This window comes from Bufo bufo, chromosome 1 (assembly GCF_905171765.1).
Source record: "Bufo bufo chromosome 1, aBufBuf1.1, whole genome shotgun sequence".
Taxonomy (NCBI): domain Eukaryota; kingdom Metazoa; phylum Chordata; class Amphibia; order Anura; family Bufonidae; genus Bufo; species Bufo bufo.
Window position 1 is genome coordinate 145,524,056 of NC_053389.1, and position 144,179 is coordinate 145,668,234.

Below are 144,179 nucleotides of genomic sequence, written 5' to 3' on the forward strand. Positions count from 1 at the left end.
TACTGCTGTCATATTCAGTTATTAAACAAACACCCATTTTGGGCAAAAAAGTTTATTTTGCAGCCTTTGCTGCATATGTCATTGTGAGATACAGCCTTTACATACTGTTGTTCTATTCAGTTACACTGCTCAAAAAAATAAAGGGAACACAAAAATAACACATCCTAGATCTGAATTAATTAAATATCGTTCTGAAATACTTTGTTCTTTACATAGTTGAATGTGCTGACAACAAAATCACACAAAAAAAATAATATGGAAATCAAATTTTTTAACCCATGGAGGTCTGGATTTGGAGTCACACTCAAAATTAAAGTGGAAAAACACACTACAGGCTGATCCAACTTTGATGTAATGTCCTTAAAACAAGTCAAAATGAGGCTCAGTAGTGTGTGTGGCCTCTACGTGCCTGTATGACCTCCCTACAACGCCTGTGCATGCTCCTGATGAGGTGGCGCATGGTCTCCTGAGGGATCTCCTCCCAGACCTGGACTAAAGCATCTGCCAACTCCTGGACAGTGTGTGGTGCAACGTGACGTTGGTGGATAGAGCGAGACGTGATGTCCCAGATGTGCTCAATTGGATTCAGGTCTGGGGAAAGGGCGGGCCAGTCCATAGCATCAATGCCTTCGTCTTGCAGGAACTGCTGACACACTCCAGCCACATGAGGTCTAGCATTGTCTTGCATTAGGAGGATCCCATGGCCAACCGCACCAGCATATGGTCTCACAAGGGGTCTGAGGATCTCATCTCGGTACCTAATGGCAGTCAGGCTACCTCTGGCGAGCACATGGAGGGCTGTGTGGCCCTCCAAAGAAATGCCACCTCACACCATTACTGACCCAATGCCAAACCCGTCATGCTGGAGGATGTTGCAGGCAGCAGAACGTTCTCCACGGCATCTCCAGACTCTGTCACGTCTGTCACATGTGCTCAGTGTGAACCTGCTTTCATCTGTGAAGAGCACAGGGCGCCAGTGGCGAATTTGCCAATCTTGGTGTTTTCTGGCAAATGCCAAACGTCCTGCACGGTGTTGGGCTGTAAGCCCAACCCCCACCTGTGGACGTCGGGCCCTCATATCACCCTCATGGAGTCTGTTTCTGACCGTTTGAGCAGACACATTCACATTTGTGGCCTGCTGGAGGTCATTTTGCAGGGCTCTGGCAGTGCTCATCATGTTCCTCCTTGCACAAAGGCGGAGGTAGCGTCCTGCTGCTCGGTTGTTGCCCTCCTACGGCCTCCTCCACGTCTCCTGATGTACTGGCCTGTCTCCTGGTAGCGCCTCCATGCTCTGGACACTACGCTGACAGACACAACAAACCTTTTTGCCACAGCTCGCATTGATGTGCCATCCTGGATAAGCTGCACTACCTGAGCCACTTGTGTGGGTTGTAGACTCCGTCTCATGCTACCACTAGAGTGAAAGCACAGGCAGCATTCAAAAGTGACCAAAACATCAGCCAGGAAGCATAGGGACTGAGAAGTGGTCAGGTCACCACCTGCAGAACCACTCCTTTATTGGGGGTGTCTTGCTAATTGCCTATAATTTCCACCTGTTGTCTATCCCATTTGCACAACAGCATGTGAAATTGATTGTCACTCAGTGTTGCTTCCTGAGTGTACAGTTTGATTTCACAGAAGTGTGATTGACTTGGAGTTACATTGTGTTGTTTAAGTGTTCCCTTTATTTTTTTGAGCAGTGTATTTGAAATACAGCCATTTTGGGCAAACTAATTTAATTGAAGCCTAGTCTAGATCAGTCGGTGTGAGATACACCCTTTACATACTGTGGTTATTTTCTTTTATTAATAAAACACCCTTTTTTGGGCAAAATAGACAATTCTTCTGGCCTTGCAGCATCAGCACGTGTGAAATTCAAGGGTTATAGACTGCTGTCATATTCAGTTATTAAGCAAACACCTGTTTTGGGCAAAACATTTTTATTTTGCAGCCTTTGCCGCATATGCCATTGTGAGATACAGCCTTTACACACTGTGGTTCTATTCAGTTAATAAAAAAATACCCATTTTGGGCACAAATCTTTAATTGCGGCCTAGTCTGGATCAGGGAGTGTGAGATACACCCTTTATATACTGTGGTTATATTCTTTTATTAATAAAACACCCTTTTTTGGGCAAAATACACAATTCTTCTGGCCTTGCAGCATCAGAACGTGTGAAATTCAAGGGTTATAGACTGCTGTCATATTCAGTTATTAAAGAAACACCCATTTTGGGCACAAATCTTTAATTGCCTAGTCTGGATCAGGGCGTGTGAGATACACCCTTTTCATACTGTGGTTCTATTTAGTCATTAAATAAACACCCATTTAGGGCAAGATCCTAAATTTGAGAAATATGAGGAGAGTGTCAAATAAGGGACGTGGCCCAGGTCGTGGTGCTGCTGGTGGAACTCCTGTTGCAGGTAGAGGACGTGGCCGATCTGTGAAAGCTACACGCACAAGTGAAACCCCTTCCTCAGGTGCGAGTAGGCGACTGAACCTGCAGCAGTATTTGGTCGGGCCTAAAGCGGCTCTACGAATGGTGAGGCCTGAACAAGTACAGGCGATAGTAGATTGGGTTGCTGACAGTGCCTCCTTTTCGTTCCCATTGTCTCTTACCCAGTCTCCTGCTGAAATATCAGAGTTGGCACCTGCAGCCAATGTCCATCAGTCTTTCACCTCACCCCTTTGCAAATCAGCCAAGCAGTCTGAGCCCCAAGTCATGCAGCAGTCTCTTCTGCTTTTTGATGACTCTGTTAGCAGGTTTTCTCAGGGCCATCCACCTAGCTCTGCCCCAGAAGTTGAAGAGATTGAGTGCAACGATGCCCAATCACTTATGTTTCAAGAGGAGTACGTGGGAGGACCATTGCAGCACGTCTCGGATGATGACGAAACACAGGTGCCAACTGCTGGTGCTTTTTCGAAAGTGTGCAGACCGACAAGGAGGGCAGGGGTGAAGACTGGGTGGAAGATGATGTGGAGGACAATGGAGGTCCTTGACCCCACATGGAATCAAGGTCATGCGAGTGACCTATGTAGTTTGGAGGAAGAGGCGGTGGTCGCACAGAGCCACCAGCACAGCAGAAGAGGGAGCAGGGTGCAAAAGCGGAGCGGCCATCCCCCAGACAGTACGCCTGCTACTGCCCACCGTAGCAAGGGACTGAGCACACTAAAGCCAGCTCCAAGGAGTTTCCTGGCGTGGCAGTTCTTCAGACAATGTGCTGACGACAATACACGAGTGGTTTGCACGCTGTGCAATCAGAGCCTGAAGCGAGGCATAAACGTTTTCAACCTGAGCACAACCTGCATGACCAGGCATTTAAGTTCTAAGCACGAGCTGCAGTGGAGTAGACACTTCAAAAACCAAGAAAGGTCTCTGGCTCCTCCTGCTTCCTCTTCTGCTGCAGTCTCGGCCTCTTCATCCACCTCTGGAGTGACAGTGCCACCTGCCACCCTGCAAACAGAGGATCTGCCAGCAACACCAACACCTGGGTCACCAAGCATCTCCACAATGTCCCACAGAAGCGTTTAGCTCTCTATCTCCCAAACACTGGAGAGGAAGAGGAAGTGCCCCCCTACCCATCCGCGATCCCTAGCCCTGAATGCCAGCATTTCTAAATTACTGGCCTTTGAAATGCTGTCATTCCGTCTGATGGAGACAGATAATTTTAAAGGCCTTATGGCGGTGGCTGTCCCACAGTACGTCATGCCCAGATAATACTACTTTTCCAGTTGAGCCATCCCTTCCCTGCACAACCAAGTAGGGGACAAAATCAGATGTGCACTGTGCAACGCCATCTGTGGCAAGATGCACCTCACTACGGATACGTGGACCAGTAAGCACGGTCAGGGATGTTATATCTCCATAAAAGCACACTAGCTAAATGCAGTGGTGGCTGGGCCTGAGGCGGATAGCAGTTTGGCGCATGTCCTTCCACCACCGAGGATTGCAGGGCACTTCAGTTTGCTTCATGTTGCTTCCTCTTCCTACTCCGCTTCCTCATCCTCTACCGTCTCCTCATCCGGTCAGCGTAACACCTTCACCACCAACTTCAGCACAGCCAGGGGTAAACGACAGCAGGCAGTTTTAAAACTTATCTGTTTGGGGGACAAACCCCACACCGCGCAGGAGCTGTGGACGGGCCTTGAACAACAGAACGATGAGTGGTTTGTGCCAGTGAGCCTCAAGCCCGGCCTGGTGGTGTGCGATAATGGGCGAAATCTCGTAGCAGCTCTGGGACCAGCCGGTTTGAAGCACATCCCTTGCCTGGCGCATATGCTGTATTTGGTGGTGCAGAGATTCCTTACAAATTACCCCGACATGTCAGAGCTACTGCATAAAGTGCGGGCCATCTGTGCGCGCTTTCGGTGTTCTCACCCTGCTGCTGCTCGCCTGTCAGCGCTGCAGCATAACTTCGGCCTTCCCTTACCTTGCACATGCTGGCCAGACTGTGCGAGCAGCAGCAGGCGATAGTGGAGTTTCAGCTGCAGCATGCACGGGTGAGTCCCTCTGCGGAACAGCACCACTTCACCACCAATGACTGGGCCTCCCTGCGAGAACTGTGCTCCTTGTTGCACTGTTTCGAGTACTCCACCAACATGGCCAGTGCCGATAACGCCGTTCTCAGCGTATCTATCCCACTTCTATGCCTCCTTGAAAAAACGCTGCTGGCGATGATGGAAGAATTACTCCAATTCCAACATCTACCGACTGTGTCAGAGGTAAGTCCCCTTCTCTTTGTCACATGGCATGACCCGATAGTATCACTATCGGCGAGCACCTGAAGTACTTGTACTCAGTATTAAAAAAAGATATTTAGTGCATTCCTATAAAAAAAAATAACAAAAAAATAATGAATAAAACAATAATCTCCTACTGCAATTTTTAAAGAAAACAAAGAAACACAAGATACAAATTATAGCTTTTGTTTTTACTGCAACTTGTAGTAAACCAAATGAACAACAATTGTAGTAAGTACTTAGAGTGTATCTGTCACTTAATCTATAGTGGTTATACTGGTGACACTGTGTAGTAGGGATTAACAAGCATATGCCAGGCATACCTTTGTTTGTAGGTTTGGATACTTCGCAATTTGATACTTTCCAATAAAACAAAGCATGTTTTATAGCATCTCACATCGCATCGTAGGCAGTAGATCGCAACCATTGCACCACCAATAACATGAAAAAAAAAGGCATTTTAAATGCCTCTGTCAGTATTGACAGCAGCATCTAAATGGTTAATAGCCAACAGCGGAGATTGTTCTGCTCCGGGTAATATCAACAGCCCTCTGCTGTTGAAAACAGCCAGGAGCCGCTGGGTATGGAGCGGACTCAAGTCCCAAGCCCTCTCCATACTCTCTTAAGGGCCCCATGATGTGCATTTACATCATGGGTCGTTAAGGGGTTAAGACTAGGGACGAGCGAACCCGAGTGAATTCGGGTTCGTACCGAATTTTGGGGTGTTCGTGACACGGACCCGAACCCGAACATTTTCGTAAAAGTCCGGGTTCGGTGTTCGGCGCTTTCTTGGCGCTTTTTGAAAGGCTGCAAAGCAGCCAATCAACAAGCGTCATACTACTTGCCCCAAGAGGACATCACAGCCATGCCTACTATTGGCATGGCTGTGATTGGCCAGTGTAGCATGTGACCCAGCCTCTATTTAAGCTGGAGTCACATAGCGCCGCACGTCACTCTGCTCTGATCAGTGTAGGGATAGGATGCAGCTGCTGCTGTTAGGGCGAGATTAGGCAGTGCTCACTGTTTTAAGGCTGCCCAGAGCGTTTTTCAGTCACTTTTTTCTGGGGTGATCGGCGGCCATTTTGTGTCTTGTGGTGTCCCAGCACAAGCTGCTACCAAGTCCATTTAACCATCAATAGTGTGTTGCTTTTTTTTTGCTATATCCTACATCAGGGGCTTGGCTGTGCTTGCTATTTTATTGAGGGGTAAAATACAATTGCCAAAATAGCAGTACCCTAAATCTGGTGTTTCAGCTGTGGCTAGCCAATTGTAATACTGTCTGCTGTCTGGCAAAGGATATATTTTGTTCTGGGTTGAAATACAATTCCCAACTTAGCAATTCCCTAAATAATTGTTTTCTGCTGTATCAGGCCAAGTTTAAATCTATCCATAAAAGGGTATATTAGATTGAAGGTACGGATAGGGTCATTCTCAATAACTTCAAACGCTACCGTGCATCACCAAGTCTAATTCTGTCCGTAAACGTATACCTGTCATCCACCGCCTAAATACTAGGCCTAAAATTTATATTCAGCTAAATCTGTGGTTACTGCTGTGCCTGTATTAGTGTAATACGGTACCTAAGTAGATAGCTAGATAGTGTTAGGTGCCTGTAAAAAAAGGCCTGAATTTGAATTCAATACATTGGGCCAAATAATTTTTTTCTTATTGTGGTGAACGGTAACAATGAGGAAAACATCTAGTAAGGGACGCGGACATGGTCGTGGTGGTGTTTGTGGACCCTCTGCTGCTGGGAGAGGACTTGGCCGTTCCTATCACAGCCACACGTCCTAGTGTACCAACTACCTCAGGTCCCAGTAGACGCCAGAATTTACAGCGATATTTGGTGGGGCGCAATGCTGTTCTAAGGATGGTAAGGCCTGAGCAGGTACAGGCATTAGTCAATTGGGTGGCCGACAGTGGATCCAGCACGTTCACATTATCTCCCACCCAGTCTTCTGCAGAAAGCGCACAGATGGCGCCTGAAAACCAAGCCCATCAGTCTGTCACATCACCCCCATGCATATCAGGGAAACTGTCTGAGCCTCAACTTATGCAGCAGTCTCTTATGCTGTTTGAAGACTCTGCTGGCAGGGTTTCCCAAGGGCATCCACCTAGCCCTTCCCCAGCGGTGGAAGACATAGAATGCACTGACGCACAACCACTTATGTTTCCTGATGATGAGGACATGGGAATACCACCTCAGCAGGTCTCTGATGATGACGAAACACAGGTACCAACTGCTGCGTCTTTCTGCAGTGTGCAGACTGAACAGGAGGTCAGAGAGGAAGACTGGGTGGAAGACGATGCAGGGGACGATGAAGTCATAGACCCCACATGGAATGAAGGTCATGCCACTGACTTCCAGAGTTCGGAGGAAGAGGCAGTGGTGAGACCGAGCCAACAGCGTAGCAAAAGAGGGAGCAGTGGGCAAAAGCAGAACACCCGCCGCCAAGAGAGTCCGTCTGCTACTGGCCACCGCCATCTGGGACCGAGCACCCCAAAGGTAGCTTCAAGGAGTTCCCTGGCATGGCAGTTCTTCAAACAATGCGCTGACGACAAGACCCGAGTGGCTGGCACGCTGTGCCATTAGAGCCTGAAGCGAGGCATTAACGTTCTGAACCTTAGCACAACCTGCATGACCAGGCAACTGCATGCAAAGCATGAACTGCAGTGGAGTAAACACCTTAAAAACAAGGAACTCACTCAGGCTACCCCTGCTAGCTCTTCTGCTGCTGCCTCGGCCTCTTCCTCCGCCTCTGGAGGAACGTTGGCACCTGCCACCCAGCAAACAGAGGATGTACCACCAACACCACCACCTCCGTCACCAAGCATCTCAACCATGTCACACGGCAGCGTTCAGCTCTCCATCTCACAAACATTTGAGAGAAAGCGTAAATTCCCACCTAGCCACCCTTGATCCCTGGCCCTGAATGCCAGCATTTCTAAACTACTGGCCTATGAAATGCTGTCATTCAGGCTGGTGGACAGTATGTTGTTCCCAGCCGCCACTACTTCTCCAAGAGAGCCGTGCCTTACCTGCACAACCAAGTATCCGATAAAATCAAGTATGCACTGCGGAACGCCATCTGTGGCAAGGTCCACCTAACCACAGATACGTGGACCAGTAAGCACGGCCAGGGACGCTATATCTCCCTAACTGCACACTGGGTAAATGTAGTGGCAGCTGGGCCCCAGGCGGAGAGCAGTTTGGCGCACGTCCTTCCGCCGCCAAGGATCGCAGGGCAACATTCTTTGCCTCCTGTAGCCTCCTCCTTCTACTCGGCTTCCTCCTCCTCTTCTTCCACCTGCTCATCCAGTCAGCCACACACCTTCACCACCAACTTCAGCACAGCCCGGGGTAAACGTCAGCAGGCCATTCTGAAACTCATATGTTTGGGGGACAGGCCCCACACCGCACAGGAGTTGTGGCGGGGTATAGAATAACAGACCGACGAGTGGTTGCTGCCGGTGAGCCTCAAGCCTGGCCTGGTGGTGTGCGATAATGGGCGAAATCTCGTCGCAGCTCTGGGACTAGCCGGTTTGACACACATCCCTTGCCTGGTGCATGTGCTGAATTTGATGGTGCAGAAGTTCATTCACAACTACCTCGACATGTCAGAGCTGCTGCATAAAGTGCGGGCCGTCTGTGCGCGCTTCCGGCGTTCACATCCTGCCGCTGCTCGCCTGTCTGCGCTACAGAGTAACTTCAGCCTTCCCGCTCACCGCCTCATATGCGACGTGCCCACCAGGTGGAACTCCACCTTGCACATGCTGGACAGACTGTGCGAGCAGCAGCAGGCCATAGTGGAGTTTCAGCTGCAGCACGCACGGGTCAGTCGCACTGCGGAACAGCACCACTTCAATACCAATGACTGGGCCTCCATGCGAGACCTGTGTGCCCTGTTGCGCTGTTTCGAGTACTCCACCAACATGGCCAGTGGCGATGACGCCGTTATCAGCGTTACAATACCACTTCTATGTCTCCTTGAGAAAACACTTAGGGCGATGATGGAAGAGGAGGTGGCCCAGGAGGAGGAAAAGGGGTCATTTTTAGCACTTTCAGGCCAGTCTCTTCGAAGTGACTCAGAGGGAGGTTTTTTGCAACAGCAGAGGCCAGGTACAAATGTGGCCAGACAGGGCCCACTACTGGAGGACGAGGAGGACGAGGATGAGGAGGAGGTGGAGGAGGATGAGGATGAAGCATGTTCACAGCGGGGTGGCACCCAACGCAGCTCGGGCCCATCACTGGTGCGTGGCTGGGGGGAAACGCAGGACGATGACGATACGCCTCCCACAGAGGACAGCTTGTCCTTACCTCTGGGAAGCCTGGCACACATGAGCGAATACATGCTGCAGTGCCTGCGCAACGACAGCAGAGTTGCCCACATTATAACCTGTGCGGACTACTGGGTTGCCACCCTGCTGGATCCACGGTACAAAGACAATGTGCCCACCTTACTTCATGCACTGGAGCGTGATAGTAAGATGCGCGAGTGCAAGCGCGCGTTGGTAGACGCGCTACTGAGAGCATTCCCAAATGTCACAGGGGAACAAGTGGAAGCACAAGGCGAAGGTAGAGGAGGAGCAAGAGGTCGCCAACGCAGCTGTGTCACGGCCAGCTCCTCTGAGGGCAAGGTTAGCATGGCAGAGATGTGGAAAAGTTTTGTCACCACGCCACAGCTAACTGCACCACCACCTGATATGGAACGTGTTAGCAGGAGGCAACATTTCAATAACATGGTGGAACAGTACCTGTGCACACCCCTCCATGTACTGACTGATGATTCGGCCCCATTCAACTTCTGGGTCTCCAAATTGTCCACGTGGCCAGAGCTAGCCTTTTATGCCTTGGAGGTGCTGGCCTGCCCGGCAGCCAGCGTTTTGTCTGAACGTGTATTCAACACGGCAGGGGGCGTCATTACAGACAAACTCAGCCGCCTGTCTACAGCCAATGTGGACAAGCTGACGTTCATAAAAATGAACCAGGCATGGATCCCACAGGACCTGTCCATCCCTTGTGCAGATTAGACATTAACTACCTCCCCTTAACAATATACAGGGCACTTCCTCATTCAATCCTATTTTTATTTTCATGTTACCATTATATTGCGGGGCAACTCAAAGTTGAATGAACCTCTCCTCTGTCTGGGTGCCGGGGCCTAAAAATATCTGACAGTGGCCTGTTCCAGTGGTGGGTGACATGAAGCCTGATTCTCTGCTATTACATGAAGACTGATTCTCTGCTGACATGAAGCCTGATTGTCTGCTATGACATGAAGACTGATTCTCTGCTGATATGAAGCCAGATTCTCTGCTATGACATGAAGACTGATTCTCTGCTGACATGAAGCCAGATTCTCTGCTATGGGACCTCTCTCCTCTGCCTGGGTGCCTGGGCCTAAATATGTGACAATGGACTGTTCCAGTGGTGGGTGACGTGAAGCCTGATTCTCTGCTATGACATGAAGACTGATTCTCTGCTGACATGAAGCCTGAATCTCTGTTATGGGACCTCTCTCTTCTGTCTGGGTGCCGGGGCCTAAGAATATCTGACAGTGGCCTGTTCCAGTGGTGGGTGACATGAAGCCTGATTCTCTGCTATGACATGAAGACTGATTCTCTGCTGACATGAAGCCTGAATCTCTGTTATGGGACCTCTCTCCTCTGTCTGGGTGCCAGGGCCTAAAAATATCTGACAGTGGCCTGTTCCATTGTTGGGTGACATGAAGCCTGATTCTCTGCTATGACATGAAGACTGATTCTCTGCTGACATGAAGCCAGATTCTCTGCTATGGGACCTCTCTCCTCTGCCTGGGTGCCTGGGCCTAAATATGTGACAATGGACTGTTCCAGTGGTGGGTGACGTGAAGCCTGATTCTCTGCTATGACATGAAGACTGATTCTCTGCTGACATGAAGCCAGATTCTCTGCTATGGGACCTCTCTCCTCTGTCTGGGAGCCGGGGCCTAAATATATGACAATGGACTGTTCCAGTTTTGGGTGACGTGAAGCCTGATTCTCTGCTATGACATGAATCCAGATTCTCTGCTGACATGAAGCCAGATTCTCTGCTATGGGACCTCTCTCCTCTGCCTGGGTGCCTGGGCCTAAATATGTGACAATGGACTGTTCCAGAGGTGGGTGATGTGAAGCCTGATTCTCTGCTATGACATGAAGACTGATTCTCTGCTGACATGAAGCCCGAATCTCTGTTATGGGACCTCTCTCCTCTGTCTGGGTGCCGGGGCCTAAATATCTGACAGTGGCCTGTTCCAGTGGTGGGTGATATGAAGCCTGATTCTCTGCTATGACATGAAGACTGATTCTCTGCTGACATGAAGCCTGAATCTCTGTTATGGGACCTCTCTCCTCTGCCTGGGTGCCTGGGCCTAAATATGTGACAATGGACTGTTCCAGTGGTGGGTGACGTGAAGCCTAAATCTCTGCTATGACATGAAGACTGATTCTCTGCTGACATGAAGCCAGATTCTCTGCTATGAGACCTCTCTCCTCTGTCTGGGTGCCGGGGCATAAATATATGACAATGGACTGTTCCAGTTTTGGGTGACGTGAAGCCTGATTCTCTGCTATGACATGAAGACTGATTCTCTGCTGACATGAAGCCTGATTCTCTGCTATGGGACCTCTCTCCAATTGATATTGGTTAATTTTTATTTATTTTATTTTTATTTTAATTCATTTCCCTATCCACATTTGTTTGCAGGGGATTTTCCTACATTTTGCTGCCTTTTGCAGCCCTCTAGCCCTTTCCTGGGCTGTTTTACAGCCTTTTTAGTGCCGAAAAGTTCCGGTCTGGTAGTTCGGCCGAATTTCTCGATCCCGAACATCCAGGTGTTCGCTCAACTCTACTTCTAACGTCCTAAAAAATTAGATATACACAATAATGCCAACATAAAGTAGACATATGGGGAATGTTAATTGATAACTATTTTATGAGCTATTACTATCTCAAAAGTAGAGAAATTCAAAGTAAAGAATTACCACTAACATTAAATCCAATGTGTCACCAGAAAACAATCTCAGAACTGTTTAGATAAGTAAAGGCATTCCAGAGTTACTACCCTATAAAGTGAGACACGTCAAATTTGCAAAAATAGGCCTAGTCATGAAAATGAAAACTGTCCTTGGATAGAAGAGGTTAAAGGGGATGTCCAGGTTCAGAGCTGAACCAGGACATACCTCCATTTTCACCCCGGTAGCCCCCCTTTCTTGAGCATCGGAACAGTTCATGCTCCGATGCTCTCCTTTGCCCTGTGCTAAATTGCACAGGGCAAAGGCATTTTTGGAGATCCGGTAACATACCGGGGCTCTCCATGGGGCTGCCAGGAAGCCCAGTGAAGTCACTGGCACTGATGGGCGGGATTTAGAGCTGCTCTTGCCAATAAAATGGCTAGGGCAGCGCTAAAGCCTGCCCATCAGAGCCGGTGACGTCACCGAACACACTGCCGGGCGGAGTTTTCTGCCCGGCAGTGTGTTATTGAAAACAAAAGAGACCTTGCCCTGCGCGATCTAGCGCAGGGCAAGGGAGCTCATCGGAGCATGAGATGCTCCGATGCTAGCCTCAGGGGGGCTGCCTGGGTGAAACTAAGGGTATGTCTGGGTTCAGCTCTGAACCCTGACAACCCCTTTAATGATGGTGTGCCAACATTTATTTTATTTCACTTGGCAGTGGCCAAGTCAGCGCAGCTCGCAATCAGTTCTTAATTTCTTAATGCATTGTTAAGCATATGGGGGCAAATTTACTGACATTTAGAAGCTTAATAAAGCCCTAAGCTGGAGGTGGTCCCGAAGTTATAAAGAGGCGCCGGCCGCTTCATAACTTCCGCGCATCCAGCGCCAGTTCTAAATGTAAGAGAGCTTCTTAGCTGTCTTACATTTAGACCATTTTCTATACCTGAAACAAGTGTAGAAAATTGTAAATTAGAGGGGCCTGCTGGCCCATCCCCTTCCCCACCGATGTGACGTCCACAATTTTAGACCTGGCATGAGCGGGGTGAAGTCGCAGATAGAGGTGCAACTAACAATTGCGCCGCCATTTTCTCCTGAAATACACTTGATATAGGCGTATTTCAGTATAATAAATGACCCCCATGATCTTTTGAAAAGTCACACCTTTTACACAAAAAAAGACAAACAAAAAACATCTGTTCATTTGAAGATCATTAGCAATTCATGTAAATATATGATTACACAGTCACATGACTGCCTCAAGGAGAAAACAACTCATTTTCTGATAATTAATTCTATTATATAGAGACTATATAAACACCACTGTGGAGAGAGTCACCATCTGCGACACAAGAGTTGACAATGGATTCCAGTACCTACAAGCTCTATCACAAAGACTGCTTTGATTCCAGAGAACATCTGGACACTTACTTCTCAGATAAAGATGACATGGTCTTTGGGGAGGATTTCTTGTTATTTCCCATAGAACATCTTAGAAAAACTTTTGCATTGGGTATGTATTTTTTGTGTTTATTTGGATTTGTTGCTATACTTTTTCTATAAAACAGTGTTCATCCCTACAACACAGTATCTCATTATTAATATCAAACCAGCACCCTACTGTCCATGAAGACACATGTACCTACAGCTTCAGAGGATTTTTTAGAATATGATATATGTGTATATGATTATACTATTATATAGTATTTTGACCATTATATTTAGAGATGAGCTAATCGAAGCCGACGAAGTGGAATTCTGTCCGAATTTAAGGAAAAATTTGATTCGCACCAAAGCCGAATTTCCTCACGCTTCGTAGTAACGAATCATGTTTGTTCCTAAAATGGCTGTTGCACGTGTGAGGACAATCAGCAGCCAGCCAGCCCTGTGATGTCACAGCCCTATAAATAGCCTCAGCCATCTTGGATTCTGACATTTACCAGTGTACTTAGTGCAGGGAGAGACGTCGTGTATTAGTGGTAAAAGTAAAATATATTTGCCGTTCAGTGGTTCAGAAGCCTTTAGTGGCGTATATTAGTGAAAAAAGAAAAAATATATTTGCCGGTCAGCGGTGCAGTTATATGTTGTAAAGCCCTTTTTGTCGTGTATTAGCGGAAAAAGAAAAAATATATTTGTCGGTCAGTGGTGCAGTTATATGTTGTAAAGCCCTTTTTGTCATGTATTAGAGGAAAAAGAAAAAAATATATTTGCCAGTCAGCAGTGCAGTCACATGTTCTAAAGCCCTTTTTTGTGCGTATTAGTTGGGGAAAAAAGGGTTTATTAGCCGTTGTGTGGTAAAGTGAGAAAATTACAGACTTTTTTGCGGTGTTTTAACTTCCTTTTTATTTATTTGATCTAACAGTATGTAAGACAGAGAAGTTCCAGGTCCTGCACAGGGGAGTGGCAGAGGCCTAAATATTTCTGGTGCAAACATAGGTCACAGAAGAGTAGGGGGGCTTGGCTGCAGGAGTCGCAGCGAGAGGCCTGATCTCCCGGTGTCATCTAGCGGTCGTGTCTTGACCAGCAACCCAAAGGTTCTTGAATGGTTGACTCAGTCATCTCTGTTTTGGATCCACTCCTGTTTTTTTTGGCATTAGCAATACTGATAGATTACAGACCAAATGCTGACCGACTGAAGGCAGATGCTCTACAGACAGGATCTGTTTTTTGTGGGTTATTGTTGTGACGGATCAGAGGAAGGGCAAAATAAACAGTGACGTCAACACAAACTTACTGCTGACACCCTCTCCACTCTGTCGGGGGCTTTACTTGTATAAGCCATTAATAGAACAGGTTCTGTAGGCATCTTTGTGGAATCAGCTGATGACGTTGTAAAAGGAGTGCGCTTCTTGACGCCAACATTGACCAGTAAGCATGAGTTCATACTTGGTCAGTTTTGGCCCCGTGACTGCCAAAATAAGTGAAGTGGTGAAGTGTGCAGTGATTTTAAGAGCGACTCCTGTCATCTGCCTGTCATACTGACTCACAGTATAAGTTCACTACCACAGCAGACTCCCTATGTGTGTTACTGAAAGGCACAGTGTTCTACACCACTATAAAGGCTCTCTGCAGCCAGGAAATAGAAGTTTTTTCAAAAAATTCTTCAAACCTGCCAAATCGAATTATTGAAAAATTTGCTCATCTCTAATTATATTACTTGTATCCTGCATGTGTAGCAGTTTTCACCTTTTTCTTACACCCTTTCCTAATTCTTAGTTCTTCCTGATATAATTTGTGGAGACTAGCTGCCATAAGGTCTCCCATTTACAGCTCACAGAAGCTAGAGGAAATTCTGCTTCACTTTTACTATCTTTATTATGCAAAGAAGCAGAGGCATGCTGAAAACATTATAGAGAATTAATTCTTAAGCAGTGGAGAAAATCAATAGCTGCTGAAGTATGACTTTGTTCCCCATAATAGATATTCATTACTCATCCACCTCTACTGTCCATATTTTTTTATTTTTTTATGCGTCTGTGATGGATTTAGCAAAGAATTCAGAAATGCTAATTTAAGAAGTGGGTGGGGGGAGCCTGTTAATTGGTGAAAGCAGCATTTTTTTTAACTGATGAGTTATGTTAAACGGTTTCTGATACAGTCTGTGCTGTGGTTTTATTGATTTTGCCTAAATATGTGAAAGGTCAGTGAGTAGTGACCATATAAATGAATTGATTTTAAAAAAATAGTAGGCAAACTAAACGCAAACTGGACAAACTTTTTTAGGAGTATGGAATATAAGTGGGGGGGAAATACCACAGTTCAGCCATATCAACTAAAGGGAACAAGTCAAAACATTGGTCCTAGTATGTAATGAAGAATATCTTTTACTAGAGTTATTTTTCCTACTCTCTAATCTTCAGAAATTTGGAAAACTTGTATATGAAAATGAAGGATTAAACTAGACCTTTCAATTTTAGGGCATGTTACTTTGAAATTTTCTATTATCTAGCAATTGGTGGTTTTCTGCTTTGTTACATAGTTACATAGTTAATACGATTGAAAAAAAGACATAAGTCCATCAAGTTCAACTAAGAGATAGGTGGGGACGCGAATCCCAGAAAAAAGGGAGACTCAGATTTCTAGACATTTTGATAAGTGTAATGCCCCGCTAGGGGGCATTACCACCTTTTGCGCCCCTTCACTATCTTTAATGGTTGATCCTGTGTCATCATGTGTATTTACTTCCATGTCCTGCACAATGTATGCTTGTATTTTCCTTGTAAATGACAGTTTAAGTGTAATGTGCCTGGCTTACCAGCAGATGGCGGCAATCTTGGCAGAGCTAGCGCACCGTGACAAGTGCAGGCCACAACATCTAAAGGGACATTTTAGGCAACCCTTACACCATTCTAGCATTCCTACACCTGGGTACCACCACTACCATCTACTTAGTGGGACCTAGTCCCTCGTTGCTGAAATGCAACTGGCGTCACAACAAACTTTTAACCCTTATAACATCTTTTTTTATTAAGTCTATATTTATTATTCTCACTAAATGTATCACAAATGTACCTGCCCCGATGACGTGAAGTCTATTAAAATATATGAACATCTTAAAGAGACTCTCTGGCCGACTCGTCTCACCCATGGGGTGCTGCATAAGCATTAATGTCATTTACTTTTAAGAATTCATCTAAACCCTTTTTAAAACTGTCCACTGTTCCTGCTGTGACCACGTCCTGAGGAAATCTATTTTACAGATTCACAGTTCTTACAGTAAAAAAGTTTTGACGCTTCTGGAGACTGAACTTATTCTTCTCCAGTCGGAGGCAGTGCCCCCTTGTCTTTTAAAGGCAGTTTTTCACCGTATTTTTGTTTGGCCCATTTATATATTTGTATAGGTTAATCATGTCCGACTTTAGACATCTCTTCTCAAGACTAAATAAATTAAATTCCTTTAATATTTCTTCATAACTAAGACCCTCCATGCCCCTTATCAGTTTAGTCGTTCTCCTCTATACTTTTTCCAGCTGCAGTGCATCATTTCTATGGACTGGTGCCCAGAACTGAACTGCATATTCCAGATGAGGTCGCAGCAATGCTTTTTAAATTGGTAATATTACATCTCTGCCCCGCAAGTCCATGTCCTGTTTAATGCATGACAATATCCCGGTAGCCTTAGAAGCAGCTGATTGACATTGTATGCTGTTATTTGCTGAAATGCAACTGGCGTCACAACAAACTTTTAACCCTTATAACATCTTTTTTTTTAAGTCTATATTTATTATTCTCACTAAATGTATCACAAATGTACCTGCCCCGACGACATGAAGTCTATTGAAATATATGAACATCTTAAAGAGACCCTCTGGTCGACTCGTGTATACTAATGCCAGAAGCCTAATAAAACTGGGGAGCTGGAATTAGTGATGTGTGAGGAGAACTAAGACAAAGTGGGAATAACTGAGACAAGGCTGGATGATAGCTATGACTGGGCAGTTAATGTACAAGGTTACAGTCTCTTTAGAAAGGATCGTCAAAACCGGAGAGGGGGAGGGGTTTGCCTTTATGTAAAGTCTTGTCTAAAGCCCACACTCCATGAAGATATAAGTGAGGGACATGAACATGTGGAGTCACTGTGGGTAGAGATACATGGAGCTAAAAACAATAATAAATTACTAATAGGAGTTTACTATAAACCACCTAATATACCAGAGTCCACAGAAAATCGAATACTAAACGAGATAGACAAGGTGGCAAATATTAATGAGGTGGTTATTATGGGGGACTTCAACTACCCAGATATAGACTGGGAAACTGAAACTTGTATATCTCATAAAGGAAATCGGTTCTTGGCAATAACCAAAGACAATTACCTCTCCCAACTGGTTTAGGACCCGACTAGAGGGACGGCCATACTGGACTTAGTATTAACCAATAGGCCTGACAGAACAACAGACATGCAGGTTGGGGGACACCTGGGAAATAGTGACCATAAACTAATAACCTTCCGATTATCATTAAAAAGAGCGTTTCTACAAGGAGGAACAAAAATACCAAACTTCAAAAAAGCTACATTTAGCCAACTAAGAGAGGCCATAGGCCTAACTAACTGGGACAAAGTCCTCAAAAATAAAAATACAGCCACAAAATGGGATATCTTTAAAAGCATCTTAAAATCTCATTGTGAGAGGTACATACCGTATGGGAATAAAAGGTTAAGGAACAAAAAGAAACCAAATGTCACGGATGGTGTACAGGAAACAAGACAAAGCAAAAGAATCTATGACTCACTGGATCCAAAACTAAGGAACAAAAGGGAGACCCCTGCATGAGACCTGTCACTCTCCCTGACTGCTCAGCCTATGCGAACACCCCAAAGGTGGATGGTCACATATCCACGTACCTCGACTATCTTCCACCTGAACACCCTACAATAGTGAGGGGACACGACCACCGGTTCCCTACACTAGACACGGAGGGAGTCAGGGTCAACTGAGATCCAGCAAACAGAAAATCACAAATAAAAGTACAGCACTTATCTTTGTAGAAGACTGGGCAATAGGAACAGCATGCGCACACACTCCAGGAAGTTGTATAAGCCGCACACTATTGCATTATGGGGAGGAATTTAAAGGGATGCAATCAGTCCAAACACATGACAGCTGAGAGAGGCTAACGAGATGAGGAACTGAAAACCAAAACAAAGAAAACTCAAGGAGGAGGTTCTGAAAGGCTTCTGTCAGAGCTACTCAGCTGTCTGGTTGTGACAGTACCCCTCCCTCTACGAGTGGACTCCGGACACTCAGAGCCCACCTTCTCAGGATGGGACCTATGGAAAGCCCTGATGAGACGAGTGGCCTTAATGTCCGTCACTGGGACCCACATCCTCTCCTCAGGACCATAACCCTCTCAATGAACGAGGTACTGGAGAGAACCGCGGACAAGACGAGAATCCACAATCCTAGAGAGCTGAAATTCAAGATTCCCATCAACCATAATCGGAGGAGGAGGCAAAGGCGAGGGTACAATGGGTTGAACATAAGGTTTCAATAAGGACTTATGAAAAACATTATGGATCTTCCAAGTCTGAGGAAGATCAAGACGGTAGGCAACAGGATTGATGACAGACAGGATCTTGTAAGGCCCAATAAACCTAGGACCCAACTTCCAGGAGGGAACCTTCAATTTGATATTCTTGGTAGACAACCACACCAGATCACCAACATTCAGGTCCGGACCAGGCACACGTCTCTTATCCGCCACACGCTTATATCTCTCACTCATGCTCTTTAGATTATCCTGAATCTTTTGCCAAATAGATGACAAAGACGAGGGGAATCTGTCCTCATCAGGTAAACCAGAAGACCCCTCTCCCGAGAAAGTCCCAAACTGCGGATGAAACCCATATGTACCAAAAAATGGTGACTTATCAGAGGACTCCTGACGACGGTTATTTAAAGCAAACTCAGCAAGGGACAAAAAATAACACCAATCCTCCTGATTCTCAGCCACAAAACAGCGCAGATATGTCTCCAGATTCTGATTGACGCACTCTGTCTGGCCATTCGACTGCGGGTGGAAAGCAGAAGAGAATGACAACCGAACCCCCAAGCGAGAACAGAAAGCCTTCCAGAATCTGGAAACAAACTGTGTGCCCCTATCAGAGACTATGTCTGAAGGAATACCATGCAATTTGACAATGTGATCAATAAATGCCTGCACCAGCGTCTTAGCATTGGGCAAACCAGGAAAAGGGATGAAATGCACCATTTTGCTAAAACGGTCCACCACCACCAGAATCACAGTCTTCCCCGAGGAACAAGGCAGGTCCGTTATGAAGTCCATGGACAGATGTGTCCAAGGACAGGAAGGAATGGGTAAGGGAAGGAGAGGACCTGATGGCCGTGAATGAGGGACTTTGGCACGAGCGCAAGTCTCGCAGGCTGCCACAAAACACTCAACCGACTTACGAAGCGCAGGCCACCAGAATCTCTGAGCGATGAGATCCAGTGTGGCTCTTGCCCCCAGGTGCCCAGCAAGGACCGTATCGTGGTGCTCCTTAAAAATCTTGTGTCTCAAAGCGAGAGGCACAAACAACCTCCCAGGAGGACAAAGATCAGGAGCCTCTGCCTGGGCTGCCTGCACCTCTGCCTCCAATTCAGGAAAAAGAGCAGAGACCACCACACTTTCAGCCAAAATGGGACTCGGGTCTTCAAAATTCCCACCTCCCGGAAAACAACGTGACAGGGCATCTGCCTTCACATTCTTAACCCCAGGGCGGAACCTGACAACAGAATTAAACCTTGAAAAGAACAAAGACCATCTGGCCTGTCTCGGGTTCAGATGCTTGGCTGACTCCAAGTAGGCCAGATTTTTATGGTCAGTAAACACGGTAATAGGGTGTCTGGCTCCCTCTAGCCAATGGCGCCATTCCTCAAAAGCCAACTTGATGGCCAACAATTCCCTATCTCCCACATCGTAATTTCTCTCTGCGGAGGAGAGTTTCTTCGAGAAAAAGGCACACGGTCGCTATTTGGCAGGAGAGGAGCCCTGAGACAAGACCGCACCCACACCTACCTCAGAAGCATCAACCTCAAATATGAAGGGTAAAGAAATATCAGGTTGTACCAGGATGGGAGTGGAAGCAAAACTCTCCTTGATATTAGAAAAGGCCTTACGCGCCTCTACCGACCAGGAAGAAAAATCTACCCCCTTTCTGGTCATATCAGTGAGTGGTTTAACAACAGAGGAATAATTCAAAATAAACTTCCTGTAATAATTGGCAAAGCCCAAAAAACCCATCAGCGCCTTCTGATTCTCAGGAAGCTCCCACTCAAGCACAGCGCGGACCTTCTCGGGGTCCATGCGAAAACCAGAAGCGGAGAGAAGAAACCCCAGAAATTGAATTTCTGGAACCGCAAACACACATTTTTCCAGTTTTGCGTATAACTTATTCTCCCGCAGGATGAGCAAGACCTGACGTAAGTGTTCCTTATGAGTTTTAAAATCAGGAGAAAAAATCAAAATGTCATCCAAATACACTAATACAAATTTTCCCATTAAATGATAAAAAATGCTGTTCACAAAATGCTGAAAAACGGCTGGGGCATTCATCAAACCAAAAGGCATAACCAAATTCTCAAAATGGCCCTCAGGGGTATTGAAGGCCGTCTTCCATTCGTCTCTTTCTCTGACCCTGACCAAGTTGTATGCCCCTCTTAGGTCTAATTTGGAAAAGACTTTAGCCCCAACAAACTGGTTAAACAGGTCCGGGATCAGAGGAAGCGGATAAGGGTCACGAATAGTGATACTGTTCAGCTCCCTGAAATCCAGACAAGGTCTTAAAGAACCATCTTTCTTCTTAACAAAGAAAAAACCAGCGGCAACAGGTGACTTCGAGGTCGTATGTGTCCTTTTCTCAGACTCTCAGAGATATAAGCACGCATAGCGACCCTCTCAGGTTGAGAAAGATTGTATAAACGAGATTTAGGCAGCTTGGCGCCTGGGATGAGATTAATAGGGCAATCGTTCTCCCTGTGCGGGGGCAAATCCTGAACTCCACTCTCAGAGAAGACATCCGAAAATTCAGAGAGGAAAGGTGGTACAGTCTTAGTAGAAACCTCAGAAACAGATGTCGTGAGGCAATTCTCTCTGCAAAAGTCACTCCAACCATTTATTTGCCTAGCTTGCCAATCAATGGTGGGGTTATGTTTAGTGAGCCAGGGTAGCCCCAACACTAGAGGAGTAGGCAAACCGCTAAGGACGAAACATGACACATCCTCAACATGAGCATCATTCACAATTAAACGGATATTGTGAACTATGCCCTTTAATGATTTCTGAGAAAGTGGAGCAGAATCAATAGCAAAAACAGGATGTCACGAGTTGGAGGTCCCAGGAGAGACCACCGCGTCATCAAGCAATAAACGGAAATCAGGTACAGACACATAAGAGTTTATTGCACAAACAAAAACATGAAAGGCAGCACAGAGAAAACATGAGCTCTATGTACCGTCAGCACAGTGGGAGAAAACCCCCACTGCGTCACTGTTTAGTAATACTCCAGAGGGGCGTAACTAAGCAACTCCTGGTTTTCACTAGGGCCCCAGAAGGTAGGGTTAGACTTTGCCGCAGGAAGTTGCCAGGGTCCACTCTGGAGCGTGAACTAGACAGTGACAGCAGGAACGAATGAACAAGTGAACTTTCACAGAGTTTTTTTTTGTTCTGTTTTCTGCTATCTGTGGTCTGTGTGCATTCTGTATTTCCCTCTTTATGCTGCCTTTAGGTATCGGATTTGGTTGCCTTGGTGTACTGGCTGCGGTGTTTTCCGTGTATGCTGGTTGCCAGGGGCGACATCCGGTGTAACCTTTTTAGCTTGCAGTTCTGCCTACGGCCGTGTTTTCCGTTATCGGCGCAGGCATCTGCTTCTGGTCCTGGGCCTCCGGAAGGGGGATTCAGCATGTCTGACCAATCAGTTCTTGGCAGACATGCCATTCTCCGGAGGGAGAGTGGAGGGGGAGGTTTTAGCACACTGCAGTTCACTATGACTTTTGTGGCCGTGTAGGCTGGCTGCATTCCTCTTGGCGTACTGGTTGCGTTTACCGTGTAGGCTGGTTGCTAGGGGCTGCGTGCTGGCTGCGGTCGTAGTATATGTTCTGCTTGTGTACTTCTGTACCCCTCTGATTCTGATTTTCTTTGGATTTGAGTTTGGTTCCTGTTCCTGTCCCACGCCTCCGGAAGGGGGTGTCAGCATGTCTGACCAATCAGTTCTTGGCAGACATGCCATTCTCCGGAGGGAGAGTGGAGGGGGAGTTGTTAGCACACTGCAGTTCACCATGACTTTTGTGGCCGTGTAGGCTGGCTGCATTCCTCTTGGCGTACTGGCTGCGTTTACCGTATAGGCTGGTTGCTAGGGGCTGCGTGCTGGCTGCGGTCGTCTTATGTGTTCTGCTTGTGTACCTCTGTACCCTTTTGATTCCGTTTTTCATTGCATTCCTGTCTGGTTCCTGTTCCTGGTCCCAATCCTCCGGAAGGGGGTGTCTGCATGTCTGGCCAATCAGTTCTTGTCAGACATGTCATTCTCCGGAGGGAGAGTGGAGGGGGAGGTAACTTCTTGGTGTGGTTCACTTGACGTGTATGCCGTGTTGGCTGGCTATCTTCCCCTGGCGTACTGGCTGCGGACCCTCCGTGTAGGCTGGTTTTCAGGGGTTGGGCTGGTTGCGGTCGTCATGTGTGTTCCTGCCCTTGTACCTCGTCACCCCTTTGATATCTGTCCCCTTGCCTGGTTCTGTTTGGTTTGTTGCCCCACTTCCTGCCCTTTTCTGTTTGGGGGGAGAGGGGGGGGCTTTGAGGGGTGGGAGTGTCACAGTCGTTACCTTTGGCTGTGACCTTCTGTCTATGCTCTCGCTGCAGCTCTGTTTCTGTGTGTTCTTTGATTCCTTATGGGTTAACTCCCCTGTGTTAATCCTCTGTCTGCTCCATGGGTGTGGCTTCTCTGCTGCACCCATGGAACCTGTATATAAGACTGAGGTTTCCTCAGTTCTGGGTGAGCTCTGCTGCTGACTCATGGGATCCGTGTCTGTCTGTCTGTGCTCTGTGGGTTTCCCTACTTGTTCATTAATGTCCTGTCTTTCTGTTATCTATTCTGCCAGTTATGTTTTAGTTACTTTGTGTTTATTCATATGTCTGTGTTCAGCAAGCCTTTGCAGCAGAGTGGCATGACAAGGCCATGCAGTTTACTACTGGTGGAGCAAGTCCTTCTCTGCTCATTGCCACTCCTGCTCCCTTGCGTGAACTCCTGCTTGTATTATTAGTTGCCCTGTTTTGTATTTGCTTGTATGTTATGTATGCCTATGTGTCGTCGGTACCTTCTGGTACCTGTTGTCCATTCGTTCCTGCTGTCACTGTCTAGTTCACGCTCCAGAGTGGACCCTGGCAACTTCCTGCGGCAAAGCCTAACCCTACCTTCTGGGGCCCTAGTGAAAACCAGGAGTTGCTTAGTCACGCCCCTCTGGAGTATTACTAGACAGTGGCGCAGTGGGGGTTTTCTCCCACTGTGCTGACGGTACATAGAGCTCATGTTTTGTCTGTGCAATAAACTCTTATGTGTCTGTACCTGATTTCCGTTTATTGCTTGACGACGCGGTGGTCTCTCCTGGGACCTCCAACTCGTGACACAGGAAAATCCTTTCCCAAAGTGCATACCTGGAAACCATGAGTTATTGCAAATTGATTATCAATGAGATTGACAGCTGCTCCACTATCCACAAAAATCTCACAAAAAATGTTCTTGCTCTCTAGCGCCACCCTAGCAGGCAGGACAAAACGGGAACTACAAGCAAACGGAAAACCTTCAATTTCCGCCTCAACCCTGCCAATAGTAACAGACGGAACATTTTTAAAAGATTTTTTCCTTTTTGTTTCTTTATTACTCCCAGAAAACTGCTTGTATCTCCTAGAGGGACAAACATTTGCCAAATGATTTATACCTCCGCAACAAAAACAAACCCTCCCATGCAGGCTGAATCTTCTATTGTCAGAGGCAATCAACCCCAGCTGCATGGGCTCCTGCTCAGAACGGGCTGACAGCAACTGAGACCCCTGCGCACAGAATGAGACCGCTGCACTGTCCCGGGACTGAGTATGACAGGAAGGAGAGATCTCTCCTCTCTCTCTAAGACGCCTGTCAATACGAACGGCCTGAGACATAGCAGAGTCCAAGGAGATAGGCCTCTCATGAAAGGAAAATGCATCTTTCAATCCCTCTGAAAGACCATGGCAAAATTGACTTCGGAGTGCAGCATCATTCCAACCAGTATCAGCTGCCCATCTCCGAAATTCTGAGCAGTATATCTCTGCGGATTGTTTACCCTGGCATAACAGACGTAGTCTAGACTCAGCCAGAGCAATACGATCCGGATCATCATATATCTGACCCAGGGCTAAAAAGAATTCATCCACTAAACGGAGGGGCCGTGCCCCCTCCGGCAGCGAAAAGGCCCAGGACTGAGCGTTACCCCTAAGCAGCGATATAATGATCCCCACCCTCCGTTCCTCATCACCAGAGGAATGGGGAAGAAGGTGAAAATGGAGTTTGCAAGCCTCTCTAAAACGCTCAAAATTCTCACTACCCCCGGAGAACATATCCGGGAGCGAGATCTTAGGCTCAGAACAAACTCCATGAACGCAAGCTGAACCGGTCACTTGAAGCTGAGAAAAAGTCTTACGGAGATCAGCTACCTCCAATAAAAGACCCTGGAAGCGTTCAGCCAAAAGTGAAACCGGATCCATGCTTGAGACGGTTTTGGCGGCTTATAATGTCACGGATGGTGTACAGGAAACAAGACAATGCAAAATCATCTATGACTCACTGGATCCAAAACTAAGGAACAAAAGGGAGACCCCTGCATTAGACCTGTCACTCTCCCTGACTGCTCAGCCTATGCGAACACCCCAAAGGTGGATGGTCGCATATCCACGTACCTCGACTATCTTCCACCTGAACACCCTACAATAGTGAGGGGACACGACCACCGGCTCCCTACACTAGACACGGAGGGAGTCAGGGTCAACTGAGATCTAGCAAACAGAAAATCACAAATAAAAGTACAGCACTTATCTTTGTAGAAGACTGGGCAATAGGAACAGCATGCACACACACTCCAGGAAGTTGTATAAGCCGCACACTATTGCATTATGGGGAGGAATTTAAAGGGATGCAATCAGTCCAAACACATGACAGCTGAGAGAGGCTAACGAGATGAGGAACTGAAAACCAAAACAAAGAAAACTCAAGGAGGAGGTTCTGAAAGGCTTCTGTCAGAGCTTCTCAGCTGTCTGGTTGTGACACCAATGTGGATAAACAGAACTGTAAAGAAAGCAATAAATGTAAAGAAAGCATATAAATCACTAAAACAGGAGGGTGGCACAGAAGCACTGAAAAACAAAAAAGGAAAAAAATAGAACATGTAAAAAACAAATAAAAGAGGCCAAACTAGAGACCGAGAGATTAATTGCCAAAGAGAGTAAAACTAACCCTAAAATGTTCTTCAATTATATAAATGTTAAAAAGTATAAATCTGAAGGTGTCGGCCCTTTAAAGAGTAATGAGGGGGGAGTCGCAGAGAGCGACAAGGAGAAAGAAAAGCTGTTAAATATTTTTTCTCCAATGTATTCACTGAGGAAAATAAACTGCCAAATGACATGCAGAATGTAAAAATAAATTCCCCATTAAAAGTGTCCTGTCTGACCCAGGAAGAAGTACATCAGCAACTTAAAAAGATTAAAATAGACAAATTGCTAGGACTGGATGGCATACACCCCCGTATCCTAAGGGAATTAAGTAATGTCATAGCCAGAGCCTTATTTCTGATATTTGCGGACTCTATACTGACAGGAAATGTCCCACAGGATTGGCGCATGGCAAATGTGGTGCCAATATTCAAAAAGGGTCCAAAAACAGAGCCTAGAAACTATAGGCCGGTAAGTTTAACATCTGTTGTGGGTAAACTGTTTGAAGGTTTTCTAAGAGATGCTATCTTAGAGCATCTCAACGGAAATAAGCAAATAACGCCATATCAGCATGGCTTCATGAGGGATCGGTCATGCCAAACAAATTTAATCAGTTTCTATGAGGAGGTAAGTTCTAGACTTGACAGCGGCGAATCAATAGATGTCGTATGTCTGGACTTCTCCAAAGCATTTGATACTATACCACATAAAAGGTTAGTATATAAAATGGGAATGCTCGGACTGGGAGAAAACGTCTGTATGTGGGTAAGTAACTGGCTCAATTATACAAAAACAGAGGGTGGTTATTAACGATACACACTCAGATTGGGTCACTGTCACTAGTGGGGTACCTCAGGGGTCAGTATTGGGCCCTATTCTCTTCAATATATTGATTAATGATCTTGTAGAAGGCTTGCATAGTAAAGTATCAATTTTCGCAGATGACACTAAACTGTGTAAAGTAATTAACACTGAAGAGGACAGTATACTACTACAGAGGGATTTGGATAGATTGGAGGCTTGGGAAGATAAGTGGCAGATGAGGTTAAACACTGACAAATGCAAAGTTATGCACATGGGAAGGAATAATGCAAGTCACCCGTACATACTAAATGGTAAAACACTCGGTAACACTGACATGGAAAAGGATCTAGGAATTTTAATAAACAGCAAACTAAGCTGCAAAAACCAATGTCAGGCAGCTGCTGCCAAGGCCAATAAGATAATGGGTTGCATCAAAAGGGGCATAGATGCCCATGATGAGAACATAGTCCTACCACTTTACAAATCACAAGTCAGACCACACGTGGAGTACTGTGTACAGTTCCGGGCTCCTGTAAACAAGGCAGACATAGCAGAGCTGGAGAGGGTCCAGAGGAGGGCAACTAAAGTATTAACTGGAATGGGGCAACTACAGTACCCTGAAAGATTATCAAAATTAGGGTTATTCACTTTAGAAAAAAGATGACTGAGGGGAGATCTAATTAAGATGTATATATATATCAGGCGTCAGTACAGAGATCTATCCCATCATCTATTTATCCCCAGGACTTTGACTGTGACGTGGGGACATCCTCTGCGTCTGGAGGAAAGAAGGTTGGTACACAAACATAGAAGAGGATTCTTTACGGTAAGAGCAGTGAGACTATGGAAATCTCTGCCTGTGGAGGTGGTGATGGTGAGTACAATAAAGGAATGTCAAGAGGGGCCTGGATGTATTTCTGGAGTGTAATAATATTACAGGCTATAGCTACCAGAGAGGGGTCGTTGATCCAGGGAGTTATTCTGATTGCCTGATTGGAGTCGGGAATTTTTTTTTTTATTCCCCTAAAGTGGGGAAAATTGGCTTCTACCTCACAGTTTTTTTTTTGCCTTCATCTGGATCAACTTGCAGGATGACAGGCCGAACTGGATGGAAAATGTCTTTTTTCGGCCTTATGTACTATGTTACTAGTAACATAGTACATAAGGCCGAAAAAAATACATTTTCCATCCAAGTTCGGCCTGTTATCCTACAAGTTGATCCAGAGGAAGGCAAAAAAAACCTGTGAGGTAAAAGACAATTTTCCCCACTTTAGGGGAATGAAAAATTCCTTCCCGACTCCAATCAGGCAATCAGACTAACTCCCTGGATCAACGACCCCTCTCTAGTAGCTATAGCCTGTAATATTATTACACTCCAGAAATACATCCAGGCCCCTCTTGACTTCCTTTATTGTACTCACCATCACCACCTCCACAGGCAGAGAGTTCCATAGTCTCACTGCTCTTACCGTAAAGAATCCTTTTCTATGTTTGTGTACAAACCTGCTTCCCTCCAGACGCGGAGGATGTCCCCTCGTCACACTCACAGTCCTGGGGATAAATAGATGATGGGAGAGATCTCTGTACTGACCCCTGATATATTTATACATATTAATTAGATCTCCCCTCAGTCGTCTTTTTTCTAAAGTGAATAACCCTAATTTTGATAATCTTTCAGGGTACTGTAGTTGCCCCATTCCAGTTATTACTTTAATTGCCCTCCTCTGGACCCTCTCCAGCTCTGCTATGTCTGCCTTGTTTACAGGAGCCCAGAACTGTACACAGTACTCCATGTGTGGTCTGACTAGCTATTATGTTATTATTTAATCTACCTTCTACAAGGACACCCAAATCCTTCTCTATAAGTACGGTAACTCTCCCAGTGTTACATCCCCTAGGACATATGATGCACCGAGATTATTACTACCAAGATGCATAACTTTACATCTATCCACATTGAACCTCCTTTGCCAAGTTGATGCCAAATCACTCAGAGTGTTAAAGTCAGCTTGTAGCTTATGGACATCTTTCATAGACCGTACAGTGCTACATAGCTTAGTATCATCTGCAAAAATAGAAATTGTGCTATTAATACTGTCCTCGATATCATTTATAAATAAATTAAATAATAGAGTATCCTGATTTTACAATCACTGCTTTTGATAAACTAGAACTTATTTTCCAGCATCTACTGTTCACTGAAAGACATCTGTTCTTAAAAACAAAATGAGCCAACAATTACTTTACACTCTGGTTACCACTAATGACAAGTACTGTATATTAATATTTTTCAACTGAACACATATATCTAAAGACCACTTATGGAAATTATACCATAGCCAGTTGAATCTGCCATCTTTTATGGGACTGATAAACTGTCTAATGTTTATGGGGAGCTCTTGACTTTCCCCTAACATATAAAGTTGGGGCAAAAAAAAGGATCAGGCACTTTGAATTTTAAAGCTCAATACCCTATAATCTATCGCAATCTGGTTGTACGGTAGCTTCCTCCCTACTGAAAATGCATCGCTGACAGCTATTGAAGATGTATAAGTGTCTTCACTAAAATCTAGAGAATGCTGCTATAGTGTTGTGTTGATTGGGAGTTTCTACAGAGACAGGTCGGGTCATCATAAGAACTGAAATGCTAAATGGGGGAAAACTTAGTATACAGAAAAAACATTAGAAAATAAAGATCACACAGAGGGCATAGTATGTATTTCTGCCAGTAAACAGTATAAAAATGAGATTCCATGAGTGCCCCAACTAAGGGCTAATGCACAACCGTATTTTCTTTTCGTATGTTCGCATGTCCGTTCTGCAAAAAAAATAGAACATGTCCTATTATTGGCTGCCTAAGACTTGTACTGTTCTATTAGGGCCAGCTATTCCATTCCGCAAAATAAGGAATGCACACAGATGTCATCCGTATATTTTGCGGATCCGTGTTTTGCAGACCGCAAAATACATACGGTCGTGTGCATGAGCTCTAACGGACAAGGATAGGACTGTTCTATTAGGGGTCAACTGTTCTGTTCCGCAAAATATGGAATCCACACAGATGTCATCTGTATTTTTTGTGGATCCGTGCTTTGTCGACCCCAAAATACATACAGTCATGTGCATGAGTCCTAAAGGTGTAGTAACAGCTGTTTTGCAACAGGTAACCAAAAGATATGTCAATATAAAGAAATCAAGTTCCTTATGAATTTTCAAAAAAACTTCTTCTTCTAAATATAGCTGAAATTTCAGTGATTTGATTCAGATGATTTGCACAATAAACCGACCACTATTTTATATATCAAATACAGCACACTAGTGAGGAAAACAGGGCAGGGCAGATAAAGATGAAGGATAATATGACCCTGGGCGGGGCAATGGCCTGCAGGTTTGCTCATAATGCCTTGCAGCTTTAAAGCCAATCAGGAGAGAGAATATTGACTATGTAACGTCCCAAGCTGAGACTCTATTCTCAGCTCAGCTTCTGATAGGACATGCCTTTCACAGACAAAGCAATGAGACAGACAGGACACTGGGGGGCATTTATCAAGACTGGTGTAAAGGAACACTAATAGTGTTTCAGCTATAAAACAAGGCAGATTCAGCTAATTTGCATGTCTTTCCCATATTCAAATTTATGCAAATGAGTTTACATGACAAAACAGTATAGAACGGTTATTGAAAATAATATTAGGACAATTAGAAAATGGAAAAATTTTATGCAGCCCTCCTAAGCAGCGAGAGAAGAGTTAGCTGGCATCCCAAAAATTTTTTACAATTTTTGTCACCCTAATGATAATGATCTAGGTGCACAGGTCCCCCCAAGCCATCCAACTTATATCAAGCAACTTTGAGGCTTACTGGATCTCAGTCAGATGAGAGCTGGATTTAAATGTTTCATAGTTCACAAGGCTGCCATAGTAAAGTATGCTGATTGTACCTGTCTTATGGATAGGTTATTGGTTAGCACATGACTGGCTTTTGGCATACAGCCTTTGTATAATTGTCTTTTTGTTATAGGCAATGAAATTGCCTGTGCAATATATGAATATTACATTTCAGATTTTTCCAATCCCGAATTTGCAAACTTATGGCAAATAAGTAGCCGAAATATCGTAAATTTGAATGTTGCCTATGCTGCTCATCGCTAGTGTATACACCCGGAAAAAAAGAAAAACATTTGCATAGACGAGTTCCTTATTCATTTTAAAGGGTGAGTAAAACTCCACCAGTTCCTACTCAGCAGGTTGGCAAGATATGGGATTAAAATGTATAAGATATGCAAGAGTATCTCTGAGAAAACCCACAGGTTCTGGGTTTGCAAAGGAAGGGACAGATTTCAACCTCTATGTGGATAAATATTACACAAGTATTCCACTGTTTATATCCCTAACTTCCAGAGATACTGTAGCTTGTGGCACAGTATTAAAAAAACAGAGAGGCCTCCTTAGATCCCTGCATGGGCAACCACTTAAAACACGACAGCAGGACTCTCCTAAATGAGAACATGGTGGTGGTTAAGTACAAGGACTAGAGGAATGTCCCTGTACTAACCACGGTTCATAGTAACACCAGCTCCAAGTCGTCATCACTGATTCCGTCAATGCTCCTGCCAAGCATGATAACCTTTTGCACTATTCTCTACTGATTCTACTGGATCTTTCTGCAGTGTTTAATACAGTAGACCACAAACTCCTCCTCACCATAATCCACTCAATTGGCCTTAAGGACACTGCTTTCTTCTGGTTCTCTTTCTATCTCTTTGGCCGCTTCTTTAGAGTATCTTTCACTGGCTCTACTTCTTCTCCTCTTCCTCTTGATGTTGGGGTCCTCTACTCTTTTCTCTCTACACAGCCCCCATCAGACAGATTATCAGTAGATTTGGCTTTCAGGACCATCTCTATGCCTACGACACCCACATATACACTTCATCCCCTGATATCACCCGTGCTTTACTACAAAACACCAGTGATTGTCTCTAACATCATGTCCTCTCTGTATCTAAAACTAAACCTGTCAAAAACTGAACTTCTTGTCTTTCCAACATCTACTAACTCACCTAAAATTGATATTTAAATTTCGGGCTGCGGTACTGTCATAACTCTTGGGCAACACACCCGCTGTCTTGGGTCATGTTTGATTCTGATCTTTCCTTTGTTTTTCATATCCAATCACTTGCACGCTCTTGTTGTCTGCACCTCAAAAACATCTCCATAATCTGCCCTTTTTTTACGCTGGAAATGGCCAAAACTTTCGTTGCCTTGATACATTCTCGTCTTGACTACTGTAATTGGTCTCTCTCTTATTAAACTCTACTCCCTTCAGTTTGTCCTAAATACTGCTGCCAGGCTTATCTACACTGTATATATCCACCCGCTATACTGATGCCACTAGCCTGTGCCAGTCACTTCACTGGTTGCCCTTTGTAGAGGGAAGGAGTATTATGCAAATATATGTACAGTAGATGTAAGTTCCTTGTATACAATCATTAATCATGAACAGGGTATGGAAGCATTAGCAAAACAACTAGGAAGAGATGCGAAAATACCAAGTGATCAGCTTCAATTCCTGATGGAAGGAGTTGAGTACATTCTCCGGCATAACTATTTTGTTTTTGAGAAAGATTTTTACATACAGTTGACCAGCACCGCTATGGGCACCAGATTCGCCCCCAGTTATGCCAATCTATTTTTGGCTAATTGGGAGGAGGATCATATCTCACCCAAACTGGGGACGAGTCTGGTGCTCTGGCGACGGTTTATAGATGACATTTTATTTGTTTGGCAGGATAGTGAGGAATCCCTGGATATATTCTTGTCAGAAATTAATGTAAATAATAGGGGCCTGATATTTACACCAAAGATGAGCAAGGAGGAGGTGGAATTCTTAGATCTGAATATTGTTAGAAAAGGAACAAAAATCTGCTGCAATACATACTTCAAACCGGTGGCGAGAAATACACTGCTCAAAAAAATAAAGGGAACACAAAAATAACACATCCTAGATCTGAATTAATTAAATATTCTTCTGAAATACTTTGTTCTTTACATAGTTGAATGTGCTGACAACAAAATCACACAAAAATGTAAAAATGGAAATCAAATTTTTCAACCCATGGAAGTCTGGATTTGGAGTCACACTCAAAATTGAAGTGGAAAAACACACTACAGGCTGATCCAACTTTGATGTAATGTCCTTAAAACAAGTCAAAATGAGGCTCAGTAGTGTGTGTGGCCTCCACGTGCCTGTATGACCTCCCTACAACGCCGTGGCATGCACCTGATGAGGTGGCGGACGGTCTCCTGAGGGATATCCTCCCAGACCTGGACTAAAGCATCTGCCAACTCCTGGACAGTCTGTGGTGCAACATGACGTTGGTGGATAGAGCGAGACATGATGTCCCAGATGTGCTCAATTGGATTCAGGTCTGGGGAACGGGCGGGCCAGTCCATAGCATCAATGCCTTCGTCTTGCAGGAACTGCTGACACACTCCAGCCACATGAGGTCTAGCATTGTCTTGCATTAGGATGAACCCAGGGCCAACCGCACCAGCATATGGTCTCACAAGGGGTCTGAGGATCTCATCTCGGTACCTAATGGCAGTCAGGCTACCTCTGGCGAGCACATGGAGGGCTGTGCGGCCCTCCAAAGAAATGCCACCCCACACCATTACTGACCCAATGCCAAACCAGTCATGCTGGAGGATGTTGCAGGCAGCAGAACGTTCTCCACGGCGTCTCAAGACTCTATCATGTCTGTCACATGTGCTCAGTGTGAACCTGCTTTCATCTGTGAAGAGCACAGGGCGCCAGTGGGGAATTTGCCAATCTTGGTGTTCTCTGGCAAATGCCAAACGTCCTGCACGGTGTTGGGCTGTAAGCACAACCCCCACCTGTGGACATCGGGCCCTCATATCACCCTCATGGAGTCTGTTTCTGACCGTTTGAGCAGACACATGCACATTTGTGGCCTGCTGGAGGTCATTTTGCAGGGCTCTGGCAGTGCTCCTCCTGTTCCTCCTTGCACAAAGGAGGAGGTAGCGGTCCTGCTGCTGGGTTGTTGCCCTCCTACGGCCTCCTCCACGTCTACTGATGTACTGGCCTGTCTCCTGGTAGCGCCTCCATGCTCTGGACACTACGCTGACAGACACAGCAAACCTTCTTGCCACAGCTCGCATTGATGTGCCATCCTGGATAAGCTGCACTACCTGAGCCACTTGTGTGGGTTGTAGACTCGCCAGCATTCAAAAGTGACCAAAACATCAGCCAGGAAGCATAGGAACTGAGAAGTGGTCTGTGGTCACCACCTGCAGAACCACTCCTTTATTGGGGGTGTCTTGCTAATTGCCTATAATTTCCACCTGTTGTCTATCGCATTTGCACAACAGCATGTGAAATTGATTGTCACTCAGTGTTGCTTCCTAAGTGGACAGTTTGATTTCACAGAAGTGTGATTGACTTGGAGTTACATTGTGTTGTTTAAGTGTTCCCTTAATTTTTTTGAGCAGTGTAGCTACATACGTTTTACAAGCTGTCATCTTCCACGATGGCTCATAAATATACTGACGGGCCAGTTTAGACGGCTTAAACGCAACTGTACAGAAAACTAAAAGTTTGAAGAAGAAGCTAAGACCTTGAGCCAACAATTTCTAGATAGAGAATATCCTATGAAAGTAGTTGGAAAATCTCTAGACAAGTTGAGGAGTATGGATCGAAAATAATTTTTGGAAGATAAGGTTCTTCCACAAATGGATGACACATTAAGATTAATACTACCTTTCCACTCTCAATATTATCAAATGGAAAGGATTATTAAAAAGTATTGGCATATTCTATTGGAAGACAAAACAGTAGGTCCCCTCCTGAGTAGTGTTGATCACGAATATTCAAATTTTGAATTTTTATCGTGAATATAGGTACTTCGAAAATTCGCGAATATTTCGAATATAGTGATATATATTCGTAATTTCGAATATTGTATTATTATTTTTTTATATTCGATTTTTTTTTTTTATTAGTACACATGATCCCTCCCTGCTTCTAGCTTGTGGGCCAATAAGAAGGCTGCAATATACTTGACTTTAGGAGTAGTGTTGTTTGCGAATTTTGCTCTATATTCTTTTTTTTTTTCGAATATTCGCTATATTGCTATATATTCTTGTTTTAGCAATATAGCGAATATTCGAAAAAAAACGAATATAGAGCAATTTAGCTAATATAGTGCTATAATATTTTTTTTTATAGTTGTAAATTTTTTCCAATCTGAACTTCAGATGAGAAAAAAATGACAACTATTAGATAAAGAAGATTATAGCACTATATTAGCTAAATTGCTCTATATTAGTTTTTTTCGAATATTCGCTATATTGCTATATATTCTTGTTTTAGAATATTACGAATAGTTATGGCAATATAGCGAATATTCGACAAAAAAACGAATATAGAGCAATTTAGCTAATATAGTGCTATAATATTCTTTGTCTAAAAGTTGAAAAATTCGCAATAAAAATTTGAAAATTCGAATACGAAAATTTGCATATTACACGATCATTACCTTGCCAATTTTTTGAGTAAAAAAAATCATAGAATATAACGAATATTCGAATTTGCGAATATTCGACGAATATTCGTGAAATATCGCGAATTCGAATATGACCCCTGCCGCTCATAAGTACTCCTGAGTCCCGAGCCAAAAATTACATGTACTAAAGGCAAATAACCTTGCGTCCACAGTAGCCCCCACAGTAAAAAAGACACTGACAACATCAAGTGGATCTAATTGGTTGACAACCAAGGGTTTTTTCAGATGTGGTCAGTGCAACAATTGGAAAACCACTTCTTTTCCTAAGAAAACCATGGAGGTTAGTTCCACACAGAATTATTTTAACCCCTTAGTGACCAAGCACATTTTTAAAAAAATTGCATTCCAAGAGCTAGAACTTTTTTGTTTTTTCATAAATGTACTTGTAGGAGGTCTTATTTTTTGGAGGACAAGTTATAGTTTTTAATACACCATTTTAAGTACATGTAATGATTGATTAAAGCCAGCCGTTTAGCTAAAAACCCCTTTGTTTACGTCAGTAAAAACACGTATGGGTGGTCACTAAGGACTACCAATTAGGGACGCCTTAACATGTAACTCTAGAGATGTGATCTACCTTCTTGAGTAAATGTAATAAACAATATATTGGGAGGACAAAGAGAACGTTAAAGAAAAGAGTGTCAGAACACATCTCGAATATTAAAAAGGGTTATGAACTACACTCCCTCTCTAGTCATTTTAAGTGAGTCCATAATTGCGATCCATCTTTCCTCAGATTCTGTGCATTGAAAAAAGTTAAACGCCCATGGAGAGGGGGCAATCATATCATGCATATGTCCAGACAAGAATCAAGGAGAATTTTTGAGTTTGACTCACTATTGCCCAAGGGCCTCAATGCCAAAATCAAATTATTTGGCTTCCTATAAATATGGGGGCGTGTCCTGCGGTGATGTGGGGTCAAAGTCAGGCTGTTTTTCTAGCACTTTGACCTCACCTCCCTACAGGACTCTCCCCTCAATCCACACAACATTGGAATATGAATATGAAACCAAACATGGATTAAGATATAATGTATTAATGTATATATATTCACTCATTGGTCTTATATGCGGTTTTTATGCGTTTTATATGCGGTTTTTAAATTTTATAAAATTTTATGTATTTGGTAATTAATATTTTAATATTTGTGCAAATGTATTGTATATGCATATGAGTTTCTATACATATGTTTATTAGGGGCTGCAAATGAACTTGAGATTTATTCACATAATACCGAATCCGGTTCCAGGATTTATGACAACCCCTATTATCCCAAAGACCTTGTGGTATATAAAGCCCATACAAGTAGTCTAATGTTATAGCCACTGATGAAGGGGTGTAGACCCTGAAACGCGTTTGGTGCTGGACATTAGACTTTTTGCTCATTAATTTATTTATGAACATTTGATGCTACATTCCCGTTGATATCTTTACCTCCAAGTCAATGGTAGCGGAGGCAGAGGGAATTTAGGACCCAGGAAACTGAAGACCTACTTCAGGATATGGCTGCAGAGTCACGTAGGATGCTACGTTTGACTCAGAAACCACGCGGGATGCCGCGCTGGGTAAGCCAAACTAAGGAAGTTCCACAACCGATAACTGGAGAGCTCAGGAGCGGTAATGTACCATCATAGTACTGCTTATTAGATACTGTTTACCTGAATTGAAGAGGAGTATACCCTCCATCAAATACACTATTCAGGATTACGATCCTGCTGCTATTAACCTATTGTCATTCATCCGGATTCTGTCTACATACTACCTATGGGACATAGCGGGCTCGTGCAATATTTATGGTAATATCCTACCATCAAGCAGCATTTTTTGTGGTTTTATGTGGTGATTGCGAACTTGTGAGACATACGGGGGTCTGCAAGATTTTTATTCCAATTAGTTGCACCACTACATGTCAGATATTTTAATATTGCTGGTTTTATGTCATTTTAGCTTTATGTACTACTATATATAGAGTATTAAATAACTATTTTATGCGATTATTTTATGCAAGTGTTTTATCACCTATTCCCATCTAACGAGTGCCCCTCCACATTTCATTTATTATAACTTTGGTAATTGATTTTAAAGTGGAAAACCACTTTGAAACTTGAAACTGAGCTTGGCTTCAGTTCCGACAGATCTCCGTACAGTATTATTCCGAAGTTATGAAGGAAGCGACTTTGGAGTGTAGGTAGTTAACCCCATTCAGGACCCTGCGATTTTATGTTTTAAGTCTGCGGAGTTGTGTGACGGCTTATTTATTGCAGGATGATCTGTCGTTTTTCTTTAAATTTTGGAGTGTGTATGACTTTTTGATCACTTTTTGTTCAATTTTTTGTGAGGTGAAGTGACAAATAAATAGTGAATCAATGCCTTTAAAGACAGGACTTCTGCCATATATCTACAGCAGAGGTCCAGAAAGGGTTAAAACTCAGCGCAGTAACAGTACGGTGCAGGGATGATACGGTGCAGGCTTAAGAGCAAGGAGTACAGCATTGCTTGCTAGGTGTATTATACAGCTTAGTATCTTTCTTTCTCTTCTGTTATGGTCCACTCGTCCACTCTTTAATATGGCTTCCTAAACTGCTTTAGGAAACCTTGAAGTGTGGATGTACCCATTGAGTTCCAAAGAGATTATAGATGATATTTAAGTGTCCCCGCAAAAGGTAACTTTGGGATCTGTGTATTTTTCAAGGGGGCCAAATGTGGAAAACCAACGCTAACAATAATAATAATAATAATACCACCAAATCTACAAGAACATTTAAAGATTTTGCTGCTGTCCTTATTTTTGGACATTTGGAAATTCATGTTTGAATATTTTTCTGGAATATAGATGTAATGTAGACACATAGACAGTAAGTCATTGTTAATCCACAATATGTTTCAGGTTTTTACAGATATGTTAGAAATTTCAATATTTTGAATTTTTTTTCTGCAGGTTATATTAAAGGAGATATCTTGATTGACCTCAGCCTTGGTTCTATACTTCATCATCTGTATTCATCCTGTGAGTTTTTCAAAGACATCATAGTGCTCAAGGTCAGTGACCGATGCATCATGGAGCAGAAAAGATGGGTGGACGCACGTACAGGAGCATTTGATTGGAGCCATGCAACAAAACTTCATGTAGACACAGAAGGAAACAGGTAAAGGATTTGTCCACATATTGGGGGAAACCTACTGTCATTCTCGTAATTTCTACTGCACTAAAGATATGAAGCAGATTTAGAAAATGTTTAGGCAGTAAATCTTTATCTACTTTATTCTTGCACTGCTACTCTGTTTCAGTGGGGAAGATTTATCAAAGTGGTGTAAAGTAGACCTGGCTTAGTTGCCCATAGCAACCAATCAGATTCTTCCTTTCATTTTTCACAGCTCCTTTGGAAAATGAAAGGTGGAATCTGATTGGTTGCTATTGGCAACTAAGCCAGTTCTGCTTTACACCACTTTGATAAATCTCCCCCAGTATTCTCACCCATAGGTTCTGCTGAAGGGAAGCAATATAACTAGTGTTGAGTGAATCAAAGCATCCGAAGTGGAATTCAATCCGAAGTTTAGGAAAAATTTGATTCGCCATGAATCCAAATTTCATCTTGCTTCGTGGTAATAAATATTTATTTTCTAAAATGGTGGCTGCGGCCAGGATGCTACTGTTGGCCTGACGGTCCTGCTTCAATGTAGGAATTTTACACACAACTAGCTGGTTTATCTGCCCAAACATCAGGAGTGGAGCAGGAGGAGCTGGAGGGTGACGACAAAAACGACACAGATGACCTTGACAGACCGTGGCAGTGCGACATGCCAGAACCGAAGGGACGACACGTGAGGTGCACGGTGGGCCGATGAGGGGGAGTAGTAATACAGTTCATTGGTTTACGCACGAAACCTTCCGTGGCACACTCTGTGATAGGGGAGCACCAGCCAAGATGGAGGTTGAGGTGTTATGTTATGTTATGTTATGTTATGTTACTAAGTCCTTGTATAGCGCTCTAGAGGAACTCAATCCGATCGAAGCGCTTGTGGACGGCTATATTTGTGAGCCCCTACGTCGTCCTACACAAATAGCCAGGGTAGGAGCCCTTGATGACAGCGGTGTTTAGGGTGCTTGTGGCGGCTGGGTCCCTTGGTGGTATTTGTCGTGACGCCAGTACCGTTTATGGTGGTACAACCAGTTGTAGTGGTAGTATTGAAGAATGAAGTAGACAGTGGTAGGATACAACTCACAACTTTTACTGTAGCTGGTTTTAGTTGCAGCATAAACATCCAGACAGAATACAGTCTCTGGGTATATAGAGGAATTCTGTTGATCAACTGTTAATAGGTCTTGGCTAGGTCCTGACTGAGGCTGTTGTTCAGTAGTACTCTTTTCGGGTATGCTTAGTCCTATAATTTCTGTATCTTCCAAGCTCTTGAACAGGTAGCTAATCTGTCTTCTATACTTTATGGTGAGGCCGCCTGTAGCCAGATTGTCCTCCACCATGTGCAAAGGTCCCCGTTAAGCCTTAGATAGTGGCTGTTATCACCGATGTCTCTCTGCTTGGATTTCTTCCAGGGACGAAACTCTATCCTCTGGTTGTACGATGAAAGGAACTAAGAGGACCACAGGAGGAAAACGCTCTCCTGCTCCTCATACCTTGGCACTACCACATTGTCGCTTCTGACTCCACTCACTACTCTGTGATGTGTAGTCTTAACTGAATTGAATAACTCCCACCAACAACAACCCACACTAGGCCTGACTAAGGTATTTATATAGACTGAGTGCTATCCCCCTCTAGTGGTGGGATGTATAAAACACACCTAACCAGCCTATGAACAGGGATACAACAGGTGATGTAATGCAGAATGACATACAACACGGTAATGCAGTTTACAGTTATTTTGCAGTTCCCACATGTCCTGAGTGGGACGCTGCAGCAGTATGCAGTAAAGATGGAGGCAGGGAGGCATGCTCAACCTGCGGCCCTCCAGCTGTTGCAAAACTACAACTCCCAGCATACCCAGACAGCCTACAGCTATCATCCCACAGCAGGGCATTGTGGGAGTTGTAGTTTTACAACCGCTGGAGGGCCGCAGGTTGAGCATGCCTGCTTTAGAGGATAGAGTCCTGACCAAGTTTTTACCTCCAGTAGAAGAGGAGATAATCCCAACTACGACTCTTGCCCTAGGCCCAATAGCAGTCACCTGGTCTGCCGCTATGGTACTTAAGCCCCTGGCCAGATGAATGCTTTCATGTTTGTGTAGTGACATCCACATTGTCAGGAATCGGCAGAGAGATGACTACTGGCTGTCCACATTGCTAGACCCTCGCTACTGGTCAAAAATGGGGGCATTTAGAACTTCTGAGAGGGATGCAAAAATTGACTACTATAGAGACATGCTATGTAGTCGGTTGATTTCTACTAGTTTTGATCGCAAATATTCTAATCGCAAATTTTTATTGCGAACACCTGAGGGGTTAATTGTGCGGATCACAGCCACCTGTAAGAGATCAGGTGCTGCCAGGCAGCAGGGGGCAGTTATGTACACAGTTCTTAGTATATTCTAACTTGAAGCGTCCCCATCACCATGGGACCGCCTCTGTGTTAGAATATACTGTCGGATCTGAGTTTTCACAATGTGAAAACTCAGATCTGAAAAAGCTGTTATGCAGACGGATCCGTTCTGAACGGATGCAAGCGTTTGCATTATAGGTGCGGATCCGTCTGTGCAGATACCAGACGGATCCGCACCGAACGCAAGTGTGAAAGTAGCCTTAGTTATTTGCCCAAAAATGGTGTTTTTTGAAACCCAGAAAATTATTACTGTATTTCAAGCTTAAATTGCACACTGACTAATGCGGCATAGGCTAATGGGGGTTTTTGAAAACCCAGAAAATTATTGAAGTATTTCAAGCTTGTATTTAACAATGACAGATGCAGCAAAAGCCACAAAATTAGGATTTTGCCCTAAATTGGTGTTTTTTTTAAAATAACAGAATATGACAGCAGTATATAATGCTTGAATTTCACACTGACAGATGCAGCAAGGGCTGTAAAATTTTGTATTTTGCCCAAAAAGTGTTTTTTAAAACCCAGAAAATTATTGCTGTATTTCAAGCTTAAATTGCACACTGTCTAATGCAGCATCGGCCCCAGATGGAGGGTATTGCCAAAAATGGGTGTTTTTTAAAACCCAGAAAATTATTGCAGTATTTCAAGCTTAAATTGCACACAGACATATGCTGCAAAGGCCACAGATGTAGGGTCTTGCCAAAAATGGGTGATTTTTTTAGACTGCAGATAACTAAAAACCCAACCGCTAACGCATGTCTTCCCCGTCTACACCAAATAACGACAGAGGCACATGTTTTGTGGAGCGAGGATCGGTCACAGCTTTATTTATCTTTTTAATCCCTTTTTTACCAAAACCACCAAACTCTTATCACCAGAAAGCACTTCCAGGAGTATGAAAAGCGATATGCCCCACAGAAACCACAGTGGGCAAGTCCGCCTTCTCCTATGGTCTTAGTAATTTATTTCTACCGACCTCCAGCTGTGACTTAAACCATTACAACTGTAACAGAAAGATATGTAAGACAAAACATCATAGAGAAAACAATCAAAGGGTGATTGGGAGGGTGGGAAAATTCCTGTTAAAGGTGCCGGTGAAAAGAGACCGAGCTGTGATAAGCCCTCCTATTTATTAACTCTAGGGGGAGAGACAGGAGAGACCTCAAATCTGAACCAGGGGAAAAGGGGAGGGGGGGGAGATAAGGGAGGAACCAAATACTCAAACAGGCATACACAGTGCTAAAGGGATACCACCTCCTTTAGGAGAAACTACAATGCCGGCAGAAGACATGAGGGATTTAACCCATGAGCTGCCCACAGTGTCTGCAGTCAAAAACGCCCTCGCTATATGCTGCGGCGTTAACTAGACTGCAGATAACTAAAACCCCAGCCACTAACGTATTTCCTTCCCGTCTAAACCAAGGCACATGTTTTGTGGAGTGAGGATCGGTCACAGCTTTTTTTTATCTTTTTAATCCCTTTTTTACCAAAACCACCAAACTCTTATCACCAGAAACCACTTCCAGGAGTATGAGAAGCGATATGCCCCACGGAAACCACAGTGCGCAAGTCCGCCTTCTCCTCCGGTCTTAGTAATTTATTTCCACCGACCTCCACGGAGGAGCCAGGAGGAGCCTACATGGTGCTCCGACCCCCACCCAACAAAAACAAGGCCTGTTCCACTGCGTCTTGAAGGCCGGAAAGAAAAATGTCCAGGCCAATTTCATTCAGGTGGACACCATCAGGTCGCATAAGGCGCTGGTTGTCCCCTTCCAGCTGATGATGGCAGATTACCAGTGAGAGATCCTCACATTCACCGTGCGGCTAGCCCTCTCAATAGCACCTGCGTCTCTGGCACCCTGCAACGTAACTCTAGAGATCACCTCTGACCAGACCAGAATAACTTCTTGAAAGAAAGAAGGGATTCTTTCCAGATCGGCTCTAATGAGGGTGATGAGCTCTGCAACCTTAAGCATGCAGATGTCATTCCCCCCAACGTGAATTACTAAAACAACCGGGGGTTGTGTCACTGTACTGACATTAACAGTCTCTGGAAGTACTTGCGACCAGCGAAGACCACGAATGCCACGCCACATGACTTCCACATTCCGGAAACCCAGGCTTCGTCCACCAGGCCTGAACTCTGCTCTTTGGCGGCCCAAAGAATGTAGGAATGCCCCAGAAAACAAACCGTGGGCGAGGAGAATCTGTGAAGAAAAAAATTTTAATAGCTCAGGGCGAACATAAGAGACAAAGCATGCTGACTTCCACCTACCAATCCGTTGTACCTCCGAATCCAGTAAACCCGCACTGGCGGCCTCCGTGGCCGCACCGATGCAAAACGAATGAGATCCATATTCCATGACAGGCATACCCAATGATGCAAGGCAATGGTGGAAAACGGAGCAAAACTGAAAACGAGTAAGCGGAAGGCCAGAGGCATGGCATAAAAACGAAGTGCCATTTACCAAGGAGGCATTGAAGTGCTCAACAGCACGGACAGGGCAAACCGGGCCTGAAATACGGTGCAAAGAAACCCCGAGCAAAAACATCGGTTTTAGAATGAGGGCTACAAACTCGCACAGACGAGTCGGAAAAAGAGACATCTGCAGGAGCAAACCCTCCTGGGCGGAACCTGGACTGAGGAAGCAGCTCGCCAATTCTAAAAGCACCAAAAAAAGCGAGGCAAAAGCGGCACGAAAAAGTAAAACCTCAGCAGGAGAGGAGCAGACCTTGTCTAATGACTCGACTAACTGGGTGAGAAGCTGATAAGAAACGGGGCGCCTTACGAACATATTCTTCTCGTCACCCCTTAAAGGCATTCTGTCACCAGGTTTGGGGCTATAGAGATACGGACATGCACGGCTAGATCGCCGCTAGCATGTCCGCAATATATGTGTCCTATAGGGCTGTGTGGTTTTAATTTCTTTAAAAAAGGATTTTATAGATATGTAAATGAGTGTTGAATGTGTCTAAGGGGCTGCACTAACCTTACTTGTGCCCAGCCGTGCCCAGCCACGCCCGCCTGTGAAGGAGCCCAGCACCGCCTATGTCTCCTCCTTTCATCAACGATAGATAGCCGTAATCTTGCGATGCGCGAGCTCGTGCATGCGCAGTTCTTTCCCTGAAGCTGATGCCAGCACAGGGAAGGAACACTATACCGGCACTGCGCATGCGCGAGCTCGCGCATCGCGAGATTACGGCTACCTATCGTTGATGAAAGGAGGAGACATAGGCGGTGCTTGGCTCCTTCACAGGCGGGCACGGCTGGGCACGGCTGGGCACAAGTAAGGTTAGTGCAGCCCCTTGGACACATTCAACACTCATTTACATATCTATACAATCCTTTTTTAAAGAAATTAAAACCACACAGCCCTATAGGACACATATATTGCGGACATGCTAGCGGCGATCTAGCCGTGCATGTCCGTATCTCTCTAGCCCCAAACCTGATGACAGAATCCCTTTAAGGGCTTGGCGAACTATGAAAAATGTTGTGACGTCCGACCATCCCCGGACTAAAGTGGAAACTAATACCCGACAACCTGCGCTGGGCAACCACCACTGAAGCCCCCGCGGCCCGCTATTGTAACATATAATGAATAGTAACTCGCAGCCTATCAGCAACAGACGTGTGAACTGGCAGGTCAGCCGCCAACGCTGCCCAGTCCACCCAAGCCTTACCATAACCAGACCAGGTCCTTGGCGCCACTGAAGCTCGAATAAGGGGCATCAGCCGTTCATCGGTATGTGACACAGGTGAGTAGGGCACCGAAAACCCTCCGGCGCCGCGTACGGCACAAGCTTACGGAATTCCTGCTAACGAAAACGTGAGAGAGCATCAGCAGCAGCATTGACAACACCCAAAACATGTGAGGCCCGGAAATAAATGTTTAATTGCAAGCATCTAAGTACCAGGTGACGTAACAACGACAAAACTGGAAGAGAAGAAGAGGACAATTTGTTAATGCAATGTACAACCGCCATATTATCAGTCCAAAAACAAGCACACCTATTTTGCAATTTGAAACCCCATAATTCAATAGCTACTATAATGGGAAATAGTTCTAATAAAGTAATGTTAGAGCAAAGATTGGCAGTGTGCCATTGAGATGGCCAGGAGGCGGCACACCAGTCCGTTCCCAAAATGGCGCAGAAAGCGGAGGATCCCGCAGCATCGGTAAAGAGGAACAGATCGGTGCTGGCAATTTCAGGAAGCTGCCAGCACATGTGGCCGTTATAACACACATATAGGTCACGTTTTAATTGCAGGGTTAAAACGGACGTGGTGATAGGTATTAGAGATGCCTCGTGTCCCCAGGGATAAACGTTGTGAGAAGACCCTACCCATGGGCATAACCCGACAAGCAAAAACTAGGAGCCCAAGAAGGGACTGAAGCTGTTTGAGGATGACAGATTTTACCGCGCAAAAACCTTCAATAAGGTCGAGGAGCTTAGACAACTTATCCTGGGGAAGTCGAAAAACCATTGCAGATGAGTCAATTTCAATACCTAAAAAGATAATAGAAGTGGCTGGGCCCAGGGTCTTATCGGCAGAAAGAGGGACGCCAAACCTGTGTAATGACCGGCGTCACGCACAGGGAGGGAAAAGGGAAAGCCCTGCCCAAGGGAGAGGGAAAGGTGGTGACCCCTGACTCACCTTGCGGCTGGCACCTGACTGCCCTGACGTCCCTAGACGGGTTCCTCACCCGTGCGGCGATCACATGCCTAAACCCTGGCTTTCCCTAAAATGAGCCCTAGATAGTGAACGGGCCGGTGGGATCGCTAGTCCGCACCACTGACACTAAGAGGGAAACACCAGGGAGAGGACAGACAATACAGACAAACACATACACCCAGGTGGGCGACCACAGCAGACCACAAAGGTCCAACAGGGATCCGGAGCGAAACGTTCTGGACCAACAACCAGAGAACGCAGCAACACAGCTCCAGAGGGTCAGTATAGAAGCCCAGGCAGGAAGCTCTATATCTGGCAACCAGAGAAGTGTGAGAGGGGAATATAAGGAGGTTGGGAGTGCTGGACAAGGAACAGCTGAGGAGAAGGAGCTACGGATCCCTGAGTGAGCCAAAAAGGGTTGCAAAGCAAACCCAGAAAGCTACCATAGGGAAACAGCCCTATCTTGCATAGAGCGCGCAGCCAACCGCTGCAACTTCCTGGCCCCGGGTATAACGGAGTCAGGCGTGGTTCTTGACACCCTCGTGACAACCTGGTCATTAAAAAACTAAATGAGTTCAAAAGAAATTGACACTGGGAGGAATCTCCTGAGGAAACAAAAATAAAATCGTCCAGGTAATGAATGATGGAGCAGGAACCAGTTTCATAGCGGATGACCCATTCCAGGAAAGAGCTAAATAATTCAAAGAAATTGCAGGAAATGGAGCAAACCATAGGGAGACAGGTGTTGTAATAGTAATGCCCATCTATCATGCAACCCAGCAGGTGATAACAATCAGGGTGCACAGGAAGCAGGCGAAAAGCCGCTTCAATGTCAGATTTTGCCATCAATTCCCCCCTGCCAGCTTCCCGAACTAAAGTTACCACCCTATCAAAAGAAACGTAGGAAATAGAGGCATCATCTTTTGAGATACCGTCGTTAACCGAGGCACCCTTAGGAAAAGAGAGGTGGTGAATCAGGCGAAAGCACTCAGGCTCCCGCTTGGGAACAAGTCCCAAAGGGATAACTCGGATGTTGGCAAAAGGGGGCAAAGTAAATGGGCCAACTATTCTTCCCAATTCTACCTCCTTGCGAATTTTATCTCACAAAACATCTGGGTAGCGCCTAGCAGAAGGTAAATTATCGGAATGAATGGGGACGCTGGAAAAATAGAAAGGGATGAAAAAACCAAAGGAAAAGCCAAATCGCAGCTGGGCCGCTGCGCTTTTATTGGGGTATTGGTCGAGCCACTGGGACATCGCGACCACGCTCACTGGAGTCTTTCCCACTAGAGGGGGCTGCGGGTCTGGGGGGGGGGGCAAATCGCGAACAACGGATGGCCGAATGGAACCCACCACAAACTGAGCATTCGTGTTTGTACTTACAGAGTGAGAAGAATTTGCAGTGTCCTTCGTTGTAAAGCCAGCAGGTTCCCGGTCTGCGAATGGCGACGGGCCCCTGGCCACCGGAAGGGGAGACAGGGGCTGCACCTGGAAAGGGGGGGACTCTTTGAGACATCATCAGACGTAACCAAAGATCCGTGGCTTTGACTCTCCAACCAAGTTCTGGTTGGAGTGCCAATCATATACGGAATTTTTCATCATACTGCCACCAAATATCAAGGACCAAATATCGACATACTGGTTGTTCCAAATTTTATTTTTAGTATCAATGTCTAAATGCGCTCCCAGAGGGGAGAGGCCGCAAAATAAGGATTCTTTGTGATCGCTGGCCAAAGGCGGAGGAACACCAGAGGCAGTAGTCTAGGGGGGGCGTATGAGAACCCACCAGGTCCAGTTGCGACAGCAATGCCTTAAGGACCGGCACTAACTGCTGACCCATATATGCCGAACCCCAGGCCCCCGTAAAATTAAACTTACTGCCAGTAGAAATAGAAGGAGGCACCACAGGAACAACTGGAGGATCCGGCTCCTGGACCACGCTGACCCGACTGGCCCCGCGGGACGACCTTCTGGCCGAGTGAGTGGCTCCGGCGTGAATGTGACCTGCCAGAACTAGCCCTGCAGGAGCTGACCTCCGATGAAGAAGGCGGCCGCCAACGAGAACACCTGGAGAGGACATTTCTGCGGCTCCGCCGCGAGGATCGTGAGTGGTGACGGGAACAGCTATGCCAATTGGATTCCGACCTGCGCCTAGAGTGGTGGTCGAAGCAACATCCAGGAGAGGTGGAGGGAAAGCGCCTTTGTGGGTTACCATGCTGAGCTGGCTGCTTAGGGAGAATGAGGACAGCAGGGGTCTCAGGCTGCTGTAACACAGGTTCTGGTATGGGGGCTGAGGTGGGGGCTAACGGAGGAGTTGTAACAAGTACATTGATGGGCAATGATAGCTGACCAGCATTTAGCAAGTTATGGGAAGGGTTAACTGAGAGCTCCTCGGCAGAGGAGGGGGCTGTGGGAGTGTTTCCCATTATATTTGAAGGGAAAACAGTAGGATTTATTGCAGGGGTATTGCTTGTGGAGCGTGCCAGAGCGAGAGCACACAATGCAGGAGCGGGGGGTGGGGCCACAGAACACGCTTCCGGAAGAGAAGCAGAGTTTCCAGCAGGCGCGCCCCCGCTTGTCAGCACTGGACAATTTATGGATGGAGGAGGAGGGGTGAGTGAGGCTGCTTGTAGTAGCAGGGGAATAGATACCAGCCAGGACACTAACTACAGTGTGCGCCGCAACGGGAGTGCAAGGTACAGGAGTGGGGGGCGGGACGACAGAACGAGCTGCAGACAGGACAGCAGATGTCCCAGTAGTTGCGCTGGATACAGCGGCCCCCCGCTTGCACCCACGGGTTAATCTATTGAGGGAGGGAGGTTGGGGGACATGGCTGGGACTTAGACGACAAGGAGGGCGAGTACGCCTTGTAGTTTGCCATCTCCCGACAGAGGAGGATGCTGGTGGAGCAGGAGGGGGCTCCTGCAAGCCAGCCAATAATCGGGACAAGAAATCCGGTCCCTCAGACTGTAGCTTGGCAGCGATGGCTGCCAAAACTGCCCTCTCGTCGGCCATACCTGCAGGAGAACATTCCTGTTGAAGGTGCCGGTGAAAAGAGACCGAGCTGTGATAAGCCCTCCTATTTATTAACTCTAGGGGGAGGGACAGGAGAGACCATAAATCTGGACCAGGGGAAAAGGGTAGGGGGGTAAGGGAGAAAACTACACAGTGCTAAAGGAATAACCCCCCCTCCCCCCTTTAGGAGAAACTACAATGCCGCAGAAGACATGAGGGATTTAACACATGAGCTGCCCACAGTATCTGCAGTCAAAACTGCCCTCGCTAAATGCTGTGGCGTTAATTTAACCCAGAATTTAATTGCAGTATTTCAAGCTTCTATTTGAATGTCACAAATGCACATATGCTGTGCTGGTGCACTGAACTTGCATAAAATGGCCGCCGCTGCCCACCTAACTAACAGACGGATAAAAGTTATTTTTCTGGGTCACTGGGCTCAGGACAGGGTAAAAAGATTGTGCACTGCATCCACAAAACAAAATCTAGGTAGATCGCTGAGTTAACAAGCACTTCAGATTAAAGATTCTGTCCTATTCTCTCCCTCACAGCAGCAGCATCCTATCCCTACACTAATCAGAGCAGAGCGATGTGCAGCGCTACGTGACTCCAGCTTATATAGAGGCTGGGTCACATGCTGCACTGACCAATCACAGCCATGCCATTAGTAGGCATGGCTGTGATGGCTTCTAAGGGCACACGAGTTAAACACTTGTTGATTCGCTGCTCTGCAGCCTTTCAAAAAGCGTCATTAACTCGCCGAACACCAAACCCGAACTTTTACTAATAAGTTCGGGTTCGGGTCCGGGGTCCAAAAATCCTAAAGTTCGGTACAAACCCGAACTTTACAGTTCTGGTTCGCTCAACCCTACTCATAATACAACCATCTGCATCCGTTATGAACGGTTCCGGTTGTATTATCTTTAACATTGCCAAGACAGATCCATTTTGGCTATGTTAAAGATAATAGAAAAAACGGATCCGTTCTGGACATATGCATGCGGTTGTATTATCTGAACGGATGCGTTTGTGCAGATCCATGACGGATCCGCACCAAACGCGAGTGTGAAAGTAGCCTAAGCATACCCAGCTATTTTCAGAAATTCCATAGCAGTTAGAAAGAAACATACAAGAGCGGCTATGACTCCATTTGGTGCAATGTACATGAGGTCCTTTTCTAGTGATAGGTGTGGTTTCAAAAGGAAGAACCCGCACCTATTGGACATTTATGACATCTCATGTGCATATGCCCTAAATCAGTGATGGGCAAACTGCGGCTCTCCATCTGTTGTAAAACTACAACTCCCAATATGCCCAGTCTGCCTACAGCTATCAGCCCTACAGCAGGGCATGATGGGATTTGTAGTTTTACAACAGCTGGAGAGCCGCAGTTTGCCCATCACTGCCCTAAATGTACAGATGGGAATAACCATTAACTACTTAAATGATGTCCTATTAATTTAGACCCTGGGCTATTAAATGTCTTACTTTCTCACATTTTTTGCAGTGACGAATTACAGGAGAAGAATGAAAATTTGAAATCAGCAATTCATCAAATAGTAAAATGTGACCTTGAGAAGCCAAATATCACAGGTCTGATAGTCTTACCACCAGCAGATTGTATCATCAGCGGTGCGCTCCTGGATGTTGTCTGCAAAGAGCAAGAAGATTACATCAGATGTCTCTCGAAGTTGTGGGGTTTACTAAAACCTGGAGGACACCTCATATTAATTGGGATTGTAGATGCAACATTTTTCAAACTTAAGGAAGACATGTTCCATGTATTAAACTATAATGAGAGGTTTGCCAGGGAGGCTGTAGAGGGAGCAGGCTTTGTTATTGATTATTGTAAGGTTAAGGAAAGAACAGCTGTTAGTGACCTTACTGACTATAAGGGCACAATATTCATTGTAGCTCACAAGGAGCAGTAGAGCTGAGTAGAAACTTACGATTTAAGGAAACAAAATAAACGACTTTTGTGGCGTATATCTTGTGCAGATTCTGTTGCACGCCTTGCTGCGACAGAATCTGCAACTTCTTCCCCATTCACGCCAGGTCTCAAAAAGTGGGCATGGTGTGGGTAGGAAGGCCGGCCTGTCTCATTTATCATTTTCTACGCCTGGTTTAGTCATAGAAAATGGTTTAAATGTAAGACTGCAAGGAAACTGCCTTACATTTAGAATCAGGTGGTGGATAGGACGAAATTATGTAGAGGCTGTGCTCCTAATGCCTCATTCACGTTTCAGTGTTTTGGTCAGTGATTTTGAGCCAAAACCAGGTGCGGCTCTAAACACAGAACAGGTGCAGATCTTTCCCTTAGGCCTCATTCAGACAACCATATGAATGGGTCGACATCCGTTCCCCAATTTTATGGAAGGGGTGCGGACCCATTCATTTCAATGAGGCCGCAAAAGATGGGGACAGCACCGTGTGCGGTCCACATCCGTAGTTCTGTTCTGCTGTCCCGCAAAACAGATAGAGCATGTCCTACTGCAGACAAGAATAGGCATTTCTATCATAGTGTTGGCCATGTGGGGTCCGCAAAATTCGGAACGCACACGGCCGATATCCTTGTTTTGCGGATCCGCAATTTGCGGAACACAAAACACTACGGCCGTATGAATAAGCCCTTATACCTTATATCTGTGGAGGCTCCAATCCTTGTTTTGGTTCACATTCACTGATGGAGATCACTGATCGAAACACTGACGTGTGAATGAGGCTTAAGTCTTTATGTCAAGAGCATACAGTGTACGTAAAGCTTTAAACCAGGATTAAAAAGAATCTGTCACCAATTTTATGCTCGTCTTTCTGAGAGAAGCATTAACTGCCGACAGAGATGTTAGTTTAAACGATGGGGCACTTACTTGTTTTTAGCATGTGTTTTTCTTAAAATGTCTATTAGACGTCTTCAGTGCAAGTCAAGTGATGAAGTCTCCTTTAGACAGTCTAAGGAGTCCTTGTATTCAGGAGGACCTCTCAGCTCTCCTCATCAACCACCACTAGTTGACAGCGTTTTTCCTATTCACACTATATAAAGAGAGCAATCAATTGTGTGCAGGGGAGAGGCCAGACAGAGCAGAAGAATATCAAGTTTCCAGCACTTGTCACATATGGAGGTTCTTTTAATTTTAAAGGGAACCTGTCACCGGGATTTTGATACATATGCAAATTAACCTGAGATGAGTCCTGTACATGAGATGAGTCAGGGACAGGACTCATCTCAGGTTAATTTGCATATGTATAATGAACCAGGATTTCTTCTATTATCTTATTTACCAAAATAATTTATAGAGAAACCTTTTGCTTGAGTAGAGTCTATGTTATCGAACCTTAATCAGGTTCCACTGATTATTATGTGAAATCCAAATTAGTAGAGTTACGAGCTCGGAGAATAACTTGAGGCATAATCAGTATGTGTCCAACAAGATGATTCCACTTTAATGAAGCAGGGTGTCAATTTACATAATACTTAGGCCTCTTTCACACGGGCGTTGCGGGAAAATGTGCGGGTGCGTTGCGGGAACACCCGTTATTTTTCCGCGCGAGTGCAAAACATTGTAATGCGTTTTGCACTCGCGTGAGAAAAATCACGCATGTTTGGTACCCAAACCCGAACTTCTTCACAGAAGTTCGGGTTTGGGTTAGGTGTTGTGTAGATGTTATTATTTTCCCTTATAACATGGTTATAAGGGAAAATAATAGCATTCTGAATACAGAATGCATAGTAGGTGATCAATTGAGGGTTAAAAAAAAATAAAAAAATTAATTCACCTTCTCATCTTGTTCGCGTAGTTCCCGGTCTCTTCTTTACTTCTTAAATGATGAGCTGTGGGCTAAAGGACCTTTGGTGACGTCAGATCACATGCTCCAATCACATGGTCCATCATCGTGGTGATGGACCATGTGATTGGAGCATGTGATCTGACGTCACCACAGGTCCTAGCCGGTATTTTCATCTTTTAAGAAGTAAAGAAGAGACCGGGAACTACACGAACAAGAGGAGAAGGTGAGTTAATTTTTTTATTTTAATTTTTTTAACCCTCAATTGATCACATACAATGCATTCTGTATTCAGAATGCTATTATTTTCCCTTATAACCATGTTATAAGGGAAAATAATACAGTGAATAGACTGTCACCTAGCAACCATGCGTGAAAATCGCACCGCATCCGCACTTGCTTGCGGATGTTTGCGATTTTCACGCAACCCCATTCACTTCTATGGGGCCTGCGTTGCGTGAAAAACGCAGAATATAGAGCATGCTACAATTTTCACGCAACACATAAGTGATGCGTGAAAATCACCGCTCATCTGAACAGCCCCATAGAAATGAATGGGTCGGTATTCAGTGCGGGTGCAATGCGTTCACCTCACGCATCGCATCCGCGCGGAATACTCGCCCGTGTGAAAGAGGCCTTACAGATAACGTTGGCAGATACATGCCAACCTTTATAAACCCAGAATCATGACTAGATAGTCTGCAGATGCTCTGCAGACTATCTCAAGGCTAAAGATGACAGATGAATATAATTTTAAAAGGAAGTTATTACTCAAACAACATATAATATGATGCACTTTTAACATTGTTGCACTCACAGTCTAGTTACTATAGATCCCAGAAGTTGTATTTCATTGGAACTTTGCCTTTAAAGTCCTCAGATGGTGCTACTGTGAGTTATGATTAGTGATGAGAAATTGATTTGGCTGCTTTGCTGAATTTCACAAAGAAATTTGATTTGCAACTAAGCATATTCCTTTGTATGTAGTGGGCACAATAATGAGGAACGGCAATCACCCCACCCCTCTGTCAATGAACCCCTCAGATGTCGCATTCATCATTGATTGTGGCATCTGATGCCACAATTGAGCCAATCTCGTTCCAATTAATAACAGGTTGGCACTGCTTTTTATAGAGTTGCGGTGCACGTATCAGTGGGTTGGCATCCAAAGAAACAATGTAGCAAGAAGACCGACACTTCGCATGGATTTTAATCAATGGATGAATTTATTGGTCACATATTATGTCATAGTGACGCGTTTCAGCACCAATGTGCTTTCATCAGACTATGCACAAACATCTCACATCGGTTCTTTAAATAGACAAATGAATTCCAGAGGAACTGACGTCGTCTGCAGGACCCCTCCCCCTCACTGACGACAATAGGCAATATAATGTAAAGTATACAAAAGGATATTATCCAATTCATCTGGTTATTCAATTCCGCTAGAAAAAAAGAAATACATTTATAGATTCTATACTTAATTATTATAATAAACAGAATACATCAAAGAAAACAGGATACATTGTATTCACGATTGAGGCCCCTGGGTTCCATTGTTTGCAAACGATGGATCCAGTAGGCCTCTCTCTTCAGTAACAATTTATTTCTGTCACCCCCACGATGGGGTAACGAAACACCCTCAATAATTTGATAACGCAGTTGTGCGATATTGTGTTTTTGTTGGTGAAAATGAAGGGGCGCAGGGAGTAGTAAATTACCTTTTCTGATGGTAGATTAGTGTTTACTCAGTCTGTCCTTCATTCTCATTGAGGTTTCCCCCACATAGAACAATCCACAGGGACACTTGAGAATGTAAATCACATTGTCTATTTAAAGAACCGATGTGAGATGTTTGTGCATAGTCTGATGAAAGCACATTGGTGCTGAAACGCGTCATTATGACATAATATGTGACCAATAAATTCATCCATTGATTGAAATCCATGCGAAGTGTCGGTCTTCTTGCTACATTCCCACAATTGAGCTGTCATCCATTTGCTTGCAGAGAGGCCGTCGCAGCCATCTTGATTGGAGACACCGTGATGACGCCGCCGCACTTGGCCAGCACGCAAGTGTAGTAATGTCACCTCGCACAAGATTTTGTGCTATATCCTCAATCACTATTGCCTCAGCCACTATGCAAACAAATGGAATGGATGAGGTGAGGTGAGAATGTTTTTTTTTTACCACCATTTTAGCAAAAATAGATTCTTTACCATGAAGTGCGAGGAAATTCAGCTTCGCAGCAAATTGTATTTGTCAATTTGATTCAAAGTAAATTCAGTTGACTTTGATTAAGTAAGGCCTCATTCACACATCAGTGTTTTGGTCAGTGATTTACAACAGTAGATGTGACCTAAAACCAGGATTGGAGCCTCCACAGACATAAGGTATAAGGGAAAGATCTGCACCTGTTCTGTGTTCAGAGCCGCACATGGTTTTGGGTAAAAAATCACTGATGTAAATCACTAACCGAAAGCTGTGTGAATAAGGCCTCATGCACATGGCCGTTGCTCAGCTATTCCATACATTGGGGACCGAAATTTGCAGTCCCCAATGAATAGCCAACATCTGCAGACGGATCCAGACCCATTCAACTCAAATGGGTCTGTGGTCCATTTGTACCACAAAAAAGTAGCGCATGCCCTACTTTTTTGGGGTGCAGAAACATGGAGAGAAACCACTCGGAAGCATTCCGTAGTACTTCTGTGGGGTTCCGTGCCTCCGTTCCGCACCGGACCTTCCAAATTGCGGACCCATTCAAGTGAATGCGTTCGCATCCATGATGCGGTTTAAAAACGGCTGGGGCCCGTATATTGCTGACCCGCTGTATGCTGGCCACAATATGGGCTTGGCCGGCACACGGTCATGTGCATGAGCCCTAAGAAATAAAGGTGCCTTCACACTTTGCAGATTTTGTGGCAAAATATTCTGCGACTGAAAATTTGTTCCATTCATTTGAATGGGGCAGCAATCGCATGGATTTCTGCAAGCCCCATTAAGGTGAATGGGACTGATTTTCAGTTGCAGAATTTTCTGCCACGTTTGATTTTGGTCACTGAAGCATATATGTTTACTATGAAATATAAAATTAATTAGTTAAGATTAATTAGATTAATAGATTTTTCATTCCTTTTAGTTTTAAGGTTTTCTTTGGACTGTTAATAGTTTCAGGACCTGGTTTGATCACATGGTGCATTATGGGATATTATAAGCCACTTGCATTCTATAAATATTGCAATAAAGGGAATTATGTAGCATTAAACTGTGTGATTTTCTTGTTCCTTTCTTACTTTTTAGGGATCATGCACACGGCCGTTGTTTTTTTTGCGGATCGGACGCTTAAGCATTCACTTCAATGTCGTATTACGGACGAGTATAAGAAAGTTCTATAGAGAGTTGGATGTTGTGTTCTGCAAAATGCAGAATGAACATGGGCGGTATTCATGTTTTGTGCACCACAAAAACGGCTATGGCTGTGTGCATGAGCCCTAAGCATGAAATTTCATGAGCCTGTGCAAAATTCTGGGTTTATATATGAAATAGTATGTATCATTTGCATTTTCACAGTACTCAGTGGCGTAACTACAGGGGTAGCAGGGAAAGCAGCTGCTTCGGGGCCTGAGTGGAGAAGGGGTCTGGGAGCAGTGTCTTTCTAGTACTATTTAAGGCAGGCAAGCCCACAGTGTGGCTGTATCTGAAGGGGCCTGGCCTGGCCTGAAATGTACTAGAAAAGGTATACATACCAGTATGAAGGACCTTTAGAATCCAGTAAGGCCCCTTTCACACGAGCAAGTTTTCAGCGCGGGTGCAATGCGTGACGTGAATGCATACCACCCACACTGAATCCTGACTCATTCATTTCATTGGGTCTGTGTACATGAGCGTTTTTTTACGCATCAGTTCTGCGTTGCGTGAAAAACGCAGCATGTTCTATATGTTCACGCAGCCCTGGCCCCAAAGAAGTGAATGGGGCTTCAGTGAAAAACGTTTTTCACTAATGGTTGATAGGAGATTTTTTCAGTTTTTTATCGCGCGCTTGAAAAACACATCAAAACGCATTGCACTCACACGGAAAAAACTGAACAACTGAACGCAATTACAGACAAAACTGACTGAACTTGCTTGCAGAATAGTGCGAGTTTCACCTAACGCACCCTGAACGCATCTGGACCTAATCCATCACACTCGTGTGAAAGGGGCCTAATAGTAGGCTAAAGGACCTTTGATAATGTCATCATGTCACATGATCGTCGGGCCTTTCTGCATTCCAAAGGTACTTTAGCCTCCAAGAGACATAAGAGGAGGAGAACGGAGAACCTGCAGCCTATAAGTAAATATTTGTGTGTATATACAGTAAATATATATATATATATATATATATACATACATACATATACAGTCAGGTCCATAAATATTGGGACATTGACACAATTCCAACATTTTTGGCTATAAACACCACCACAATGGATTTGAAATGAAACGAACAAGATGTGCTTTAACTGCGGACTGTCAGCTTTAATTTGAGGGTATTTACATCCAAATCAGGTGAACGGTGTAGGAATTACAACAGTTTGCATATGTGCCTCCCACTTGTTAAGGTACCAAAAGTAATGGGACATAATAATAATCATAAATCAAACTTTCACTTTTTAATACTTGGTTGCAAATCCTTTGCAGTCAATTACAGCCTGAAGTCTGGAACGCATAGACATCACCAGACGCTGGGTTTCATCCCTGGTGATGCTCTGCCAGGCCTCTACTGCAACTGTCTTCAGTTCCTGCTTGTTCTTGGGGCATTTTCCCTTCAGTTTCGTCTTCAGCAAGTGAAATGCATGCTCAATCGGATTCAGGTCAGGTGATTGACTTGGCCATTGCATAACATATCACTTCTTTCCCTTAAAAAACTCTTTGGTTGCTTTTGCAGTATGCTTTGGGTCATTGTCCATCTGCACTGTGAAGCGCCATCCAATGAGTTCTGAAGCATTTGGCTGAATATGAGCAGATAATATTGCCAGAAACACATCAGAATTCATCCTGATGCTTTTGTTAGCAGTCATATCATCAATAAATACAAGAGAACCAGTTCCATTGGCAGCCATACATGCCCACGCCATGACAATACCACCACCATGCTTCACTGATGAGGTGGTATGCTTAGGATCAGGAGCAGTTCCTTTCCTTCTCCATACTCTTCTCTTCCCATCACTCTGGTACAAGTTGATCTTGGTCTCCTCTGTCCATAGGATGTTGTTCAAGAACTGTGAAGGCTTTATTAGATATCGTTTGGCAAACTCTAATCTGGCCTTCCTGTTTTTGAGGCTCACCAATGGTTTACATCTTGTGGTGAACCCTCTGTATTCACTCTGGTGAAGTCTTCTTTTGATTGTTGACTTTGACACACATATACCTACCTCCTGGGGAGTGTTCTTGATCTGGCCAACTGTTGTGAAGGGTATTTTCTTCACCAGGGAAAGAATTCTTCGGTCATCCACCACAGTTGTTTTCCGTGGTCTTTTGGTGTTGCTGAGCTCACCGGTGCGTTCCTTCTTTTTAAGAATGTTCCAAACAGTAGTTTTGGGCACGCCTAATGTTTTTGCTTTCTCTCTGATGGGTTTGTTGTGTTTTTTCAGCCTAATGATGGCTTGCTTCACTGATAGTGACAGCTCTTTGGATCTCACCTTGAGAGTTGACAGTAACAGATTCCAAATGCAAATAGCACACTTGAAATTAACTCTGGGCCTTTTATCTGCTCATTGTAATTGGGATAATGAGGGAATAACACACACCTGGCCATGGAACAGCTGAGAAGCCAATTGTCCCATTACTTTTGGTTCCTTAACAAGTGGGGGGCACATATGCAAACTGTTGTAATTTCTACACCATTCACCGGATTTGGATTAAAATAACTTCAAATTAAAGCTGACAGTCTGCAGTTAAAGTACATCTAGTTCGTTTCATTTCAAATCCATTGTGGTGGTGTATAGAGCCAAAAATGTTACAATTGTGTCGATGTCCCAATATTTATGGAACGGACTGTGTATATATATATATATATATATATATATATAGTGGGGTTTTGTTCTGGTAGAAAGGCTAGCGGACGCAGTATAGAAACAATCACAAAGTCTTTAACTTAAACAGTTTGGTGTTTATTCACACATAGGAAAAACAAAATGACCGTTCACATTCTTGGTGTTTGTTCACACCATGCAACGTCCACAGAACAAAACCTTCACCTGGTTAGCAGGATTTAGGGCCTGTTTCCAGGCAAGCGGCTCTCAGCCCTTTAGCACGGCACAAATTCACAGGTCCCAAAACACTCCCCAGCTTCTCTGTCAGATGGAGGATAAATCACAAACAGCTTAGACTGCTGGCTGGGTTTTATATAGGCCAAAAAAGACCCGGCCTGGAGCGTGGGGAGAAGCCGGCCCGGATCGGCTTTGCAGCCATACTAACAACAAACAGTGTCAGTCAGGAATCTCGGTGACACATACCTTCCATAAATGACGGCCCCTTGTGCCTTCCTACAATATATATATATCAGGGATCTCAAGTCTCCCGGATGTTCAGGGAGTCTCCCGCTATTAGATAACGGCTCCCTGACACCCGCATGTGAGACAATATATCCCGTTTACTGATAGCAGAGCAGAGAGATAAGAGAAGTGACAGCACACAGAGTTTAGATTACAGGTTGAATTAACCCTTTAGGATCAAATTGGCTTCTCAAGGAGATATATATGTTAAAGGCATCCCTTCTTCTGTCTCATTCAGTAGCTATAGAACTATTGAGAGAGATGTATTTTTTTTAAATACATTTACACATTTAACCCTCTATTTTAATTATATTATTTACCCCAGTGTTAAATTCACCCCCTCTGGATGCTTGTTTTTTTCCTACAGTGGGGTAGATAATTACACACAGGGTTTTAAAGAATAAACTTCCTGACTCAGACCAAGAGCCGACTCAGCGAGTCAGCAAGTGAATCGCAGCATCCGCGCATGCACATTGCGCAGCCTAAGCTTCGGTTCACTTGCTTCTTGTCAGCTCAGCGAATGAACCGAAGATTCGATTCATGAATCGGTTCATTTGAATGAACTGATTCAAATGAACCGATTCATGTGAAAGATCCGAACTTCCCATATCTAGTTTACTCGCAGTAAACCTTTCCGGCAACCTGTAGCAGTGTCCCCTTCTCGGCACGTGCACACAGTGCAAGAAGAAGCCGATGCCAGCAGTCCGCAACGGCGCATCAGGCTGAGCCTGTGCGCACGCGCGGGATCTCAAAGCGGGAGGAGGGGGAGGGAGAGGCGGCACTGAGGAGTAGAAGGCGGCACTGGGCGCGAACGGCGATGCGTGCGGCCGGGCACCATGCATCCATAGACCTCCCCTGCTTGGGCACCTTATTCAATGATTGACAGGTTAGTAAAACCTGTTTTTCCGCAGAATAAAGCCACAAATAGCTTTTATAAGGCCACCTTAGAAATCAGAATGCTACCTTGGACATGAGCATATGTTTAGCTCACAGGGCTTATAGGTGGTGACAGAATCCCTTTAATCATATACATAAATATGATAATTTGGGGCAGGGTAATGAGCCCCGTCTTCCACACCATAGAGCAAAGTGTGCAGATACTGCATATGTTTGGAAAATGTAATAAAAAGTTCGTGAAAGAAAAAAAAAGAAAACCTCCATGAAATGAGAAGTACTCCTCCCTCAAATGAGTTTTTGTAGGTTGGGATGTCTGATATATGTGTGTCTATACAGTATGTGTGTATGTCTGTGTTTGTGTATATGTGTTTATCTGCGTGTGTATATGTGTGTGTATGTATCTTTGTATATATGTGCTTATCTGTGTGTGTAAGTGTGAAGCCCGTGCTGTGGACTGCAAATTGCGGTCCGCAATGCACGTGCACCGACCGTGGCCCAACCGCATGGGGATCGTGGACCCATTTACTTGAATGGGTCCACGATCCCGCCGTTCCGCGAAAAGATAGAGCATGTTCTATCTTTTTGCGGTGCAGAGTCATGGAATGGAACCCCAGAAAGCACTCCGTAGTGCTTCCGTAGTGTTCCGTTCTGTGCTTCTGTTCTGCATCTCCGGATTTGCGCACCCATTCAAGTGAATGGGTCCGCATCCGTGATGCGGAATGCACACGGAACGGTGCCCTTTTATTGCAGATCCACAAATGCGGTCTGCAATACGGCAACGGGCAGCACACGTTCGTGTGAACGAGCCCTATGTGTGTGTAAATTTGCTGTGGGGCCCAGTCAGTTCTAGCTACATTTCTGACGCTACTAATTCTAGTTTCTAAAAGCTTGTGTTCAAATGGGCGTTATTAGCCTGTCAAGCTGATTTAAACCAGACTTTTATTCCAAAACTTTTATAAAAGCTGTAAAATGTTTGCAATAATCTTCCTGTAAAGGGGTTTCATAGAAAATGGAATAACATCTAATGACAGAACTGTTAGACTTCAGGCTGTCTCCTTGTGTGCGCATGATCCTCCATTCTGGACACTGCTTGCCTTAAAGGAGCGCATGGCATTATACTGATTTATAATGCTATGTGCCTCTGCATGACCTTTTTGCTACAGAATCATACGGACAGCTTTATGTCACTATGATCCTGTAGAAGGTAGGTCATGAAAAGGCACATAGCATTATAAATCATCATAATGCCATGCGCTCCTGCAAGACGAGCAATGTCCAGAAGGGAGGATCGCGCTTATATATGGACAACCCTTAAATTTGTTTTCCAAGACTTTATAATCAATGACCTATCGGATAGGTCATCATTATCTGTTTGGTGGAGGTCCAACACCCGAGACCCCTATCAATCAGCTTCTAGAAAAGACACTGGCGCTCGCACTAGTGCTTCAGCCTTCTTTCAGTTTCTTCTAAACCAGTGACGATACAATTATCGAACACATGGCCTATGCACAGCTTAGCCCCATAGAAGAAGCTGAGCTGTGATACCAATCACAGCCGCTATACAATGTACACTGCTCAAAAAAATAAAGGGAACACAAAAATAACACATCCTAGATCTGAATTAATTAAATATTCTTCTGAAATACTTTGTTCTTTACATAGTTGAATGTGCTGTCAACAAAATCACACAAAAATTAAAAATGGAAATCAAATTTTTCAACCCATGGAGGTCTGGATTTGGAGTCACACTCAAAATTAAAGTGGAAAAACACACTACAGGCTGATCCAACTTTGATGTAATGTCCTTAAAACAAGTCAAAATGAGGCTCAGTAGTGTGTGTGGCCTCCACTTGCCTGTATGACCTCCCTACAACGCCTGTGCATGCTCCTGATGAGGTGGCGGACAGTCTCCTGAGGGATCTCCTCCCAGACCTGGACTAAAGCATCTGCCAACTCCTGGCCAGTCTGTGGTGCAACGTGACGTTGGTGGATAGAGCGAGACATGATGTCCCAGATGTGCTCAATTGGATTCAGGTCTGGAGAACGGGCGGGCCAGTCCATAGCATCAATGCCTTCGTTTTGCAGGAACTGCTGACACACTTCAGCCACATGAGGTCTAGCATTGTCTTGCATTAGGAGGAACCCAGGGCCAACCGCACCAGCATATGGTCTCACAAGGGGTCTGAGGATCTCATCTCGGTACCTAATGGCAGTCAGGCTACCTCTGGCGAGCACATGGAGGGCTGTGCGGCCCTCCAAAGAAATGCCACCCCACACCATTACTGACCCAAAGCCAAACCGGTCATGCTGGAGGATGTTGCAGGCAGCAGAACGTTCTCCACGCTGTCTCCAGACTCTGTCACGTTTGTCACATGTGCTCAGTGTGAACCTGCTTTCATCTGTGAAGAGCACAGGGCCCAGTGGCGAATTTGCCAATCTTGGTGTTCTCTGGCAAATGCCAAACGTCCTGCACGGTGTTGGGCTGTAAGCACAACCCCCACCTGTGGACGTCGGGCCCTCATATCACCCTCATGGAGTCTGTTTCTGACCGTTTGAGCAGACACATGCACATTTGTGGCCTGCTGGAGGTCATTTTGCAGGGCTCTGGCAGTGCTCCTCCTGTTCCTCCTTGCACAAAGGCAGAGGTAGCGGTCCTGCTGCTGGGTTGTTGCCCTCCTACGGCTTCCTCCACGTCTCCTGATGTACTGGCCTGTCTCCTGGTAGCGCCTCCATGCTCTGGACACTACGCTGACAGACACAGCAAACCTTCTTGCCACAGCTCGCATTGATGTGCCATCCTGGATAAGCTGCACTACCTGAGCCACTTGTGTGGGTTGTAGACTCCGTCTCATGCTACCACTAGAGTAAAAGCACAGCCAGCATTCAAAAGTGACCAAAACATCAGCCAGGAAGCATAGGAACTGAGAAGTGGTCTGTGATCACCACCTGCAGGACCACTTCTTTATTGGGGGTGTCTTGCTAATTGCCTATAATTTCCACCTGTGGTCTATCTCATTTTCACAACAGCATGTGAAATTGATTGTCACTCAGTGTTGCTTCCTAAGTGGACAGTTTGATTTCACAGAAGTGTGATTGACTTGGAGTTACATTGTGTTGTTTAAGTGTTCCCTTTATTTTTTTGAGCAGTGTACGATGCTGCGCTTGGTAAGCACAGAGACGGCTGCAGCGCTCACAGGAGCAATGGTGCCACTGCCTTCTCAAACAGTCATCAGTTATAAAATCTTGGAAAACCCTTTTAAAGATTCTTTAAATTTTTCAAATACTGTGTGACATTTGGTAAATTTCGGCCAAATTACTGTAGAACAGAGCTGTAATAGGCTTTTCAAAGACATAAATGAGGCATCTGCTACACCTCCATATGCCTCTGCTTTCATATGGAAGCATAAAGACATATTTTTTCTGTTTGCATTTTTATAAAAATCAAGGTATACTACATCGGATGCCATTTACAGGGAGGTATAAGTAAGCAATGCTTCTAGAGCAGGCAGTATAGCAGCACACAGAGTTGGTTCCATACGCGGGTGCCGCATGGCCTCTGTGCAGTCATAAGCTGTGTGCACAGGGCTTTGGTAGTACATGATCCACTCATACTGTTCAGTTACACATTATAATAAAAAATTCTAGAGGTACCATTTTTTGGAAAGTTTTTATTTTAAGATGAATTTGTTACAGATTCACTCTTATGGATCATTCGTACAAACAATGGTTGTGGAACCACTGTGCCAAGTAACCAGTTTGACATTGGGCAAAACCTTAAGGGCATTATTCAGGTGATACAGCACCAAAGCAGGACAAATCCAAGGCAAATACAAATGCAGGCAACAGATAAGACACAGAACACTGGCAGATGAACAGATCGGGGATCTAGACACACAGGGGCACATTTACATCAGACTGGCTTTTTACGCTGATCTTAGTTTCCTCCCTGTGCTGCCATAAGATTTATCTAAGTTGTGGTCGGATCGGCTATCAGAAAGGCGAACCTAACCTATCTAACCCTATCTACAACAAGCAGTAGAGTTTTGCCATGACTGCCGTGGTAGGGCAGCCTAAAGTGGCCAAAAAGAGCAGACCTCAGATTAGAGTAAATATATACATACCGTTACGAGACACACTTTTGAACGAAAAGACCTTTCACGATGAAGGTGCGGAATATACTGTATATAACACAGTGACTTCCATCTACCTTACCTCTTTGTCTTGTGCACCGCCACATCGTTCTTGGAGATGGTTAATGCTGATGCGATTACATTTTTTTTTTTTTTATATAAACCACTTATGCAGCACCAGTATGACTTGTGGACTCGCATAACCATGACCCTCTCCGACAATAACCTAGGACGCTAACCAGCCTACAACCATATTGTACACCTAATGAACATGAAGAATGGTCATCGGGCCCCCGAAGCCATGAGGCCCCCCGAAGCCAAGAGACTGAACTGGATGACCTTACAGTGACGATAAGTAATTACAACGTGAGCCAGACCTAAAGGAAAATGCATAGACATTAGTGATCTGAACCACGTGCATAAACGAAACATTAAACCAACCGCGAAATTGAAACAGATGGGAGAAAAACAAGAGCCAGAGGCATTGCAGTTCGCTAAGAGAAGACCCTTGTCGTGACAAATGAATGAACAACTGTGAAAACATAGTAGGAACTTACTCCTATTGGCCCACTGACCGCTAGGGAGCTATTTGGTTAACTGGGGCAGGAGACCAATCTGAGTGAATGCGAACCAGAATTAAAGGAGACCAGTCTAAGTGAATGCATAGCAGGACTAAAGAACACCACAACATTTTTATTAATTTTTTTTCCTCCTCTTTTTGAAGTGAACAGAAAAGGTAGACCTATGAAATGTAACAAACCACTGAGGAAAGAAACGTAAGCCTGAAAAGAAAGCAGCTATGTTTATAGGAAGATCAGTATCAGAGCGGTGTGCTGGTTGCCCTGGTAAGAATACTGAGTAACCATAATGTAGCAATGAAAAGAAATGCAGCTTTAAGTGGAAGCAGAGTATAACACATAATGTAAGAACAAGTGGGTGAATGCAGCTCTGGATGCGAGTGGTGCCTAAAAACATGGTATGGGCACAGCTCTTAGTATGAGCATGGTATAAAGCAGATCACCTGCACGGACTAACTAACACCCTGTGCCTAAATAACCCCCTTGAAAACCTTATGTACTGCCGGCAGAAGGAAGCCGCTGCCTATGATCTGCTCCTCCTGACCGAGCCTAGTACTCCCACCCCTGATTCCTGCCTAACTAACGGCACGGCGGCCCGTGCCAGACTTTAATGAAGATGAGGAGCGGGGACACGTTGTCCCCTGTACCTTTACACATAGCCACGTGGGGAGCTCGGCGCTCAGCCCCTTTGAGTGTAGCTATGGAGAAGGGGGACGCCGGCCGCACAGATTGGAAGCGTGCGGCCGAGCACGCTCCGCCCCGTTGCCTCGGCAACCAGGACGCCGAGCGGCTCCCCTCTCAGCGAGCGAGACTGTCGCCGTGTCATCCCAGGACGCTCACGCTGCTCCCTGGCCAGGGGCCGACCCACCGCCGGCTGGACACTCGTACCGCGTGGGGAGCAGCGCAGCTCCCTGGCAATGTGCACCGGGGCAGGGGGAGCCCTTCCATCACCATGGGCCCCACCCCCCGCCGGTTTGAATCGTGTGCCGTGTGGGGAGCCGCACAGCTCCCTGGCAGAGTGCACCAGTGTGGGGGAGCCCCCCTTCAGCCAGGGGCCGACCCACCGCCGGCTGGACACTCGTACCGCATGGGGAGCAGCGCAGCTCCCTGGCAATGTGCACCGGGGCAGGGGGAGCCCTTCCATCACCATGGGCCCCGCCCCCCGCCGGTTTGAATCGTGTGCCGCGTGGGGAGCCGCACAGCTCCCTGGCAGAGTGCACCAGTGCGGGGGAGCCCCCCTTCAGCCAGGGGCCGACCCACCGCCGGCTGGACACTCGTACCGCGTGGGGAGCAGCGCAGCTCCCTGGCAATGTGCACCGGGGCAGGGGGAGCCCTTCCATCACCATGGGCCCCACCCCCCGCCGGTTTGAATCGTGTGCCGCGTGGGGAGCCTCACAGCTCCCTGGCAGAGTCCCTGGCAGAGTGCACCAGTGCGGGGGAGCCCCCCTTCAGCCAGGGGCCGACCCACCGCCGGCTGGACACTCGTACCGCGTGGGGAGCAGCGCAGCTCCCTGGCAATGTGCACCGGGGCAGGGGGAGCCCTTCCATCACCATGGGCCCCGCCCCCCGCCGGTTTGAATCGTGTGCCGCATGGGGAGCCGCACAGCTCCCTGACAGAGTGCACCAGTGCGGGGGTGCCCCCCCTCACCTAGGGGGCCGACCCCCAGCCGGCTGGGCACCCATACCGCGTGGGGAGCCGCACAGCTCCCTGGCATTGTGCTCCAGTGCGGGGATGCCCCCCCTCACCTAGGGGGCCACCCCCCCGCCGGCCGGACTCTAATACTGCATGCTGCGGAGAAGCAGCTTCTTACCCTTGCCGACCCCAGGATCTCCAGGTACGCCGCACTCCTCACTTACCATCACTTAAACACAGCATGCATAGCTTGAGCCAACTGCAGAAACGCGTCCCGCATGTAAACCAGGTATCAGAAAACATACAACCATATAGTGAGATAGTTTGTGGACTCTCACTGCAACCCTTGGTATGCATTGGCGGCAGTGTAACCTACACTCCCTGAAGTGTATGGTAGCCGTCATGGCGCCTAACAGGTAGAATTTAGCGTAGGAACCCGTCTAATAGAGATTGCCTTGACGTTCGGCAGACGGGCTCAGATTATGTTGTACAAAACGATTTGCCAAGTATCTCTCACTTATTAGTGTAGCACTTGTAATTTTTATGCAATTTTGTACTCTATATTGCAGCGAATTGTCGCATTGCATGCTGTTCGTCTTTACAGCATGCATAGCTTGAGCCAACTGCAGACACGCGTCCCGCATGTAAACCAGGTATCAGAAAACATACAACCATGCTTACTCTAAGCACATGCTACCCCATTAACTGTATGCAATGGCCCCACCAGGCCTCTGAACGGCCAGACAAACAACCATTAGCGCCCAAACTCTGCTTCATCCCAGAGCGCTACATTTCACAGACCGCAGCGTGGGTCCCGTGCAAACAACTCCGATCCTACCATGAATACCAGCGCCCTCCTGAGACATTCTGCCATCGCCCAGCCGTAAGGAGCCTCCACACCATGCTGCTGTATCCTAGAGCTGACACAGAGGTAGTGAAATCAGCTGAATCGGCGTCAGCCTGGGCCCACAGGTGCCTATAAATAGCCTAGTAATCAGCCAGCATGGGCCCACAGGTACGTATGAATAGCCTTGTAATACGCCTCCCCTCCCACAAATGCAGCAATATCTTGCTTATACTTATGATAAACATAGAATGTGTCGGCAGATAAGAAATATTTGGCCCATCTAGTCTGCCCAATAAAGGTGTGCATCTTGTCATAAATTTGGCGCATCCGTGGCAGTCCTTGCACCTTGTGTATAAACTACGCCAGCCCCTGGCTGGTGTAGTTTTTCGCTAACATTTACGCATGTTTCCAGGTAATACACTACATTTACGCCTGTTTCCAGGTAATACACTAAATACACTGATAATACACTGACAGTCAATGCATTGCAATACACATGTAATGCATTCTTGAGGTAATCAGAACCCCAAAAGTTGAAGTCTCACAGTGGGACAAAAGTAATAAATAAATAAAAATATATATTTTAAAAAAGTGTTTTTCATAATAAATAAAAGTTTCAATGTCACGGTCACGTTCACGTTCACGCACACACAGGGGGGAAGGATAGTGACCACTGAGCTTCACCCTCACCCCTGGCCCTGCCTACTTGCCACACAAGTCCTGATGACAGAGGACAACTGGACGGCAGTCCCTAGCTTAAAATACATGCTGGGAGGACAGACAAGACAAACAACGGATAATGAACTGACCGAGTCAATACCGAGAGGGCAACGAAGTACAAATGGAGAAAGCAGCGAATAGTCAGGGGAACCCGAGGTCAAATACCAGGAGAGTAAATCAGTACCAGAGGAATAAACCCGAACAGGTCAGGTCACAAGCCGAAGGTCAAGCCAAGAGGTCACGTCTAGAACTAAGGAGCTACCAGTAGCGGGTCAAAAACGGGCACGGGTCAAAATCCAAATAGCACTGGGAGCAAAGTAACAACTAGCCTTGGACAATGAATCACAGGCAACCTGTGGCTAGCAGGTTGCCTGTTTAAATAGTGAAGAGCAGAGGTCATGTTACGTGGCCAGCACCACATGACCTCCCCCCTGTGTGTAGCCGAGCGCCGAGTGGCCAGCTCGGCGCTCAGCCCATTTGAGTGTAGCTATGGGGAAGGGGGACGCCGGCCGCACAGAATGGAAGTGTGCGGCCGAGCGCGCTCCGCCCCGCTGCCTCGGCAACCAGGACGCCGAGCGGCTCCCCTCTCAGCGCTACAGAAGAACACGGCGAGCGAGACTGCCGCCGTGTCATCCCAGGACGCCGGCGGCGCAGGAGGGAAGAAGCGCGCTGCAGGCGTCCTGTGACAGTACCCCCCTTCCACGAGGGGGCTCTGGACCCAAGGAGCATGGGAGCGACTTCTCTGGGTGTTCATGGTGCAATTTTTTTATCAAATTGGTCGCATGCATCCTAAACCCTTCCAATGGACCAAGTACTGTAAAGAGTTGCGAACCCTCCTGACGCCAATAATCTTAGAGATGACAAATTCGTCTTAGCCCTCTACCTCCACAGGAGAAGGAGGTCCTTGTAAAGGTACCGTGGATGAAATGTATATTTTTAGCAGTGATTCGTGAAATACATCGTGGATGCGAAGGGAGTCAGGTAATTTTAATCTAAAAGAGACGGGATTAATAATATCAATAATCTCATAAGGTCCAACGAAACGCAGCGCAAACTTTCTGGAAAACCCTTTCAAGGAAAGATTCTTGGTAGACAGCCACACCTTGTCACCGACCTCAAAATTAACTCCCTTGGAGCGTCTCTTATCAGCTTGCTCCCTCTGAACCTCCTGGGCCTTTTCCAGGTTCATTTGAACCTGGGCCCAGACTGTGCACAGTTCTGAAGTAAAACTATCTGCCTCCGGGTTCAGTGAGGATACTGAAGGACTCGAACTAAAACGAGGATGGAAGCCCAGGTTACAGAAAAATAGAGACACCCCCGTGGACGAGTTCACCCGATTGTTGATGGCAAACTCCGCCAACTGAAGGTACCTCATCCAGTGATGCTGATTGTCAGACACATAACATCTCAGGAAATTGTTTATCTGCCTGATTCAACGTTCCGTCTGCCCATTGGTCTCAGGATGGAAGGCTGACGAAAAGGACAAAGAAATTTCGCACCTTAGACAAAAGGCTTTCCAAAACTTAGAAAAGAACTGCACACCCCTATCAGAGATAATATTTTAGGGGACTCCATGTAAACGTACAATGTGGTCAATAAACAAGGATGCTAGAGTCTTGGCTTTAGGGAGCTTAATCAGAGGGACGAAGTGCACCATTTTACTAAATCGGTCGACCACTACCCAAACCACTGACTTCCCCTCGAAGGTAGGCAAGTCTGTAATAAAATCCATGGAAATATGTGACCATGGTCTGCATGGAATGGGTAGGGGTCGTAATTCACCAGCAGGATGCATTTCCAGAGTTTTAGATCTGGCATATACCTCACAAGCAGACACATAAGAACAGACATCTCTAGATAACGTGGGCGACCATAAAGACCTTGAGACAAGTTCCTTCGTGGCATCGATACCGGGATGACAGCATTAATGTCATGTTACTAACCTTAAAGCCGGAGACGGAAGTGCCCAGGGACGAATAACTTATCTGAGGAAGACCGTGCAGGAGCAAGATGTTGTGCTGAAGCGATTTCAGAAGAGAGGTCTGCAGATATTGATTCCAAAATAATATTAGTCAGAAGGATGGGTTCAGGAGGGGTGTCATGAGGCTGGAAGGCACAAAAGCTTCGGGGCAAGGCGTCCACCTTGACATTCTTACTTCCTGTCCAACGAGTGAAAAACAGGGCCCACCTGGCTTGCCTAGGATTAAGGTGTTTGGCGGATTCAAGGAACACTTATGGTCTTATAGCCCCCACCCCATCCCCAGATGCATCAACCTCTACTATAAAGGGTTCTTCTGGATCCGGCTGAATCAAGACTGGGGCATTCTGAAAACACATTTTAAGAGTCTCAAAAGTCTTAAGAGCCTCAGACGGCCAGTTAACAAGATCCACCCCCTTCCTGGTTAGGTCGGTCAAAGGTTTGGCGATAACAGAATTTTTTTGACAAACTTACGATAGTAATTAGAGAATCCCAAAAAGTGTTGTAATGCTTTTAGGGATGTTGGTCTGACCCAGTCTTGAATTGCCTGAATCTTCTTAGGATACATTTTAAATGAGTGTGGACTAAGGACATACCCTAGATATAAAATCTCCTGTACTCCAAACACGCATTTCTTTAATTTGACCGATAATTGCATGATTTTCCTATCTTATGACGTAAAGTCATGATTTTATTAAGGACACGGAGGCGGGTATTGCTATCTCTTTCTTTACTAAAATCATATAGCAGCAAAGAACAAACATATCCATCAAAATGGAAACCATGGCAACCAACTCCTCCCCACTGTGCCAGTATAACAGTCCTGGTCTCTGTCAACTCCTCCTCTTTCTTTGATAATGATAGTCCACTGAAAAACTGAGCGTGACGACCAAAATACTCCATACAACCGAAACCAAACACGACTGTTCAACCGAAGAATGCAACTGGAAACTCAAACGCCATCAGCAGTAGGAAAACTGTAAATTCATCCTATGAAAAGAAAACAAGACAAAAGGTAGAAAACGCCCAAGTAATGAAGTAAAACAATCTTCATCAATGCATCGCAGTGTACATATAGTAACATAACAAGTGAATGCAAACATAATATAAATTCACAATAATCACGTCACAAATCCAGGGGGGAAAATATTGGGAGGGGCAATACTCGCCTCCGTGTCCTTAATAAAATCATGACTTTACGTCATAAGATAGGAAAATCATGCAATTTTATTACATGACACGGAGGCTCCTATTGCGAGTTTAAAGCTGACTTACCACAGAGGAAAAAACATGAACCGTAGGCCGGAAATAGAATTCACGAAATGTAGATACTCGTGACCAATCCGCCAGTCTCATAATGTCCTCCAAACGGGCACCTGCCACAGCCATGGAGGTTGCCGAAGCTCCTCTAGTGGAATGGGCGGTGAAAACCGCGGTATCCACACCTGCCAAGGACATAACCCACTTCACCCAGCGGGCCAGAGTGATCGTGGAGACCGGTTGGAAAGGGCTCCGGTACGACAGAAAAAGCTGGGAACAAGCAGGAGAGCGATAAGGGAGAGTACGCACCTCATACTCCCGGAGGCAAGCCACAGGGCAGAGGGCAGGAGAGTCTGGAAAACACGGATAATAAACGGACCGGATATTAGTCTTGGTGCATCGTGTGATGTTAAACACAACCCCATCAGGAGTGAAAGAACGAGCGTCATAATCCAAAGCGCGGACATCAGACACCCTCTTGCAGGAGATTAAGCAAAATAAAGAAACCAACTTAGCTGAAAGCTGGCGAAGAGAAAGGTCTGTATTTGAAGGCCATGAGGAAAAAAGGGATAGTACAGAGGAGACATCCCACGTAGAGGAGAAACGAGGTCTGGGAGGACGGGAGAGACGGGAACCTCTGAGAAGACGGCAAACTAGAGGATGCTGACCGGCCAGGCTCCCATCAAACCCGTGGTGAAAAGCAGAAATGGCGGAACGGTACAAGTTGATGGTACGGTAAGCCTTACGTTCCTCAAAAAGCGAAGTAAGAAACTGGAGCACATCAGTTACTGGAGCTGATACAGGATCCAGGTGCCCAGCCAGGCACCAATCAGCCCAAGATCTCCAGGCTGACCGATAAGACCGTCTGGTCCCTGGAGCCCATGCCTCGTCCAATAGGCGTCTAGCTGAGTCCGAAATTCCAGCGACGTCCCAGGGTTCCCTGAAATTCTGCACGCCAGAAGATGGAGAGAGCCTTCGAGGACGAGAGGGTGCCCCAGACCCGATGGATCTAACAAGAGGTCCGGGAAGACCGGAAGAAGTAGAGGGCATTGGATCAGACACTCCAGAAGTTGAGGGAACCACGACTGGGTGGTCCAAAACGGGACTATAAGTACGAGTTCTGCGCCCTGATGGCGGGTTAGAGTTGAAACTCGGGGATTCAGTGCAAATGGAGGGAAAGCGTAAGAAATGTGGCTGGACCAATCCTGTAGAAATGCATCTACCGCCTCTGCCTCTGGATCCGGGCGCCAGCTGTAAAACTGCGGAAGTTGGGTGTTCAGTCGAGACGCGAAGAGGTCTAAACAGAAAGGACCCCAACGAGAGGATATGGACGAGAAGACCGCGTTGTCTAATCTCCAATCGCTGGAATCCGACAGAAAACGCGAGCTCCAGTCTACATGGGTATTGTGGAGGCCCGGAATATATTCCGCCGACACCGTGATCTCTCTGGCAAGGCAGAACGTCCAGAAATCCCGCGCCAGGTGGGATAAGGTCGTAGAATGCGTGCCTCCCATGGCATTGACATACCTGACCGCAGAGATGTTGTCCATCCGCAGTCTGATGCAAGCCTTGGCCAGGCCGTTCACGAAACTGCGAACTGCAAAAGACCCCGCCAGCAACTCTAAGGCGTTGATGTGGAGACCGGACTCCTCCACTGACCAGCGACCTCCGGTAGTCACTCCGTTGCAGTAAGCTCCCCAGCCTAGAAGGCTGGCATCCGACTCTACTGTGATATCCGGACGGGGGCGAAATATTGCCTTCCCGTTCCACACTTCCAGGTTGTGGATCCACCACGTCAACTCGTCTCTCGTCTCTTCGTCCAAGGTGATCAAATCCGCATAAGATGCTCCCGACTGGAGGTGTGCAATCTTGAGCCGCTGCATGCCCCGATAATGTAGAGGAGCTGGGAACACTGCCTGGATGGATGAAGAGAGGAGGCCTATGATACGGGCCAGGTGACGTAGGGAGACTTGCGGAAGAGAGAGGGTGTGAAGGAGCTCCTTGCGGATGGCACGCACCTTGGAGGGTGGGAGGCTGAGAGTCTCCGTGGATGAATTGATTGTGAAGCCCAAGAATTCTATGGACTGGGCCGGAGTAAGAGACGACTTCTCCGGATTGAGAAGAAACCCCAATCGCGACAAAAGGTCCATGGAACACTGCAGATGAGTAAGCAGGACGGAAGGGGACTGGACCATGATGAGGATATCGTCCAGATAAATAATCAGGCGAATCCCTCGACTGCGGAGACAGGAAATGACCGGCCGCAGAAGCTTGGTGAAGCACCAAGGGGCCGAAGAGAGTCCGAAAGGCAGACATGTGAACCTCCACACCTCCGAACCCCAGAGGAAACGAAGTAGATCCCTGGATGACTCGGCCACCGGTACTGTCAGGTAGGCATCTTTCAGGTCCAGTTTGACCATCCAGTCCCCGTGGAGCAGCAAATCCCTGAAGAGGTGTATGCCCTCCATATTGAAGTGCCGATACTGCACGAAGGCGTTTAGAGCCCGGAGGTTGATTACGGGTCGCATCTGGCCTCCTTTTTTGGCCACTAGGAACATACTGCTTATGATACCCTCCGTGGATGAGGGAGCCCGCTCTATGGCACCCTTCTGGCATAGCGCTGTCAACTCCTGGTGTAACAGCCGACGCGATGAGGACGGAAGAACTGTAGGATGTGGCGGAGGAATCTGGACCTGAGAGCAAATCAGCTCTATGTGGAACCCCCGAACAGTAGAAAGAACCCATGGGTCGGCAGTGATGGTTGACCAAACATGGGAAAAAAGACGGAGCCTGCCCCCTACCCAAGGAATCAAAGAAGACGCTGGAAGTCGACTTACCAAAAGGGCGTCGGGAAGATGAACCTCTGGCTCCACGGGAACGCCATGAAGATCCTCGGGTGGGGAAGAAGGCGGGCGGCTGCCGGAACTCCTGGGTGGAGGAACGATAAGGGAAGGAGCCTCTACCCGATCCACGGGTCTGATAGTATGAACGGCCGGACAGGCGGCCCCTAGAGCTGCCGGCCCTGTTAGAGACCCGTCCCTGGAAGACGCGTTTCATCGACGTCTGAGCCTTGTCAAGGGCAGTGAAGGCTCCTACAAATCGTGACAGGTCCTTTATGAAGGAATCCCCGAATAGTAATCCCTGGGCCTCTTTACCTGCCTCCGTCAGGGCTAAATTAGAGAGCTTGGGCTCAATCTTAAAAAGAATTGCCTTCTGCCTCTCAATAGAGAGCGAAGTATTAACGTTGCCTGTGAGACACACGGCACGCTGAACCCATCCCCGGAGCTCCTCCGGATCTACCAGCATATTCTGGGTTCTGGCTGACTCAGCCAATTCGAAAATTTTTGTCAGTGGGCCCAATAGGTCCAAAAGCTTGTCCTGACAGGACTTCAAGGCCGACTCAAGGCCCTTTTTTGGGTTCCAGCCCGATTTAGAAAGAAATTGACACATCTTCGGGTCAACTATAGGCGTTTCGCAGACCTTGTTGGGGATAATAGGTCTGGGGCACTCAGCTTTCATCTTATTACGCGCCTCCTTAGAAAGGGGTTGGCGCACCCGGGCTTCCAGATATTTTGCATATGTGAGGACGGGAGCCACTCTGCAGACCTGGGGTGATGTAATGCATTGGGGTCAAATAGGGGCTCACCCGCAGGATCCAAAATCGCAGAGGATTCCAAAGGAACCTCAATGGAAGCAGACCGTGGCGCGACAGATCTTGAGTATGGACCCGGAGGGTCCGAATTCAAAAGATCGTCCTCCTCCAAGTCCTCAAACTCAACAGAGCGATACTGAGCCTCCTCATCTGAGTCGAGTTCAGAACCCGAAACACTATCAGGCTGCGCTCTGGCGCATTTCCATTGCCTCGCCTTTTCTGCCTGGCGGGCATAGGCTCTCTTGTGCGAACGGGGCGCGCCATCCTGAGTGGCTACAATTCCACCAGTCATAACGGTTCTGGAGGCAGATATTAAGTTTTCAGACGGTTGGGACCCCGAAGGTTTGGAGGAGGAAGGGCCAGCCATAAGAGCCTCAGAAATAGAATTAGATATGGCTGAGGACATAGACCCCATAGCAGCCTGGATTGCTGCAGCCACAGAGCGCTGAATTGCTGAAGTCTGTGCATCCACAGACATGGCACCTGAATCTTGGGCATTAGAAAGCACCTCCATAATCTCAGTGGCAGACTCACCCCCACGCATGCTGTCCTTGGACATGGTAACAAATATAGGCAGTACTAAACTGCGCCTAATGCACCTAGCAACTGAATTAAACTGATAATAATCGAATCCCCAAGAAATAGTAACGGACTATGTGGGACTATACCACACGAGCAGGACGCAAGAAGACTCCGGCAGTTCTCTGAGGGGAAACGGCCGAAATCTCACCAAATACCGCGAGATCTCGCCGAGCGCAGAGAGGAGAAAGCGGGGAGACGCGCGAACAGCCGGAGACCTGACTGGGGAAAATGGCGGCCGAAATGCCGCGAGATCTCGGCCGCCAAGAAGAGGAGACAAACGGAGCAGACCAGAGGGGATGGTGAGTGGCAGAACCCACAGAAGAAGCGGCGAAATGGCCGAACAAGGGGAAATTAGGTAAAATAAGCGGCACTAGTAGTAAAAGAAAATACCTCTGGAAAAATACCTAGGGGGAAAATCGAATAAGACCCCAAAATAAAAAAGGGGGGTGGGAGAGCGAGCACCCCACACACCGTAGGCAAGCTACAAGAACCACTAACGATATAATAACAATCAATATAATAATCCAATGGCACAATACTGTAAAGCTCTGCCCACAGAAATAAGAGAGACAACTGTACTTATCTGTGAGAAGAGCAGCAAAGAAAGAGGAGGAGTTGACAGAGACCAGGACTGTTATACTGGCACAGTGGGGAGGAGTTGGTTGCCATGGTTTCCATTTTGATGGATATGTTTGTTCTTTGCTGCTATATGATTTTAGTAAAGAAAGAGATAGCAATAGGAGCCTCCGTGTCATGTAATAAAATTGATTTTCCCGGAGGATCCCGAGTACCAGTCTGAGATGAGAGACATGGGACTCCCAATCAGAAGAGAAAATCAAAATATCGTCCAGATACACGATCATAAATCTGCCGATAAACTCCCTGAAGATATCGTTCATGAAATTCTGAAATTCTAAAAACTGATAATCTTGTAGAAGGCTTGCATAGTAAAGTATCAATTTTTAACACTGAAGACGACAGTATACTACTACAGAGGGATCTGGATAGATTGGAGGCTTGGGCAGATAAGTGGCAGATGAGGTTTAACACTGACAAATGTAAAGTTTTGCACATGGGAAGGAATAATGCAAGTCACCCGTACATACTAAATGGTAAAACACTCGGTAACACTGACATGCAAAAGGATCTAGGAATTTTAATAAACAGCAAAACTAAGCTGCAAAAACCAGTTTCAGGCAGCTGCTGCCAAGGCCAATAAGATAATGGGTTGCATCAAAAGGGGCATAGATGCCCGTGATAAGAACATAGTCATACCACTTTACAAATCGCTAGTCAGACCACACATGGAGTACTGTGTACAGTTCTGGGCTCCTGTAAACAAGGCAGAAATAGCAGAGCTGGAGAGGGTCCAGAGGAGGGCAACTAAAGTAATAACTGGAATGGGGCAACTACAGTACCCTGAAAGAATATCAAAATTAGGGTTATTCACTTTAGAAAAAAGATGACTGAGGGGAGATCTAATTAATACGTATAAATATATCAGGGGTCAGTACAGAGATCTATCCCATCATCTATTTATCCTCAGGACTGTGACTGTGACGAGCTTTTTCTTCCATGTTCACGCCTGTTTACGTTGTAGCGGTCAGAGAAGGGAGAGACCGCAAAGCAGGATTCAAGTACAGTACAGCGGACAAGGAAACTGAAGCAAAAGCCGGCTTTATTAAAGAACCAGAAGTAACTGCCGGAAAATCGGATTAACGGTATAAACAGGTTTACACAGATTACATGAACACGAGTTAGAATAAATGCGTACCACATTATACACATCAGAGTCCAGGCTACACTCAGCTAGTATACTCCTATCTAGCCCTGCTACCCAGGGGACGCTTCTGCAGCGCACTGACTAAGTCCCTGACTCTATAACTAGGGATGAGCGAACCCGAACTGTATAGTTCGGGTTCGTACCGAATTTTGGGGTGTCTGTGACACGGACCCGAACCCGAACATTTTCGTAAAAGTCCGGGTTCGGGTTCGGTGTTCGGCGCTTTCTTGGCGCTTTTTGAAAGGCTGCAAAGCAGCCAATCAACAAGCGTCATACTACTTGCCCCAAGAGGCCATCACAGCCATGCCTACTATTGGCATGGCTGTGATTGGCCAGTGCAGCATGTGACCCAGCCTCTATATAAGCTTGGGTCATGTAGCGCTGCACGTCACTCTGCTCTTACAAGTGTAGGGAGAGGTTGCAGCTGCGACGTTAGGGCGAGATTAGGCAGTGATTCCTCCAAAACACTTAATTCAGTGATCGATCTACAGCTGTGGATCATTGAACTGCTGCTATTCAATTGCTCATTGTTTTTAGGCTGCCCAGAGCGTTTTTCAGTCATTTTTTTCTGGGGTGATCGGCGGCCATTTTATGGCTTGTGGTGCGCCAGCACAATCTGCCACCAAGTCCATTTAACCATCAATAGTGTGGTTATTTTTTTGCTATATCCTACATCAGGGGCAAGCTGCCACCAAGTCTATTTAACCATCAATAGTGTGGTTATTTAAATCAATCCCTAAAAGGGTATATTAGATTCAAGGTGCTGTCACTACCAGAGCTTTGAGACATTCTCACAGCTCTGTTTCTCCACCCCTGTGATGATGTCACTACTAGAGCTTGGAGGAGTTCTCACTGCTCTGTTTCTCCGCCCCTGTGATGAGGTCTTTACTTTCTGTTTCCTTCCTCCCAGCTGTTCCTCCTGCGTTTGATTTCCCTGCCTTTAAATCACCCCTCCTCCTTTGTAGGGTGTGGATTATATTTCTCATTTGAGTTGTAGCTCTTGCTTGAGTATCTTCACTTGTAAGCTATCATTTCACTGGACCTGTGTTCTGCTGCAGCAAGTACTCCGGATATTGCCAGCTGTCTTTGGATCCGTCTTCTCTGCTGCTGCAGCTCCTTCAGCTAAGTGTGCAGACATTGTAGTGTATCTGTTTATTTTCTGACTGGATCCGAGGCGACCACGGTTCCCTCCATATACTGAGCAGGGCACCGGTGGCCGTGCCCCTTCCACTATTGTAGGGGTTACAGTGGTCATCAGTCTTAGGTACGCGGGCATGCCCCGTTCCATCATTTGGATCCGGGCATGTGCTTAGCAGCATAGGGAGAGCTTTGAGGGTCTGACAGGGGTCACCCTTTATCCTCCCTAGTTTGGGTCCGGTCAGTAGCTCTATTTACTGTGTATGCTCTTGTTGCTCACATACAGCCGTGACATTATAATCCACACCCTACAAAGGAGGAGGGGTGATTTAAAGGCAGGGAAATCAAACGCAGGAGGAACAGCTGGGAGGAAGGAAACAGAAAGTAAAGACCTCATCACAGGGGCGGAAAAACAGAGCAGTAAGAACTCCTCCAAGCTCTAGTAGTGACATCATCACAGGGGTGGAGAAACAGAGCTGTGAGAACGTCTCAAAGCTCTGGTAGTGACAGGTGCTGATAGGGTCATTCTCAATAACTTCACACACACGCTACTGTGCATATCCAAGTCTAATTCTGTCCGTAAACGTATACCTGTCACCCAGCGCCTAAATAATAGGCCTCAAATTTATATTCAGCTAAATCTGTCATTACTGCTGTGCCTGTATTAGTGTAATACGGTACCTAAATAGATAGCCAGATAGTGTTAGGTGTCTGTAAAAAAAGGCCTGAATTTGAATTCAATACATTGGGCCAAATAATATTTTTCTTATTGTGGTGAATGGTTACGATGTGGAAAACATCTAGTAATGGACGCGGACATGGTCGTGGTGGTGTTAGTGGACCCTCTGGTGCTGGGAGAGGATGTGGCCGTTCTGCCACAGCCACACGTCCTAGTGTACCAACTACCTCAGGTCCCAGTAGCCGCCAGAATTTACAGGGATATTTGGTGGGGCCCAATGCCGTTCTAAGGATGGTAAGGCCTGAGCAGGTACAGGCATTAGTCAATTGGGTGGCCGACAGTGGATTCAGCACGTTCACATTATCTCCCACCCAGTCTTCTGCAGAAAGCGCACAGATGGCGCATGAAAACCAAGCCCATCAGTCTGTCACATCACCCCCATGCATACCAGGGAAACTGTCTGAGCCTCAAGTTATGCAGCAGTCTCTTATGCTGTTTGAAGACTCTGCTGGCAGGGTTTCCCAAGGGCATCCACCTAGCCCTTCCCCAGCGGTGGAAGACATAGAATGCACTAACGCACAACCACTTATGTTTCCTGATGATGAGGACATGAGAATACCACCTCAGCACGTCTCTGATGATGACGAAACACAGGTGCCAACTGCTGCGTCTTTCTGCAGTGTGCAGACTGAACAGGAGGTCAGGGATGAAGACTATGGAGGGGACGATGAGGTCCTAGACCCCACATGGAATGAAGGTCGTGCCACGGACTTTCACAGTTCGGAGGAAGAGGCAGTGGTGAGACCGAGCCAACAGCGTAGCAAAAGACAAAGAGGGAGCAGTGGGCAAAAGCAGAATACCCGCCGCCAAGAGACTCCGCCTGCTACTGACCGCCGCCATCTGGGACCGAGCACCCCAAAGGCAGCTTCAAGGAGTTCCCTGGCATGGCACTTCTTCAAACAATGTGCTGACGACAAGACCCGAGTGGTTTGCACGTTGTGCCATCAGAGCCTGAAGCGATGCATTAACGTTCTGAACCTTAGCACAACCTGCATGACCAGGCACCTGCATGCAAAGCATGAACTGCAGTGGAGTAAACACCTTAAAAACAAGGAAGTCACTCAGGCTCCCCCTGCTACCTCTTCTGCTGCTACCGCCTCGGCCTCTTCTGCTGCCGCCGCCTCGGCCTCTTCCTCCGCCTCTGGAGGAACGTTGGCACCTGCCGCCCAGCAAACATGGGATGTACCACCAACACCACCACCTGCGTCACCAAGCATCTCAACCATGTCACACGGCAGCGTTCAGCTCTCCATCTCACAAACATTTGAGAGAAAGTGTAAATTCCCACCTAGCCACCCTCGATCCCTGGCCCTGAATGCCAGCATTTCTAAACTACTGGCCTATGAAATGCTGTCATTTAGGCTGGTGGACACACACAGCTTCAAACAGCTCATGTCGCTTGCTGTCCCACAGTATGTTGTTCCCAGCCGGCACTACTTCTCCAAGAGAGCCGTGCCTTCCCTGCACAACCAAGTATCCGATAAAATCAAGTGTGCACTGCGCAACGCCACCTGTGGCAATGTCCACCTAACCCCAGATACGTGGACCAGTAAGCACGGCCAGGGACGCTATATCTCCCTAACTGCACACTGGGTAAATGTAGTGGCGGCTGGGCCCCAGGCGGAGAGCTGTTTGGCGCACGTCCTTCCGCCGCCAAGGATCGCAGGGCAACATTCTTTGCCTCCTGTCTCCTCCTCCTCCTACTCAGCTTCCTCCTCCTCTTCTTCCACCTGCTCATCCAGTCAGCCACACACCTTCACCACCAACTTCAGCACAGCCCAGGGTAAACGTCAGCAGGCCATTCTGAAACTCATATGTTTGGGGGACAGGCCCCACACCGCACAGGAGTTGTGGGGGGGTACAGAACAACAGACCGACGAGTGGTTGCTGCCGGTGAGCCTCAAGACCGGCCTGGTGGTGTGCGATAATGGACGAAATCTCGTTACAGCTCTGGGACTAGCCGGTTTGACGCACATCCCTTGCCTGGCGCATGTGCTGAATTTGGTGGTGCAGAAGTTCATTCACAACTACCCCGAAATGTCAGAGCTGCTGCATAAAGTGCGGGCCGTCTGTTCACGCTTCCGGCGTTCACATCCTGCCGCTGCTCGCCTGTCTGCGCTACAGCGTAACTTCGGCCTTCCCGCTCACCGCCTCATATGCGACGTGCCCACCAGGTGGAACTCCACCTTGAACATGCTGGACAGACTGTGCGAGCAGCAGCAGGCCATAGTGGAGTTTCAGCTGCAGCACGCACGGGTCAGTCGCACTGCGAATCAGACCCACTTCACCACCAATGACTGGGCCTCCATGCGAGACATGTGTGCCCTGTTGCGCTGTTTCGAGTACTCCACCAACATGGCCAGTGGCGATGACGCCGTTATCAGCGTTACAATACCACTTCTATGTCTCCTTGAGAAAACACTTAGGGCGATGATGGAAGAGGAGGTGGCCCAGGAGGAAGAGGAGGAAGAGGGGTCATTTTTAGCACTTTCAGGCCAGTCTCTTCGAAGTGACTCAGAGGGAGGTTTTTTGCAACAGCAGAGGCCAGGTACAAATGTGGCCAGACAGGGCCCACTACTGGAGGATGAGGAGGACGAGGATGAGGAGGAGGTGGAGGAGGATGAGGATGAAGCATGTTCACAGTGGGATGGCACTCAAAGCAGCTCGGGCCCATCACTGGTGCGTGGCTGGGGGGAAACACAGGACAATGACGATACGCCTCCCACAGAGGACAGCTTGTCCTTACCTCTGGGCAGCCTGGCACACATGAGCGACTACATGCTGCAGTGCCTGCGCAACGACAGCAGAGTTGCCCACATTTTAACGTGTGCAGACTACTGGGTTGCCACCCTGCTGGATCCCCGGTACAAAGACAATGTGCCCACCTTACTTCCTACACTGGAGCGTGATAGTAAGATGCGCGAGTACAAGCGCACGTTGGTAGACGCGCTACTGAGAGCATTCCCAAATGTCACAGGGGAACCAGTGGAAGCCCAAGGCGAAGGCAGAGGAGGAGCAAGAGGTCGCCAACGCAGCTGTGTCACGGCCAGCTCCTCTGAGGGCAGGGTTAGCATGGCAGAGATGTGGAAAAGTTTTGTCACCACGCCACAGCTAACTGCACCACCACCTGATACGGAACGTGTTAGCAGGAGGCAACATTTCACTAACATGGTGGAACAGTACCTGTGCACACCCCTCCACGTACTGACTGATGGTTCGGCCCCATTCAACTTCTGGGTCTCCAAATTGTCCACGTGGCCAGAGCTAGCCTTTTATGCCTTGGAGGTGCTGGCCTGCGTTTTGTCTGAACGTGTATTCAGCACGGCAGGGGGCGTCATTACAGACAAACGCAGCCGCCTGTCTACAGCCAATGTGGACAAGCTGACGTTCATAAAAATGAACAAGGCATGGATCCCACAGGACCTGTCCATCCCTTGTGCAGATTAGATATTAACTACCTCCCCTTAACAATATATTATTCTACCCCAGAGCACTTCCTCATTCAATACTATTTTTATTTTCATTTTACCATTATATTGCGGGTCAACCCAAAGTTAAATGAACCTCTCCTCTGTCTGGGTGCCTGGGCCTAAATGTGTGACAGTGGCCTGTTCCAGTGGTGGGTGACGTGAAGCCTGATTCTCTGCTATGACATGAAGACTGATTCTGCGCTGACATAAGGCCAGATTCTCCGTTACGGGACCTCTCTCCTCTGCCTGGGTGCCTGGGCCTAAATGTGTGACAGTGGCCTGTTCCAGTGGTGGGTGACGTGAAGCCTGAATCTCTGCTATGACATGAAGACTGATTCTGCGCTGACATAAGGCCAGATTCTCTGTTACGGGACCTCTCTCCTCTGCCTGGGTGCCTGGGCCTAAATATGTGACAGTGGCCTGTTCCAGTGGTGGGTGACGTGAAGCCTGATTCTCTGCTATGACATAAAAACTGATTCTGTGCTGACATAAGGCCAGATTCTCTGTTACGGAACCTCTCTCCTCTGTCTGGGTGCCGGGGCCTAAATATGTGACAGTGGCCTGTTCCAGTGGTGGGTGACGTGAAGCCTGATTCTCTGCTATGACATGAAGACTGATTCTGTGCTGACATAAGGCCAGATTCTCTGTTACGGGACCTCTCTCCTCTGCCTGGGTGCCTGGGCCTAAATATGTGACAGTGGCCTGTTCCAGTGGTGGGTGACGTGAAGCCTGATTCTCTGCTATGACATGAAGACAGATTCTGTGCTGACATAAGGCCAGATTCTCTGTTACGGGACCTCTCTCCTCTGTCTGGGTGCCGGGGCCCAAATATTTGACAGTGGCCTGTTCCAGTGGTGGGTGACGTGAAGCCTGATTCTCTGCTATGACATGAAGACAGATTCTGTGCTGACATAAGGCCAGATTCTCTGTTACGGGACCTCTCTCCTCTGTCTGGGTGCCTGGGCCTAAATGTGTGACAGTGGCCTGTTCCAGTGGTGGGTGACGTGAAGCCTGATTCTCTGCTATGACATGAAGACTGATTCTGCGCTGACATAAGGCCAGATTCTCTATTACGGGACCTCTCTCCTCTGTCTGGGTGCCGGGGCCTAAATGTGTGACAGTGGCCTGTTCCAGTGGTGGGTGATGTGAAGCCTGATTCTCTGCTATGACATGAAGACTGATTCTGCACTGACATAAGGCCAGATTCTCTGTTACGGGACCTCTCTCCTCTGCCTGGGTGCCTGGGCCTAAATATGTGACAGTGGCCTGTTCCAGTGGTGGGTGACGTGAAGCCTGATTCTCTGCTATTACATAAAAACTGATTCTGTGCTGACATAAGGCCAGATTCTTTGTTACGGTACCTCTCTCCTCTGCCTGGGTGCCTGGGCCTAAATATGTGACAGTGGCCTGTTCCAGTGGTGGGTGACGTGAAGCCTGATTCTCTGCTATGACATGAAGACTTATTCTGTGCTGACATAAGGCCAGATTCTCTGTTACGGGTCCTCTCTCCTCTGCCTGGGTGCCTGGGCCTAAATATGTGACAGTGGCCTGTTCCAGTGGTGGGTGACGTGAAGCCTGATTCTCTGCTATGACATGAAGACTGATTCTGTGCTGACATAAGGCCAGATTCTCTGTTACGGGACCTCTCTCCTCTGCCTGGGTGCCTGGGCCTAAATATGCGACAGTGGCCTGTTCCAGTGGTGGGTGACGTGATGCCTGATTCTCTGCTATGACATGAAGACTGATTCTGTGCTGACATAAGGCCAGATTCTCTGTTACGGGACCTCTCTCCTCTGCCTGGGTGCCTGGGCCTAAATATGTGACAGTGGCCTGTTCCATTGGTGGGTGACGTGAAGCCTGATTCTCTGCTATGACATGAAGACTGATTCTGTGCTGACATAAGGCCAGATTCTCTGTTACGGGACCTCTCTCCTCTGCCTGGGTGCCTGGGCCTAAATATGTTACAGTGGCCTGTTCCAGTGGTGGGTGACGTGAAGCCTGATTCTCTGCTATGACATAAAGACTGATTCTGTGCTGACATAAGGCCAGATTCTCTGTTACGGGACCTCTCTCCTCTGTCTCGGTGCCGGGGCCTAAATATGTGACAGTGGCCTGTTCCAGTGGTGGGTGACGTGAAGCCTGATTCTCTGCTATGACATGAAGACTGATTCTGCGCTGACATGAAGCCAGATTCTCTGCTATGGCATGAAGAGACTGATTCTCTGCTGACATGAAGCCAGATTCTTTGCTATGGCATGAAGAGACTGATTCTCTGCTGACGTGAAGCCAGATTCTCTGCTATGGGACCTCTGTCCAATTTATATTGGTTAATTTTTATTTTTTTTATTTTTATTTTAATTCATTTCCCTATCCACATTTGTATGCAGGGGATTTACCTACATGTTGCTGCCTTTTGCAGCCCTCTAGCTCTTTCCTGGGCTGTTTTACAGCCTTTTAAGTGCCCAAAAGTTCGGGTCCCTATTGACTTCAATGGGGTTCGGGTTCGGGACGAAGTTCGGGTCGGGTTCGGATCCCGAACTCGAACATTTCCGGGAAGTTTGGCCGAACTTCTCGAACCCGAACATCCAGGTATTCGCTCAACTCTACTTATTAGCCATTGTGCGGTGAAGTGCTAAAATTACAGTCCTTTTTGTCGTGTATTAGTGGCAAAAGTAAAATATATTTGCCGTTCAGTGGTTCAGAAGCCTTTAGTGGCGTATATTAGTGGAAAAAGAAAAAATATATTTGCCGGTCAGCGGTGCAGTTATATGTTCTAAAGCCCTTTTTCTCGTGTATTAGCGGAAAAAGAAAAAATATATTTGCCGGTCAGCGGTGCAGTTATATGTTCTAAATCCCTTTTTGTCGTGTATTAGTGGAAAAAGAAAAAAATATATTTGCCGGTCAGTGGTGCAGTTATATGTTGTAAAGCCCCTTTTGTCGTGTATTAGAGGAAAAAATTGCGAAACAGATGCGGACCCATTTTGCGGACGTATGAATGGAAAAGATATCCCTCAAAATGAAAATAAATTTAATTATTAAAGTTAAAGGGGTTCTGCACTTTATTTTAACTGATGATCTATCCTCTGGATAGATCATCAGCCTCTGATCGGTGGGGGCCGACACCAAGGACCCCCACCGATCAGCTGTTTGAGAAGGCAGCGGCGCTCCAGTAGCGGCACGGCCTTCTCACTGTTTACCGCTGGCCCAGTGACGTCACAACTTGTATCAACTAGCGTGGGCTGGGCTAAGCTCCATTCAAGTGAACAGAGCTTTGCCCCGCCCACGCTAGTTGATACTAGTCGTGACGTTACTGGGCCAGCGGTAAACAGCGAGAAGGCCGCGGACCCCCGCCGATCAGATGCTGATGATCTATCCAGAGGATAGATCATCAGTTAAAACAAAGTGCAGAACCCCTTTAAGCAAAAAGCATAGATGTGGTAGGCAATAACAAGTGTTCGGCGGCACTAAATCAGGTGTTCGGCGGCACCAAATCAGAAACCACATGTCCTACCACAATCCGGGGGGTTCCAGTGCACATCCATGAATCCCGTAGGGAAAGCAAAAACCATCTATCCCTGGGCTAGATGATGATGTGGTATTGAAGGACAGGGTGGGCAAATAACTGTCCCTGATATTGCCCTACAGGGGGGTGCTATTCTGGCCCTGATAGCCTAACAACAGACCACCCACCCTGATAAGAGCGACCCCATCCGGAACCTTACCCTATATAAAAATGGCCCTAGTAAGCCCCTAGCCCCTAGGCCCCTGACTTCCAGGTGATCACTATATTGATCTACTGTATGTGTTTTTGACTCATTATAAAAGTATAAGTATATCACACCCCTCTGTGTATCACACATGTAGATAGCACACCTATACTAGTCCTTAAAATGACTTTGTGGCCCTATTAGCTAGCGTTTGGTGTCCGTAACAGCCTGTCCCTGCTCCACACAACAACCTCTCCCTACACTGGCAAAACACTGAATGTAAAATAGCGGCCAGATCAGGTTTATTTATAAGGTAGGGGGTATGTCCATGTGCTGAAATGTCTCAATTGGCTGTCCTGTACCACCTGATGGATGTGTCATGGGTCAAAGTTCTTCATAATGTAAAAGAATATGGCAGGTGCAAATTTCTCCATATGTTCGCATGTTCAGTGAATCGCGAACACGCAAAGTTCGCCGTGAATTGACCACCGGGCGAACCTCAAGTCCATCTCTAATAATAATAATACCAAATCTACAAGAACATTTAAAGATTTTGCTGCTGTCATTTTTGGACATTTGGAAATTCATGTTTGTATATTTTTCTGGAATATAGATGCAATGTAGACACATAGACAGTAAATCATTGTTAATCCACAATATGTTTCAGGTTTTTACAGATATGTTACAAATTTCAATATTTTTAAATTTTTTTCTGCAGGTCATATTAAAGGAGATATCTTGATTGACTTCAGCATTGGTCCCGTGGCTCATCATCTGTATTCATCCTGTGATTTTTTCAAAAACATCATAGTGCTCAAGGTCAGTGACCGATGCATCATGGAGCTGAAAAGATGGGCGGACGCACGTACAGGAGCATTTGATTGGAACCATGCAGCAAAACTTCATGTAGACACAGAAGGAAACAGGTAAAGGATTTGTCCACATATTGGGGGAAACCTACTGTCATTCTCGTAATTTCTACTGCACTAAAGATATGAAGCAGATTTAGAAAATGTTTAGGCAGTATATCTTTATCTACTTTATTCTTGCACTGCTACTCTGTTTCCGTTCAAATTTAGTCAGTGTGGAAGATTTATCAAAGTGGTGTAAAGTAGACCTGGCTTAGTTGCAAATAGCAACCAATCAGATTCTTCCTTTCATTTTTCACAGCTCCTTTGGAAAATGAAAGGTGGAATCTGATTGGTTGCTATTGGCTTTACACCACTTTGATAAATATCCCCCAGTATTCTCACCCATAGGTACCAGCATAACAATGGGTTCTGCTGAAGGGAAGCAATATAACTAGTGTTGAGCAAATCAAAGCATCCGAAGTGGAATTCAATCCCAAGTTTAGGAAAAATTTGATTCGCCATGAATCCAAATTTCCTCTTGCTTCGTGGTAATAAATCTTTTTTTTCTAAAATGGTGTCTGCGGCCAGGATGCTACTGTTGGCCTGACGGTCCTGCGTCAACACATGTAGGAATTTTACACACAACTAGTAGCAAGGCTGAAGATCAGCCTGTGTTTGTGGGAGGGGCGAAGGAGACCTATATAGCGCCGCCTCGCTCTCCCATCATGGACGCCGCGCTCTACCGTGACGTCTCATCACTTCCGGTTCGGGTTCCCAAGCTGCCGCCGTACCCTCGCTGCCGCTCCGTACCTGCCGCCGCTCTAAAAGGTTATACCGCATCTAATCGATCCTCTCGCCTCCGGTAAGCTAAGCGGCGCCTTGAACTGCTCCCCGTCCTAGGAGCCTCAGCGCCATTCTTTCCGCACTTCAGCACGTGTTCTCGCGAGACTGGGCCCGACTCTCCTGCACTGGTCTCCTGGGCAACGCAGGACGCTCAGCTCCACTCCTTCCAGTTGATTGGGTCTCACAGGCTCCGTCTGCTCAACTGCCTGTCAGTTCACAGTTCACATTTCGATCTCAGCCTTCGGTCCATCCATACACTGCACAATCACTACAACTCTGCATCAAACATCACCAAGTGAATTAATGGTCAGGCTTGCTGTTACCTCATAAGGTCTGGCTACCCCTCTTAATGTCTGCTTGGCAACCACTTGCATTCAAATCACAGAACACATCATGCACTCATGTCTGCTTTACATGTCACCCCAATAAGATCTGTTCCCCTGGAGCAATCACTGATCCATCATTCTCTCAGGGGGTTGTCCCATCATTGGTGCAGGCGGCGCACGGACAGGTGGCACATGCCGATCTCCTCATGACGGACTCGGGGTCGGTCCTGCGCCTTAAAAAAAAAAAATATATATATATATATATATATATATATATATAAGCACGCGGCAGATTCATGTATTTATTAAACTCAGTCCAGAGACGCATCGGGCATTTGTCTGCCGCGCGGCAGATTCATGTCATTGTTTTCCTGACACGCATCAGGTCATTTTATGCCACACGGCAGATTTATGCCTTTGATTGTCCTGATACGCATCAGGTTTTATCCGATCGTTTGTATGCCACGCAGCAGATTCATGTCATTTCTTTTTTCCTGACACGCATCAGGTTTTCATCCGGTCATTGCATGCCACAGCAGATTCATGCTTTTGATTGTCCTGATACACATCAGGTTTCTATCCGGTCATTTGTATGCCACGCAGCAGATTCATGTCTTTTATTTTTTCTCCTGACACGCATCAGGTTCATTCGATATTTGGTCTGCCACGCAGCAGTTCATGTTCTATTTTCCTGACACGCATCAGGTTCATTCGATATTTGGTCTGCCACGCAGCAGTTCATGTTCTATTTTCCTGACACGCATCAGGGTCATTCGATATTTGGTCTGCCACGCAGCAGTTCACGTTCTATTTTCCTGACACGCATCAGGTTCATTCGATATTTGGTCTGCCACGCAGCAGTTCATGTTCTATTTTCCTGACACGCATCAGGGTCATTCACTTGTCGACCACCTGACACGCATCAGGTCATTCGTTTCGCTCTCTGGCCTCACATGTATCAGGCACGGTTAAGTTAATTGACAACGCGCGCTCCCGCTCCCTGATCCACGTCAGGTTCTACTTTATCTCCAGCATCTCTCAAGCCTCATCCCATGTTTTTCCAGGGTCATCCCAGAGGTCTATTTGGTTCAAATTTCGCTTAGGTGATTTCATCCAGGTACCAGTCTCAGGTCCCTTTCCATCCAGGTCGTTCCTGTTCCACGGTTTCGTATGCCAAGTCCAGGTAATCTAGGGCAGCTCATCAGGTAATGCCAGATTCAAAAGAACAGCAGCAAGCCAGAGTCCCGCAGGAAACCAGTCACCGGGGCAATGTTCAGGGCCTTTTCCACCTCCCTAGACAATGATCCTTTCGGGCCATATAAAAGCATAGCGATCAAAGCAGCTATGTACCTCTGTCTTTACGGGTTCTTACGGCCCGGGGAATTCACCAGCTCTCCAAGACACGCAGGCCCCACTTTAGATCAATTAGCCTGGCAGCAGACGCATTGCACCCTATCACTCCACTTCACCAAAACTTCTCAAGTGGGACCGCCAGTCAAAATTCGCTACTACCAGACCTTCAATGACTGGTGCCCGGTTGCCATGATCAAAAATCTATTCGCCACTGCAAAGATCCCGCGCCGGGCAGCCCACTTTTCCCTTTCAACTCCAAACATCTCACGGCGTCACAGTTCGTTCACCACATCAGAATCTTAGCTTCGGACTAGGGTTCGATGCCAAGGCCATTTCGGGACATTCATTCCGCATAGGGGCGGCATCCGCAGCGTCAAGTTATGGGGTTCCAGCGCACGTCATCCAGAAGATGGGCAGATGGCAATCTTCCCGTTTCACGCACTACGTTTCGAACCCGCAGGTTGAGATTGCCGGAGCCTTCACCAGCTTAGCTTTATGAGTTCCGCATTAATCTTTCCTGCCCGATTGATTTTTGCCCCTCATTTAGCTCGCACACGGCCATGGCTTCCGGCACACCTCAGCCATTGATAGTTGACAATCAGTCACCCCTTCCCCAACTCAGTTCGTCCACTCTGCTCCCACCGTAGCCAGGACCACAAGTAGCAAGGCTGAAGATCAGCCTGTGTTTGTGGGAGGGGCGAAGGAGACCTATATAGCGCCGCCTCGCTCTCCCATCATGGACGCCGCGCTCTACCCCTCCCACCCTTCCCCTTTCTTCACCTCTCTCACCATCAGGCTTGCCCCTCATTTAGCTCGCACACGGCCATGGCTTCCGGCACACCTCAGCCATTGATAGTTGACAATCAGTCACCCCTCCTCAACTCAGTTCGTCCACTCTGCTCCCACCGTAGCCAGGACCACAAGGTGGTTTATCTGCCCAAACAACAGGAGGGGAGCAGGAGGAGCAGGAGGATCTGGAGCGTGATGACGAAAATGGCACAGATGACCTTGACAGACCGTGGCAGTATGCAGTACAGATGGAGGCAGGGAGGCCCTCCGAATCTCTTACACAAAATGGCCGGTGCAGTGGCGTACATAGAGAAGTAAGGATCCCATTGCAAGGATCAATCCAGGCCCCCCACACACTGACCCTTAAGCCATTGTTCCACTCCCTCATTTGCTAAAAGTTGTTCCTTTAGAGGGTAGAGCCCTGACCAAGTTTTCACCTCCAGTAGAAGAGGAGATAATCCCAAATATGACTCTTGCCCTGGGCCCCATAGCAGTCACCTGGTCTGCCGCTATGGTAGTTAACCCCCTGGTCAGATGGATGCTTTCATGTTTAAGTAGTGACATCCACATTGTCAGGACTCAGCAGAGGGATGACTACTGGCTGTCCACATTGCTAGACCCTCGCTACTGGTCAAAAATGGGGGCATTTAGACTTTCAGAGAAGGATGCAAGAATGGACTACTATAGAGACATGCTGTATAGTCAGTTGGTTGATGCCTACTAGTTTTGATTGTGAATATTCTAATCGCAAATTTTTATTGCGAATATTGGCACTTCAAGAATTGCTGAAGATGTAGAATATAGGGCTTTATCTTCGTAATCGCGAATATTCTAGATTTTTATTTCCATCAGTAACCCCCCTTCTTGCTTGTGGGCCAATGAGAAGGCTGCAATATCTTTGTCAGAGCTTAGCAACATCCCTAGCAACCAATAATAAAGTTGCCTACCCCTTTACTATATAAGAAACTTCCCAGCAGCCATTTTCTGCAGTTTTTCTGCAGTTCTGAGAAAGAGAGAGCAGTGACATTGCTGTCCTCTGTGCTTTCATCTGGATCCTGTTCCTTATCCAATTACATTAGAGAGTTAGTTAGCTCATATACATAATACAGATAGTTAGTGGGAGATAGTCAGTGTAGGTTAGATAGTGATATAGTCTAGCTGATAGGTTCTACTGTTTCTCTGCTCTCCATACATACATGCTACAGACATAGTGTACCAATCAGTAATATCTACTCAGATCTAACTGGAGATCACGAATTCTAGAATTCGCAAATTTATTGCGAATATTATGCAAAAAAAAAATCTAAATATTGCAAAAACGAATATTGCCTATGCCGCTCATCACTAATGCCTCCAAGCACCATCACCCTTCCTCATGAAGGTCTGACTGGAGGGACCCTCTGCGCTCATACTCCAATGTCATGCCTGGGGGTGGGGGTGGGTTGCAGGAGCTTTACCAGCTCCATACGCAGCGACTTCAGTCTGGATTCTATGATGAGATGTTTTCTTCAGCTACCTACTGAAGAAACCACCCAGCAGCAACAGGAGATGCAGTAGATCCTCAACCAGCAGGTGGCGGCATACTTGGACTGCACCCTGTCACCCATGATTCAAGATGTCCTGTACATGAAAACTTAAAATGTGGCCGCAACTGGCCAAGATTTCCATGGGCATGCTTTCCTGCCCGGCCAGTAGCGTGGCATCAGAGCAGGTGTTCAGTGCAGTGGGGGGATGAATCGGGTGTGGATCAACCAGGATTTCTAGACGCCGATGCCTGATGCAACAGAATAAATCATTCTTTGATGACTAATGATCATACTGTAGTGTGCTGCCACACCGTTATATTCTGCAAAATGAGCCATCTCTACTGGCCACATCCTGCAGCCACTATTCTGAAGCTGCCACCCGCCTGACATAACCCGCCTGATACCTCTACTGCCATTCTTACAACTGGGCTTCTTGGCCTACTAATATGTACATTTTAATTATTTTTTTAAAGGATATTGGGCCTCGTTATCTCACAGCTTTTTTGGGATTTTGCTACTACTGTGATCTGCCACCATCTTGTGCTGTATGCTGCTGCTGCCCCTCCTCCCCAATCTGTTATGGGGCCACTATTGTCCCTGTTACTGCCACTGCTGTTGATCCCTATCCCCACTCTGTTATGGGGCCACTATTGTCCCAGTTACTGCCACTGCTGTTTGCCCTCATACCCACTCTGTTATGGGGCCACTATTGTCCCGGTTACTGCCACTGCTGTTGGCCCTCATCCCCACTCTGTTATAGGTCCACTATTGTCCCTGTTTGTCCCTGTTACATTACCGTTTATTTTTCTGTTCTTCTTAGGCTACTTTCACACTAGTGTTTTTACTGGATCCGGCAGGGTTCAGCAAAAATGCTTCCGTTACTGATAATGCAACCATCTGCATCCTTTATGAACGGATCCGGTTGTATTATTTTTAACATTGCCAAGACGGATCCGTCATGAACTCTATTGAAAGTTAATGGAGGACGGATCCATTTTCTATTGTGGCAGATTGTGGCAGAGAAAACGGATCTGTCCCCATTGACTTGCATTGGGGGTCATGCCGGATTCATCTTGCTCCGCATCCCAGGATGGAAAGCAAACTACAACATGTTGCGGTTTGATGTCCGGTATGGGGAAGCAACTAAACGGAACAGAATGCATTTTGGTGCATTCCGTTCTGTTCAGTTCAGTTTTGTCCCCATTGACAATAAATGGGGACAAACCTGAAGCATTTTTTCCGGTATTGAGCCTCTAAGACGGATCTCAATACTGGAAAACTAAAACGCTAGTGTGAAAGTAGCCTTATCTGTCAGAAGAACAGAAAAAAAAAAAATTAATAAAAGGATCCTGTATTTTGAGCATCTGTGGGTACTCTTTCACACAGTCAGTATTTTGTATCAGTATTTGATTAGAATTTTAAGGCCAAAAGCAGGAGTGGGTTCAAGACACAGATGAGATACAAATATTTGCATTACATTTCACCTTTGTTTTGGACCCACTCCTGTTTTTGGCTTACAAATACTGATGCAAAATACTGACTAAATAGCGACCATTTGAAAAAGGCCATTAAAGTCCTGCATGCATTCCTTATATTTTACAACACTATTTGATCAGTATTTTCTAGCCAAAAGCAGGAGTGGGTCCAAAACACAGAAGAGATGAAGCAAACATTTCTATTACATTTTATCTCTGCTTTGGACCCACTCCTGGTTTTGGCTTACAATTACTTATCAAATACTTAATGTCTGAAAGAGGCTTTATGGATGCTCAAAATATAGGATTTTTTTTTCAATTTTCTGTTGTTCTGACGTATCTGAAGAATGGAAAAATAAACAGTGATGTGAACACAGCCTTACTGCCACCCCCCCCCCCCCAACACACACACACACACACTTTCATGGGGCCACTATTGTCACTGTTACTGCCACTGCTGCTGTTGACATCTTTCCCACTGTCTTATGTGGCCACTACAGTCACTGGTACTGCCACTACTATCACCCTGCCCTCTCTGTCCATGGCGATAAATTAGACATGACACAAACATTGACCTGTAATACTGATGCACAGTAAATCTACAGCTAACAGAAGGGATGAAAAGCATGTGTTTGGACTGCCACAACATGGACACAGCTCCTGCAGGGGCGCACATGGGTTTTTGGCTCTACTGAAGGGGGCTGTATGCTTTTATTTTTGTTTAACAGAAAGGATTAGCTATGAATATTGATGCACTGCACAGTGATGTAGATGGCAATAAATTACACCTGCCAGTGATACTGATGGCAAAGTACCTACAGAACCAATTAACTATGAATGTGGGTGCACCAGAACGTAATGCAGATGGCGATATACTATCCCTGCACTGTCCGTGCAGATTAAGTTCCAAGCCTTCACACTAAGATTGGGCCACTAAGTGGGATTAATATGATTAGACATGGGTATACCTGATTTATCGCAATTTGTGCCAAATTAATTTGTTGAAGTTCGGTGAATCAGCTGAAACAAAATTTTCAAAACTTTGCTCCTCTCTAACTTAGTACATAAGCCATGCATGGATTCAAGTCTTTCCCTTGGACTCGAAAACAATAATTCATATTTAAAAGGGTTGACTCATTTGGACATTTATTGCATATCCACAAGATATGCCTTAAATGTTTAGCTCCTATCTCAAGAACAGGACCCCACCACATGCATGCATTGCTCTCTCCATTCAGTACTACAGTACTTCCAAATATAACCGAGTAAGCATACCCAGCTATTTTCAGAAGTGCCATAGCAGTTAGAAAGAAAAATGCAAGAGCGGCTATGACTCCATTTGGTGCAATGTACATGAGGTCCTTTTCTAGTGATAGGTGTGGTTTGAAAAGGAAGAACCCACACCTATTGGACATTTATGGCATATCATGTGCATATGCCCTAAATGTACAGATGGGAATAAGCAATAAAAGGAAATAAAAAGGTCTCAAAATACGTTGCCTTCTTTCGATGCGCTGCAGGTCCTGTAGTGATATGGGCAAGTTCACACAGCGATTAGTATTATATGGAGGACCGCGCTGCTTCGCTTACCATCAAGGGACAACCTCTCCCAATAGGATTCCTTTGCACTTTCCAAATGCAGTGACATATGAATCTTCACATTCGCTTTTACCATCCTAATATATTGTATGTACCCGACTCGGGTTTCCCTTGACGCTTCGTCTGCGGCGAACAGACTAATGAGTTCGGAGCTGGCTGATATACAAATTAAACTCCGCCCTTTTCCTTAACAAATTAAAAATAATAAAACACTAAAACAATCACAAACATAAGAAACCTGAGTTACAATCTTGTATCAGAGTCATAATAAATACAAATAAAATGTAATATTACAAATCACATCCACCCCACCCACCGGTTGAATATTGCAATCAATTACACACATCGGAATCACTCTAAGTAGTAAGCCAATCCATGTTAGCGTACAGGCTTTGATTCAGAAGTACTTCAGATGTCATGTATCCACTATTAATTTCTCCACTTTCATTCACAAAAATCAGGATCCAGTCACATGGTCCCTACCCGCCAATTGGAGGTCTCTTTACCATACCTGACTACCACAGGAAGAGTGAGAGTCTCCTCCCATATCTATACTGTCACGATCTGTAAGTGCTATACCAGACAGGGTTTAAGATCAAAATCTACATTTAAACCTCCTGGCTGCAGGGTGGCCAGTTTGTATATCCACTCTACTTCACGTTTGTTAATCCTAGCAATCTGGTCACCACCCCGCCAGTATGGTTTAACCAGTTCTATACCCATAAACTTCAGACCTTTGTTTTGTTTTTTATGAATCTTTTTAAAGTGTAGTGAAACACTATGGGTTTCAAGGCCTTTCTTGATATTCCTCATATGCTCCTGGATTCTGGTTTTCAATTTACGAGTGGTGCGCCCGACATACTGAAGCCCGCAAGGGCATTCCAACAAATAAATAACACCTTCTTTTTCACAGGTGATTTCACCATTGATTTTATGGCAATTCCCTTTGACTGTAGATTGGAATGTCTGCGCACCGCTCCCTATCCGTCATGCTTCTATTTTTGCATGGCAGGCAAAAGCCGCACCATATGAATTGTTGCTTATTTTTCTTCCCTTCCACTATGGTTCTGGAGCCAACTACCACTGCGACCGCCGCCCTAAGGGTTGGGGGAGGGGTCGCTATGGACGAGCCTGGGAACCATATGGGAACCAACACCCTTGGAATCAACAAAGATATCACTCACAATATCAAAATCAGGAACCTAGTGAAGACCGGTATCCAGTTCAGCAAAGGAAAGAACGAAGTCCTAGAGGGGAACCTGAGAGGGAGATAGAAGTAATCAGTGAAAGGAGAGAGGAGGGAGAGATGATTCAAAAGGAAAAAAAAAATTCCACATCAAAAGGTATACAAATGAACAAAAAAATGGAGGACGGACAACCCAGAGAGTTAGGCAAGGCGACGCCCCAAAAAAGAAATATAGAGGAGGAAGAGGGAATGGAAAGCGAAAAATCTAGTATTCTAAAAGAGCAAAGGAATATAACGGGGATTTTTAACCTCAGTTCACATACCCTGACCGAGCCGGAAAAAAGAGTTCTTGGAAAGGGGTTACATTTTGCACCGACTGCTATGCTCAATAAATTTGAGATGTTTCTTGAAATTCATAAATACATTAGAAAACTAAATATTGCAAAGTATTGTATTAATAAACAAAACCCACCTTAAAAAATGTGACAGTCGATAAGAGTGAAGTCCCCTCACAAAATAGTGAAGATACGGAAAAAGAGATAACTCATACAAAATTAAGAGAAAAGTCCTCTTTTTTCCCAAAAATCTAAGAAAATGAGTGCGTGGAAGCATTTAAGTGGGGTTTGATAAAAGAATTGGAAAATATGGAAACAAAACCGCAGTACTTCAATCTATCTAAAGAAGAAAGAACAGCTCTAAAGGATTTAGAAAAGAATCCCAATATAGTAATAAAACCGGCTGACAAAGGGGAAGGGGTGGTAGTCATGGATCTGATCAAATATGAACAGGAACTTGAAAGGTTAATGATGAGGCGACCTATATGCCCCTGCAAGGAAATCCTACGTATAAATATTAAAAAAAATTGAATTCAATCCTGAAGTCAGGCTTTGATAGAAACATTCTGAACAAAAGAGAACTAAACCATCTTACGATTAAGTCCCCAGTAAAGTTGAGCGAACCCGAACTGTAAAGTTCGGGTTCGTACCGAACTTTAGGTTTTTCGGCACCCGGCCCGAACCCGAACATTTACGTAAAAGTTTGGGTTCGGGTTCGGTGTTGAGCGCTTTCTTGGCGCTTTTTGAAAGGCTGCACAGCAGCCAATCAACAAGCGTCATACTAACGCAAAATACTACTTGCCCCAAAAGGCCATCACAGCCATGCCTACTATTGGCATGGCTGTGATTGGCCAACTGCAGCATGTGACCCAGCCTCTATTTAAGCTGGAGTCACGTAGCGCCGCGCGTCACTCTGCTCGGATTAGTGTAGGGAGAGGCTGCAGCTGCTGTCAGGGAAAGATCAGGGAGAAATATTCTGAAGAACTGGCATTTTTCTCAGCGATCTACATCAAATGTCTGTTGTGGGTGCAGTGCACAATTTTTTTAAGCCTGCACTGAGCCAACTACTGCTACTGCTGAAAACAAACTTTTTTTTATTGGCAGCCATTTTATGCAACGATAGTGCACCAGCACTATCTATCTGCATGTCTGCTAGTCTATAAATACAGCGTTTTGCTTACTGTGCTTAAAAAAACTTTTTTTTTAAATAGTGCACATCTGTGATTACACGTGCATAGGTGACTGTCACATTTAGGCCACAAATACGGCTATTAGGATACTGTGGTGAAAAAAAACCTTTTTTTCATATACTGCACATCTGTGATTACACGTGCATAGGTGACTGTCACATTTAGACCACAAATACGGCTATTAGGTTACTGTTTAAAAAACAACTTTTTTTCATATACTACACATCTGTGATTACACGTGCATAGGTCACTGTCACATTTAGGCCACAAATAAGGCTTTTAGGATACTGTGGTGAAAAAAAAACTTTTGTTCATATACTGCACATCTGTGATTACACGTGCATAGGTGACTGTCAAATTTAGGCCCCAAATACGGCTATTAGAGTTAAAAAAAAAAATATAGAGTGCAATACCCTACATCAGGGTTTATATTGGCGGTTAATTATTTTTAACATACTTAACCACTTTTCTTCTTTGCTTTGTGAACGCTAACTATGAGGCAAACATCTAATAAGGGACGCGGTCATGGTCATGGTGGTGGTGTTGGTGGAGCCTCTGGTGCAGGGAGAGGACGTGGCCGTTCTGCCACAACTACACGTCCTACGGAACCTACTACCTCAGGTCCCAGTAGCCGCCAGAATCTACAGCGATATTTGGTCAGGCCTAATGCCGTTCTAAGGATGGTAAGGCCTGAGCAAGTACAGGCGCTAGTCAATTGGGTGGCCGACAGTGGATCCAGCACGTTCACATTATCTCCCACCCAGTCTTCTGCAGAAAGCGCACAGGTGGCGTCTGAAACCCATGCCCATCAGTCTGTCACATCCCCTTCGTGCATATCGGGGAACCTGTCTGAGCCTCAAGTCATGCAGCAGTCTCTTATACTGTTTAAAGACTCTGCTGGCAGGGTTTCCCAAGGGCATCCACCTAGCCCTTCCCAAGGGGTGGAAGACATAGAATGCACTGACGCACAACCACTTATGTTTCCTGATGAGGACATGGGAATGCCACCTGAGCACGTCTTTGATGATGACGAAACACAGGTGCTAACTGCTGCGTCTTTCTGCAGTGTGCAGACCGAAAAGTAGGTCAGGGAGGAAGACTGGTTGGAAGACGATGCAGGGGACAATGAGGTCCTAGACCCCACATGGAATGAAGGTTGTGCCCCTGACTTTCAGAGTTTGGAGGACGAGGCAGTGGTGAGACCGAGCCAACAGCGTAGCAAAAGCGGGAGCAGGGTGCAAAAGCAGAGCAGCCGTCGCCAAAACAGTTTGCCTGCTACTGGCCACCGTTCCCAGGGACCGAGCACACCAAAGGCAGCTTCAAGGAGTTCCCTGGCATGGCACTTCTTCACACAATGCGCTGACGACAAGACCCGAGTGGTTTGCACGCTGTGCCATCAGAGCCTGAAGCGAGGCATTAACGTTCTGAACCTTAGCATAACCTGCATGCCCAGGCATCTACATGCGAGACATGGGCTGCAGTGGAGTAAGCACCTTCAAAACCAAGAAAGGGCTCAGGCCCCTACTGCTCCCTCTTCTGCTGGTGCCTCGGCCTCTTCCTCCGCCTCTGAAGGAACGTTGGCACCTGCCGCCCAGCAAACAGAGAATGTGCCACCAACAACACCACCTCCGTCACCAAGCATCTGCACCATGTCACAGGGAAGCGTTCAGCTCTCCATCTCACAAACCTTTGAGAGAAAACGTAAATTCCCACCTAGCCACCCTCGATCCCTGCCCTGAATGCCAGCATTTCTAAACTACTGGCCTTTGAAATGCTGTCATTCAGGCTGGTGGAGACGGACAGCTTCAAACAGCTCATGTCGCTTGGTGTCCCACAGTACGTCATTCCCAGCCGCCACTACTTCTCCAGGAGAGCCGTGCCCTCCCTGCACAACCAAGTATTGGATAAAATCAAGTGTGCACTGCGCAACGCCATCTGTGGCAAGGTCCACCTAACCACAGATACGTGGACCAGTAAGCATGGCCAGGGACGCTATATCTCCCTAACTGCACACTGGGTAAATGTAGTGGCGGCTAGGCCCCAAGCTAAGAGCTGTTTGGCGCACGTCCTTCCACCGCCAAGGATCGCAGGGCAACATTCTTTGCCTCCTGTTGCCTCCTCTTCCTACTCGGCTTCCTCCTCCTCTTCTACCACCGCCTCATCCGGTCAGCGACAGACCTTCACCACCAACTTTAGCACAGCCATGGGTAAACGTCAGCAGGCCGTTCTGAAACGGATGTGTTTGGGGGACAGGCCCCACACCGCGCAGGAGTTGTGGCGGGGTATAGAACCGACGAGTGGTGGTATAGAGACCGACGAGTGGTTGCTGCCAGTGAGCCTCGAGCCCGGCCTGGTGGTGCGCGATAATTGGCGAAATATCGTTGCAGCTTTGGGACTAGCCGGTTTGACGCACATTCCTTGCCTGGCGCATGTGCTAAATTTGGTGGTGCAGAAATTCATTCACAACTACCCCGACATGTCTGAGCTGCTGCATAAAGTGCGGGCCGACTGTGCGCGCTTCCGGCGTTCTCATCCTTTCCGCCACTCGGCTGTCTGCTCTACAGCGTAACTTCGGCCTTCCCGCTCACCGCCTCATATGCGACGTGCCCACTAGGTGGAACTCCACCTTGCACATGCTGGAGAGACTGTGCGAGCAGCAGCAGGCCATAGTGGAGTTTCAGCTGCAGCAAGCACGGGTCAGTCGCATTGCGGAACAGCACCACTTCACCACCAATGACTGGGCCTCCATGCGAGACCTGTGTGCCCTGTTGCGCTGTTTCGAGTACTCCACCAACATGGCCAGTGGCGATGATGCCGTTATCAGCGTTACAATACCACTTCTATGTCTCCTTGAGAAAACACTTAGGGCGATGATGGAAGAGGATGTGGCCCAGAACGAGGAGGAGGAAGAGGGGTCATCTCTAACACTTTCAGGCCAGTCTTTTAGAAGTGGCTCAGAAAGAGGATTTTTGCAACAGCAGAGGCCAGGTACAAATTTGGCCAGCCAGGGCCCACTACTGGAGATCGAGGAGGATGAGGAGGAGGATGGGAATGAAGCATGTTCACAGTGGTCTGGCACCCAACGCAGCTCGGGCCCATCACTGGTGCGTGGCTGGGGGGATACGGAGGACGCAGACGATAAGCCTCCCACAGAGGACAGCTTGTCCTTACCTCTGGGCAGCCTGGCACACATGAGCGACTACATGCTGCAGTACCTGCGCAACGACAGCAGAGTGGCCCACATTTTAACGTGTGCTGACTACTGGGTGGCCACCCTGCTGGATCCCCGTTACAAAGACAATGTGCCATCATTAATTCCCTCAATGGAGCGTGATCGGGAGATGCGCGACTACAGGCGTACGCTGGTAGACGCGCTCCTGAGAGCATTCCCGACTGGCGCCGGGGGACAAGTGGAAGCACAAGGCGAAGGCAGGGGAGGAGGAAGAGGTTGCCAACGCAGCTGTGTCAGCGCCAGCACCTCAGAAGGCAGGGTTAGCATGGCCGACATGTGGAAAAGCTTTGTCACCTCGCCGCAACAACCGGCCCCAACTGCTGATATGGAGCGTGTTAGCAGGAGACAGCATTTGAACAACATGGTGGAACAGTACCTGTGCACACGCCTAAACGTACTGACTGATGGTTCTGCCCCATTCAACTTCTGGGTCTCCAAATTGTCCACATGGCCAGAGCTTGGACTGTATGCATTGGAGGTGCTGGCCTGCCCTGCAGCCAGTGTACTCTCTGAACGTGTATTTAGCACGGCAGGAGGCGTCATTACAGACAGACGCAGCCGCCTGTCCACAGCCAACGTGGACAAGCTCACGTTCATTAAAATGAACCAGGCTTGGATCCCACAAGACTTGTCTGTACCTTTTGCAGAATAGACATTTATACCACCATCAAACAGTACATTCTTGTACTCAAGTCAAGTGCAATGATTGTTTTATTTTTTTTTTATTTGTCCCAATATTTTGGGGGCTACCTACCTCAATAAAAAATAATAAAAAAACATTGTTGGCTACCTCTTCCTCCTCCATTGCTGCCTCCACCTACAACACCACATTCACCGCCTCCTCAACCTCCGACTCCATATCCACCTCCTTCTCTAAATTGCAGGTTAATAATTTGTAATTTATAGTTATTTAATTTTATTTTAAGTTATTTCCCTAGCCACATTTGTTTGCAGAGCAGTAGCCATGCTCTTAAGCACATTTTACTGCCTTTTACATCCCTCTAGCCTTTTCAAGGACAATTTTAGAGCCCTAAATTGAAAAAATTCTTATTTTCAATTGTCGAGTGACATTTTACCATTTTTGGCGTATACAAACCCCTGCTGTGCCTGGGTGACAGGGGCCTAAATCTCTCAAAATCGTCTGTTCTATTGCTGGGTGACATGAACCCTCTTTTGCCTTGAATGAACCCCTGCTCTGCATTGCTGACAGGAAACTATATTTAGTGAAAACATCTGGTACTGATCGGAAGATGCGCGACTACAAGCGCACGCTGCCGATGGCATTCCCACCTGACAGCGGGGGCACAGTGGAAACACAAGGCAAAGGCAGAGGAGGAGGAAGAGGTCGCCAACGCAGCTGGGGCACCGCCAGCACCTGAGAAGGCAGGGTTAGCATGGCCAAAATGTGGAAAAGCTTTGTCAGCCTTGGAGGTGCTGACCTGCCCTGCAGCCAGTGTATAGTGTGAACGTGTGTTTAGCACGGCAGAGAGCATTATCACAGGCCGCAGCCAATGTGGACAAGCTTACGTTTATTAAAATGAACCAGGCATGGATCCCACAGGACTTGTCCATGCCTTGTGCAGAATAGACATTTATACCAGCCTCAACCATCCATTCTTGTACTCAAGTGTTGGCTACCTATTCCTCCTTCACCGCCGCTTCCACCTACACCGCCACGTCAACCTACACCGCCACATCCACCCATCCACCGCCTCCTCAACCTCCTACTCCTAGATCCAGATTTTTATTTTTTATTTTTCTGTATTTTATGTTATTTTAAGTCATTTCCCTATTCACATTTGTTTGCAGAACAATTGCCATGCTCTTAAGCACATTTTGATGCCTTTTGCAGCCCTCTAGCCCTTTCCAGGACTATTTTAGAACCATTTTAGTGGCCAAAAGTTCGGGTCCCCATTGACTTCAATGGGGTTCGGGTTCGAGGTCAAGTTCGGGTCAAGTTCGGGTCCCGAATCCGAACTTTTTTTTCAATTTCGGCCGAACCTGCCGAACCCGAACATCCAGGTTTCCGCTCAACTCTAGTCCCCAGTAGTCCCAGTCATATACCAACTTCCAAAAATACATAAGGATTTGACGAATTCCCCGGGAGACCTATAATCTCGGGTATTGATTCGCTAAGCAGCAGGCTGTCAGATTATGCTGATTTCTTTTTACAGAAGTATGTGCTTAGCGCTCCCTCGTATCTTCGGGATACGGGGAGTGTTATTAATATTATTAAAGATTTTGGTAATATCAAAGATGTTAGCAATTTTTGGCTAGGGACAGTGGACGTGACATCGCTGTATACCAGCATCCAGTCCACTGAATAAAAGCTGCAAAAGCCGCCCTGGATAATGATGACTCGATGTCAGATCAACAGGGACAATTTATTCTAGACAGTGTTGAATTCTGTCTAAAGCATAATTTTTGCTGGTTCAAGGGACAATATTATTTACAGCAGACTGGGACGGCGATGGGGGTGAAATTCGCCCCCAGTTATGCTAATATCTTTATGAACTTATGGGAGAAATAATTTATTAACCCTATCCTGTCCAAGAAAATCTCAAGGGGTGCAATAGTTGCTTGGAAAAGATACATAAATGATTGCCTGCTATTTTGGGAGGGAGAGAAACAGGGATTGGAAGCCCTAATAGAAACATTAAATAAGAATAATTGGAATATAAAATGTACAGGTACCATCAGCAATATCTCCATTGACTTCCTAGATCTAACCATCTATGTTGAAGATGGCCGATTAAAAACAAAAAATGTCTTTAAAAAAACGGATGTCAATGGATATATTGATACCTCCAGTTGTCATCATGCCCCTTGGATTAGAAATATATCAAAGGGGAAGTTTACCATAATCAGCTTGAACTGTATGGATGATGTGACTTATGAAGAACAGAGCCAAATCATCCAAGACCGCTTTGCAGAAAATGGGTATAATATTGAAGATCTAAATGAGAGCAAAAGGCAGGTAGATAATGATAGAAGGTCAGGCAAAAAAGAAATAGCGGGTTTGAAAAAAGAAAGGGATTTTCGCTTTACATTCTTAACACAGTACAATATAGGGGCTGGAGTTATAAAAAATGCAATCCGGAAAAATTGGTTGATTTTGAAGAATGATCCCATTTTGGGAAGCATAATACCCAAGCAACCAGACATTATTTATAAAAGAGCCCCCAACATACATAACCATCTGGTCTGCAGTGCTATACAAGAGAAAAAAGGGGAAGAAAAATAAGTAACAATTCATATGGTGCGGCTTTTGCCTGCCATGCAAAAATAGAAGCATGACGGATAGGGAGCGGTGCGCAGACATTCCAATCTACAGTCAAAGGGAATTGCCATAAAATCAAAAGTGAAATCACCTGTGAAAAAGAAGGTGTTATTTATTTGTTGGAATGCCCTTGCAGGCTTCAGTATGTCGGGCGCACCACTCGTAAATTGAAAACCTGAATCCAGGAGCATATGAGGAATATCAAGAAAGGCCTTGAAACCCATAGTGTTTCACTACACTTTAAAAAGATCCATAAAAAAAAAACAAAGGTCTGAAGTTTATGGGTATAGAACTGGTTAAACCATACTGGCGGGGTGGTGACCAGATTGCTAGGATTAACAAACGCGAAGTAGAGTGTATATACAAACTGGCCACCCTGCAGCTGGTATAGCACTTACAGATCATGACGGTATAGATATGGGAGGAGACTCTCACTCTTCCTGTGGTAGTCAGGTATGGTAAATAGACCTCCAATTGGCGGGTAGGGACCATGTTACTGGGTCCTGATTTTTGTGAATGAAAGTGGAGAAACTAATAGTGGACACATGACAGCTGAAGTACTTCTGAATGAAAGCCTGTACGCTAACATGGATTGGCTTACTACTTAGAGTGGTTCCGATGATGTGTGTAATAGGTTGCAATATTCAATTGGTGGGTGGATGTGATTTGTAATATTACATTTTATTGGTATTAATTATGACTCTGATACAAGATTGTAACTCAGGTTTCTTATGTTTGTGATTGTTTTAGTGTTTTATTATTTTTAATTTGTTAAGGAAAAGGGCAGAGTTTAATTGGTATATCTGCCAGCTCCGAACTTATTTGCCCCAGACGAAGCGTCAAGCGAAACCCGGGTCGGGTACATACAATCTACCAAGATAGGAATAACCATTTAACTACTTAAATTATATCCTAATTTAGGCTCTGGGCTATTAAATGTCTTACTTTCTCACATTTTTTTTCAGTGACGAATTACAGGAGATGAATGAAAAAGTGAAATCAGCAATTCATCATGTCTTAAAATGTGACCTTGAGAAGCCAAATATCACAGGTCTGATAGTCTTACCACCAGCAGATTGTATCATCAGCGCTTGGCTCCTGGATGCTGTCTGCAAAGAGCAAGAAGATTACATCAGAGGTCTCTCGAAGTTGTCGGGTTTACTAAAACCTGGAGGACACCTCATATTAATTGGGGTTGTAGATGCAACATTTTTCACAAATAAGAAAGACAGGTTCCATGCATTCAACTATAATGAGAGGTTTGCCAGGGAGGCTGTAGAGGGAGCAGGCTTTGTTATTGATTGTTGTAAGGTTAAGGAAAGAACAGCTGTTAGTGACCTTACTGACTATAAGGGCACAATATTCATTGTAGCTCACAAGGAGCAGTAGAGCTGAGTAGAAACTTACGATTTAAGGAACCAAAATAAACGACTTTTGTGGCGTATATCTTGTGCAGATTCTGTCGCACGCCTTGCTGCAACAGAATCTGCAACTTCTTCCCCATTCACGCCAGGTCTCAAAAAGTGGGCATGGTGTGGGTAGGAAGGCCGGCCTGTCTCATTTATCATTTTCTACGCCTGGTTTAGTCATAGAAAATGGTTTAAATGTAAGACTGCAAGGAAACTGCCTTACATTTAGAATCAGGCGGTGGATAGGACGAAATTATGTAGAGGCTGTGCTCCTAATGCCTCATTGTCACGAGGGTATCAAGAGCCACGTCTGACTCCGTTATACCCGGGGTCAGGAGGTCGCAGCGGGTGGCTGCGCGCTCTATATCTTAAGATCACGTTGTTTCTTAGTGATTGTTTTCTGTGTTTGCCTTGCTATCCTTTTTGTCTCAATCAGGGATCCGTAGCTTCTCCTCCTCAGCTGTTTCTTGTCTGCCACTCCCAACCTCCTTATATTCTCCCCTCACACTTCTCTAGTTGCCAGTTATAGAGCTTCCTGCCTGGACATCTATACTGACCCACTGGAGTTGTGAATCCTGGTTGTCGTTCCAGAGTGCTACCCTCCGGATCCCTGTTGGGCTTCTTGTTGTCTCCTGTTGTCGCCCACCTGGGATTATATGTTGAGTTTGTATTGTCTGTCCTTCCCTTGGTGTTTTCCTTTAGAGCTAGTGGTGCGGACTAGTGTTCCCACCGCCCTGTTCACTATCTAGGGCTCAGCTTAGGGAAAGCCAGGGCTTTAGGCACGTGATCGGCGTACGGGTGAGGAACCCGTCTAGGGACGTCAGGGCAGCCAGGTGCCAGCCGCTAGGTGAGTCAGGGGTCACCACCTTCCCTCTCACTTGGGCAGGGCCTTCCTTGTTCCCTCCCTCTGTGTCACGTATGTGATAGTCACGCCGACCGTGATATTATAACTGGCCTTTACTTTTTGAGAAAAATAAAATAAAAATTTTCTTTTTGTTGTTCTTTTTTCTCTACTTAGAATCCAATATGGATCCTATTGCTGCCTTGGCAAAACAGCTTCAAGGCCTGTCTTTGGAGGTGGCAGGATTGAAGGCGTCTGTCCTCCAACAACAGCAGCAAATGCAGCAGACCGCACCCCCAGCGGTTGCTATGGGTAACCAGGTTGTTACAGAACCCAAGGTTGTTCTTCCTGACAGATTTTCTGGGGGAAGGGACAAATTTGCGACGTTCCGTGAGGCCTGCAAATTATACTTTAAGTTGCGCCCTTACTCCTCAGGTAATGAAGAACAGCGGGTAGGGATTGTCATTTCCCTGCTTCAGGGGGACCCACAATCCTGGGCGTTCTCGTTACCCCCTGGTTCCCAGGCTCTCCGGTCAGTGGAGGGATTTTTTGGGGCTTTGTGTCTCATATATGATGACCCTGACCGAGTCGCCCTGGCTGAGTCGAAGTTATGGAGACTCCTACAGGGAGATCGGTCAGCAGAGGAATATTGCTCTGAGTTCCGTAGGTGGGCTACGGATACTCAGTGGAACGACCCGGCTCTCAGGAGTCAGTTCTGCTCTGGGTTATCTGAAAGGGTTAAGGATGCACTGGCGCTGTATGAGACCCCCCTTTCCCTTGATGCTCTTATGTCCCTCTCTATCAGAATAGATAGGCGTCTTAGGGAGAGATCGAAAATTCCTGAGCAATTGGTTACCTCTCCCAAGCAACAATTAGTCTGTACTGACTTAGATGAGCCTATGCAGCTAGGCGGAACTTCTCGTCAGGTCCGTCCTCCTGAGGTTCGCCGTAGGGGGGGGGCCTGTTTTTTCTGTGGGGGGAAGGGTCATTTCATTAATGTCTGTCCCTCCTTTCTCAAAAACAAAAGACCGTCGGAAAACTACTAACCCCAGGCTGTGCGGAGGATGTCAGCCGGGGGGTATACGTTTCCTCCATACGAACATCTCAATTTGTGTTACCAGCGGTTATTGTTTTTGGTGTTAAGACGGAGTCTATTTCTTTTTTTCTAGACAGTGGAGCAGGGGTAAATTTGATAGATGCCCATTTTGCCCGCACTATGGGTTTGTCTCTCTGTACGTTGCAGAGACCTATTCCCGTATTCGCTATAGATTCGGCTCCTCTGTCTCAGAGAAACCTCACCCACATTGTTCATAATTTACACCTTCGGGTAGGGGACCACCATAATGAGTGTCTTTCATGTTACGTTCTGGAGGGCCTTCCCTCTCCTGTGGTATTGGGTCTTCCCTGGTTGGTAGCGCACAATCCAGTGGTGGATTGGCAGGCCAGGGAGATATTGGAGTGGAGTGAGCATTGCAGAGAGAATTGCTTAAATAACAATTGCTTAATCGCCTCCATAGCTTCCCTACCTACATTTATTTCGGACTTTGAGGACGTTTTTTCTGAAAAGGGTTGTCAGAAGCTACCACCTCATCGTCCTTATGATTGCCCGGTTAACCTGATTCCCGGTGCAAAATTACCCAAGTCCAGGTTGTATAATCTTTCGGGTCCCGAGAGACAAGCCATGAAAGATTATATCTCCGAGAGTCTGGCTAAGGGACACATCAGACCCTCTTCTTCACCCGTGGCTGCAGGGTTTTTCTTTGTTAAAAAGAAAGATGGGGGCCTGCGTCCTTGCCTAGATTTCCGTGAGCTAAACCAGATAACCATCCGAGACCCATACCCTCTTCCTCTCATTCCTGACCTTTTTAATCAGATTGCGGGTGCTAGGTGGTTCTCCAAACTTGATCTTAGGGGGGCCTACAATCTGATTCGTATCAGGGAAGGGGATGAGTGGAAGACAGCTTTTAACACCCCTGAGGGGCATTATGAAAATCTAGTTATGCCTTTCGGTCTGACCAATGCCCCCGCTGTCTTCCAACATTTCGTTAACGATATTTTTAGTCATCTCATCGGCAGGTTTGTAGTCATATACCTAGATGATATCTTAATTTATTCGGCTGATCTGAAAACACATGAGGTGCATGTCAGGCAAGTACTGCAGGTCCTACGGACGAATAAATTATATGCGAAAATTGAAAAATGTGTCTTCGCCGTTCAGGAAATACAGTTCCTGGGATATCTATTATCTGCTTCAGGTTTCCGTATGGATCCTGGGAAGGTCCAGGCAATTTTAGATTGGGATCTTCCGGAGAACCTTAAAGCCCTACAACGGTTTTTGGGTTTCGCAAATTTCTATAGAAAGTTCATTAAAAATTATTCAGTGATCGTTAAACCCCTTACCGACATGACTAGGAAGGGGACTGATTTTTCCAAATGGTCTGACGCCGCTAAAAATGCATTTTCCTCTCTAAAAGAGAGGTTTACCTCGGCACCTGTTCTAATTCAACCTGATGTCTCCCAGCCTTTTATTGTCGAGGTAGATGCGTCAGAGGTGGGAGTGGGGGCTGTATTGTCTCAGGGTCCGTCTCCTGGCAAATGGCGCCCTTGCGCTTTCTTTTCCAAAAAATTATCTTCTGCAGAGAAGAACTATGATGTTGGAAATAGGGAACTGTTGGCGATTAAACTGGCGCTTGAAGAGTGGCGTCACTTCTTAGAGGGAGCAATCCACCCCGTCACGGTGATTACGGATCACAAAAACCTTCTGTACCTAGAATCGGCTAAGCGTCTCACCCCTAGACAAGCTAGGTGGTCGCTATTCTTTACCAGATTTAACTTTGTAATCACCTATCGTCCTGGGGCAAAAAATACCAAGGCAGACGCGTTATCTCGTAGTTTCCCTGGAGGGGGTAATGTTAGTGATCCGGTACCTATTTTACAAAGAGGAGTGGTTGTCTCTGCTGTACACTCTGTTCTAGAGGGAAAGGTGTTAGAGGCCCAGGGGGACGCCCCGGCCTCTTGCCCCTCAGAGAAATTGTTTGTACCGTTAAACCTGTGTCTTGAATTATTAAAAGAACATCATAATTCGGCACTTGCTGGGCACCCGGGTAGTAAAGCAACCTTGGAGCTATTATCTCGTCGTTTTTGGTGGCCAAGGTTGCGTCAGGATGTAATGGATTTCGTGTCTACTTGCTCTACTTGTGCACGCGCGAAAGTCTCTCATACACGTCCAGCAGGGTCTTTATTGCCACTTTTTATCCCCAATAGGCCATGGACACATCTGTCAATGGATTTCATCACTGACTTACCGTTGTCTGCGGGTAAAACAGTTATTTTGGTAGTAGTAGACAGGTTTAGCAAAATGGTACACTTTATTGCGCTACCCGCACTTCCTAATGCTAAAACTCTTGCTCAGGTGTTTATCAGTGAAATCGTGAAGCTTCACGGGGTCCCTTCCGATGTGGTTTCGGATCGGGGAAGCCAGTTTATTTCTAAGTTTTGGAAAGCTTTTTGTTCCCGTTTGGGGGTACACTTGTCCTTTTCCTCAGCTTTCCATCCTCAGTCGAATGGACAGACTGAGCGTACCAACCAAAACCTAGAAACATATTTAAGGTGTTTTGTGTCTGAAAACCAAGGGTTGTGGTCATCATATTTACCGTTAGCTGAGTTTGCCAAAAATAATCATTATCAGGAGTCCACTGGCAAGTCACCATTCCTTGGTGCATACGGTTTTCATCCCCAATTTTGTACTTTCAAAGAGGGGGGGTCTTCTGGGGTTCCCGAAGAGGAAAGGTTTTCTTCATCTCTTTCATCGGTATGGCAGAAGGTGCAAGTTAACTTGAAAAAGATGAGTGGTAAATATAAATGCATGACCGATAAGAAACGGTCGCCAGGTCCGGACCTAGGAGTGAATGACTATGTGTGGTTGTCTACTAGGAATATTAAGTTGAAGGTTCCCTCTTGGAAACTGGGCCCTAGGTTCATTGGTCCTTATAAAATAGTAGCCGTCATTAACCCTGTGGCTTTTCGCCTGGAGCTACCTCAGACTTTTAAGATCCATAACGTCTTCCATAAATCGTTACTCAAGAAGTATGTTCCACCTCTAGAACCATCACCGCTGCCACCTCCTCCTGTTATTGTGGATGGTAATCTGGAGTTTCAAATAGCCAGAATTGTTGATTCTCGTCGGGTCCGCCGCTCTCTTCAGTATCTGGTGCATTGGAGGGGTTACGGTCCCGAGGAAAGAATGTGGGTTCCAGCGTCAGAGGTAAACGCCAACAGGTTAATTCAGGCTTTCCATGCCTCTCATCCGGAGAGACCTGGTCCTGAGTGTCCGGAGGCCCCTCGTGAAAGGGGGGGGTACTGTCACGAGGGTATCAAGAGCCACGTCTGACTCCGTTATACCCGGGGTCAGGAGGTCGCAGCGGGTGGCTGCGCGCTCTATATCTAAAGATCACGTTGTTTCTTAGTGATTGTTTTCTGTGTTTGCCTTGCTATCCTTTTTGTCTCAATCAGGGATCCGTAGCTTCTCCTCCTCAGCTGTTTCTTGTCTGCCACTCCCAACCTCCTTATATTCTCCCCTCACACTTCTCTAGTTGCCAGTTATAGAGCTTCCTGCCTGGACATCTATACTGACCCACTGGAGTTGTGAATCCTGGTTGTCGTTCCAGAGTGCTACCCTCCGGATCCCTGTTGGGCTTCTTGTTGTCTCCTGTTGTCGCCCACCTGGGATTATATGTTGAGTTTGTATTGTCTGTCCTTCCCTTGGTGTTTTCCTTTAGAGCTAGTGGTGCGGACTAGTGTTCCCACCGCCCTGTTCACTATCTAGGGCTCAGCTTAGGGAAAGCCAGGGCTTTAGGCACGTGATCGGCGTACGGGTGAGGAACCCGTCTAGGGACGTCAGGGCAGCCAGGTGCCAGCCGCTAGGTGAGTCAGGGGTCACCACCTTCCCTCTCACTTGGGCAGGGCCTTCCTTGTTCCCTCCCTCTGTGTCACGTATGTGATAGTCACTCCGACCGTGATACTCATTCACATTTCAGTGTTTTGGTCAGTGATTGTGAGCCAAAACCAGGTGCGGCTCTAAACACAGAGCAGGTGCAGATCTTTCCCTTAGGCCTCATTCAGACAACCATATGAATGGGTCGGCATCGGTTCCGCAATTTTGTGGAAGGGGTGCGGACCTATTCATTTCAATGGGGCCACAAAACATGGGGACAGCACCGTGTGCGGTCCACATCCGTAGTTCTGTTCCGCTGTCCCGCAAAACAGACAGAGCATGTCCTACTGCAGACAAGAATAGGCATTTCTATCATAGTGTTGGCCATGTGGGGTCCGCAAAATTCGGAACGCACACGGCCGATATCCTTGTTTTGCGGATCCGCAATTTGCGGAACACAAAACACTACGGCCGTATGAATCAGCCCTTATACCTTATATCTGTGGAGGCTCCAATCCTTGTTTTGGTTCACATTCACTGATGGAGATCACTGATCGAAACACTGACGTGTGAATGAGGCTTAAGTCTTTATGTCAAGAGCATACAGTGTATGTAAAGCTTTAAACCAGGATTAAAAAGAATCTGTCACCAATTTTATGCTCGTCTTTCTGAGAGAAGCATTAACTGCCGACAGAGATGTTAGTTTAAACGATGGGGAGAGGCCAGCACTTGTCACATATGGAGGTCCTTTTAATTTTAAAGGGAACCTGTCACCGGGATTTTGATACCTATGCAAATTAACCTGAGATGAGTCCTGTACGTGAGATGAGTCAGGGACAGGACTCATCTCAGGTTAATTTGCATATGTATTAAATCGTTTTTTTTACACAATAAAAGCATACAGAGCTACGGGGACTGGATATTGTGGATATGCTAGCGGACATCTAGCAACCCATGTCCTCAGCTCTATACACAAAATCCCGGTGACAGGTTCCCTTTAAGAAAAGGATTTGGTTAAACATAGTAAATGACCAAACATTTTACCAGCTTTTTCTATTCCAAAATAGCAACAAGGTGACAGATTCCCTTTAATAATGAACCAGGATTTCTTCTATAATCTTATTTACCAAAATAATTTATAGAGAAACCTTTTGCTTGAGCAGAGTCTATGTTATCGTACCTTAATCAGGTTCCACTGATTATTATGTGAAATCCAAATTAGTAGAGTTACGAGCTCGGAGAATAACTTGAGGCATAATCAGTATGTGTCCAACAAGATGATTCCACTTTAATGAAGCAGGGTGTAAAATTACATAATACTTACAGATAACGTTGGCAGATACTGTACATGCCAACCTTTATAAACCCAGAATCATGACTAGATAGTCTGCAGAGCATATGCAGACTATCTCAAGGCTAAAGATGACAGATGAATTTAATTCTAAAAGGAAGTTAATACTGAAACAACATATAATATGATGCACTTTTAACATTGTTGCACTCACAGTCTAGTTACTATAGATCCCAGAAGTTGTATTTCATTGGAACTTTGCCTTTAAAGTCCTCAGATGGTGCTACTGTGAGTTATGATTAGTGCTGAGAAATTGATTTGGCTGCTTTGCTGAATTTCACAAAGAAATTTGATTTGTAACTAAGCATATTCCTTTGTATGTAGTGGGCACAATAATGAGGAACGGCAATCACCCCACCCCTCTGTCAATGAACCCCTCAGATGTCGCATTCATCATTGATTGTGGCATCTGATGCCACAATTGAGCCAATCTCGTTCCAATTAATAACAGGTTGGCACTGCTTTTTATAGCGTTGCGGTGCACGTATCAGTGGGTTGGCATCCAAAGAAACAATGTAGCAAGGATTTTAATCAATGGATGAATTTATTGGTCACATATTAATGTCATAGTGACGCGTTTCAGCACCAATGTGCTTTCATCAGACTATGCACAAACATCTCACATCGGTTCTTTAAATAGACAAATGAAATACAGAGGAACTGACGTCGTCTGCAGGACTCCTCCCCCTCACTGACGACAATAGGCAATATAATGTAAAGTATACAAAAGGATATTATCCAATTCATCTGGTTATTCAATTCCGCTGTATTCACGATTGAGGCCCCTGGGTTCCATTGTTTGCAAACGATGGATCCAGTAGGCCTCTCTCTTTAGTAACAATTTATTTCTGTCACCCCCACGACGGGGTAACGAAACACCCTAATTTGATAACGCAGTTGTGCGATATTGTGTTTTTGTTGGTGAAAATGAAGGGGCGCAGGGAGTAGTAAATTACCTTTTCTGATAGTAGATTTGTGTTTACTCAGTCTGTCCTTCATTCTCATTGAGGTTTCCCCCACATAGAACAATCCACAGGGACACATTCTCAACTGCGTTATCAAATTATTGAGGGTGTTTCGTTACCCCGTCGTGGGGGTGACAGAAATAAATTGTTACTAAAGAGAGAGGCCTACTGGATCCATCGTTTGCAAACAATGAAACCCAGGGGCCTCAATCGTGAATACAATGTATCCTGTTTTCTTTGATGTATTCTGTTTATTATAATAATTAAGTATACAATCTATAAATGTATTTCTTTTTTTTCTAGCGGAATTGAATAACCAGATGAATTGGATAATATCCTTTTGTATACTTTACATTATATTGCCTATTGTCATCAGTGAGGGGGAGGAGTCCTGCAGACGACGTCAGTTCCTCTGGAATTCATTTGTCTATTTAAAGAACCGATGTGAGATGTTTGTGCATAGTCTGATGAAAGCACATTGGTGCTGAAACGCGTCACTATGACATAATATGTGACCAATAAATTCATCCATTGATTGAAATCCATGCGAAGTGCCGGTCTTCTTGCTACATTCCCACAATTGAGAACTCATCCATTTGCTTGCAGAGAGGCCGTCGCAGCCATCTTGATTGGAGACACCGTGATGATGCCGCCGCACCTGGCCAGCACGCTAGTGTAGTAATGTCACCTCGCACAAGATTTTGAGCTATATCCTCAATCAATATTGCCTCAGCCTCTATGCAAACAAATGGAATGGATGAGGTGAGGTGAGAATGTTTTTTTTTACCACCATTTCAGGAAAAATAGATTCTTTACCATGAAATCCGAGGAAATTCAGCTTCGCAGCAAATTTAATTTGTCCGGAAATTTGATTCAAAGTAAATTCAGTTGACTTTAATTTCCTCAACAGCAGCTACGAGTAAGGCCTCATTCACATGTCTGTGTTTTGGTCAGTGATTTACAACAGTAGATGTGACCTAAAACCAGGATTGGAGCCTCCACAGACATAAGGTATAAGGGAAAGATCTGCACCTGTTCTGTGTTCAGAGCCGCACATGGTTTTGGGTAAAAAGTCACTGATGTAAATCACTAACTGAAAGCTGTGTGAATAAGGCCTCATGCACACGGCCGTTGCTCAGCTATTCCATGCATTGGGGACTGAAATTTGCAGTCCCCAATGAATAGCCAACATCTGCAGATGGATCCAGACCCATTCAACTCAAATGGGTCTGTAGTCCATTTGTACCACAAAAAAGTAGCGCATGCCCTACTTTTGTGGTGCAGAAACATGGAGAGAAACCACTCGGAAGCATTCTGTAGTACTTCTGTGGGGTTCCGTGCCTCCGTTCCGCATTCAAGTGAATGCGTTCGCATCCATGATGCGGTTTAAAAATGGCTGGGGCCCCTATATTGCTGACCCGCTGTATGCTGGCCACAATATGGGCCTGGCGGGCACACGGTCATGTGCATGAGCCCTAAGGAATAAAGGTGCCTTCACACTCTGCAGATTTTGTGGCAAAATATTCTGCGACTGAAAATTTGTTCCATTCATTTGAATGGGGCAGCAATCGCATGGATTTCTGCAAGCCCCATTAAGGTGAATGGGACTGATTTTCAGTTGCAGACTTTTCTGCCACGTTTGATTTTGGTCACTGAAGCATATATGTTTACTATGAAATATTAAATTAATTAGTTAAGATTAATTAGATTAATAGATTTTTCATTCCTTGTAGTTTTAAGGTTTTCTTTGGACTGTTAATAGTTTCAGGACCTGGTTTGATCACATGGTGCATTATGGTATATTATAAGGCCACTTGCATTATATAAATATTGCAATAAAGGGAATTATGTAGCATTAAACTGTGTGATTTTCTTGTTCCTTTCTTACTTTTTAGGGATCATGCACACGGCCGTTGGTTTTTTTGCGGATCGGACGCTTAAGCATTCACTTCAATGTCGTATTACGGACGAGTATAAGAAAGTTCTATAGAGAGTTGGATGTTGTGTTCTGCAAAATGCAGAATGAACATGGGCGGTATTCATGTTTTGGGCACCACAAAAACGGCTATGGCTGTGTGCATGAGCCCTAAGCATGAAATTTCATGAGCCTTTGCAACATTCTGGGTTTATATATGAAAAATATGTGTCATTTGCATTTTCACAGTACTCAGTGGGCTTAACTACAGGGGTAGCAGGGAAAGCAGCTGCTTCGGGGCCTGAGTGGAGAAGGGGTCTGGGAGCAGTGTCTTTCTAGTACTATTTAAGGCAGGCAAGCCCACAGTGTGGCTGTATCTGAAGGGGCCTGGCCTGGCCTGAAATGTACTAGAAAAGGTATACATACCAGTATGAAGGACCTTTAGAATCCAGTTAGGTCCCTTTCACACGAGCAAGTTTTCCGCGCGGGTGCAATGCATGACGTGAATGCATACCACCCACACTGAATCCTGACTCATTCATTTCAATGGGTCTGTGTACATGAGCGTTTTTTTTCACGCATCAGTTCTGCGTTGCGTGAAAAACACAGCATGTTCACGCAGCCCTGGCCCCATAGAATTGAATGGGACTTCAGTGAAAAACGTTTTTCACTGATGGTTGCTAGGAGATTTTTTCAGTTAATCGCGCGCTTGAAAAACACATCAAAACGCATTGCACTCACAAGGAAAAAACTGAACAACTGAACGCAATTACAGACAAAACTGACTGAACTTGCTTGCAGAATAGTGCGAGTTTCACCTAACGCACCCTGAACGCATCTGGACCTAATCCGTCACACTCGTGTGAAAGGGGCCTAATAGTAGGCTAAAGGACCTTTGATAATGTCATCATGTCACATGATCGTCGGGCCTTTCTGCATTCCAAAGGTACTTTAGCCTCCAAGAGACATAAGAGGAGAAGGAGAACGGAGAACCTGCAGCCTATAAGTAAATATCTGTGTTTATATACAGTCAGGTCCATAAATATTGGGACATGGACACAATTCTAACATTTTTGGCTCTAAACACCACCACAATGGATTTGAAATGAAACGAACAAGATGTGCTTTAACTGCAGACTGTCAGCTTTAATTTGAGGGTTTTTACATTCAAATCAGGTGAACGGTGTAGGAATTAAAACAGTTTGCATATGTGCCTCCCACTTGTTATGGAACCAAAAGTAATGGGACATAATAATAATCATAAATCAAACTTTTACTTTTTAATACTTGGTTGCAAATCCTTTGCAGTGAATTACAGCCTGAAGTCTGGAATGCATAGACATCACCAGACGCTGGCTTTCATCCCTGGTGCTGCTCTGCCAGGCCTCTACTGCTACTGTCTTCAGTTCCTGCTTGTTCTTGCGGCATTTTCCCTTCAGTTTTGTCTTCAGCAAGTGAAATGCATGCTCAATCGGATTCAGGTCAGGTAGGTGACTTGGTCATTGCATAACATTTCACTTCTTTCCCTTAAAAAACTCTTTGGTTGCTTTTGCAGTATGCTTTGGGTCATTGTCCATCTGCACTGTGAAGCGCCATCCAATGAGTTCTGAAGCATTTGGCTGAATATGAGCACATAATATTGCCAGAAACACATCAGAATTCATCCTGATGCTTTTGTTAGCAGTCATATCATCAATAAATACAAGAGAACCAGTTCCATTGGCAGCCATACATGCCCACGCCATGACAATATCACCACCATGCTTCACTGATGAGGTGGTATGCTTAGGATAATGAGCAGTTCCTTGCCTTCTCCATACTCTTCTCTTCCCATCACTCAGGTACGAGTTGAACTTGGTCTCATCTGTCCGTAGGATGTTGTTCAAGAACTGTGAAGGCTTTATTAGATATCGTTTGGCAAACTCTAATCTGGCCTTCCTGTTTTTGAGGCTCACCAATGGTTTACATCTTGTGGTGAACCCTCTGTATTCACTCTGGTGAAGTCTTCTCTTGATTGTTGACTTTGACACACATATACCTACCTCCTGGAAAGAGTACTTGATCTGGCCAACTGTTGTGAAGGGTGTTTTCTTCACCAGGGAAAGAATTCTTCGGTCATCCACCACAGTTGTTTTCCGTGGTCTTTTGGTGTTGCTGAGGTCACCGGTGCGTTCCTTCTTTTTAATAATGTTCCAAACCGTTTTTTTAAGCCACGCCTAATGTTTTTGCTTTCTCTCTGATGGGTTTGTTGTGTTTTTTCAGCCTAATGATGGCTTGCTTCACGGATAGTGACAGCTCTTTGGATCTCATCTTGAGAGTTGACAGTAACAGATTCCAAATGCAAATAGCACACTTGAAATGAACTCTGGACTTTTTATCTGCTCATTGTAATTGGGATAGTGAGGGAATAACACACACCTTGCCATGGAACAGCTGAGAAGCCAATTGTCCCATTACTTTTGGTTTCTTAACAAGTGGGGGGCACATATGAAAACTGTTGTAATTTCTACACCATTCACCGGATTTGGATTAAAATAACCTCAAATTAAAGCTGACAGTCTGCAGCTAAAGCACATCTTGTTCGTTTCATTTCAAATCCATTGTGGTGGTGTATAGAGCCAAAAATGTTACAATTGCATTGATGTCCCAATATTTATGGATCTGACTGAATATATATATATATATATATATATATAAAAAGAAAGCGTATGGCAGCACCAATTCACACCATATGAGACGGGTGCTATGTCCAGGGAATTCACTGCTTACCCTTGCATACAATCGGAAACGGACAGCAACTCCAATGGTACAAATAAAGATTATTTATTGGGCCACAGTGGCACAGTGAGGCGACGTTTCGGCTCAAAATCCAGAGCCTTTCTCAAGCATCAAAACACAAAAGCAAGTGCACATTATAAATAGGTGTACATGATTACAACATAGCAATAATTAATACTCACAATTAGTGTACAAATCAATAAATGAATCAGTGTATGGTGATTATAACAGTGATAACGTACGGAGACAAATCCAGTGATACATGATTATGTATATAATTTACAATAAATTCATGCAAACCAACATAATCCAAAATATAAATATAAGTGGCACCAATATACATCATCTGCTTCAAATCTCTTTAATCACATTCGATAAAAACAAGGAGGAGCAAGAGGGAACGATGGTGACATACCACAGAGTCAGCGTGTATCCACATCTCCACAATGGCCACACTTGGCGTCTAGCTCGATGTAATGCGCAGGCGTCAACATCTGTCCCTACAGAATTGCATCATGTTACGCCTAAATTCGGCGTTCCACGTCATACCCTGCGCCGCGAGATACGCAATGTCCACTCCGCTTCAGTACGCATGTTCACAGTACTGTGATTGCAGATAGAGCATGTTCTATCTTTTTTGCGGTGCAGAGTCATGGAATGGACCCCCAGAAAGCACTCCGTAGTGCTTCCGTAGTGTTCCATTCTGTGCTTCTGTTCTGCATCTCCGGATTTGCGCACCCATTGAAGTGAATGGGTCCGCATCCGTGATGCGGAATGCACACGGAACGGTGCCCGTTTATTGCAGATCCACAAATGCGGTCTGCAATACGGCAACGGGCAGCACACGTTCGTGTGAACGAGCCCTATGTGGGTGTAAATTTGCTGTGGGGCCCAGTCAGTTCTAGCTACATTTCTGACGCTACTAATTCTAATTTCTAAAAGTTTGTGTTCAAATGGGCGTTATTAGCCTGTCAAGCTGATTTAATCCAGACTTTTATTCCAAAACTTTTATAAAAGCTGTAAAATGTTTGCAATATTCTTCCTGTAAAGGGGTTTCATAGAAAATGGAATAACATCTAAAGACAGAACTGTTAGACTTCAGGCTGTCTCCGTGTGTGCGCATGATCCTCCATTCTGGACACTGCTTGCCTTAAAGGAGCGCATGGCATTATACTGATTTATAATGCTATGTGCCTCTGCATGACCTTTTTGGTACAGAATCATACGGACAGCTTTATGTCAGTATGATCCTGTAGAAGGAAGGTCATGAAAAGGCACATAGCATTATAAATCATCATAATGCCATGTGCTCCTGCAAGACGAGCAATGTCCAGAAGGGAGGATCGCGCTTATATATGGACAACCCTTAAATTTGTTTTCCAAGACTTTATAATCAATGACCTATCGGATAGGTCATCATTATCTGTTTGGTGGAGGTCCAACACCCGGGACCCCTATCAATCAGCTGCTAGAAAAGACACTGGCGCTCGCACTAGTGCTGCAGCCTTCTTTCAGTTCCTTCTAGACCAGTGACGATACAATTATCGAACACATGCAGTCATAAGCTGTGTGCACAGGGCTTTGGTTGTACATGATCCACTCATACTGTTCAGTTACACATTATAATAAAAAATTCTAGCGGTACCATTTGGAAAGTTTTTTTTTTAAGATTCATTTCTTACAGATTCACTGTTATGGATCATTCGTACGAACAATGGTTGTGGAACCACTGTGCCAAGTAACCAGTTTGACATTGGGCAAAACCCTAAGGGCATTATTCAGGTGATACAGCACCAAAGCAGGACAAATCCAAGGCAAATACAAATGCAGGCAACAGATAAGACACAGAACACTGGCAGATGAACAGATCGGGGATCTAGACACACAGGGGCACATTTACATCAGACTGGCTTTTTACGCTGATCTTAGTTTCCTCCCTGTGCTGCCATAAGATTTATCTAAGTTATGATAAGGTGTGCATTTTGTCATAAATTTGGCGCATCCATGGCAGTCCTTGCACCTTGTGTATAAACTACGCCAGCCCCTGGCTGGTGTAGTTTTTCGCTAACATTTACGCATGTTTCCAGGTAATGCACTACATTTACGCCTGTTTCCAGGTAATACACTAAATACACTGATAATACACTGACAGTCAATGCATTGCAATACACATGTAATGCATTCTTGAGGTGATCAGAACCCCAAAAGTTGAAGTCTCACAGTGGGAGAAAAGTAATAAATAAATAAAAATATATATTTAAAAAAAGTGTTTTTCATAATAAATTAAAGTTTCAATGTCACGTTCACGTTCACGCACACACAGGGGGGAAGGATAGTGACCACTGAGCTTCACCCTCTCTCCTGGCCCTGCCTACTTGCCACACAAGTCCCGATGACAGAGGACAACTGGACGGCAGTCCCTAGCTTAAAATACATGCTGGGAGGACAGACAAGACAAACAACGGATAATGAACTGACCGAGTCAATACCGAGAGGGCGACGAAGTACAAATGGAGAAAGCAGCGAATAGTCAGGGGAAGCCGAGGTCAAATACCAGGAGAGTAAATCAGTACCAGAGGAATAAACACGAACAGGTCAGGTCACAAGCCGAAGGTCAAGCCAAGAGATCACGTCTAGAACTAAGGAGCTAACAGTAGCGGGTCAAAAACGGGTACGGGTCAAAATCCAAATAGCACTGGGAACAAAGTAACAACTAGCCTTGGACAATGAATCACAGGCAACCTGTGGCTAGCAGGTTGCCTGTTTAAATAGTGAAGAGCAGAGGTCATGTGACGTGGCCAGCACCACATGACCTCCCCCCTGTGTGTAGCCGACCGCCGAGTGGCCAGCTCGGCGCTCAGCCCCTTTGAGTGTAGCTATGGGGACGCCGGCCGCACAGAAAGGAAGTGTGCGGCCGGGCGCGCTCCGCCCCGTTGCCTCGGCAACCAGGACGCCGAGCGGCTCCCCTCTCAGCGCTACAGAAGAACACGGCGAGCGAGACTGCCGCCGTGTCATCCCAGGACGCCGGCGGCGCAGGAGGGAAGAAGCACGCTGCAGGCGTCCTGTGACAGTACCCCCCTTCCACGAGGGGCCTCTGGACCCAAGGAGCATGGGAGCGACTTCTCTGGGTGTTCATGGTAGAATTTTTTTTATCAAATTGGTCGCATGCATCCTAAGCACTGGTACCCAGGACCTCTCCTCAGGTCCTAAACCCTTCCAATGGACCAAGTACTGTAAAGAGTTGTGAACCCTCCTGACGCCAATAATCTTAGAGATGACAAATTCGTCTTAGCCCTCTACCTCCACAGGAGAAGGAGGTCCTTGTAAAGGTACCGCAGATGAAATGTATCTTTTTAGCAGTGATTTGTGAAATATTTTGTGGATGCGAAGGGAGTCAGGTAATTTTAATCTAAAAGAGACGGGATTAATAATATCTCATAAGGTCCAAAGAAATGCAGCGCAAACTTTCTGGAAACCCCTTTCAAGGAAAGATTCTTGGTAGACAGCCACACCTTGTCACCGACCTCAAAATTAACTCCCTTGAAGCGTCTCTTATCAGCTTGCTCCCTCTGAACCTCCTGAGCCTTTTCCAGGTTCATTTGATCCTGGGCCCAGACTGTGCACAGTTCTGAAGTAAAACTATCTGCCTCCGGGTTCAGTGAGGATACTGAAGGACTCGAACTAAAACGAGGATGGAAGCCCAGGACGAGTTCACCCGATTGTTGATGGCAAACTCCGCCAACGGAAGGTACCTCACCCAGTGATGCAGACTAGAGTTGAGCGAACACCTGGATGTTCGGGTTCGAGAAGTTCGGCCGAACTTCCCGGAAATGTTCGGGTTCGGGAACCGAACTCGACCCGAACTTCGCCCCAAACCCGAACCCCATTGAAGTCAATGGGGATCCGAACTTTTCGGCACTAAAAAGGCTGTAAAATAGCCCAGGAAAGGGCTAGAGGGCTGCAAAAGGCAGCAAAATGTAGGTAAATCCACTGCAAACAAATGTGGATAGGGAACTGAATTAAAATAAAAATAAAATAAATTAAAATTAACCAATATCAATTGGAGAGAGGTCTCATGGCAGAGAATCAGGCTTCATGTCATAGAGAATCAGGCTTCACGTCACCCACCACTGGAACAGGCCATTGTCAGATATTTAGGCCCCGGCACCCAGACAGAGGAGAGAGGTCCCATAGCAGAGAATCAGGCTTCATGTCATAGCATAGAATCAGGCTTCAAGTCATAGCAGAGAATCAGGCTTCATGTCATAGCAGAGAATCAGGCTTCACGTCACCCACCACTGGAACAGGCCATTGTCAGATATTTTTAGGCCCCGGCACCCAGACAGAGGAGAGAGGTCCCATAGCAGAGAATCAGGCTTCATGTCACCCACCACTGGAACAGGCCATTGACAGATATTTTTAGGCAGGAGTGGTGCAAGAATTTTTGCCGCCCTAGGCAAGATAAAAATTGCTGTCCCCCCTCCCCCCTTATCAGACATCACATATGTTCCACCCCTTTCTCAGCTTTTAAATTAAAAGAACTGCTATGCTTCCCTTATGGTTAATCAAGCTTCTTGTAGCTGTCTCTTTTTGCGGAACGGAATTGTGGACCCATACATTTCTATGGGGCCGCACGACGTGCGGCCCCGGATCCGCAATTCCGATCCTGAAAAAAATAGAACATGTCCTATTCTTGTCCACAATAGTGGACAAGAATAGGCATATTCTCTTAGTGCCGGCAATGTGCGGTCCGCAAAATGCTGAACGCACATTGCCACTGTCCGTGTTTTGTGGATCCACAAAACATACACGGATGTGTGAATGAACCCTAAATGTGAGGTAAATTAGTTTCCAATGTAGTATTAATAACTAAACAATTACATAATAAACATATTGCATTGTCTAATTACCACCAGGACAATAAGATGATCTGGTCTCTGGCTGCAGTCTGGCTCTGGGGACTCCCTTGTCACTCTCTTCTCCCCCCCCCCCCCCCTCCCTCCCTTGTCACTCTCATTCTACCCCCCCTCCCTTGTCACTCTCTTCTCTCCCCCTCCCTTGTCACTCTCATTCTACCCCCCCTCCCTTGTCACTCTCTTCCCCCCCCTCCCTTGTCACTCTCATTCTACCCCCTCCCTCCCTTGTCACTCTCTTCTCCCCCCCCCCCTCCCTTGTCACTCTCATTCTACCCCCCTCCCTCCCTTGTCACTCTCTTCTCCCCCCCCTCCCTTGTCACTCTCATTCTACCCCCCTCCCTCCCTTGTCACTCTCTTCTCCCCCCCCCTTGTCACTCTCATTCTACCCCCCCTCTCTTGACACTCTCATTCTAATCCCCTCCCTTGTCACTCTCATTCTACCCCCCCTCCCTTGTCTCTCTCATTCTACCCCCCCCTCCTCCCTCCCTTGTCACTCTCATTTTACACCCCCTCCCTTGTCACTCTCATTCTACACCCCCTCCCTTGTCACTCTCATTCTACCCCCTCCCCTCCCTAGTCACTCTCATTCTATCCCCCTCCCTCCCTTGTCACTCTCATTCTACACCCCCTCCCTTGTCACTCTCATTCTACACCCCCTCCCTTGTCACTCTCATTCTACCCCCCCTCCCTTGTCACTCTCTTCTCACCCCTCCCTTGTCACTCTCATTCTACCCCCCCCCTCCCTTGTCACTCTCATTCTACCCCCCCTCCCTCCCTTGTCACTCTCATTCTACCCCCCCTCTTTCCCTTGTCACTCTCATTCTACCCCCCCTCCCTTGTCACTCTCATTCTACCCCCCTCCCTCCCTTGTCACTCTCATTTCCCCCCTCCCTCCCTTGTCAATCTCATTCTACCCCCCCCTCCCTTGTCACTCTCATTCTACCCCCCCTCCCTTGTCACTCTCATTCTACACCCCCTTCCTTGTCACTCTCATTCCCCCCCTCCCTTGTCACTCTCATTTCCTCCCACCTTGTCACTCTCATTCCCCCCCTCTTGTCACTCTAATTTCCTCCCCCCCCTTGTCACTCTCATTTTCATTTCCCCCCCCTTAACACTCTCATTTCCATTTCCCCCCTTTAACACTCTCATTTCGATCCCCCCTTGTCACTCTCATTTCCATTCCCCCCCTTGTCACACTCATTGTCACTCTCATTTCAATCCCCCCCCCCTTGTCACTCTCATTTCCATTCCCCTCCCCCCCTTGTCACTCTCATTTCCATTCCCCCCCCTTGTCACTCTCATTTCCATTCCCCCCCCTTGTCACTCTCATTTCCATTCCCCCCCCTTGTCACTCTCATTTCCATCCCCCCCCTTGTCACTCTCATTTCCATTCCCCCCCTGTCTCCTCTAATGTAGTGTGGCCGAGCTCTGTTCGGTCCGCGGTACAGGAGCATTTGTTTCCTGTACCCAGCCGGACTGAAAGGAAGTGCACACTAAGTGAGCACTTCCTGTCAGTCCGGCCGGGTACAGGAAACAAAAGCTCTTGTAGCGCGGACCGAACAGAGCTCGGCCACGCTACATTAACAGCACAGAGCAGACACAGCAGGCGCAGGCAGGCTGCGCAGCACTTAGCTGGCGGCCGGAGATTCTTTAGAGGAGCGGCAATCGCTCAGCCGCTCAGGAGGCGCAGCATGAGGGGCGCCGCCGGCCAGCCAAACTTATATAACCAACTTTTTTTTTTTTTTACACCACACCGCAACGGGCACCCCCTGCTAAATGGCACACTAGGCGACTGCCTAAGTCGCCTTACTGGTGGCACCGGCCCTGTTTTTAGGCCCCGGCACCCAGACAGAGGAGAGAGGTCCCATAGCAGAGAATCAGGCTTCATGTCATAGCAGAGAATCATGCTTCATGTCACCAAACACTGGAACAGGCCACTGTCAGATATTTTTAGGCCCCGGCACCCAGACAGAGGAGAGAGGTCTCATAGCAGAGATTCAGGCTTCATGTCATAGCAGAGAATCAGGCTTCATGTCACTGGAACAGGCATTTGGGAATGCTCTCAGTAGCGCATCTACCAACGTGCTCTTGTACTCGCGCATCTTCCTATCACGCTCCAGTGCAGGAAGTAAGGTGGGCACATTCTCTTTTTACCGGGGATCCAGAGGGTGGCAACCCAGTAGTCAGCACACGTTAAAATTTGGGCAACTCTGCTGTCGTTGCGCAGGCACTGCAGCATGTAGTCGCTCATGTGTGCCAGGCTGCCCAGAGGTAAGGACAAGCTGTCCTCTGTGGGAGGCGTATCGTCATCGTCCTGCGTTTCCCCCCAGCCACGCACCAGTGATGGGCCCGAGCTGCGTTGGGTGCCACCCTGCTGTGAACATGCTTCATCCTCATCCTCCTCCTCCTCGTCCTACTCGTCCTCCAGTAGTGGGCCCTGTCTGGCCACATTTGTACCTGGCCTCTGCTGTTGCAAAACACCTCCCTCTGAGTCACTTCTAAGAGACTGGCCTGAAAGTGCTAAAAATGACCCCTCTTCCTCCTCCTCCTCCTCCTGGGCCACCTCCTCTTCCATCATCGCCCTAAGTGTTTTTTCAAGGAGACATTGAAGTGGTATTGTAACGCTGATAACGGCGTCATCGCCACTGGCCATGTTGGTGGAGTACTCGAAACAGCGCAACAGGGCACACAGGTCTCGCATGAAGGCCCAGTCATTGGTGGTGAAGTGGTGCTGTTCCGCAGTGCGACTGACCTGTGCGTGCTGCAGCTGAAACTCCACTATGGCCTGCTGCTGCTCGCACAGTCTGTCCAGCATGTGCAAGGTGGAGTTCCACCTGGTGGGCACGTCGCATATGAGGCGGTGAGCGGGAAGGCCGAAGTTACGCTGTAGCGCAGACAGGCGAACAGCAGCAGGATGTGAAACCGGCTAGTCCCAGAGCTGCAACGAGATTTCGCCCATTATCGCACACCACCAGGCCGGGCTTGAGGCTCACCGGCAGCAACCACTCGTCGGTCTGTTGTTCTATACCCCGCCACAACTCCTGTGCGGTGTGGGGCCTGTCCCCCAAACATATGAGTTTCAGAATGGCCTGCTGACGTTTACCCCGGGCTGTGCTGAAGTTGGTGGTGAAGGTGTGTGGCTGACTGGATGAGCAGGTGGAAGAAGAGGAGGAGGAAGCCGAGTAGGAGGAGGAGGCAACAGGAGGCAAAGAATGTTGCCCTGCGATCCTTGGCGGCGGAAGGACGTGTGCCAAACAGCTCTTCGCCTGGGGCCCAGCCTCCACTACATTTACCCAGTGTGCAGTTAGGGAGATATAGCGTCCCTGGCCGTGCTTACTGGTCCACGTATCTGTGGTTAGGTGGACCTTGCCACAGATGGCGTTGCGCAGTGCACACTTGATTTTATCGGATACTTGGTTGTGCAGGGAAGGCACGGCTATCTTGGAGAAGTAGTGGCGGCTGGGAACAACATACTGTGGGACAGCAAGCGACATGAGCTGTTTGAAGCTGTCTGTGTCCACCAGCCTGAATGACAGCATTTCATAGGCCAGTAGTTTAGAAATGCTGGCATTCAGGGCCAGGGATCGAGGGTGGCTAGGTGGGAATTTACGCTTTCTCTCAAATGTTTGTGAGATGGAGAGCTGAACGCTGCCGTGTGACATGGTTGAGATGCTTGGTGACGGAGGTGGTAGTCAGGGGCGTAACTAGAAGTGACTGGGCCCCACAGCAAATATTTGTAAGGGCCCCCCCAGCGCGCTTCGCACCTCCCTCCTCCTGTGTAAACCCCACTCCTTTGGAACAGTGTAGCGGTATACTGTATATTGTGTGGCACAGTGGATGCTATATGTGTATAGCATAAACATATTTCACATGAAAACTTACAGTTACTTGGCCCTTGGGGATCTCGGACACCACTTCAACACTTGGCCGGGGGCTCGGCGGAGCTGATGTTGTGCTTTATCCTAATGAGAAAGATTTCATAATAAGGATTTGGAGAAGGGGCAGAGGGATAGCAGAGCAGGGAGAGGCTGGTGCTGCTACTAGGGGGTCATACCATGGGGGAGTAATAAAGCCCACCATAATGCCCCCCCCCAGTAGTAATAATTCTCCTTATAATGTGACAGTGCAAAAATACCCCCTTGTAATGCCCCCAGTTGAGCTAATGTCCCCATAGTGCCCCCATAATGTCCCAGTATAAAATACCCCTATATAGTGCCCCCAGTAAATGCCTCCATAGTGCTCCTCTCCCCCCTTCCTGCTAGTGCCCCCCATAATGTACCAGTATAAAATGCCCCATATACAGTGCCCCAGTAGATGCCCCTCAGTGTCCGGCCTCTGATAGGCTGCCGGCCTAGTGTCCCCCATAATGCCCCCCAATAATGTGCCAGTAAGTGTCCCCATAGATGCCCCCCCATCATGTGCCAGTATCAAGTGCCTCTCTCCCCCCCCCCCACATGTCCCAGTATCATAGTGCCATCTCCCCCCCCCGCAAAAAAGTGCAAGTATCAAGTGCCTCTCTCCCTCCCCCCCATGTGCCAGTATCAGGTGCCAACCCCCCCTACCCCCCAGGTGCCAGTATCAGGTGCCAACCCCTCTCCTCCCCCATGTGCCAGTATCAGGTGCCTCTCTCCCCCCCATGTGCCAGTATCAGGTGCCAACCCCCCCTCCTCCCCAGGTGCCAGTATCAGGTGCTTCCCCCCCCCATGTGCCAGTATCAGTTGCCAAACCCCCCCCCCAGGTGCCAGTATCAGGTGCCAACCCCTCTCCCCCCCATGTGCCAGTATCAGGTGCCTCTCTCCCCCCCCCCATGTGCCAGTATCAGGTGCCAACCCCCCCTCCCCCCCCAGGTGCCAGTCCCTCTCCCCCCATGTGCCAGTATCAGGTGCCTCTCTCCCCCCCATGTGCCAGTATCAGGTGCCAACCCCCCCTCCCCCCCAGGTGCCAATATCAGGTGCCAACCCCTCTCTCCCCCCATGTGCCAGTATCAGGTGCCTCTCTCCCCCCCCATGTGCCAGTATCAGGTGCCTCTCTCCCCCCCCATGTGCCAGTATCAGGTGCCTCCCCACATGTGCCAGTATCAGGTGCCTCTCTCCCCCCCCCCCATGTGCCTGTATCAGGTGCCAACCCCCCCCCCTCCCGCCCCAGGTGCCAGTATCAGGTGCCAACCCCTCTGCCCCCCATGTGCCAGTATTAGGTGCCTCTCTCCCCCCCCATGTGCCAGTATCAGGTGCCTCCCCCCATGTGCCATTATCAAGTGCCCCCCACTCCCCCATGGCAGTAACAGTCGGGTATTAAAAAAAAATAATAAACACTTCTACTTACCTCCATGTCAGCGATGCGATGCAGCCTCTTCCTGTGTCCCGCCCTGTATGTCCATATATGGAGTCAGTGCTTGTATTTCAGAAAAGGTTTCTGCTGAGATTCGAACCCACGACCTTCTGTATCAGAGGCAAAGCATTTAACCACAAGACCATAACAGCTGCCTTGCTGCTGATTGAAAAAATATGAGACTTCTACTGTTATGCCTGGCTAAGTGTACATCTATACACATGACAGCTGCTCATATATAGAGATATAGCAGAGCTGAGTGTGCTGGGACAGCTGTCATATAGAGATATAGCAGTGCTGGGTGTGTTGGGGCAGCTGTCATGTGTATAGATGTACACTTAGCCAGCTATAACAGTAGAAGTCTCATATTTTTTCAATCAGTTGTAATGCAGCCTTTATGGTTGTGAGGGTAAATGCTTTGCCACTGATACATTGGAGGTTGTGGGTTCGAATCCCAGACACATCAGAAAACTTTAGGAGACAGTAAGATTAGATCACATTAGCGAGGGTGAAGGGGCCCTGAACATTAAGACATCGATATTTAACTAACTTGAAAATAAACTGTTACACACGCTGCCGGGATGCCGGGCCCCCTTGGCAGCTTGGGCCCCGAAGCAGCTGCTTCCCCTGCTTTCCCGATAGTTACGCCACTGGTGGAGGTGTTGGTGGTACATCCTCTGTTTGCTGGGCTGAGGTGGTATTCCCATTTCCTCATCAGGAAACATAAGTGGTTGTGCGTTAGTGCATTCTATCTCTTCCACCCCTGGGGAAGGGCTAGGTGGATGCCCTTGGGAAACCCTGCCAGCAGAGTCTTCAAACAGCATAAGAGACTGCTGCATAATTTGAGGCTCAGACAGTTTCCCTGATATGCATGGGGGTGATGTGACAGACTGATGGGCTTGGTTTTCAGGCGCCATCTGTGCGCTTTCTGCAAAAGACTGGGTGGGAGATAATGTGAACGTGCTGGATCCACTGTCGGCCACCCAATTGACTAATGCCTGTACCTGCTCAGGCCTTACTATCCTTAGAACGGCATTGGGCCCCACCAAATATCGCTGTAAATTCTGGTGGCTACTGGGACTTGAGGTAGTTGGTTCACTAGGACTTGTGGCTGTGGCAGAACGGCCACGTCCTCTACCAGCACCAGAGGGTCCACTAACACCACCACGACCATGTCCGCGTCCCTTACTAGATGTATTCCTCATTGTTACCGTTCACCACAATAAGAAAAAAATTATTTGGCCCAATGTATTGAATTCAAATTCAGGCCTTTTTTTACAGGCACCTAACACTATCTGGCTATCTATTTAGGTACCGTATTACACTAATACGGTACCTAAATAGATAGCCAGATAGTGTTAGGTGCCTGTAAAAAAGCACAGCAGTAACGACAGATTTAGCTGAATATAAATTGTAGGCCTAGTATTTAGGCGCTGGATGACAGGTATCCCTTTTATGGACAGAATTAGACTTGGAAATCCGCACCTTAAATCTAATATACCCTTTTATGGATAGATTTAACCTTGGCCTGATAGAGCAGAAACCACAAATTTAGGGAATTGCTAAGTTGGGAATTGTATTTCAACCCAGAACAAAAACTGTGCTTTGGCAGACACTAAATAGATTGACCAGCCACAGCAGTAACAACAGATTTAGCTGAATATAAATTGTAGGCCTAGTATTTAGGCGCTGGATGACAGGTATCCCTTTTACGGATAGAATTAGACTTGGAAATGAACGGTAGCGTGTGAAGTTATTGAGGATGACCCTATCCGCACCTTCAATCTAATATACCCTTTTATGGATAGATTTAACCTTGGCCTGATAGAGCAGAAACCACTAATTTAGGGAATTGCTAAGTTGGGAATTGTATTCAACCCAGAACAAAAACTGTGCTTCGGCAGACAGCAGACAGTATTACAATTGGCTAGCCACAGCTGAAACACCAGATTTAGGGTACTGCTATTTTGGCAATTGTATTTTACCCCTCAATAAAATAGCAAGCACAGCCAAGCCCCTGATGTAGGATATAGCAAAAAAACAACAACACACTATTGATGGTTAAAAATGGACTTGGTGGCAGCTTGTGCTGGCGCACCACAAGACACAAAATGGCCGCCGATCACCCCAGAAAAAAGTGACAGAAAAACGCTCTGGGCAGCCTTAAAACAGTAAGCAATTGAATAGCAGAGGTTGTATGATACACAGCTGTATATCGATCACTTCAGTAAGTAAATCACTGTCTAATCTCGACCTAACAGCAGCAGCTGCATCCTATCCCTACGCTGATCAGAGCAGAGTGACGTGCGGCGCTACGTGACTCCAGCTTAAATAGAGGCTGGGTCACATGCTGCACTGGCCAATCACAGCCATGACAATAGTAGGCATGGCTGTGATGGCCTCTTGGGGCAAGTAGTATGACACTTGTTGATTGGCTGCTTTGCAGCCTTTCAAAAAGCGCCAAGAAAGCGGCGAACACCCGAACCCGGACTTTTACGAAAATGTTCGGGTCCGTGTCAAGGACACCCCAAAATTCGGTACGAACCCGAACTATACAGTTCGGGTTCGCTCATCCCTAATGCAGACACATAACATCTCAGAAATTGTTCTACTGCCTGATTCAACCGTTCCGTCTGCCCATTGGTCTCAGGATGGAAGGCTGACGAAAAGGACAAAGAAATTTCGCACCTTAGACAAAAGGCTTTCCAAAACTTAGAAAAGAACTGCACACCCCTATCAGAGATAATATTTTCGGGGACTCCATGCAAACGTACAATGTGGTCAATAAACAAGGATGCTAGAGTCTTGGCTTTAGGGAGCTTAATCAGAGGGACAAAGTGCACCATTTTACTAAATCGGTCGACCACTACCCAAACCACTGACTTCCCCTCGGAGGTAGGCTAGTCTGTAATAAAATCCATGGAAATATGTGACCATGGTCTGCATGGAATGGGTAGGGGTCGTAATTCACCAGCAGGATGCATTCTCAGAGTTTTAGATCTGGCACATACCTCACAAGCAGACACATAAGAACAGACATCTCTAGATAACGTGGGCGGCCATAAAGACCTCGAGACAAGTTCCTTCATCGATACCGGGATGACCGCATCGATACCGGGATGACCGCATAAATGTCATGGCACTAACCTTAAAGCCGGAGACGGAAGTGCCCAGGGACGAATAACTTATCTGAGGAAGACCGTGCAGGAGCAAGATGTTGTGCTGAAGCGATTTCAGAAGAGAGGTCTGCAGATATTGATTCCAAAATAATATTAGTCAGAAGGATGGGTTCAGGAGGGGTGTCATGAGGCTGGAAGGCACAAAAGCTTTGGGACAAGGCGTCCACCTTGACATTCTTACTTCCTGTTCAACGAGTGAAAAACAGGGCCCACCTGGCTTGCCTAGGATTAAGGTGTTTGGCGGATTCAAGGAACACTAAATTCCTATGGTCTTATAGCCCCCATCCTCAGATGCATCAACCTCTACTATAAAGGGTTCTTCTGGATCCGGCTGAATCAAGACTGGGGCATTCTGAAAACACATTTTAAGAGTCTCAAAAGTCTTAAGAGCCTCAGACGGACAGTTAACAAGATCCGCCCCCTTCCTGGTTAGGTCGGTCAAAGGTTTGGTGATAACAGAATTTTTTTTGACAAACTTATGATAGTAATTAGAGAATCCCAAAAAGCGTTGTAATGCTTTTAGGGATGTTGGTCTGACCCAGTCTTGAATTGCCTGAATCTTCTTAGGATACATTTTAAATGAGTGTGGAGTAAGGACATACCCTAGATATAAAATCTCCTGTACTCCAAACACGCATTTCATTAATTTGACCGATAATTGATTTTCCCGGAGGATCCCGAGTACCAGTCTGAGATGAGAGACATGGGACTCCCAATCAGAAGGGAAAATCAGAATATCGTCCAGATACACGATCATAAATCTGCCGATAAACTCCCTGAAGATACCGTTCATGAAATTCTGAAATTCTGAAAAACTGATAATCTTGTAGAAGGCTTGCATAGTAAAGTATCAATTTTTAACACTGAAGACGACAGTATACTACTACAGAGGGATCTGGATAGATTGGAGGCTTGGGCAGATAAGTGGCAGATGAGGTTTAACACTGACAAATGTAAAGTTTTGCACATGGGAATGAATAATGCAAGTCACCCGTACATACTAAATGGTAAAACACTCGGTAACACTGACATGGAAAAGGATCTAGGAATTTTAATAAACAGCAAAACTAAGCTGCAAAAACCAGTGTCAGGCAGCTGCTGCGAAGGCCAATAAGATAATGGGTTGCATCAAAAGGGGCATAGATGCCCGTGATAAGAACATAGTCCTACCACTTTACAAATCGCTAGTCAGACCACACATGGAGTACTGTGTACAGTTCTGGGCTCCTGTAAACAAGGCAGAAATAGCAGAGCTGGAGAGGGTCCAGAGGAGGGCAACTAAAGTAATAACTGGAATGGGGCAACTACAGTACCCTGAAAGATTATCAAAATTAGGGTTATTCACTTTAGAAAAAAGATGACTGAGGGGAGATCTAATTAATATGTATAAATATATCAGGGGTCAGTACAGAGATCTATCCCATCATCTATTTATCCCCAGGACTGTGACGAGCTTTTTCTTCCATGTTCACGCCTGTTTACGTTACTCAGGCTTCTTCGTCTTCCATGTTCCACGCCTGTTTACGTTACTCAGGCTTCTTCATCTCCTACTTTTCACACCTGTTTACGTTACTCAAGCCTCCTTGCCTCCATTTTTCCACGCCTGTTTACGTTACTCAGGCCTCTCAGTCTTCCATGTTCCACGCCTGTTTGCGTTACTCAGGCCCATTTGCCTCCTACGCTTCACACCTGTTTACGTTACTCAGGTCTCTTTGTCTTCCATGTTTCATGCCTGTTTACATTACTCAGGCCTCTTTGTCTTGCATTTTTCACGCCTGTTTTCGTTACTCAGGCCTCTTCGTCTTCCATGTTTCACGCCCGTCCACGTCACGCTGGCCTCTTTGTCTCCTACGTTCCACGCCTGTTTACGTTACTCAGGCCTCTACGTTTCCATGCCTTACGTCTGTCTACGCCTCTCAGGCCTCTAGTTTTTTCCATATTCCACGCCTGTCCACGTTACTCAGGCCTCTCCGTTTTGCACAGTCTCATGCCTGTTTAAGTCATTCAGGTCTCTTTCCTTCCATGTTTCACGCCTGTTTGCGTTACTCAGGCCTCTTTGTCTCTCATGTTTCACGCCTGTCCACGTTACGCTGGCCTCTTTGTCTCCTACGTTTCACGCCTGTTTACATTACTCAGGCCTCCAAGTCTCTCATGTCTCACGTCTGTCCATGCCACTCAGACCTCTTGTTTTTCCATATTCCACGCCTGTCTACGTTACCCAGGCCTCTTTGTTTCACATCGTCTCACGTCTGTTTAAAGTCTTTCAGGCCTCTTTCCTTCCATGTTTTACGCCTGTTTGCGTTACCCAGGCCTCTTCATCTTCCACGTTCCACGCCTGTTTACGTTATTCAGGCTTCTTCGTCTTTCTGAGTTTCACGCCTGTTTACGTTACTCAGGCCTCTCCGTTCCACGTACCGCGCCTGTTTACGTTATCCAGGCCTCTCCTCTTCCATGTCCACGACTGTGTACGTCACTCAGGCCCCTTCGTCTTTTATGTTCCACGCCTGTTTTCGTTATTCAGGCCCTCCATCTTCCTCGTTTCACGCCTGTCTACGTTACTCAGGCCCCTCTTTCTTCAATGTTTTCCACACTGTCTCTGTCACTCAGGTCTCTCCTTGTCCAGGTTTTTTACGTCCACCCTTGTTACCCGGGCCACGGTTCAGGTCTCGCCCTGCGTCCCTCCTTTCTTCATTTCCATAGGATACAGGTTTGTTCTGTTCACGCTGTTAGGGGAGGCTTCTCGAACAGGGCATGGTGCTCTCACCCTATTTTCTTTGCTCCACCCTTGGGTTCAGCCAATTTACTTGTCATGGTTTCTTCAAGCTCAGAACAGGAATTTCAGAGTCGGTCCTCAAATCCCAGGTGCATCAAAACCATCAGGTATGTTAGTCTCTCAAGTCTCTGGGCACAAGTGTTGATATAGCTCCATCATGTCTTCTTCTTCTCTTTCCAGGCGGTTTTCCTCTCCACAATTAATAGCTCAGCAGCACTAGCATGGTTCATGGGCAGAATCTTTAATCCGGTATTAACTGTCACTCCTTCCAATTCTAGCATGTCTCATCTGGATGACATGGGTGAGACCTCTTCAGTTCCGGAGACCCCAGCCTCAGAGCACGCCAGCGCTACTTCCCTTAGGAGTTGGACTGTGCCTAAGCTGATTGCCGAGCTGTATAGAAGAGGGAAACCCTATCCGGCTTCCGCCAGAAAGGCAGCATTATACAGACTGTTAATGTCCGACTCTTCCTCCGCAGCTAGGGATCAAGTGTCAATGTCTACCATACAATTGTCATTGACCCTGTTGCATGCCACTATCAACAGCCTGTCTTCATCAGTGTCGGACATTCAAAATAGGTTGTCGGTGGTGGAATCCAGGGGCTCGGCAGCTGGTGTACCCGCTCTTCCTTCCGTTTCAGCTCCCTCACCCCAGCCAACCTCCCCAGGAAGGGTGTTTAACTCCTCCGAGATAGCCCCGGCCCATTTAGTCAGATAGTATTAAGAAAGACATTCTGGAGGGCAAAGACGTCAATTTAGCTGCCATCTTGATAGCTACCCAAGACACCGTGGAAAACAAGACGATAGCTTGTGAAAATGTCTCCATCATCCTAAAATCCAGGGATGCTCGGTTGAACAAAAAACTAACAGTTCCTGAGTTCGTCCTGGCTTTTAGTCTCTTCAGGGACATAGTCTACTCCGCCACCCAGAAAGAAGAGAGGAGTTGGATTTATACATGTACAGAGTCACCGATCTGGGGTATAAGTACGGGGGGTTTGCCTTCTACGATTACCACCAAAGCAGCCGCAGCGCTAGCTCAGTTCCATCGGGTTACCAACTGGGCGTGTTTGGATATGGAACTTTTCTGCTGGCATTTTGCCGGTTCGAAAGCTCCAGCTTGCAGCGCATGCCAGTAAATTCTCCACACTACTGATTGGTGTCCTTCCGTTTGTCAACTGGTGGCTCTTAGCAGGCCTTCGGTTGGCCCCTCTGGCACTCAGCAAAGACAGAACTCCAACACCGACAAATTGGGTCGCCCCATAGCTTTCTTAGGCAACAGTCAGATCTGTAACAACTATAATCTAGCCTCCTGTAACTACAATCAGTGCAGGGCACTACATGACTGCTCCTCTTGCTTCCGGGCTCACCCCATATCAGTCTTCTCGCAGAGAATGGCCAAGCATAAATGACTAGGCAGGGTTAATGTGGAGCTATTGGGAAGGCTGCTTCAGGACCACCACAGTCCCGACCTGGTTGAGTTCTTGCTCGCAGGATTCAGACACGGCTTTCACACGGGTCTCGTGGCCTTCCCCCAGTTCACCTGGGAGGGCCCTAATCTACTGTCTGCGGTTCAGGATGCCAACGCTGTGGATTCCCAAATTCAGTTGGAAGTGTTTCCTTATCAGCCCCTTTCCATACGTTCCCTTTGACTTCTGGAGGATCAACCCCGTCGGCATTGTAACCAAAAAATTCTCAATTAAAAACGCCTGATTTATGATCTGTCAGCGTCTCATGGTTCACATGTTCCCAGTCTGAACTCTTTAATTCCCTCGGAAGAATTCGCCATGAAATATTCTTCACTCCAGGAGGCCATTTCTCTCATTTTGTTAGAAGGCAAAGGAGCCTGGTTGTCCAAAGCAGATATTGCAGACGCGTTTAAACTGTTGCCCATCGACCCTCTGTCACGGCCTATGGTCGTGACTCTTTGTGTCGCATGCAGTTGCCAGTGGTCTGCTTGTTGTCTATCGCAGGTGAGGACAGTTTGTATGTTTGTCTCACGTGTGGTTGCCGCTGGCAACATAATTAGGTTTGGCAGTGTAGCAGCCTGAGCTAGGCAGCTCGCTGTCAAGGTATGCGGTTGCATCTGGCAACATATGTATGTATGTGTTCACTTTCTATGTTTGGTGTGCATGGGATTTATGTTATGTGTGCATTTTCACTTACCTTGTCTGGTGTTGGAAGGGTTAACTGCTTTCCTAGATTTTACGAATATTCTTAATATTGCTCTAACTTCGTCTTTTAGAATATTCGTAATATTGCGAATATTCTAAAAGACGAAGTTAGAGCAATATTACGAATATTCTAAAAGACGAAGTTAGAGCAATAATATTCCACTTTGGCATACTGCTCCCCGACAAGCGTCCCCGTCACCATGGGAACGCCTGTGGGTTAGAATATACCATCGGATCTGAGGTTTTACGATCTCAGGGAAAACTCAAATCCGATGGTATTTTCTAACCCACAGGCGTTCACATGGTGACGGGGACGCTTGTCGGGGTGTTTGTTGTATGCTGAAGTTGATTAAATAACGATTTTGTCATGCGCTCGGGCACACATATTAACCATTACGATTTTTCTGTTGTAATATTCGTGAACTCGAATATTATAACCGAAATTATTGGTTTTGATTAGAATAGGACGAATATTCTAAAATTGAATATACAGCAATATATTCTTTATTTCTAATATTCCGGTCCATCTGAAAACGTGATTCCTTCCAGCTTCAATTCAGTTGCTTGTGGGCCAATGGCTCATTGACCCACAAGCAAGAATCAGGGAGGAATCATATATTTTCAGATGAAAAAATAAATAAAAAATAAATACGAATATTCGATTTTGCAAATATATGGAACTATATTCTAAATATTCACGAAATCTCGAAATTGCGATTGTCGAGATAAAAATTCGAAATTCGAATATTCACGCTCAACACTACTGTCCAGTGAGGGCCACCCTTGTGGTCATAAAAGTTATGCATGATGTTAAGTTGATGTTGTTATCCTTTCTATATTTATTGCAGCTATGGATGTCCTGGTTACCTGTGTGATTTGTGGTATGTGCTCTGTCCTTAGTGTTTGTGTGGACAGCAGTACTGGTGCATGGGTTCCAGTCAGCGAGGCTAGGTTTGGAACTGGTGTAGTTCACCTGCCATATCCATATGTCTGTATATGTTTCCCCTTCCTTGCAGCTTGGCCAGTGAGACTCCTGTTCGTCCGTGTCCTGGAGGAACAGGTCGTCTTATCCTGCTCCTAGCACAGGGCTTTCCTGAGGGATAGTAGGGACCCTAGGTTCCAGAGTTTGAGCCCTCCTACCATCTAGGTTGGCTCATACAGTTAGGAGTCAGGGTCAGTATTAGGGACGCGATAGGAGGCGACCTGCTCCCTGATCCTGTGGTCCTGGCCTAGCAGCTACCCTATTCCATAACAGCGCACGGTGGGGGGTTTCCCCCACTCTCCGCCGTGACACCCTCAGCTATGGAAATTCCACGGGATCAAATTGCAGGATCATTATTACTTTGCCACCCATTTAACATTTGGTTCTAAAAGCAGCCCCTGGTTATTTGACAAGTTCGCCCAAGCCCTTCATTGGATCTTGGTCAATCACTGCAAATGTCCAATGGCACTACATTAGCTCGATGATTTTCTACTGATTGAACAACCCAGTGTTAAACCTTGCAAACTCGATAATTTCTTGCACATTCTCAAAGATCTTCAGGTTCCTGTAGCTCCATCTAAAATCAAAGGACCTGCCATGGTAGTAACCTTTCTCGGCATAGTGCTCGATACAGAGAAAATGGAAGCTAGGCTGCCGGCCGAAAAGCTTCTTCAAATCAAGGAAATCATTGCTAAATTCACAGGTTCCCGGTTTCTCACAAAACAGGAGTTGCAGTCACTTCTAGGCATGCTCAATTTTGCAACCAGGATCATGCCCCAAGGGAAAGCATTCATGTCTAGACTTCTAGATTTACTTCCGTCAGCCTCAGAGCAGGACTCCCCATTGTTCTTGGATGCCCAAGCAATGGCTGATTTGTCTATGTGGAATTCCTGCCTAGCTTATTGGAATGGGATTTCTTTGTTTATTCCCCAATGGAGTCCTGATTTCCATCCAGAGGTTTCGCGGCCATATATAAAAGGCAGTGGTTTGCCGCCCAGTGGCCCACCGAAATTTCTTCATTATTCCAGTCCCTCAGGTCATCTCCCCTGCTGGAAATCTATCCAATAGTGGCAGCGGCTCAGGTCTGGGGTAATCAATGGGCAGATTCCCCAGTTGCGTTCATCACGGATAATCAAACAGTGGTGGATATCCTCAGTAAAGGGCGCTCCAAATCTCCTTGCATCATGTCTTTCGTACGTAAGTTAGTATGGCTATCCATACACCACAATTTTCATGTTTCATGCAGGCATATCCAGGGCATTCAAAATGCTGCAGCCGACGCGTTGTCCCGCTTTAACTTTAATAATTTCTTCCAGATCATGCCAGAAGCAGAATTAATGGGTCTATCTCCTCCGGATTACCACACCCTCCGCATGGATTAGGACATTTCATTTCCACAGCTAAGTCCCTCCTGCATAGGTCACTTTCCGCCAACACGGCCAGGAATTACAGGACCGGTTGGAACATCTACAAAAAAGTGTCCTGTCTTCATCCAGGAATCAACACAGATAAGGCTACTTTCACACTAGCGTTCGGGGTTCCGCTTGTGAGTTCCGTTTGAAGGCTCTCACAAGCGGCCCCAAACGGATCCGTAGAGCCCCAATGCATTCTGAGTGGATGCGGATCCGCTCAGAAGGCATCAGGATGGCTCCGCTTGGCCTCCGTTCCGCTCAGCAGGCGGACATCCGAACGCAGCTTGCAGCGTTCGGGTGTCCACCTGTCCGTGCAGAATCAAACGGATTCGTCCAGACTTAGGCCCCTTTCACACGAGCGAGTTTTCAGCGTGGGTGCAATGCATGATGTGAACGCATAGCACCCGCACTGAATCCTGACCCATTCATTTCAATGGGGCTGTGTACATGAACATTGTTTTTCACGCATCAGTTCTGCGTTGCGTGAAAATCGCAGCATGTTCTATATTCAGCGTTTTAAACGCAGCCCTGGCTCCATAGAAGAGAATGGGGCTGCGTGAAAAACGCATTGCATCCGCAAGCAAGTGCGGGTGCGATGCGTTTTTCACTGATGGTTGCTAAGAGATGTTGTTTGTAAACATTCAGTTTTTTATCACGCGCGTGAAAAACGCATCAAAACGCATTGCACCCACGCGGAAGAAACTGAACAACTAAACGCAATCGCAGACAAAACTAACTGAAATATAGAAACACTTTATCCAGCTCACCTCCGTAATGAAATATATAGTCCCGGCTCCAGAGGCCCTGGGGGAGTGTTCCCGTAGCAGGCTGCAGGTACAGTAAATGAAGAAAGACGGTCCTGGAGACACATGAGGTTCCTCTATCAGCTTTACTTTAATAGTTACATGAGATTGACAGACATCACCACCTTCCACATGACATGACGTTGACGCGTTTCGGGTAGGCACCCTTAGTCGTTACGACTAAGGGTGCCTACCCGAAACGCATCAACGTCATGTCATGTGGAAGGTGGTGATGTCTGTCAATCTCATGTAACTATTAAAGTAAAGCTGATAGAGGAACCTCATGTGTCTCCAGGACCGTCTTTCTTCATTTACCTAAAACTAACTGAACTTGCTTGCAAAATAGTGCGAGTTTCACTGAACGCACCCTGAACGCATCCGGACCTAATCCATCACGCTCATGTGAAAGGGGCCTTACAATGTAAGTCAATGGGGACGGATCCGTTTGAAGTTGACACAATATGGTGCAATTTCAAACGGATCCGTCCCCCATTGACTTTCAATGTAAAGTCTGGACGGATCCGTCTGACTAAGGCTGGGTTCACACGAGCGGATGCCGTGCGTGGCGTCCGCTCCGTGAAAGAGTGCCAAGACCCGATGCAGACTGCAGAGGCACGGAGCATTAACATGACTGATAATGCTCCGTGCCTCTCTGTGACCTCTTTACTACGAAATCACTGTGATTTCGTAGTAAAGAGGTCACAGAGAGGCACGGAGCATTATCAGTCATGTTAATGCTCCGTGCCTCTGCAGTCTGCATCGGGTCTTGGCACTCTTTCACGGAGCGGATGCCACGCACGGCATCCGCTCGTGTGAACCCAGCCTAAGGCTACTTTCACACCTGCGTTCAGGTGTCCGCTCGTGAGCTCCGTTTGAAGGGGCTCACGAGCGGTCCTGAACGCAGCCGTTCAGCTCTAATGCATCCGTCTGCCAGCGTTCAGCCTCCGCTCCGCTCAGTGAGCGGACACCTGAAAGCTGCTTGCGGATCCGTCCAGACTTATAATGGAAGTCAATGGGGATGGATCCGCTTGAAGATGACACCATATGGCTCAATCTTCAAGCGGATCCGTCCCCCATTGACTTTCAATGTAAAGTCTGAACGGATCCGCTCAGGCTACTTTCAGACTAAAAATTTTTTCTAAGTTATAATGCAGACGGATCCGTTCTGAACGGATGCAAACGTCTGCATTATAGGAGCGGATCCGTCTGATGAAACATCAGACGGACCCGCTCCGAACGCTAGTGTGAAAGTAGCCTAACTTTCACACTTAGGCCTCTTTTACACGGGCGTTGCGGGAAAATGTGCGGGTGCGTTGCGGGAACACCCGCGATTTTTCCTCGCAAATGCAAAACATTGTAATGCGTTTTGCACTCGCGTGAGAAAAATCACGCGTGTTTGGTACCCAAACCCGAACTTCTTCACAGAAGTTCGGGCTTGGGATCGGTGTTCTGTAAATAGTATTATTTTCCCTTATAACATGGTTATAAGGGAAAATAATAGCATTCTGAATACAGAATGCATAGTAAAACATCGCTGGAGGGGTTAAAAAAAAAAAAAATTTTATCTCTGATCTCTGTGCAGCAACAGGACCTGTGGTGACGTCATTCCGGTCATCACATGGTACGTCACATGATCTTTTACCATGGTGATTCACCATGGTAAAAGATCATGTGAAGTACCATGTGATGACTGGAGTGACGTCATCAAAGGTCCTTGATCCTATAATTAATGCTCACCACAGGTCCTATTCAGTAAAGGGGACAGAAGGAGATGCCGACATCGCGATCAAGTGGATTAAGGTGAGTTAAATGATTTTTTATTTTTTTTAACCCCTCCAGCGCTGTTTTACTTTGCATTCTGTATTCAGAATGCTATTATTTTCCCTTATAACCATGTTATAAGGGAAAATAATACAGTGAATAGACTGTCACCTAGCAACCATGCGTGAAAATCTCACCGCATCCGCACTTGCTTGCGGATGCTTGCGATTTTCACGCAACCCCATTTACTTCTATGGGGCCTGCGAGCCCTGCGTTGCGTGAAAAACGCAGAATATAGAGCATGCTGCGATTTTCACGCAACGCACAAGTGTTGCGTGAAAATCACCGCTCATGTAAACAGCCCCATAGAAATGAATGGGTCGGTATTCAGTGCGTGTGCAATACGTTCACCTCACGCATCGCATCCGCGCGGAATACTCGCCCGTGTGAAAGGGGCCTTAGAATTTTTTCTGAACTATAATGCAGACGGATCCGTTCTGAACGGATCCCAACGCTTGCATTATAGGGGCGGATGAACGCAAGTGTGAAAGTAGCCTAAGGCCTCTTTCACATGAGCGTGACGGATTAGGTCCGGATGCGCTCAGGGAGCGTACAGTGAAGCTCGCACTATTTTGCAAGCAAGTTCAGTCAGTTTTGTCTGCAATTGCATTCAGTTGTTCAGTTTTTTCCGCGCGGGTGCAATGCGTTATGATGCGTTATGATGCGTTTTTCACGCGCGTGATAAAAAACGGAAGGTTTACAAACAACATCTCTTAGCAACCATCAGTGAAAAACGCATCGCACCCGCACTTGCTTGCGGATGCAATGCGTTTTTCACGCAGCCCCATTCACTTCTATGGAGCCAGGGCTGCGTGAAAAAAGCTGAATATAGAACATGCTGCGATTTTCACGCAACGCAGAACTGATGCGTGAAAAACAACGCCCATGTACACAGCCCCATTGAAATGAATGGGTCAGGATTCAGTGCGGGTGCTATGCGTTCACGTCACGCATTGCACCCGCGCGGAAAACTCGCTCGTGTGAAAGGGGCCTAAGACTACGTATTTAATGGATTTTTTAGCATATTGTCATAAGTATCTCAAGCTCTACTATAAGGCTGGTTTCACACGGGCGTTGCGGATTGGGGCCGGATGCGTTCAGAGTGCGTTCTGTGAAACTCGCACTATTTTGCAAGCAAGTTCAGTCAGTTTTGTCTGCGGTTGCGTTTAGTTGTTCAGTTTTTTCCGCGCGGGTGCACTGCGCTTTGATGCGTTTTTTCACGCGCGTGATAAAGAACTGAATGTTTACAAACAACATCTCTTAACAACCATCAGTGAAAAACGCATCGCACCCGCACTTGCTTGCGGATGCAATGCGTTTTTCACGCAGCCCCATTGACTTCTATGGGGCCAGGGCTGCGTGAAAAACGCAGAATATAGAACATGCTGCGATTTTCACGCAACGCAGAATTGATGAGTGAAAAACAACGCTCATGTACACAGACCCATTGAAATTAATGGGTCAGGATTCAGTGCGGGTGCTATGCGTTCACGTCACGCATCGCACCCGCGCGGAAAGCTCGCTCGTGTGAAAGGGACCTAACTCCATTAAACTGTATCTGGCAGGGGTACAATATTATTCCATGCTGAGGGACCCAGGCAGTAAGTCAGTTTTCACTTCTCCAGTAATCAAAGCCACCCTTAGGCTGGTTTCACACGGGCGTTGCGGATTGGGGCCGGATGCGTTCACAGTGCGTTCAGTGAAACTCGCACTATTTTGCAAGCAAGTTCAGTCAGTTTTGTCTGTGGTTGCGTTTAGTTTTTAATTTTTTTCCGCGCTGGTGCAATGCGTTTTTCAGGCGCGTGATGAAAAACTGAATGTTTACAAACAACATCTCTTAGCAACCATCAGTGAAAAACGCATCGCACCCGCACTTGCTTGCGGATGCAATGCGTTTTTCACGCAGCCCCATTCACTTCTATGGGGCCAGGGCTGCGTGAAAAACGCAGAATATAGAACATGCTGCGATTTTCACGCAACGCAGAACTGATGCGTGAAAAACAACGCTCATGTACACAGACCCATTGAAATGAATTGGTCAGGATTCAGTGCGGGTGCTATGCGTTCACGTCACGCATTGCACAGCGCGGAAAACTCGCTCGCGTGAAAGGGACCTTAGGGGCATTCTCAAGAACAGCCAGAGCAGTGCGCCCAGCAGGCAACCCATCTCTGGGGAGCTGTTCAGGAAGCTTTCAGACTCACTGGATGGTAGTGCTTTTGGCCTCCTTCCCTTCATGGTCATTAACCGCCTCACGTCCGCCCATAGGATATAAACGTCCTATGGGTGGACGTCTATTTCTGACAGCACGTTTTAAAACGTCCTGTCAGAAATAGCAGCTGCACGCTAATCGTGCAGCTGCTGATCGGGTTGCCCGCTGTCAGTGACAGCAGGGCAACCCAGAGATAAGGCAGGGACAGTGCCCAGGTGTCCCTGCCTTCACGATCGCTGCAGACACAGCGCTCACCGAGCGCTGTGTCTGCAGAGCAGGAAGCGCTGTGCGCTTCCTGTTCCGGCGCGGCGGTCATGTGACCGCCGGGACCGGAGAGTGCAGGGGCTGTGTGAGGTCTCTCAGAGACCTCGATCAGCCCTGCTGTGAGGCTGTACAGCGCAGGATTGCTGCTGTACAGCCTCTATAGGGGTGCATTTCCACTGTAACTGGGGCTACTATGTCAGCCCCAGTTACAGGAGAAATCAACAGTGAAAAAAAAAAAAAAAAGTGAAGTAAATGTCCCCCAGAGGTCTTGTATGACCTTATGGGGGACGAAAAGTGTAAAATAAAATAAAAATAAAATAAAGTGTTGAAAAAATAAAATAAAAAAAAAGGTTCACATGTAAAAAAAAAAAAAATCCCAAGCAAGGAATAAAAAAAAAAAATTAAAAATAGAA

The 144,179-nt window shown here is 46.4% G+C and overlaps 1 protein-coding gene across 4 annotated transcripts; it reads left to right on the forward strand.

Moving 5' to 3' along the window:
* Window positions 1-13,023: 13,023 nt before the first annotated feature.
* LOC120999300 (nicotinamide N-methyltransferase-like) lies at window positions 13,024-105,225 on the forward strand. Of its 4 annotated transcripts, none has more exons than XM_040430177.1 (4): window positions 13,024-13,226; window positions 37,990-38,197; window positions 49,804-50,255; window positions 51,433-51,456. In XM_040430177.1, the coding sequence occupies exons 1-3, from the start codon at window positions 13,076-13,078 to the stop codon at window positions 50,225-50,227; spliced, it is 783 nt and encodes a 260-aa protein (XP_040286111.1). In that variant the 5' UTR covers window positions 13,024-13,075; the 3' UTR covers window positions 50,228-50,255; window positions 51,433-51,456. The 4 variants fall into 4 exon arrangements, with proteins under 4 accessions (XP_040286111.1, XP_040286116.1, XP_040286117.1 ...); XM_040430182.1 differs by having other exon boundaries at window positions 49,804-50,247; window positions 51,427-51,443; XM_040430183.1 differs by lacking the exons at window positions 37,990-38,197; window positions 49,804-50,255; window positions 51,433-51,456 and adding exons at window positions 86,450-86,657; window positions 104,682-105,225.
* The last annotated feature ends 38,954 nt before the right edge of the window (window positions 105,226-144,179 follow it).

Coding starts and splice junctions, on each gene's coding strand:
- LOC120999300 (XM_040430183.1), top strand. CDS start 13,076: ATGGATTCCAGTACCTACAAGCTCTATCACAAAGACTGCTTTGATTCC. Junction 13,227..86,449: donor TAGAAAAACTTTTGCATTGG/GTATGTATTTTT, acceptor TTTTTTCTGCAG/GTCATATTAAAGGAGATATC. Junction 86,658..104,681: donor GTAGACACAGAAGGAAACAG/GTAAAGGATTTG, acceptor ATTTTTTTTCAG/TGACGAATTACAGGAGATGA.